The 144,179-nt window shown below is 39.5% G+C and overlaps 5 protein-coding genes across 8 annotated transcripts; 1 reads left to right on the top strand and 4 right to left on the bottom strand.

The window, feature by feature from the left end:
• Positions 1–3,637: 3,637 nt before the first annotated feature.
• On the bottom strand, positions 3,638–14,413 carry LOC139459737 (salivary glue protein Sgs-3-like). 2 transcript variants are annotated; one of them, XM_071241390.1, is made up of 5 exons: positions 14,327–14,344; positions 13,364–13,451; positions 10,875–10,969; positions 7,825–7,930; positions 3,638–4,583 (listed from the first exon to the last, which is right to left on the bottom strand). In XM_071241390.1, exons 3-5 carry the CDS (start codon positions 10,960–10,962, stop codon positions 3,656–3,658), a joined length of 1,122 nt encoding a protein of 373 aa, XP_071097491.1. In that variant the 5' UTR covers positions 10,963–10,969; positions 13,364–13,451; positions 14,327–14,344; the 3' UTR covers positions 3,638–3,655. The 2 variants fall into 2 exon arrangements, with proteins under 2 accessions (XP_071097491.1, XP_071097490.1); XM_071241389.1 differs by lacking the exon at positions 13,364–13,451 and having other exon boundaries at positions 14,327–14,413.
• A 43,688-nt stretch (positions 14,414–58,101) lies between these two features.
• LOC139459740 (galactoside 2-alpha-L-fucosyltransferase SEC1-like) lies at positions 58,102–100,732 on the top strand. 3 transcript variants are annotated; one of them, XM_071241393.1, is made up of 2 exons: positions 58,102–58,441; positions 96,137–100,732. In XM_071241393.1, exon 2 carries the CDS (start codon positions 96,356–96,358, stop codon positions 97,430–97,432), a length of 1,077 nt encoding a protein of 358 aa, XP_071097494.1. In that variant the 5' UTR covers positions 58,102–58,441; positions 96,137–96,355; the 3' UTR covers positions 97,433–100,732. The 3 variants fall into 3 exon arrangements, with proteins under 3 accessions (XP_071097494.1, XP_071097495.1, XP_071097496.1); XM_071241394.1 differs by lacking the exon at positions 58,102–58,441 and adding an exon at positions 66,927–67,065; XM_071241395.1 differs by lacking the exon at positions 58,102–58,441 and adding an exon at positions 90,569–90,580.
• A 10,388-nt stretch (positions 100,733–111,120) lies between these two features.
• On the bottom strand, positions 111,121–111,840 carry LOC139458514 (uncharacterized protein F54H12.2-like). The gene has a single exon (XM_071239950.1). It carries the CDS (start codon positions 111,838–111,840, stop codon positions 111,121–111,123), a length of 720 nt encoding a protein of 239 aa, XP_071096051.1.
• A 2,230-nt stretch (positions 111,841–114,070) lies between these two features.
• On the bottom strand, positions 114,071–115,976 carry LOC139458513 (uncharacterized). The gene is made up of 2 exons (XM_071239949.1): positions 115,954–115,976; positions 114,071–114,686 (listed from the first exon to the last, which is right to left on the bottom strand). The coding sequence occupies exons 1-2, from the start codon at positions 115,974–115,976 to the stop codon at positions 114,071–114,073; spliced, it is 639 nt and encodes a 212-aa protein (XP_071096050.1).
• A 6,701-nt stretch (positions 115,977–122,677) lies between these two features.
• Positions 122,678–136,588, bottom strand: LOC139459727 (mucin-22-like). Its single transcript, XM_071241370.1, has 4 exons — positions 136,498–136,588; positions 133,100–133,205; positions 123,903–124,244; positions 122,678–123,740 (listed from the first exon to the last, which is right to left on the bottom strand). The coding sequence occupies exons 1-4, from the start codon at positions 136,586–136,588 to the stop codon at positions 122,678–122,680; spliced, it is 1,602 nt and encodes a 533-aa protein (XP_071097471.1).
• Between the last annotated feature and the right edge of the window lie 7,591 nt (positions 136,589–144,179).

Raw genomic sequence — 144,179 nt, 5'->3', positions numbered from 1 at the left:
CGTCATATGTATGCAGGTTCTCCCGAGAATGAGGGCAACAAACTTTGACAGAGGGAATTGATGATTTAACATCGTGAGAATATTCAAAAATATAATCAAAAGCAATTTTAGGCACAAGTGATGTAAGGTGAGGTGAAATGGGGTTTAACGTCGTGTTCAATCAAGATAACTGCACTAATATAGCGACGTGTATGTATGTGTGTGTGTGCTTGCGTGCGTGTGTGCGTGCGTGCGTGCGTGCGTGCGTGCGTGCGTGCGTGCGTGCGTGCGTGCGTGCGTGCGTGCGCTTGTATTAGAGTCCGGACTGATGCCGAGTCATAGTGCTATGCCGCAGTTACCATGCCGCAGTTTAACATGAATACCCCACTCAGACACAGTTTACTGACTCCGAGCCGACCAGTCCTTGCTTTAGCCCTAAATGCTGAGCGCCAGACAGGGTAACAACAAGTACCATGTTTTCACCGTCTTTTGGCATGAATTACGGATCGGATGGTCAGGCTCGGTGCTCATGATGTCAGTCACTGGATTGTCTGGTCCTGACGTTACAGGTCGCCGTCATATAGCTGGAATATGGAGGCGTGCGGCGTTCAACAATAATCAATACTGACGACGCTGGACAAAGCATGCCTTCGTACAAGTCCGCGGTATTTGTCCTTAACGTACAGGCAGGCAATTTGGTAGTGATTCATAACACATGTTCATGATATAGTCGGAATCATACAATGGACAATGGTTCCAGTAGACATTTCTCAGGATTATGGAAAGGGTTTTGTTGGTTTCATAAGAGATGGATATCGAAATGACAAGCTCGGGGAAGTAAGAGATTTTACGTGCGCACTAAATATAGGATGGTGAAAGACATTCAATTCTCAATTGACTTCATGGAGCAACCATTTTATTTTCCATGGGTAGGGGTCTGTTATTTTCTGTTAAAAAAATAATCAATACCCTGTTTTCCTGGAGATAAAATAGAGATGCCTCGCATAGTAGAAAAAATATTTTGCCTTTTTCATGCAGATATTCTTAAAGTGTACAGTTTGTTATTTGAATTAATAATTTTGAAAATATTAAAAAAAAGTAAATTGAGTACCTGTTTATGTTAAAAAATGAATTAAGCTCTAAAACAACGCTGATCTCTCTCTCTCTCTCTCTGCCCCCCCCCCCCCCCCCCTCTCTCTCTCTCTCTCTCACACACACACACACAAACACACACACACACACACACACACAAACACACACCGTAAGTAAATAGTCGCTGCTTAAATATTAATCTGAAAAACGAGAAAAAGGTACCACGTACTTTAATTGACACTCTATTCACGTACACACATTGACAACACCGGGAGCTGTAATGCTCCACACCCTGCTCAATGGTTTGTTTCATTTTAAATGTGGTACAAATGTCATGGTCACAAATACAATATTGCTGGAAATACGACCTGAAATCTATGACATCGTCTGTTACAATACTGTGAATAGACACAATCGTCTCTGTGCTGTAAGCGCGTGGAATACCTTGTCTGTAAACATGTCGGCTCCCAGCCTATAAAACGCGAATTTGGTGCGTTATTTTGTTTTGTTTGTTGTTTAACGCCGCACTCAGCAATATTCCAGCTATATGACGGCGATCTGTACGTAATCGAGTCTGGACCAGACAATCCAATGATTAATATCATGAGCATCGATCCACGCAATTGGGATCGATGACATGCATCAACCAAGTCAGCGAGCCTGACCACCCGATCCCGTTAGTCACCTCTTACGACAAGCATAGTCGCCTTTTACGGCAAGCATGGGATGCTGAAGACTTATTCTACCCCGAATCTTCACGAGTCGAAGAGGACAAAGGATTGTTCCGAATACTCTTAGACCTACATCACTTCAGGCTTTCCTCCCACATTAGGCTGACGTCAGTTATTGAGGTGAGGTGAAACGGGTTTCGCGTCCAAGATTATCGCAATCATATAGCGACGTGCATGCATGTGTGTGTAGTAGTAGTAGTAGTAGTAGTAGTAGTAGTAGTAGTAGGCCGGACTGATGCCGATTTTGTGGTGCTAACTCACCGAGATATCATGCCGCATTTTAACATGACTACCCCACTCAGAGACACACTCAGAGACACACTGGTTAAAGCGTTCGCTCGTCACGCCGAAGACCCAGGTTCGAATCCCGACATGGGTACAATGTGTGAAGCCCATTTCTGGTGCCCCCCGCCGTGATATTGCTGGAATACTGCTAAAAGCGGCGTAAAACCAAACTCACACTCCGAGCAGTCCAGTCCCTGTTTAAGTCCCTCAATGCCGATCTACAGGCAGGGTAACAACAAGTACAATCTTTTCACGTCTGTTGGTGTGACGTGGACAGGGATCGAACCCAGGACCTTCCACTCTCCGGGCGGACACCTTACCACTGGACCATGGAGGCGGTATGCCAGTAGTGATGGAATACCGTTAAAAGCGTCACTATTTACCACCATGGAACAGACAAAGCAGTGACTGATGAATAACGTTCCAGATTTGCTCTCGTCGTTATGTCGCTGATATATTGGCAACGCATCGTTAAATATCGTTAACATAGCCCCCAGTAAACGATGTTTGTCATTAGAAGTGGGGCGGTCGGGTAGCCTAGTGGTTAAAGTGTTCGCTCGTCACGCCGAAGACTCGGGTTCGATTCCCGACATGGGTACAATGTGTGAAGCCCATTTCTGGTGTCCCCCGACGTGATATTGCTAAAAGCGGCGTAAAACCACACTCACTCACTCACTCACTCATTAGAGGTGATTATATGGTTGTGATCGGGGACTTGGTTAATTGCGTGACATCGTACCCCTTGACGTTGGGCGTTACTCATAGTACCATTTTGGGGTTTGTCTGGTCCAGACTCAATTATTTTTAGACCGCCGTGATATGTCTGTACTATTGGGTTAGGCAACACACGTTACTTGGATGTGAGTGCAGGGTGCCATTGTGACTTCAAGTAGCCACAAGGGGCACGGGGGGCCCAGTCGTCTAAGGCGCCGCGATTCGCTGTGCAGAGATGCGTCCCTTCGGACGCGCCAGAAACCTATGATTGTGGGTTCGAATCCCGATTCGCCTCGATTATGTTTCCAGGTTTGTTAGCACCATACCCGTGCTCGTGGGTTTCACCGATGTGGTAAATGTCTGAGACCTGCATCACTTCGGGCTTTCCTCACACATTAAGCTGACACGCCGCGATATGACTGTAATACTGTTAAAAGCGGCGTTAAACCAAACTCACTCACTCAAGTACCCACATAGTTCCCACTGCAACGTGTGTATTTTCCTGGAACGAATTCCTCAAACTAAACTCAGAGAAACACTCTTTTCGATGTTTTATTTGTCTTATGGTGAACATTATGTAATTATATAACCACATTTATTTCTTTAAAATCGTATGGAACTACCATTGTAATTTAAATAAATTTCAATATTGGCATCTTCGAAGAAACTTCAGAAACATGAACATTAAATTCTGACATAAGGATTGTAGTTATACTATTCAAAGGTAGTTAAAGAACACCCGATATATCCATTAATCTGCCATGCTATCGGGTGTAGTTTAACTTCTTTTGAGTAGAATATAAGGTATGTTTTACACGTGGTATGACCAGGCCATGTTCGTCATTCAGAAATCTTTATTTCAAAGCACTTTTTTTACCAAGTATTGCCAACAAAATGGATTTTGTTTGGGCGCGCTGCAATTTATAGCCCAAGTATTTCAATAGATGGTCCTTCGCCTTCTCCGTCTTCTTACTCTGTTCCCCTGGTGTATATCTTCTCTTCTTTAACGCTGCTGTGAACAATTTCCTGATCTCTACCATTTTCCTCTCGTCATTTGACTCTCGCTTCCTCCTAACTGACGCATGCGCTGTGGTTGTCGTGGTTGGTGGAACGGTTGTATAATCATAAATTATCACCTGCTCGGTTGTGGTCGTGTCTTCGTTTGCTGCTACGGTTGTAGTTGTAGTAGTTGTTGTCGTTGTTTGAGAAGTCGTCGAGGTAGTTGTCACTGGAGGCGTTGCCACTGTCGTCGTGGTAATTGGTTGTACTGTTGTAAAATCGATAACCCTTACGTCTTCTGTTGTTGTTGTGTCAGATACCGACGGCGCCGTAGTTGTAGTAGTTGTGGTCGTGTCCGTCTCTGCTGATGCAGGTGTTGTTGTTGTGGTCGTGTCTGTGTCTGCTGATACCGTTTTTATCGTAAATGAAGGCTTTGTAGTTATCGTTGTGGTGGTGGTGGTTGGAGGAATTGTCGGAAAGTCACATATCACAATATCTTCCGTTGTAGTCGTTTCTGTTGTTGTTGTTGTTGTTGTTGTGGTCGTGTCTATCTCTGCTGATACCGTTTTTGTAGGTACTGGCCGTGTGGTAGCTGTCGTCGTGGTGGTTGGAGGGACTGTTGTAAAATCGTGATGAATGTTCTCTTCCGTTGTCGTGGTTATGTCCACTGTCACGTCACGTCGCTTTCTGCTGGTCCTACAAGCTAAAGGAGACCCATTCCTGTCTTGCACAAGTGTGGAACATTCCTGGACGATTTCCACACAACTTTGGTCTGTCCTGCCTCTGGAAAATACAATCATAATGTTCATCAAGTATGTCGAACTTGAAATTGGGGTACGTAGCCTCTACTTCCTTGATAATAATAAGCATAAGCATTAGAATAAGAAGAATGGATTAAATGAGACTGTCCAACACATCGTCATGGATGCCCAGCTTTGGCACAAACACAGTATCTTTAGCGACATGATGGTGTGGCTCGATCATTATATTACCGTCTTCGCCATGCTTGTGATTTTGACACAGAGGTCCATCCATGGTACGACCCGGAATATGTAGATGGCGTCATGGAATACAAACTTCTGTGGAATAGTCCCGTATACAGCCTCAGATGTATCCAGGCCTACAAACCTGATCTTGGCCTTTTTGATAAATCCAATGCAATCACTTATATTATTGAATTTTCTGTCCCTTTTGACACTAATGTGATTGACAAGATCCAGGAAATACATGGCAATTATGCGGACCTCGCCAAGTTCCAGCCTGACTGTGCCAGGATCACCAAAACCCTCTTTGCTACATTTTTTTAAATTTTAATCTGTAAAGTAATATATTCACTGCAGGGAACATAACACTTGATATTTCACTGCAGTGAACATAAGGCTTGGGCGGAACTATTGTCATACAAAAGTTACTTCCCCATTAATTGTCTCCCTTTGTCGAAAGTGACTAGCCCGTACACAATTGTTGACGTTCTTCTAACGCTAGTTCCACACTGACAAGGCAAAATAATGACGGATGGTCATTCATGGAGTTAATATCACTTCTAGCCGTTTATTCTTCTCTCGAAAATGTTTCGTTTTAAACTGTAAATCTCTAATTTAAATCGTCAATCGAGATCCTTCGTTTCGCAGAACGCCATTTTTGTTACTTGACCAGCGTGTATTCTTTCGCTTCTCTCATCGGTCTTCTAGTATTCAAGAATATGTTTTGTTAAAGTTAATTTTGTATATAATCATATCGAAATGTATGATAAAGAATTTTCGTGAACCTAAATATTTTCTTTTTTACTTTTGTTTATATTTTTTAAGATTTTGCTAATACGAAACTACTTTTTAAGTCGCAAATACAAGGGGTGGTGAACCGTCCCTGTGTGTCAGGTAGGGAGAATTGCCGTTTCAAGGTTTTACATTTGTAATGAACTAGTTTAATTTTCCGGTAGACAACTTCACAAAAAGCATATAATAAATATGATTTTCCATGTGTCTTGTGAAATATCATGTTTCTCTCATCTCGTGAAAGGGGAAAAGGTGATATACTCTATTTATTTCACGATAAAACTTTGTTCCATCATGACGTCATTTATGGAGATTCGAACAAGCGCTCGCAACTTGATGACGTCGTATATATGATGACGTTATTGTTTAGAGGGGAGTGTCTAGTGTTTTGGTCCCCATAGATGTAGCTGGGCAACGAAGATGCATGGTCATGGCCGTAAGATCGAACCCCAAAGTGAGTGAGTGAGTATGGTTTTACGCCGCTTTTAGCAATATTCCAGCAATATCCCCGGACGCACCCCAAAGCGGGAGAGATGGTGATCGTGAAGAATATCCGGAAATTACCAACCTGTGCATAAAATGGACTTGTCCGACATTCCCAAGGTCGAATTCTATTGAGGGAGTCCACTATATAAATATGGGTAAATATTTACAAAAACATTTTATCATCCTCCTTAAAGAAGCAGTAACATAATGTTGCTATTTTATATAAGAAATAAACTACTCGTGGTCGTTGTTTATCGGACAATAAAACACTGCTGCGCCCCTCGTGATTTATCCTCCCTGCAGTTTTTATTGCATGATAAACAACTCCCACTCGTCATCTATTTCTTAAATATGTCGAGGAAGGTGTCCATATTTGTATTAAACCCTTAAATTGTTTCCAAACTCCCTTTCACTTAATTGATTGTTCGTTGTTTAAAACTGCACTCAGCAATAGTCGAGCTATATAAATCCGATCTGTAAATAATCGAGTCTGGACCAGAAAATCCAGTGATTGACATATCATGAGCATCGCAACTGGGATACACTGACATGCATCAAACAAAGCCTGGCTTGACCACCCGATCCCGTTTGTCGCCTCTTACGACAGGCACAGTCACCTCCAATGACAAGCATGACCCGGCCCAATTCAGACCCGGATCTTCTCGGTCTCCCTTCTCTGAAATGACGTGCAATTATACTTCAGGGCATACTGCATGTCCAGCGGACCCCTGACCACGCTACACAGCAAATGGTGGTGAGCATGGCTGTGCGCCGTATTTAGTAATACCATACATGGCAGGGGGTACCTCAATGGCATCACAAATTGAACCCATGTTGGGCTTTGAGGTCTACTGTGTAACGAGAGGGCGCTTTAACTCACAGACCCCCAGCAACATATGCTTGTCGTAGCAGACTTATTTAATCGTGTGGTCTTGGCTGATCGCTGCAATGGTACTCCGACAGTAGGGGTATTGCTAATAATGTCACTGGACTATCAGTCGATTATTAACAAGCCGGCGTCATATAGCTGGAATATTGCTGAGTGCGGCGTTAAACAACAAACAACAAACACGCATGCACACACAAACAGCACACAAACACCACACACACACACAAACACCACACACACACAAACACCACACACACAAACACCACACACACAAACCACACACACACACACAACACACACACACAAACACACCACGCACACACACACACACACACACACACACACACAAACCACACACACACACAAACACCACACACACACCAACAAACACCAAACACACACACACACACCATACACACACAAACACCACACACATACACACACACACACATAAACACCACACACACAAACACCATACACATACAAACACCACACATACACACACACCATACACATACACACACACCATACACACACAAACACCACACACACACACAAACACACACACACAAACACACACACACACAAACACACACACACTTCTCACGGTTTAGTAATGTATTGCAGATCATAAGCTAAGGTGAATAGATATACGCATTGTAGCTGCCTTCTCAGCCATAATTGAACTTTGATCGATAATCTGTAAGGGTAATAGAATGTCATAGTAAATGTCGAATATGTTATACTTCCGGAACGTCAATATAAACTAGTCTAGGAGCACGTGCACAAGTACCAATAATAATATTATTGATGATGATACATTACATTGTCAGTGCAACACATTTAAAACAAATAGAATTTATCTGCCACCTACCGGCATCCCCTCGCATTCCCTGAGGAACAGAAAAGCCAAATCCCACAATCAGTAACTGTATGCGTTCCGTCTGCCAGTTCAGTAGGCGCTGTTCTGCATCCTTCGCCTGTTGATGATTCATACGGGTATACAGTTTATACAGGTATACAGTTTATACAGGTATACAGTTTATACAGGAATACAGCTTATACAGGTATACAGTTTATACAGGTATACAGTTTATACGGGTATACAGTTAATACAGGAATACAGCTTATACAGGTATTCAGTTTATACAGGTAAAAAGTTTATACAGTTATACAGTTTATACAGGTATACAGTTTATACGGGCATTCAGTTTATACAGGAATACAGTTTATACGGGTATACAGTTTATTCAGGTTTACATATTATACAGGTATACATTTATACGGGTATAAAATTTATACGGGAATACAGTTTATACAAGTCTACAGTTTATACTGGTATTGGGTTGGGAATAGGATCAGACAGGAGATATCGCTTGGGTGAGATCAAGCGACATCTACATTGTAGATATGTAGATACAACATAGTTTGTCAGCTACATACCTGTGCTCGTGGGTTTCACCGAAGTGAAGCATCACTTTGGGCTTTCGTCCCACATTAAGCTGACACACTTTGATAGAACTTAAATACTGTTAAAAGCGGCGTTAAACCCAACTCACTCACTCACTCACTCACTCACTCACTCACTCACTCACTCACTCACTTATTCATAACACCATTGCCACACTAAGCCTAATATTTCGTATTGGAGGGTATGCATTGTTGTTCCTTGTGATAGTTTCAAGGAATGAAAATATGTTTTTTTTATTTTTCATAAACTTATGAACCGCATTATGAAATCGAGTCATTAAAGTTGGAACGTACAATTGAACGTACCTATTTTAGCCAAAGCCAAACAATGGGAAAACTGTTTCCAAAAGTCAGATAATAAACAACTGTAAACAACCTAATTATAAACAAGACTATTAACGTCCTCTGAATAATATTGCCATACATATGTATATCATGGGTACAATGTGTGAAGCGCTTTTCTGGTGTCCCCGCCGTGACATTGCTGGAATATTGCTAAAAGCGGCGTAAAACCATACTCATTCACTCACATATGTATGTTGCATTATGCGCCCATGCCCAAGTGACATCAGCATACGTGTTGACAGCTGGCGCATTGACCATAAAACCCTGATGGTTCTATTTGTGATATTGTTTAGTGGTTTTTTTTTTCTCTTCTATGTTTTATTGCTCAATGTGTGCATGTATTCATACGCATTTGGTTGTTTGTTTGTTGCTTAACGCCGCACTCAGAAATAGTCCAGCTATATGACGGCGGTCTGAAAATAATCGAGTCTGGACCAACACTCGTTGATAAAAGTGGAAAAAAATCCTCGACAAGTTTGTCCACTTGTATCAACTCGTGTTGATATATTTGATAGCAAAAGACACGAGGGTGAGATTCTCTCTATCTCAACAATTACTTTATCTTACTTCATGAATATGCCATTTGGTTACCGTCGTAACAATATTTATTACTTGCCCGTGAAGGGATCGCCGGTTTAATAAACATACAGCTGTATTGCACATTGTGTAATACCAAAGCGCGTGCTTATGTACTCTCGGAACACGTTTCACGAACAAATATCGAAAGCTCTCAACATCCCTTGGCTTATTCAACGACATTGCGTGTGGATATGATAGATCACTGAGAGGAGCTTATGCACACTCGATGATCCCAGCAACCTTGTTGCTTGGCTGACGTCAAATGGCATTGTTTCGCTGATGGATCGTACAACAAAATTCCACAAATTACGTCATCGGGTATTGTGACGTGATTGTAAACTTTGAGGTGCAAGGCCCCGTTCCACAAGGCGGTCGTATTGGAGCGCAACGTCAGTCGTTAGTCTAAGTTAAAGTATGTGAGTTGCGATAACCTTTGGGCTACGATAATTCTGTGTAACGGACGCCTGAATTCTAAAGGTGGACCATTGTATGGAATTAAATTCATACGTTTCAACTTTGGACGTGTTTGAATTATTATATTATGTTAAACTCAATTGGATTATGCCGTGGATCGGGTAGGTGTCACACTCAACAGTATAATTCTAAAAACGTTATAAATGGCAAGTAATAAATAAAATATTAAATTCGCTCCCGTGTAAAACCAATTTTATGAAACTCGCTTTCGCTCGTCAGATTCCAGAACTATTCACTCGTTTCATAAAATTGGTACTACACAGGAGCTCGTTTAGTATTCTATATATATTAATGCCTTGAATTGTACATGATCGAATGCCAGACTGGCCCATAGTTCTAGGTCTCAGCATCATACCCGTGTTCGTTGGTGCCAACATGTGGTAAACGGTTAATACATGCACCACGTCAAGCTGAGACGCCGTGATATAACGGGAATATATAACGTCATTAGCCAGTCGCGAATATCAATCGAAACCGTTGTCGTTGGGCGTAAAGGACAGCACAGTGGTGAAAAGTATATGAATGGATCACTGAAGGTTAGTGATGACACAAGGTGTTCGCAAAATAGAGAATCTCACCCGAGTGTCTTTTGATATCAAATATATCAACACGAGTTCATAAAAGTGGAAAAATTCCGAGGCTTGCCGAGGATTTTTGCCACTTTTATCAACGAGTTTTGATATATTTGATGTCAAAAGACACGAGGGTGAGATTTGATTTATCATCCAACATCATTCTTCCAACTTTTTCAATTTGTAGACAGTAATTAGCAGTGTCTTCGGTGTAAAAAGTACTGCTAACAGCTTCAGTAGCAGAGCCATTAGTGATGTCATTTGATTGTGACGTCATGGTAACCAGTGACGTCACAATGGTCTGCAAAGCATTGTGATGTAATTTCATTGCAGCGATATCTACAGTGTAGATATCGCTTGATCTCATCCAAGCGATATCTCCTGTGGGAGCCAGTTTTGGACGATAAAAGGGTCATCATGTCCGGCCGTTAATCCAGATTTCATTCAATCTGACATGAACTGAACACTGAACTTTCTCACTTACCAGGTGTCAATATGTCCAGCGTCGGAATGACACAATTCTCGCAATTCGCCAGAGTGAATAAACACAAGAGTAAAATTGTAACCATCATTGATAATCTGAAACAGAAGACACTCATTGTCAGATATAAATCTTCTTCCATAATTACACACGAAATACTGTCAGAGGGCATGGGATGAAGTAATGTGGCATTGACTTGCAATTCTGTTTGGTAGTTTCAGAGATTAGATTAAAATATCCATGCTAAACCGGATGTTGGTAGGTAGCAACTACCATTTTCTTGCTGGACAGTAAAAAATCACCCGAGCACATGGAGCATTTAAGCAAGTCTTCAGCCCTTTTACTCACAAATTTGAACTAAATCTCACTTGTATCATGCACTGGAGAGCTTCCAGACCACAATAGTTATGGTATTCACATACGACATTCAATAATGAGCTCAATATTTCTTACTGTACTTTTGGTGTCATCTGAAGCGAGAGCGACGAGCCGAAAACAAGGCGCTTTCAGCGTATAAAAAGGCTTTTATATTACATACAAGCGTAAAATTGTGTCAGTTTTAGCTTTATTGGGCTATTTTAGAATTTGTATCAATGTAATAAATTTGTGTGATGAATAAAACTTGCCTAAACAATGCCATGTGCTCAGGAGAAATCACAAATTTAGCTCCTCCCGAGAACATGGTTGGGGCCACCGACCAACATACGGATTGGCAAGGGCAGCGCTTTCCCCCTGTGAAGATTAGTTTGGCCATATGGATGAACGTGTACAGGGAACTGAGCGTAATAGTCCACGATATTATTTATCAGCTGGAATATATAGAGAGAGTCTCTCTCCGAGTGTCATTTTATGTGAAAATACATCTTTTTGCAGAAGATCGAGCATTTCAAGTGAACTATTTCATTTTGTAAAAGTGCTTTGGGGAACAGATTTGTTTTTGTCCACAAAATACCCCCCTCCCCTGCTCTTGGAATACCGAGGCATGTTTGATTATTGAGGAAGGAATCTGTTATAATCTTACACTTAAGGCGCAGTAATACATTATTTGTTTATGGAAGATTACGTTGGCATGAAGTTTGATACATAACTAAATTCTTTATGTTTCTACGACAATTATAGTCCACCTTCTGGATTATTCAAGAGCTAACCCGGTTTTAAAATAACAAACATCCACATGTTTTGTCAAATGTTCATTAATCTTCAACCTTAATGTTGTCAAAATACCCCTTAATTTGCAAATAATCAGGCACATAAGAACATCGAATCAAAAAACTTAATAAATATCTAGATGAACCAGAATCACGTGAAAAACTAAACTTAGTGTTAAAAACAATTGTTCTCAGATTTTTGTATGAGTACGAACCGTGAAGATCCGGGTTAGAATAGGTCTTCAGCAACCCATGTTTGTCATTCAAGGCCACTATGCTTGTCGTAAGAGGCGTCTTAGGATATCGGGTGATCAGACTCGCTTTGCTGACGCATGTAATTGTATCCCAATTGCGTAGTTCGATGCTCATGATAGCAATCACTGGATTGTCTGGTCCGGTTTCGATTATTTATAGACCGCCGCCGTATAGCTGGAATATTGCTGAGCGCGGCGTTAAGCAACAAATAAACACACAAATGCGTATGAGTACATGCTCAATTTATGTCCATTCTAATAATTTTATATCGGGTCTGCAGAGGGTGGATGTTGACAATGACTGGTTTGTGCACTGGCGCATTGTTCTGACTGAGAGCACATCCGTAATTTGCCCATCATGATGACACCTTTGACCTACTACAAGATTGCCATTACCTGTCCGGCTGATGGGATAGTCTTTGACCACTTGGACTCCATAGTCACAAATCGTTGCAAGAAACTTTCTGGATCAGCTTCAAACAAAGCTAGATGATCACGGGACGTTGTGCCTCGTGCGTCTTTGATCAGATATCCGTTATTGCACAGGGCACCGTCATGAATCTATCACTGTCATGTCATACACTAAAATATTGTGAGTTGGACTCCGTTACCTCTCTACCCCGGTTGTTATCTGTTGGGAACATCTACATATATACACCAGACATTACACTGTAACAACTACATATATGCGAGGGCTGGTGAAAAAGTTCTAAGTCTAAATGTACTACATTGTTTGAGTAGTTAACTGCAAGGGTATTTGGTCTGTTTGGAAATTCAAGTCTTCAAGATCAGTGAAGAAAGTTATTGGCACTGTATTCTGGCATTCAAAGGTGTGATCCTGACTTAGAAAGTCAAAAGACGATTACAGGTCCATATTATGTTGATTTGCTTCGTCGCCTGTGATATTCTATCAGAGAAAAGCGGCGAGGAATACTGACCGCTGGAGTTCTACTATTTCATGACAATGCCTCTTCTCTCACTTGCAAAGGCTGCTGTGCGACACAGTGGGTTCGAAAAGCTTCCTCACCCTCCATACGCGCCAGACCTGGCACCAAGTGATTTCCACCTGTTTCCTAAACTGAAAGAATACCTTCGTGGAAAGCGCTATGAAGACACCGATGACCTCAAAGCTGCCGTGAATGGGGTTTTCAGGTTGGCTTCAGAAAACTTCTTCCTGGCTGGAATTGACACGCTTCACTGTCGATATGGGAAGTGTGAAGAGCAGGCAGATTATGTTGAAAAATATTATTTAAAACACTTAGAACTTTTGGACCAGTCGTCGTACACTAGACATTACGCTGTAACATCTACATATATACACTAGACATTACAATGCATCACCGACTTGTGATAGAAACGTCAACGTCCGGACTCTGTCGCCAACGTCAATGAAGACCGTGTGGACTTTCTTGAAATGATTTGTGTTTTGACAAGTTATCGACCATTCAATATTTTGGGGGAGACCTCTCGTTGTTTGAGACGTCTGATGACAATCATGTTGTTTCTCTGAAAGGTGTAGCGTTTTAGGACCCACAATGCATTGGTTCTAAGAGCATCCAGTATGCCCACAGTACGATCAATACAATTTGTTAAAACCTAAGCGAGCGACCATTTGATATTCTGTGGGGGCTAAGATTTGTAACGACATATTTCTTCACCTACAGCTACAAACCACATATATTTTGTTTCATTTAAAACTATTGGCCGGAGTATTTACAACTTGCAACATTGTAATTTTTGTGGCAGGCAAATTTTAATTTTTTCAACAATCTGACGCATAATTATTGATTTCAAGAATGTTCGTGGACAATTAAAATTTAATGTTTTAATTTTTTCGATAAATTTGATAAATCAAATTATCCGTCCCAAGCGTGTTCGGTAACAGATTACTTTTTCAAAACACACCCAACCCAACCCAACCCAACCCCTCGTCTCAAATATCAAATTGTCCACCACAGTCATTCCAAGTTAACGTGAACTGCTCTTTCTCCATCTTACATCTAAATACACATGTAATGAAATTAAATCTGATACAGGGACAAAGTATACTTACTTAACTCCTGCTTCTAATAACGAGCTTGTGTGAAGTAAACGTATTCTTCTTCTAATGCTTTATATATAATTCGGCACTGGCACCATCTGGCATCTGTTGTATGGTAGCCAATCAGGTCGATAGAACGAAATGCAATAGCAAACGACACACCAAGTATATATCTGTAGATATATATTTGTAGCATTTGCACGAGACATGATTGATGTCAGATTTGTCAATAAATAAACCATACACATAAAAGGACAATACACTCCTGCGACACAAAACGCAGTTTATATGAAAGAGCGTGTAATTTCTTAATAAATGGGCTCGGGAATGTAACAATAGTTGTTAACTGACACAAGATCGATATACCTTTACATTGGCCGAGGTTTTGAGTTAAGGAATGCGAGACAGCAATACGCAGAAATACAGTAATGGCATGCGTAATGCGCAATACAACATTTCAATTGGGCGTAGAACTGTACCGGAAATGGTGAAGTCTGAATAGAGCTACATATTGGCCAATCCCCTGATGTTTCCGGGTCAGAATTGGTCCTCAGCTGCACGTGCTTGTTGTAAGAGGCAACTAACGGGATCGGGTGGCCAGGCTCCCTGACATGACTCGTGCATGTAATCGTATCCCAATTGCGTAGCTCGATGCTTTTGATGTCAATCAATGGATGATTCATAGATCGCCGGATATAGCTGGAATATTTGCGTTAAACTACAAACTAACAGACTGATCTATCTGGTAACTGTTAGCACAAGAATTTACGATGCCGTATAAATACGCACCTAATGGGTTCTTTCCCTAACCTATCAATGAATGGGGAAAAGTGTTACCAGATTTATCACCAATATTAAAAAAATAATATTGCTGGACAAAGTTTGTTTAAATCTTAATTAAAATAGGATAACAAATCTGTAGGGTCCATCTTGAACCCCCAAAACAACGGTAAACTTTAAATCAGACACCCGTTTGGAGTGCTTGATATACTACAAAATAGAACTGACAAAACATTTTCCCTCGCTTCAAGAAATCTCTACTAAAAAGTCCATTGTACGATTTCACATGAGTGTGTGTTTATGAATCACTATCAATACTGATGATACCAGGTGTTCCCGAAAAGGTGCCCCACCGGTGGCACCTGTCACAAACACATGCAACGGCAAGTAAAATGTTCACCTGATAAAACACGAGAACATATGGTGCTAGTCACAATAGGGAACGACATCTCAAGAGAAACAAATCTCAAAACATAACAATAATGTTACCTACTTGTTCGAAATACGTACATACGACACCACTACTAAATTCTGCATTAACGATACCGATTCGAATAGAACAATCTCAGTTATATGAGACAACAGACTCTGCAAGCCTATACCTGCGATAGAACTAATGGTCACGATCACCTGTGTTACAATAACTTCAAGTTCATGCATCGTGGTTATTGTTAACTGTCTAGACACAGGTGAAAATAATCTGACTGTTAAAACAATTTACTAATATATGTTATTGAATAAACAGTCAGATTATTTTCACCTATATACACTCTTCAAAAAAAAGAAACGCACAGGTAGATTTTTAGTTAATTTATTAAACCTAATAAAGTCGATATATTTAATTTAATATCATAGATACAAACATAAATTTTGGAGCTTTAATAGTTGTGACGCACCGAATATCAGACCACCAACATTTTCCAATAATATATATTCAATTTATATACCGGATTTTTTGTGTAGTTCAGGTTCAATGAACTACATACTACCTGTGCGTTTCTTTTTTTGAAGAGTGTAAGGTTTAAATGGAATTGGGTAAAGATCCAAGTGTGTGGGGTCCCAAAGTGATTGCTTAACGCCGCTTTCATCAGCTTGATGTGCATATGAATCAGGAAGTAGTGCAAATCTTAGACGTTTACCGCTTTTATGAAACCCACGAGCACTGGTGTGGCAAACCAAGAATCATAATCAGAGCGAATCTGGGATTCCATAAGCTCTGCAACTGTGCGCCAATAATTGCCGAGCCTTATTCCAAATATATGTGAAATTAAAACAAAGTTGCGTGAACTCCCATAGTATAGCATTGTATAGTGAACATCACTTGAACATTAGTTTGAGGCATTGAACATTAAGTTGATCGAACTTTGTTTTAAGTAGGAGAAAGTCCTCAATTTCGCGATTATTTTCGCAAGTGAAACTTGACGGCCTCGAACAAGCTTCACGTGCGAACATAATGGCGAGATTTCGAACATTCAGCATCAGCATCACCTACAAAGCCAACACAGCTCTATGTGTCAGCAGGTCTTGTCTCATCACTATCACCTACAAAGCCAACACAGCTCTATGTGTCAGTAGGTCTTGTCTCATCAGCATCACCTACAAAGCCAACACAGCTCTATGTGTCAGCAGGTCTTGTCTCATCAGCGTCACCTACAAAGCCAACACAGTTCTATGTGTCAACAGGTCTTGTCTCATCACCATCACCTACAAAGCCAACACAGCTCTATGTGTCAGCAGGTCTTGTCTCGTCAATATCACCTACAAAGCCAACACAGCTCTATGTGTCAGCAGGTCTTGTCTCGTCAATATCACCTACAAAGCCAACACAGCTCTATGTGTCAGCAGGTCTTGTCTCGTCAACATCACCTACAAAGCCAACACAGCTCTATGTGTCAGCAGGTCTTGTCTCATCACCATCACCTACAAAACCAACACAGCTCTATGTGTCAGCAGGTCTTGTCTCATCAACATCACCTACAAAGCCAACACAATGCACGACTGTTTAACTGTTGAGACCCAGACCTAACACGTATGTTCAGAGGTCCTAGCACTTACAGCTCGAGAAACGTATATAGTGAGTCAGTGAGTGAATTTTACCCATCAGTCCGCTTTAATATTGTAATATCATGATGGCCTGTAAGCAATCGAAGGCCGACCAGACAAATCAATGGTTGGTAGCGTAAAGTTTCACTCTATCTGGGTGAGATGTAACAGGCAGCCATGTGACCCAGATTGCACCAATACTACACTGTATCACAGTGAAACAAATGTCATGTGATGGTTCTGGTCAGATAAAATATTATGTTTGTTTAGGATTGTCATAGCCGCCTCCGTGGTCTAGTGGTAGAGCGTCCGCCCGGAGAGCGGAAGTTTTGGGGTTCGATCCCCGGCCGCGTCATACCAAAAGACGTTAAAAGATGGTACTTGTTGTTACCCTGTCTGGCGCTCGGCATTAAGGGGCTAAAACAAGGAATGGTCGGCTCGGAGTCAGTATACTGTGTCTGAGTGGGGTATTCATGTTAAACTGCGGCATGGTATATCAGTGCACCAATACTACACTGTATCCCTGAGTGAAACAAATGCCATGTGATGGTACTGGTACAAAATATTATGTTTGTTTAGGATTGTCATGACACTATTAAGTAAAGGCATTTGAGTGATAAAATACTTTGTTTGGGTTTTGTTGTGGCAAATACTATGTTTGGATTTGTTGTATTAAAATACTATGTTTTGGCACTTGTGTGATAAATACTATGATAAAATACTATGTTCGACTAATGTTGGGATAAAATAGTATGATTAGTTGTTTTATAAACATATCATAGTGGGGCATTGGAGCAGTAACATTTACTGTTTCAATACTTGGGTGTTTCAATGCCTTTAATAAACCACGAGGCTATTACTGTTAAGAATTGATCCTCAGCAATCTATACCCGTCGCAGGAGGTGAATTGGTTTATTGCGTGTCATCATACCCAGACGGTGTGGGATAAATTACAGATAACTTTTCTGATCCGATAATTAAAGTTAAGAAAGATCAGCAAGGTTATCCAGTATATTATGTGCTCACTGTCTGGAAACATTTCAAATAGTTCAACTTGTGTCTGTAAATTATCCAATGGTATTTATAGACTACAAACAAAACCTCTAAAGAATGGTGACAGCATTTGGTTATCTTACCTACGGGTTATTACAACCCGACGAGCTTCAATGTTTTACTGATGTGTTTCCCGATTACCTAGTGTTTGGCGACCACATAGCCCATAATCCTGCGCTGCGAGTAGGTTGAGTCGAATACCGGCTCGCCCCGATTATACTTCTAGGTTTGTCAGCACCATACCCGTGCTTGTGGGTTTCACCGAAGTGGTAAGCGTCTGGGACCTGCACCACGTTGGGCCTTCCTCCCACATTAAGCTGACACGCCGTGATATAACTGGAATACTGTTAAAAGCGGCGTTAAAACCAACTCAATCATAATAAATGACCGGCTTGTCAACATGGTGCGCTATGCTATCCCGTGATATGACGTTCACACAATTCACTGGCGTTGTCATAATGAAATAGAGTGAAGATCCGGGGTTAAATAGGTATTCAGCAACCCATTCTTGCCGTAAAAGACCGGGATTCAAACCGACAATTATAGGTTTCTGGCGTGCCCATGGGACGCAACTCTACACAGCGAATCGCGGCGCCTTGGACGACTAGGCCACCCGTGCCCCCTCATTTATTATTGGGTTGTGGGATGGGGATGGATCATAAAGAGTCAGGGTAACGTCACAAAAGCATCACAACAGCATCACAGTCTCGTGGGTCATAAAATGATGCACTTATTTGGGGAGGGTCATGATTATTACATGAACAGTGTAAGATTAAAGTGATTTTGCAATTTGCCTTTTCAGGGAGGGTCGTGAAACGTCTACAATGATATTGGTTGGTAATCCAAAAATTGAACAAGCGTTAGGAGAGGGAACTATTTTCAGTACTTTAGTGCGTCATAGAGGTGGAGAATGTCGATAAACAACAAACAAACAGAATCAGAATAAACATGAAGAAACATTTGCTAGCACCATCTGGGAAACACCACTGTCGACGTACTGAAGTAACAGCCCGTGATGGAGTTCACTGCTGTTATTGTTGCGGATATCTTTATTCTGCCACTTCGTTTATAATTTGATTTCTAAGATATTTATATTCATCAATTCATAACTGACAGTCACGTCAGAAGTCGACACTACTACATACTGACTGGCAGATATGACAGGTCATAAACAACTCATACCTTGACAAATAATGATTAGAAAGTATGAGCAGCTGTGCTTTGCTATTTTTACAATCAGCAGGGGCGCGGGTGGCCCATTCGTCTGAGGTGCCGCGATTCGTTGTGCAGAGTTGCGTCCCTTTGTCACACCAGAAACCTATGATTGCTGGTTTGAATCCCAGTCTGCACCGATTATGCTTCTAGGTTGGTCAGCAACATACCCGTGCTCATGGGTTTCGCCGAAGAGGTAAACGTCTGAGATCTGCATCACTTCGGGCTTTCCTCCCACATTAAACTGACACGCTGTGATATAACTGTAATACTGTTAAAAGCGGAGTTAAACACAACTCACTCACTCACTATACAATCAGCAATACAGTCAGCAATGATGTCAAAGATTATCGATCAGCGAGTATCTAAAAGACAGCTTGGCTGATCAGTAAGTTTATTTCAGGGCGAAAATAATATCCAGTTGGCCAGGAAAAAGATTACAATAAAATTTGAATATAAAATAAAAACGTCAGTTCTTGTAGCCATTAAATTAAAAACCAGTTATAAACATGTGAAAATTAGAAATTGAGATTTGCTTTCTCTCTGGTATCATTACTATTTGATAGTGACTCATAAACACATGCTCATGATCTAGTCGGAATAATACAATCGACTCTGCTTTATGCAAAGATTTCTATTGGATATGGAAAGGGTTTTGTCGCTTCCGCTTGTCACGCAAAAAAAGTCCTAATGTATATTTTAAGCACCGTTTATGATAACTATTTTCTGTGTGAAGCCAATTTCTGGTGTCCCCCGCCGTGATATTGCTGGAATATTGCTGAAGGCGGCGGAAAACTTCACTCACTCACTCACTCACTCACAATATTTGAGGGGGCACGGTTGGCCCGCGATTCGTTGTGCACAGTTGCCTCCCTTGGGCACGCCAGAAACCTATGACTGCGGGTTCGAATCCCGGTTCGTCCCGATTTTGTTTCTAGGTTTGTCAGCACCATACCCGTGCTCGTGGGTTTCACCGAAGTGGTAAACGTCTGAGACCTGCATCACTTCGGGCTTTCCTCCCACATTAAACTGACATGCCGTGATATAACTGGAATACTGTTAAACGCGGCGTTAAACCCAACTCACCCACACACACAATGTTTGACCAAGGTTTTGAACATTGAAGAGCATTGCGTTTGTAACCGCTTTATTGCATCACTAACACATACTGCACACAGCATGAATGCATTCTGAGTCATATGAGAATGAATTATTTTAATGTGTACAGTGAGAAATGCAGGCATTGACACAAATGTCGTTTCTTCGTCAAAGATCCGAAATTGTGTTCAGAATATATTCTCAGATTTAAAATCACATGTAAAAGGAAGTTGTGTATTATTTCAAACGCAAACAAAGTTATTATACATCTTTCTTTGCAATTGGAGAGGTCATTACAATACATTATGAAATAACACGATGTTGTTTCCAGAGAGGGGGAAATGTGCCACCAATGCATTGCATATCCATTGTAGCAGAATATTCTGTATTTGGGCACCATATTGGATAAAGCGGCATAAGATTATACTCAATCACTCACTCACTCTACTGAATGTCAACACGGGACACAGGTGGCACTGTCGTCTAAGGCCAGGTTCACACAGTGCCGATTATGGCTCCCGTTTGAGATCAGACAGCGCTACGACACAAAAAGTGAAAAAGTCGGATAACTATCCTCAATGATCTAGAATGTCCTATCATTGTCTGAACGGGGTCGTATACGTTCCTACAGATCGCGAAATGTCCAGAGAGGTCGGCCAAGCACTCCCTACAGTATAGTGCGCCCCGTTAACATTCGGGAACCTCAGCCGATTTTGTCTAGTCGGATTACAGTCGTGACTATGTCGTGACAGGTTCTGCTCTATCGGGTCAAATTGTAACAATGTCCTGTGTTGTCTGGGCGGTGACCTGTGGATCGGGACGCTGTCACAATGAACGGGCATGAATTTTTCATTGCCGTTTCATGTCGATTGAGTCCAGATTGCGTCCAGATCTTGCCGAATGCGAACCGTCGTTGTCGGTTCACTGTCCAGTCACTGTCTGATCTCTGTCGGATCGCATTCGGGAGAATCGGGACGCTGTCGGGATAGATTCGGTCGGTTTTACCATGCAGAAGATACAAATCAGATCAGATTCGGATTGAGAACGGGAGAATCGGGACGATATTCGACCGGAAACGGCTGAATCGGGACGCTTCCTGAACAATATCTGATTGTTTGTGAATTTCGCGCCACGAATCACAGGATCTTGATCAGACTTATGAAAAATTTTAATCAGGAATGGTCCTATCAAGGACGGCAGTAAAAATCCTGAATGTGTGACTGAGCCCTAAGACGTAAAGAGTTGCGTCCCTTAGGTGTGTCGGAAACCTATTGTTCATGGGTTCAAATCACAGATTTGCTCTGATAACGTTGTGTCAGCACAATACCCGAGCTCAAGAATTTCAAAAAACTTATCAACGTCTCAGACTGGCATCAATTTGGGCTTTCCCACCACATCGAACTTATACGCCGTGATAAAATTGAAATACTGTACTAAGCGGCGATCAATAATAGGAAAAAATGATGATCAACAAACAGATGGTACTCCTATTGATTGGCGGCAACGTATATCTTGACATGATCACAGCGGCTTATTTCAATCTTCCAGATATGAACTGACTGAAAGTACACGGGTACCTAAATAGAAGCATTAAGATAACACCAGGGAGTCTTAGCAAACAGGGTAATCAAACAGTCTGATCTGGTTATTGATGACAACTGTTACCATGTTTGACGCCCCAGTCTCACTGTCCATGTGTTATATGTGTATTTTATTGTTTAACGGTGATTGTAGCTGTATTGCATAGTTTCTGTTAGGATTCGGTAGACGCTCATTGCATCATGTTTGGACAGTGATCAGTCCTCAGGAAGTTACTATATTTAGATGCTAGTGTGGTCTGTAAACTTCCGGTCCGGTACACCGCGGACGGTGACAGTATGTTATGGAAACTTCTTTAATGTTCTAGTGCCGATGGACTGGTGAGGACACTGTGTGGAACATTCCAGTGGCTGGGTGGGATGTATATATGGGAACAATAGCGTGTTTATGTATCTCTCACGCATTTTCATCACATCGGAACCAGCTTTCGTTTGAGGATCTCCCATCCGTGATTCCCTGTCCAGCCCATCTCGGAACCTTGACCACTGTCGCCGCTTGGTGAATATATACAATTATCACAGACTTTTGCTGTCACCACTGCTTTTGTAATTGATACTGACCACTGCCGTCATCTTATTATACTGTATTTGAATATTGTACTACTACTCTATTGGGTACTGCCAATGTAATTGCTGAGAAGTAAACCGTGTTGATTTGTTATCCTAGTTAATGTTGTAATAAAGTTGTTAATTGTATCCCATTTGTTGGTTGTTATTTGGTTTCTTTTCCGTACAGATTTCTGGGTTAACATACTGTTTCAATTTTGGAATCGACACGTAACAGAAATTGGAAGCTCGTCCGGATCTAATTCTAATATATGAAAAAAAAATTGTCAAAATTATTGGATAAACATTTATTTGTTTAATATTCAGTGAAGCCAACAATCACTTTAGTGTAGATGAATTTGTCAGTCAAACTTCGGTGGAACAAGTGGAATTGGCCAACATCATTGTAATGGTCAAAATTAACCCATTTGTATCTTAGATTCTAAAACGTTAAATTCATTTTCGTTTCTTTTAAGTTCGCAATTGTTTAATATTACCATTTCGTTAAAAGTTCTAAAATATGTTATAACTGACCTTCTGTTACCCTTCCATATATTTACACAAAGGGAGGTAAATGCTCTTGGGTCAGGTATTTCAAGCCTTGTGGTCTGATAGGAGTAAAGATATTTATCTCCATGGTGTTCTTTTAGAATATGTCAATGAATACAAATATCTTGGTGTTATATTTGATATAAAGTGTTCTTTTAAAGCATCCATTGCTAATCTATGTCAACAGGCTACAAAATTCATGTATTTCGTTCTAAGTAAAAGCCGAAACCTTAATTTATCAATTCAATGCCAATTATATCTTTTTGACACAATGGTAAAACCAATCTTATTATAAGGTTGTGAATTTTGGGGTTTTGAAAAACAAACAAATTGAAAATGTACATATTTGTTTCATGAGAAAATTATTACCTGTTAAAAAGAGTACCCCTTTATGCATGCTTTACGGTGAACTAGGTAGAGTTCCGTTATCTGTTGATGTTAAAACCCGTATGTTAACCTTTTGGTCGAAATTACTTACAGATAAATCCAGCAAAATATCTTCAATCATTTACTCCATTGTATACAACATCCATAATACAGGTGTTTACAACCATGACTGGATTTCATGTATTCATGTATGTTCTAAACAATATTGGTTTAAGTTATGTATGGTTGTCACAGTCTCCTGTTTCATCTTCCTAGCTCAAAGCAACAGCTCACTCTATTTTAACTGATTATGCTAAACAAACCTGGAGATCTGAGATGGAAAATTAAAAAAAATGTAGTCTATTCTCTCTTGAAACCACAATTTGAATTCAAAAATTATCTGACGTCCCTACCCCTAAATAAAGCTATCCCTCTACTTTTATTTCGTACTTAATGCCACCACTTTCCAATTGAAAAAGAAAGATGGAATGGGATACCTATTTGTGAAAGAAAATGTAAACTGTGTTTCATTGATGATATTGGAGATGAATTTCACTATATTTTATAATGTCCATATTTTACTAAAGAAATAATTTTGTATATCCCACTTACATTTCTAAAAAAACCTTACATGATTAAATTTCAAAGACTTTTCACTTGTAAAGAGATATCTGTATTAAAAAACCTTAGTACATTCTGTAAATATGTAATGCAAATTGTAAAATCTTCCGGCTAACCACATAAACGCTATTATAATGTGCTTACTTACTTACTTACTTTGGAGATTTAACGTGCGCTTTCCGACTGATGCGTATTTCGCACACGGGCCCGGCCAGGCCATTTAATGTGTTTCCGAAAGGGGCGAAAGTGGTCTGTGCAGCCCAAGAGGGGGGTTTGGGGGTTGCTTATATAGAATTTGGGAAATTTGAGATTTGGAATAGATGCCGATGGGGTAGGCGAGGAGAACTAAGGGAGCTGGGTATGGTGGATGTTTGTGTGTTTATGTAATTTTGATTTGGTAGATTATAGTGTTTTTAGATGCGTTTTAATAGTTCCGTTTTGATTAAGAATATAATGTGTACTTTGCTGTCATTTTGTACCTCATATGCCGAGGATCTCGGCCTGAGCGTAATAAAGTTCTGTTCTGTCGCCTTTGAAGCTGGTGACCTCAGGTGACCAGCCGGGAACACCTGACTGTGCCCTCACCGATTGTTATAGGGTACAGGTGCAGTCAGCCGTGGATAAGTGGGTAACACTTTGCCACCAGGCCACCAGGGATTAACAGAAGCAATGTTTATACAAGCATGGGGGCCATATAGACCAAACACTATCGGACCAATGTCCCCTTTGAAAATGGCACTCCCCAGGGCAGTATCCTCAGCCCCACCCTCTTCAATATAATGATAAACGATCTATTCGAGGGCCTATCCCCTAAAGTAAACACATCGAAATTCGCGGATGATGAAGCCCTCTGGATCCGCACTAAAAGCATTAAAATGGCCCTTAACATCTCACCTGGGATGCTCACATCCAAAACCTAACAACTAAATGCAGTAAAGACCTAAACACCCTAAGATGCCTAACTGGCTCTAACTGGGGAGCCTCCAAAGATACCCTCCTCTCTCTCTACATATCACTAATTAGATCAAAACTAGACTACGGCTGCGCCATATACAACACCCTAAACAACTCTCTATCTAAAAAACTTGACTCAATACAATATCAGGCCCTCAACCTAATTACACGCACCCAACATGGCACCTCCTACACTTCACTTCAGGCCTTAACAGGAGAAATGCCACTAAGTCTACGCAGGGAACAGCTAAGCTTAAATTTCTGGGCCGCGTCCCAATCAAACCCTCTCATCCAAAACTTAATAAACCAAAACATCAGCCCCAAAAACCAAGCTCTAGCTCGTAAACACCCCTTACTTACCCCAATATCCCAAAGAATAACAAACTACCTAAATGAACACCAAATTAAAAATCTTAAACAAAACTGCAAACAATCAAATATCTTCACCCCTAAACTTAAAATACCCAAAATAGACACAACACTAGCTAGTCAAATAAATCAACAAACCGACCGAAACATAGCTAAAACCGACACACTTGCATACAGACACGAAAATTGGCCAAATTGGTGACACATTTACACGGACGGATCTTCAGATCCGACCTGCAAACACGCAGGTTTCGGAGTCCATACCACACAACCAACTAAAACCACACAATCCTTCCGACTCCCAAACAACCAATCAATATTCACGGCAGAACTAATGGGCATGGCCTCAGCCCTCCATAATCAAGAATCCAGAAACCGCCCAAAAAGAATCCTAATACTTACTGACTTCCTAAGTGGGCTGCAAGCCCTCCAAAACAAAAATACCAAAAACCGACCTGAATTAATAAATCAAATACTTCAAAGCTCCAACGACCTAACTAAAGCAGGCAAACAAATAACATTCTTATGGATCCCCGCCCACGCAGGAATATACGGTAATGAAAACGCCGATAAAGCAGCTAAACTATCCCTCAAAATCCCAGAAATCAGCTTAAACTTACCCATCTCAAAATCAGAAATTAAAAGTGTAAACAAGCAAAAAAGCACCAAGAAATGGCATAACCTATATCTAAACTCAAATAGCCAAATCCAAAAAGTACTCAGGAAACCCCTAACCAAACCAAAAATTCTCCATCCATCAAAAAAAATCGACAGAGTAATCACTAAACTCCAAACAGGACACACCAACCTAAATAACTACCTAAAAAAACAAAAAAACACACACTACAGGTAACTGCCCACACTGCAAACAACTAGAAACCCCAGAACACGCACTCATCCACTGCACACACTACCTAACACATCGAACCGCATTACAAACCACCCTGAATCTAAACAAGGCTCTCACTCTAGAAGCAATTCCTAAACCCACAAAATAAACTAGAAAACTTCAAGGCCTTAGGCGTATGCTTAATCAAAACGGAACTAATAAAACGCATCTAAAAACAAAATAATCTACCAAATCAAAATCACATAAACAATCAAACATCCACCATACCCAGCTCCCTTAGTTCTCCTCCCCAACCCCATCGGCATCTATTCCAAATCTCAAAATTCCCAAATTCTATATAAGCAACCCCTAAAGCCCCCTCTTGGGTTGCACACACCACTTTCGCCCCTTTCGGAAACACATTAAATGGCCTGACCGGGCCCGTGTGCGAAATACGCATCAGTCGGAACGCGCACAGTGAGTGAGTGAGTGAGTGAGTGAGTGAGTGAGTGAGTGAGTGAGTGAGTGAGTCCATCCAATACCGTATTACCCATTGATAAATATTAATGGTCATTGTGCTGGAGAAGTTGTCCACTAGTCATTTTATAATCGCGAACTTTACATTGAAGTTATGTACCATGTACATCGCCAATGTCTGGGAACGGGATGCTTGAAAATAGGTGATATGATATTCCCCCGACAGATAACAGTTTGGGTGAATATTGTGACACGAATGCAACTTTTAAATGCATTGCCACTTTTGGTTTGAAATCGGGAACAGTTCAGAAAAAACAACAACCTTCTCATGATAATTCCCATATTCTCACCAGTACGTTGTATAATGTCTTAATAGAACATACTGAAACATGCTCATTAACTGAAATTCTTAAGAGTCAATATTGTACATAGTTGGGGTTTTTTTTAATTTTGCTAACGAATTTTTCATTTGTTAACGAATACTCGTACATGATGTTAGTAATTGCAATTCATTGTAACTGTTTCCTCCTTGTATACGTGTTGACCAATAGCTTCATACTAACTTACTTAAATTAGGAATTTAACGTGCGCTTTTCGACATATGCGTATTTCGCGCAGTAAATAGCTTCAGTAACCCTAATCCTAACCCTTCCTCTTATACTTAGCTCAGTTTACTCTTGAATATTCAATGTCACTCGCCTAGGAGAAAGTTGCATCTGGTTACAGAGATGGCCTAATTTATTACAGGTGAGTCTGCGGTAACCTCCCAATTGCCAGACAGCTTATACCAGGAAACAAATCTGTGGCTAGATCTGAGCGAGTATTTGTATGCGGCAAATCTATTATTGATTATGAAAGCTCTTACAAATATCTTGGTTTAACTTTTAATGAGCATTTAGATTTAGACAGTCCAGGTGTTGTGTAAATCGGCTAGCAGATCTCTTTCTGCGTTGTATTCGAAGTTTTTAACACGCGGCTGGCATGTCCTACGAAGTATTTAACAAGCTTTATAAAGTTCTTGTAGAACCTGTTCTATTTTATGGTGCTGGCATTTGGGGTTTGAATAAGTATAAGGAAGTAGAAATAATTCAAAATAAGGCTTGTCGTTTGTTTCTAGGCGTAAGAAAAAATGCCCCAGTTACTGCTATTACAGGGAGGACATGGGCTGGTGTTCTGTTAAAGTGTCACAGCACGTTGAATGCTTTAGGTTATTTTTTAGAATTCAGAATATGCAGGCCCATCATCTTCCTCTTATCATTCATAATTGGTCCAAAATCCGATCACAATCCTGGGATAAAAAAAATCGTAAATATTTTAGCTCACTATAATTTGTCATATTTACCTTATTGTGGATACAGCATTAAACAGTGTGTTGACCGTGTAAAGTGTTTCTTAACTGCTGAAGATTGTGATATGTGGTATACTGCGCTTTGGAATGACAAGAATAATCCAAATGGCAATAAATTATGTACAAATCATTACCTACTGCTGAGCCTTATTTATGTCATGTACGCTTTAGAGATCATGGAAGACTTTTAGCTTCGTTTCGATGTGGTATTTTACCTTTACATGTTGAGACCGGCCGTTACGCCAAGCCACCTACCCCACTGTTGGATAGGACTTGTTAATATTGTCACGCCAATCCTATTAATGATCATGTAAATTATGTTGGATTCCTTATCAAGAGCAGCTTAACCAGTGTGTTCAAAATCTCAGTTTTAGATGATACAATTGAAGATATTTTATGGCTAAAATTAGAAGCCCGTGACATCACCCTCTGTGCATGTGCGTGCTATCTCCCACCTGCAGGATCATCTCGTGCAAGGGACCCAGATCTGTTCTTCAGTGACTTGCTACACCAGGTGTACACATATCAGAATGAAGGTATCTTGTGTGTGTGTGGTGATTTCAATGCTAGATGTGGAATTCAAATGGATTACATTGAGGGAGTGGACAAAATACATCCCAGGTCAGTCATTGATTGCAATGAAAATAGCTATGGAGCTATGTTTATCGACTTCCTTTGTGATGTCAACTTCTGTATGTTGAACGGGAGGGTTGGTGACAGTAACGACTTTACGTATGTGTGTACTACAGGGCGATCGGTCGTTGACTATGTTGTGGTACCGCACGAGCACATTTGTCACTTCACAGATTTTAAAGTTAAACCTATGTCAAGTATTATATCTATGCTTAATATTCCTGTGCCTGACAAAATCCCAGATCATTCTGTGCTCGAATTCAAAGTTGCTATCAATGTTTTTGATCGGTATATTGTTGGTATTGCCCCAGATCGTCCTGAGAGACCCGCTCATAGACCAGATATCCCTTACGATTTCTTGATATCTCAGGACGATGTGGTTCGTTTACAAGACTGTATCAAACGCATTGAATCCAGTTTGAATGCACACAATCGTCTTAATGAAGCTTACGACAGATTCACATCTCTTATTCAACACGAGCTTAATAAATGCGCAAAACCTAAACCGGTTAATAATCATAATGTTAAAAAACGTAAACCATATTGGAACGACGAGTTACAGCGTCAGTGGATACTAACATGCGCTCGAGAAAGGGAGTGGTTAGCGTGTAGATCACCAGGCGTGAAACGAGCCAGTCATCAGTTATATATCAGTCAGAGAAAATACTTTGATAAACTACATAGAAAATATAAACGTTCCTATCAGCTAGAAAAGCAGAAGAAACTGACAGACTCGTTTGATAATACTGACACAAGAGATTTCTGGAAAATGATTGGTAAATTAGGTGTAGGTAACGACCGTACAGGTAAGTTGCCCTTTGAGGTCAGAGACAACGAAGGAAATATTGTTTGTGATACTAGCTCTGTCCTTGAAAGATGGAAGGATGACTTTGAGAATTTATACGGTTACGACCCACACCCTGATAGAAATTTTGATAATGAACACCTGGATAATATAGTGCATGAATTATCCAATTTTGTTATAACAAAGGAAGATAAAACAAACTGTAATCCCTTGAACGTCCCTATTACATTGGGTGAAGTAGAGAAAGCAATAGAACGCGCTAAATCCAGAAAGGCGGCGGGTATTGACAATCTTCCTGCTGAGTGTCTGAAAAATCCTGTCTGCGTTGACATGTTGTTTAAAATAATGACTCATTGTTTTAATAATGGAGTAGTACCTGATGCATGGCAACAGAGTATCATTAATCCTATTGCTAAATCTGACACCGATGTTCACAATCCTCTGTCATACAGGGGTATCTCGCTTATTTCTGTACCCTGTAAAATTTATTGTGACATTTTAAATGCCAGATTGAGTGAGTGGTGCGAAAGAAATAATATTTTAGCTGAAGAGCAAAATGGCTTCAGAAAAAAAGGAGCTGTTTGGATCACCTCTACAACATTTGTACAATAATCAAAAATAGAAAACAATCAAAATTATCAACATTTTGCTGTTTTATTGACATGAAAAAGGCATTCGATAATGTAAACAGAGATTGTTTATGGTTTAAAATATTAAAAAATGGCATAAATGGAAAAATGTTTGAAGCTGTTAAAAGTTTATACAGCAATGTGAAGTGCGCTGTGAGAGTAAATGGTTTGTTTTCACCTTGGTTTAAGGCCCCACGGGGACTAAAGCAAGGATGCCTTGTCTCTCCATTATTGTTCTCTATTTACATTAACGATCTGGCGGCCAATATAAAAAGCATGAACTGTGGTGTTGACGTAAATGATTTAAATATTGGTATTATGTTATATGCTGATGATATTTTATTATTGGTGCCCACGGAGGACAAACTGCAAAATATGTTAAACGCGGTCAATGAATGGTGTCAAAAGTGGAGACTTACAGTTAATCCTACAAAAACTCAGATTGTTCATTTTAGGCCTACCAATACAATTTGCTCCACAACCAACTTTTCAATTGGAGAAACTCTTTTGAAGTATAGTAAGAATTATAAATATCTTGGTTTGTGGCTCAACGAACACATGGACTTTAAGTTCACAATTAATGAACTGGCTAAATCGGCAAGCCGAGCTTTTGGTGTTTTATGTACAAAATATTTTGATGCTGGTGGTTTTACTTATGCAATTTACACTAAATTGTATGAATCCTTGGTTCAGCCTATTATGCAACATGGTGCTTCCATCTGGGTGTTGTATGAACATAAAAAGTTAAACACTCTGCAAAACAAAGCATGTAAATTTTTCCTCGGCCTTAGACGTAATGCGTCAAATGTCGCCGCCAGGGGAGACATGGGTTGGAAATCATGTGTCACTAAGCAACGCATAGAAGTATTTCGTTTATTCTTCCGCCTTAACAGTATGGAAATTACAAGATTGCCCCGTGTCATTCATGCTTGGTCAAGTAAAAGAGGGCGCTCATGGGAAAAGGAGGTTTACAAGCTAGCTAGAAACCTAAACGTCGTCGACTTGATCGATGTCCATTCGATGACTCGTGGCCAGTTCACTCTCATTAAGCAAAATGTATTTCAATTGGATGAAACTGCTTGGTTTTCAGAGCTGTGGAATGATGCTAATAACCCTAATGGTAATAAGCTGAGGACCTATAGATTGCTTAAGAAGGATCTAGCGCCCGAGCCCTATGTCTTATCAAATTATATCCATAGAAACACCAGAAAATATTTGGCACTTTTACGCAGTGGCAGCCTCCCCATTAACATTGAAAAAATGAGGTACAGTCGTCCCCCTGTCCCCCTTCAGGATAGAACTTGCCCTTTTTGTTTTAACTCAGTAGAGACTGAGGTCCACTTCTTAATTGATTGTTACATGTATGATGATTTACGTTATGATGTAATGAACGCTATGTGTGAATGTATGCCAGATTTTAAAAACTTATCTTCAACCGAGAAATTTATAACATTACTCAGATGTGAACACGGGTGTTACACCCTTTGTAAGCTAATTGATCAAATGTTCCAAAGACGTTTGTCACTCATTTGATTCTGTGTGCGCTTTTCTGCACGTATGTCATTAGTCTTGCGAATTGTAGTATTTTTTTATTGTGATCAATGTTATACTTGTAATGCTTATGTTGAGTGTCGGTGAGGATAAGTGCACCCCTGTGTGTGTGTGTGTGTGTGTGTGTGTGTGTGTGTGTGTGTGTGTGTGTGTGTGTGTGTGTGTGTGTGTGTGTGTGTGTGTGTAATGTACGTATGGTGTGTGTATGTGTGTTTGTATGTGCGTGTACTTGTGCGTGTGTGCTTTGGGTGGGTGTGTGGGTACCTACGTGTTTGTGTATGATTGTGTGCGTGACTTTTTAAGTAATTTGGCGTGTGTGTGTGTGTGTGCGTGTGCGTGCGAGCGTGCGTGTTCATAACCTAATCTTAATTTTAAACATTGTGTTAGTATATATCTTATTTTACCTTACCCAGATCATGGAGTTATAATTTGCTTTTATGTCTAAGTGTCTCGTAGACCATACCTGGTCGGATGTTATATTTACTGTTCGTGCACGTGTTTTATTATGAAGTGTATATAACATGTGACACTATAATAAACATTATTCTCTCTCTCTCTCTCTCTCTCTCTCTCTCTCTCTCTCTCTCTCTCTCTCTCTCTCTCTCTCTCTCTCTCTCTCTCTCTCTCTCTGTATGCGGCAAATCTATTATTGATTATGAAAGCTCTTACAAATATCTTGGTTTAACTTTTAATGAGCATTTAGATTTAGACAGTCCAGGTGTTGTGTAAATCGGCTAGCAGAGCTCTTTCTGCGTTGTATTCGAAGTTTTTAACACGCGGCTGGCATGTCCTACGAAGTATTTAACAAGCTTTATAAAGTTCTTGTAGAACCTGTTCTATTTTATGGTGCTGGCTTTTGGGGTTTGAATAAGTATAAGGAAGTAGAAATAATTCAAAATAAGGCTTGTCGTTTGTTTCTAGGCGTAAGAAAAAATGCCCCAGTTACTGCTATTACAGGGAGGACATGGGCTGGTGTTCTGTTAAAGTGTCACAGCACGTTGAATGCTTTAGGTTATTTTTTAGAATTCAGAATATGCAGGCCCATCATCTTCCTCTTATCATTCATAATTGGTCCAAAATCCGATCACAATCCTGGGATAAAAAAAATCGTAAATATTTTAGCTCACTATAATTTGTCATATTTACCTTATTGTGGATACAGCATTAAACAGTGTGTTGACCGTGTAAAGTGTTTCTTAACTGCTGAAGATTGTGATATGTGGTATACTGCGCTTTGGAATGACAAGAATAATCCAAATGGCAATAAATTATGTACAAATCATTACCTACTGCTGAGCCTTATTTATGTCATGTACGCTTTAGAGATCATGGAAGACTTTTAGCTTCGTTTCGATGTGGTATTTTACCTTTACATGTTGAGACCGGCCGTTACGCCAAGCCACCTACCCCACTGTTGGATAGGACTTGTTAATATTGTCACGCCAATCCTATTAATGATCATGTAAATTATGTTGAAGATGAATGTCACTTTTTAATAGAATGTCCATTTTATGATGATTTAAGATACAACTTAGCTAACAAAGCAATTTCAGTAGATAATGCATTTAATTATATGAGTAGTTTAGAAAAGTTTATTTTTATCATGAACGAAGAATCGCTTCAATGTATTTTAGCCAAATCAATTTACAACATGGTTAAAAGAAGGCAATTTCATTTTTTAAGCCAAGTATGTACACTACTGCCTAGAAGTTCATTTCCCTTACACGCATGGGCAACGCGTTACGCAACCCGTGTGCACCGGGTTGGTCACTCGTGTGGAACCCGTCCGCCACGCGTTGCACACGGGTGTGCACCCCGTTCGTCACTCGTGTGCAACGCGTGTCACACTCATTAGAGGGGGAACAAACTTTTGACCAAAGAAGGACCCATGTTTAGCTGAACCTGGAGGTGGTAACAAGGAGACAACCTTTTGATTTCCTGACGAAAAATATTAACACACATTTTATTATATGTACTTGCTGATGTCTCATTTTTAGATGTGATTTTGTTGGAAAATATGAGTACTGTTGTGGCTTCTACATGATGTTTTGCGATGGTCTTAAGAGAATGTTATTGCTATTCAAATGCTTTTTTGTGATAAACGCCTGTAGTACGACTTTCAGTGATCATGTTTATGAGGTTTGGTGGAGCATTGTTTTTATTGGACCCTAATTACTTTATGATGGTTGGGTCTCTTTGTCTCAGCTCCATAGCCGTGACGCTGGAAAAGAGCAGCATTTAATTAATGAGAGTAGGTTAATATCATGGAGGATACACTTGACGGAGGGGGGTTCTACTAATTACCGTACCACATGAAGAGACCTGTAGACGTGAGCGCGGGGCTGTGTGTAAGATGGCCGTTGCATAATGGCCGCCAGGAGTGGTAAACATTGAGCTAAAGCAGTGTTGTTTTCACGGGCTTTTTGAATAAATTCCCATCGCTGCTGTCCATACATCTTCTACTTGGTCCTAGATAAATCATTCTGGCATTTACAATATATATTTTTCAACATACATTAATGATTTACTAGACATAAAGGGGCACCGATCTAAAGCAATTCCCCGGGACTGGTTGTTGCCTTTGTTATTGTTTTTTTCCCAGTGAGTACCCTGATGTATAGCAGAAATCTAGACTAGTTCGCGACCTCTGCTGCGCCATTCGTAAGCGCACTAGTCACTTTTATGGGTAGTAATAAGGGCGTATGGTCACATTGACATGGTAATTTTGCGATTTTCGTTTACACTATTTTTACTTGAAACACAAAGTAAATATTTCACCTGAGCATTGTTTTTTTTATAGTGTGTATATGTTTTACAGTCAAAATGTGTAACATTTTAAAATTTATTAAATATTCAGTTAATTTACAAAGTGACTGAAAAACATTTCCATCTCTATTATTATGATAACGAATTCCAAACATTTTGATGTTTAATGTCATCACCAAGAGACTGAAAATGTTACGTTGCAATGTACATTTCTATGTTGTTTGGCTTCTAATTCTACATAATAAGCTGTTGTGATGTTTTAGGCCCTTTTGATCGTCTTAATAAATTTTAGTCAATCTGGACACATTTTATAAATTGCCTGAGAGAATCACATTTTACAAATTGACGGTAATATATACACGCTTACAAAGGAAAAGACTTGTGAAAACAACGTCTATCGCGCATTGAAGAACTTCCCAACCAAGACGTAGAGGAAAAAGAACGAATCGGTTCAATGCAACAGCAAATGAAGGAAAACAAAATGCAAATACCATAATTACAACCTGCCAAATTTATGTGTATAAAGTTTAGCCAGCTTCCTTGTTCGAGGAAAGTATCCGTGACTATCCACACATAGGAACAATGTCCCACTTGTCTGCATCTGTACAAAGAAACTTATTCGATGTCACGTGTCTCTGTAACAATCAAATATTTTAAAAGATATATATCGTTTCGGAATATTATAACCCGTGTTCTTTTCTCAACTGATCACTTAGATTGTTTCAGGTGTTTTCACATAGGTGTCAAGTCTCAAGGGTCGGCTGAGAAAGCCCACGTGACAACTATTTTCATAACGTCCACGGTTCCTAAAAAATCCATTGAGTGATAGATAACAATGACCAATCAATCAACGTATTATCAGTTAACCCTTTGAAAAAAGTATGTTTGTTTTTACATCGGCACTTCACGCCATGATATGAGTGTATTCCTTTGTTTTAGTAAACCTTGACATGTAAACACTCACTTTTGACATATCCACTGTGCAAGATAACAGTGATTAATCAATCAGTGTATTTTCTGTTAATCCTTTGATGAGTAGGAACGATCCGTTGATTTACAAAAAAAAGCAAATCAACTGATCATTCACCTCTTGCTGGGCTGCCACGTGCATGTTACATAACAAACATTTCACCTCACTTCAAACCTTGATATAGATTGAACCTTTGTCAGGTAATCTAAGTGGTGCTACCACTAATTGTACCTGTAATAAATTCATTAACTGAGCATCAAGTGAATGACGACAAATACACAAGTGTAGGGTTATACCACAAAACGTGGATGACAACAAGGGAGTAGTAATCGTATTATCGACGCAATCCGAAATCCGAAAATGCTTTCACTGCATGGATGTTTTTTTTTTATTAAACTATAACCATCTGAGGTATTTCCAAATGACGACATCTGATGAGCTCCGTCGTTCTTTTTGTCTGTTTGTTTAGGCTGAAGAAATTAATTAACATGCGCCCTTTGTCGAAATCTTTATAGATCACAGTTAACCAATCAGTGTTCAAATATGCGTAAAACAAATATTGCCTCCAGCCTCCAAGTTTATTTAGCTGTCCTTGCAGACGGTAGCCAAGTCTCTGGTCACGGGGAAAAAACAATAACAAAGGCAACAACCAGTCCGGGGAATGGCGTTAGATCAGTGCCCCTTTAAGAGTATTTGTCAATTGTATTGAGCTTACAAGCAATAATTGTAATGTGTGGTGACATATAAATATAAAACGTCTCATTTAAGAAGTAAGTACGATAGTAAATAATAATATTCAAATCGCATTAAAATACAATGATAACAAGATTCATATGTAACCCTAAAGCCTGTGTTCCACATCCATAGCCAGGAGGAAAGCTGCTGACTAAACAAAAGGAAGAAGCTTGCCCTTACATATATGTAGAGACATCATCTGAATATGACTATATATGCAAATGTTACGATACTGTACCTATCTACACGAATTATTAAAAAATGGGCATAAAGTGATGATAAAGTACATCATTTGATAATAAATTCAGTTATTGATATCTAAAAACCGATTTGCCATATCAATAAACATTTCATGATAAAACAAAATCAAATGTGTGATATAAATTCATTCTTTAGTATCCATAAATGAATTATTGATATCATATAACGAATAAATAGTAAAAAAGCGCCCTATATTTTGTTCTTTGTGGATTGTATTAAGTAACGCGATTGCATCACGGTTATAGTGTTAATTGCTAGTCATTTTTCTGCACCATCATCTCTTTCATCTTATGAAAAACTGTTTACAAAATGGCAAACCAAAGTAATAATACTTACCCGATCTGCGTTTATTTATCTCTCTGTCATTATTATCGTTAACATGTGTCTACTTTTAAGTGTTTATACTTTTGCCATACATCGTACTGATTAAGGAATGACACATCATCATGAGATATATGTACTCCATACACATGAAGCACAACGGTACTTTGATTCTATAGCACAGAAAATCGTTACCCCGAGTTACTGTGTAACGGTTCACCCCTTGTTTTCAGACGTGTCATTCAGACAAATAAGTCAGGTGTGACAGTTATCACAATCTCACCAAACAATTGGGACGTCTAACTAATGGGAGGACACCCTCTTGATGGATCAGTGATTAAGACAACAGGTCAATACACACGCTTCATATTCAGTATGTACATATGATTACATGACTGTGTGTATGCATGGTATGTATGGCTGTATGTATGATTAAATGTATGTAAATTTATGTGTGTGCGTGCGTGAGTGTAAATGTATGTAAGCCTACATTACAAAATAAATGCTTCGAATTCGGTCGTTTGAAGCCAGAAGGCAGAGGTATTCCCGGGAAAGAAGCCAACTCTCGCAGTTAGTCACTAAAGCTGAAACTACTCGCGGATTTTTTTTTGAATAAGGCGAATGGAGCAGAGTAAGCTTAGGTTTTAGCGGCTGTTGTGTGAAAACAATGCTTCAGAAAGATCGACGTCCTGTCCCTATGAACAAACCTACAGATTACGGATTGAACGTCAAAAGTGTCTGTCAGGTTTCTTAATGCTTAATTGCTTTTGCTGGAGAATATGTTTCTTGTACAAGCGCTATAAAACATGTTAACATAAAAATATATGAATGTTGAAGCTGGGCTTCACTTCAGTTTTCCTTTACTTAGCAAGCCCCTCATACTGAAAAACAGCCTAACTGTTTATATTACTATATCCTGCTATGCTTTACATCTAACAAGCTATACATTACTAATATATTAGGGCTTAAGTTTATCTATATTTAAAACTTTCTCCTTCTGTAACAAAATCCATATGTTCTAGTATTATATTTGATATATCCGTATTTACATATATACATCATTTATTTTCATATATGCATCATTTATGATTTATAGTCAACATATATACCTATAAATATTTACTATACTCAATAATGTAATGTAATGTTTTAAGAGTGTGTTATTCTGGCATTACCGACTATTTACTGGAGGATATTGGAAATGAATATAGACTGTCTGACTACAGATAGGATTTGTTATCTTAACAATCACTGGGGGTTTCACAATAGAGGTGATTTTTACAATTGCCCAAATGATCCTGCTGAGTATTGGTGCTTAGTGATGTCAAATGGAACATTTTCTTATTAGAGGACATTGGTAGTGAATACTTAATACCATCTATATTTCAGGATTTTAGCCCTTTCTTTCTCTGTATTTAATTCTGATGGAAAGAAGTCACTCAACCAGTTCATGCATTCCATGGTAAACAAAGATCAGACTTGGTTAGAATCCGTGTTTATCCGCGACAACTTCCCACTGGTGACACTGTAGTGAACTTGGAAAGTGGTGATGCTTTTTTATATTCATATTATTATAATCTGTGAAACTGTTCATAAATGTGAGTGTGTTAAATCATAAAATTCAAAGGGACTACTGTTCCCTACACCCATCAATATCATAATGAATGAACATTACTTTATTGTATGGATTATATAAAGCTCTCACTTAGTATATGTTTTACATGCATGAAAGATGGGATTAAGGGAGAAAGGAAATATTTTCCTGAACGTTTCCAATAAATAGTGAAGGAAAATGTAAATGGCTGAACCTGTAGATAGCGTCAAACCCGTGATGGATTTGATAGATCTCACAGGGTAACATTCAACAGGCTCGTTACCTTGTGATCATGTTAACACTTTTTCTTAACAGTTTAGATAAAGAGAAGATATTTGATGTGAACGACATTGGAAAATGAGAGAAGAAATTAATAGTCAATGTTTTTATCATAAAAACTCTCTCTTCAGTAAACGACAGTTGTATTTTTAGTACTTTGAAGCGGAATCCCAAACCTTCTCTTACTCTGTTATGATATATAATGTCAAAGTGAAAGCAAAAAAACATTATCGTGCAACAAAGCATTTTCCATGGACTTCTTTATTTGCTATTTTGATATACATGTGTTCATATTGATTGAAAAATATACAATATCAACTATAAATTTCTTCCGTGTGTGAATGCGTGTAGTACTTGCATATTGGCTCCCCAGTTCTCATAATGCTTCATAAGCAAAATTGTGTGTTTAAGTACCATCATCTCTTATGTCAGTGACTGATTTCAAACCGCATGTCTTGGTGTTATACAGCCATTGTCCCAACTCTCGTGTATCTACATTAATGTTTCGCCCTTGCGATCTAACGTTATAACATTTCAGGTCATAGACATCCTCTTAGCCTATATAAGGAATGCAGCAGGCAATGGATATGCCAGTTGGCTAACTTACTGTTGGTAATATCCGTTTTCTTTTAGCAAATAAGAGGATAGATAGTAACAAAAATGTACGATATAAAATGCATATTTGCACAACTATCACAAAACCATTCGACAGTGACACCGCATCAAACCCCGCGGTAGACTGGACACACTTATGTGCTCACCGATTAGAGAAGAAGAAGAAGAAAAGAAGAAAATTATTTTATTAAAGTGTCACATGCTGCAGTACTAAATATATGGACATATAAACATTTCATTAGAAAAACAGCATCCGGCCAGTTGGCCTACGAGACACTATTTACATAATGGTACATTTAAAATATATAAAAAAAAAAGAAAGGAAAAATTAGTTGCAACTTTATAAATTACTACACCCACACCCACACCCACACCCACACCCACACCCACACCCACACCCACACCCACACCCACACCCACACCCACACCCATACCGATACACCTACACACACATCCGCATTAAAATCCCGCTCAAAGCATTCAAACAGGTAAGCATACAAACAGGTAAGCATACAGGACACTCACAGCAATCTCATACAGGACACTCACAGCATGTCTCATACATAACACTCACAGCAATCTCATTCAGAACACTCACAACAATTTCACACAGAACACTCACAACAATCTCATTCAGAACACTCGCAGCAATCTCATACAAAACACTCACGGCAATCTCATACATGTCATACATCTATACACATATGCGTCCATATACACACAACTTAATTCATCAATGGTGTATACTCACCTACATGTATAACCAGCATACATACTAACATACCAACCTACATACATACCTATATCCATCAAACATAAATCAATCCGTATTAAACATACACAGGTCCATCCATACCTAAGTCCGTTCAAACACATCTCAATCCAAATATACTAACACACATCCATACCTATATCCATTCAAACACACCTCAATCCAAATATACTAACACACATACAACCATACATCCATACCTTTATCCATCCATACACATATCGATCCATATATACATACACACATACAGCCATACAAGTGTCGTACTGAATACAGTATGAACATACATTAAATACAACAGATGATATAAATGCGAGGCACTGTGTACTAACGTACATAAACACACCCGCCTACACACCTACGTGCATATATAAGACAATGCATAACATTATGGATGGGATAAAAAGTAATTAAAATAAAAGCTAACAGTTTATATAAAGTTTACGACGCCTGTACATTCTGTAGACAAGGGAGGCTAGGGATTTACTTATACATGTAGTATTCATAAGATAACAGGTCTGTTGCAGTGGAGAAAAGGTTGGGAAGGAGGGCTCCAAGGAGGTAATATAATTCCATAAATCATATCTTAAATCAGAATAAAAGGTACATTCAGTTAGAAAGTGGATTTCATCTTCGATTGCTTTAGAGTCACACATTTTACATATCCTTTCTTCCAAGGGGACAATCGGTCGTGAAAATCTACCGGTCTCTATTTCAAGAGGTAAAGTTCCTGTACGTATTTTGGGGAGTGTACTTCGATAAGATCGGTCCATTATAAGTTGAACATATGGTTCAGTGTTAAGCGAGCCCTTAAAGAGTCTATATGTTCTAAGTTTGTTACCGTTCATAAGCCCTCGATCGTTCCACAGCTGACGTAGCCAGTCGTGGTAATCATTGGATATAAGCCAAGTCTTTATGTAGTCCATGTCAGGGGGTGTTAAATTAAATATATCTAAAATAGGTAGTTGCCACGACTTGATAAGTGTAAAAACCTTATTAGTCCATGATTTACGATAATTACGTGACCATAGATGGACTTTACTACTCACTCGAATGTTGTCACAGTTTTGTAGACGATACCATAGTTGTAAAATTTCTAACTTTTGCTTGGTATAAGGCGAAGTCCAACCCATATCCCCTCGAACTGACAAGTTTGGTGACTTACAGCCCACTCCGAGAAAGAATCTACATGCTCGATTTTGTACAGCATTGATACAACTGAACTGACGTGTGCCCCATACAGCAGCTCCGTATGAGAGAATCGGTTGCACAAGGTTTTCATATAGCTTATTAAATACATCGTAAGCCATTCCTCCACTAGCTTTGAATTTACACACAATCACACCCAAGGCACGATGAGCAGACTTGGCTATTTCCTTGGCTGTGAAATTAAGATCTAGGTGTTCATGGAACCAAACACCAAGATATTTATATGCATGAGTATAACACACTTCATTTTCACCGATAGTGAAAGTAACACCTGATATACTGGAACCTCTTGACCGGAAATGGACAACTTGTGTTTTCTTCAAATTAACAGACATACGCCATTTAGTACACCAGGTATTTACACAATTTAACATCTTCTGTAGACAACTTTCGTCGGGTGCAATTAAGGCAATGTCGTCTGCATACAACAGAACACTTAGTTGATAATTACTTATATTAATCCCACAATTCAGACAGTTGATTTCATCCACAAGATCGTTGATATACACAGAAAAGAGTATGTTTCTTGTACAAGCGCTATAAAACATGTTAACATAAAAATATATGAATGTTGAAGCTGGGCTTCACTTCAGTTTTCCTTTACTTAGCAAGCCCCTCATACTGAAAAACAGCCTAACTGTTTATATTACTATATCCTGCTATGCTTTACATCTAACAAGCTATACATTACTAATATATTAGGGCTTAAGTTTATCTATATTTAAAACTTTCTCCTTCTGTAACAAAATCCATATGTTCTAGTATTATATTTGATATATCCGTATTTACATATATACATCATTTATTTTCATATATGCATCATTTATGATTTATAGTCAACATATATACCTATAAATATTTACTATACTCAATAATGTAATGTAATGTTTTAAGAGTGTGTTATTCTGGCATTACCGACTATTTACTGGAGGATATTGGAAATGAATATAGACTGTCTGACTACAGATAGGATTTGTTATCTTAACAATCACTGGGGGTTTCACAATAGAGGTGATTTTTACAATTGCCCAAATGATCCTGCTGAGTATTGGTGCTTAGTGATGTCAAATGGAACATTTTCTTATTAGAGGACATTGGTAGTGAATACTTAATACCATCTATATTTCAGGATTTTAGCCCTTTCTTTCTCTGTATTTAATTCTGATGGAAAGAAGTCACTCAACCAGTTCATGCATTCCATGGTAAACAAAGATCAGACTTGGTTAGAATCCGTGTTTATCCGCGACAACTTCCCACTGGTGACACTGTAGTGAACTTGGAAAGTGGTGATGCTTTTTTATATTCATATTATTATAATCTGTGAAACTGTTCATAAATGTGAGTGTGTTAAATCATAAAATTCAAAGGGACTACTGTTCCCTACACCCATCAATATCATAATGAATGAACATTACTTTATTGTATGGATTATATAAAGCTCTCACTTAGTATATGTTTTACATGCATGAAAGATGGGATTAAGGGAGAAAGGAAATATTTTCCTGAACGTTTCCAATAAATAGTGAAGGAAAATGTAAATGGCTGAACCTGTAGATAGCGTCAAACCCGTGATGGATTTGATAGATCTCACAGGGTAACATTCAACAGGCTCGTTACCTTGTGATCATGTTAACACTTTTTCTTAACAGTTTAGATAAAGAGAAGATATTTGATGTGAACGACATTGGAAAATGAGAGAAGAAATTAATAGTCAATGTTTTTATCATAAAAACTCTCTCTTCAGTAAACGACAGTTGTATTTTTAGTACTTTGAAGCGGAATCCCAAACCTTCTCTTACTCTGTTATGATATATAATGTCAAAGTGAAAGCAAAAAAACATTATCGTGCAACAAAGCATTTTCCATGGACTTCTTTATTTGCTATTTTGATATACATGTGTTCATATTGATTGAAAAATATACAATATCAACTATAAATTTCTTCCGTGTGTGAATGCGTGTAGTACTTGCATATTGGCTCCCCAGTTCTCATAATGCTTCATAAGCAAAATTGTGTGTTTAAGTACCATCATCTCTTATGTCAGTGACTGATTTCAAACCGCATGTCTTGGTGTTATACAGCCATTGTCCCAACTCTCGTGTATCTACATTAATGTTTCGCCCTTGCGATCTAACGTTATAACATTTCAGGTCATAGACATCCTCTTAGCCTATATAAGGAATGCAGCAGGCAATGGATATGCCAGTTGGCTAACTTACTGTTGGTAATATCCGTTTTCTTTTAGCAAATAAGAGGATAGATAGTAACAAAAATGTACGATATAAAATGCATATTTGCACAACTATCACAAAACCATTCGACAGTGACACCGCATCAAACCCCGCGGTAGACTGGACACACTTATGTGCTCACCGATTAGAGAAGAAGAAGAAGAAAAGAAGAAAATTATTTTATTAAAGTGTCACATGCTGCAGTACTAAATATATGGACATATAAACATTTCATTAGAAAAACAGCACCCGGCCAGTTGGCCTACGAGACACTATTTACATAATGGTACATTTAAAATATATATAAAAAAAAGAAAGGAAAAATTAGTTGCAACTTTATAAATTACTACACCCACACCCACACCCACACCCACACCCACACCCATACCGATACACCTACACACACATCCGCATTAAAATCCCGCTCAAAGCATTCAAACAGGTAAGCATACAAACAGGTAAGCATACAGGACACTCACAGCAATCTCATACAGGACACTCACAGCATGTCTCATACATAACACTCACAGCAATCTCATTCAGAACACTCACAACAATTTCACACAGAACACTCACAACAATCTCATTCAGAACACTCGCAGCAATCTCATACAAAACACTCACGGCAATCTCATACATGTCATACATCTATACACATATGCGTCCATATACACACAACTTAATTCATCAATGGTGTATACTCACCTACATGTATAACCAGCATACATACTAACATACCAACCTACATACATACCTATATCCATCAAACATAAATCAATCCGTATTAAACATACACAGGTCCATCCATACCTAAGTCCGTTCAAACACATCTCAATCCAAATATACTAACACACATCCATACCTATATCCATTCAAACACACCTCAATCCAAATATACTAACACACATACAACCATACATCCATACCTTTATCCATCCATACACATATCGATCCATATATACATACACACATACAGCCATACAAGTGTCGTACTGAATACAGTATGAACATACATTAAATACAACAGATGATATAAATGAGAGGCACTGTGTACTAACGTACATAAACACACCCGCCTACACACCTACGTGCATATATAAGACAATGCATAACATTATGGATGGGATAAAAAGTAATTAAAATAAAAGCTAACAGTTTATATAAAGTTTACGACGCCTGTACATTCTGTAGACAAGGGAGGCTAGGGATTTACTTATACATGTAGTATTCATAAGATAACAGGTCTGTTGCAGTGGAGAAAAGGTTGGGAAGGAGGGCTCCAAGGAGGTAATATAATTCCATAAATCATATCTTAAATCAGAATAAAAGGTACATTCAGTTAGAAAGTGGATTTCATCTTCGATTGCTTTAGAGTCACACATTTTACATATCCTTTCTTCCAAGGGGACAATCGGTCGTGAAAATCTACCGGTCTCTATTTCAAGAGGTAAAGTTCCTGTACGTATTTTGGGGAGTGTACTTCGATAAGATCGGTCCATTATAAGTTGAACATATGGTTCAGTGTTAAGCGAGCCCTTAAAGAGTCTATATGTTCTAAGTTTGTTACCGTTCATAAGCCCTCGATCGTTCCACAGCTGACGTAGCCAGTCGTGGTAATCATTGGATATAAGCCAAGTCTTTATGTAGTCCATGTCAGGGGGTGTTAAATTAAATATATCTAAAATAGGTAGTTGCCACGACTTGATAAGTGTAAAAACCTTATTAGTCCATGATTTACGATAATTACGTGACCATAGATGGACTTTACTACTCACTCGAATGTTGTCACAGTTTTGTAGACGATACCATAGTTGTAAAATTTCTAACTTTTGCTTGGTATAAGGCGAAGTCCAACCCATATCCCCTCGAACTGACAAGTTTGGTGACTTACAGCCCACTCCGAGAAAGAATCTACATGCTCGATTTTGTACAGCATTGATACAACTGAACTGACGTGTGCCCCATACAGCAGCTCCGTATGAGAGAATCGGTTGCACAAGGTTTTCATATAGCTTATTAAATACATCGTAAGCCATTCCTCCACTAGCTTTGAATTTACACACAATCACACCCAAGGCACGATGAGCAGACTTGGCTATTTCCTTGGCTGTGAAATTAAGATCTAGGTGTTCATGGAACCAAACACCAAGATATTTATATGCATGAGTATAACACACTTCATTTTCACCGATAGTGAAAGTAACACCTGATATACTGGAACCTCTTGACCGGAAATGGACAACTTGTGTTTTCTTCAAATTAACAGACATACGCCATTTAGTACACCAGGTATTTACACAATTTAACATCTTCTGTAGACAACTTTCGTCGGGTGCAATTAAGGCAATGTCGTCTGCATACAACAGAACACTTAGTTGATAATTACTTATATTAATCCCACAATTCAGACAGTTGATTTCATCCACAAGATCGTTGATATACACAGAAAAGAGTGTAGGGGAAAGCACACACCCTTGGCGCACACCAGAGTAGACTGGAAATAGGTTTGTGTACCTATTATTGACACTGACTCTAGACCACGTTGAGGCGTACATTGAATATTGAAATTAGATAACCCCTACCGACAGGGTGGGGATGGTGGTTCAAAGCGAAACAGACAACCCTGTCTGTTGTCTAATAAATGCTGGGCGGCGCCTTTGATCTTGACGGTAACGGTATAACGAGACAGCGGTGGCGCTATAGCGCGGTAATTGAGCAGATGGTAGAGCTCGGGCTGCGCCCGGTAAACTGCATTGTTGCCCTACAAAAATGTATATGCGTCAGTGTGGTTTATCAACACATGTATAATGCTTATTCACGCTTGGAGTGTCAGACTGAAATTGAAAATTATGATAGCGTCAGCAGTGATAATAGAGGTCATAAGACGTGGCATATGAAGATCATACATAAATATGTTTAAGTTGCATAGGCAGCAGGCTAGATTATTTACAGCAATACAGTTCAAATATTGTGTCCAATAAAAGAAAACGTTGATTTTTAAGATACTTCTTTTTGTACTATTAAACAAACTGTGGACTTTGAAGACATTTTCGCTTATTGTAATAACATCAAGGTAAAAATCATATCTTTCTCTGAAATCCACGGGCATAGTTGCTGTCAACCATAAGAACGTAATCAGGGCGGCCATCTTTGACTTGTCATGTGCCTTAAAGGGGCACTGATCTAACGCAATTCCCCGGACTGGTTGTTGCCTTTGTTATTGTTTTTTTTCCCGTGAGTACCCGGATGATACGCAACGCAACTGAGCGTGACCAGAGACTGGGCTACCGTCTGCAAGGACAGCTAAATAAACATTGCTGGAGGCAATATTTGTTTTACTCATTTTTGAACACTGATTAGTTTAACCGTGATCTATAAAGATTTCGACAAAAGGCGCATGTTAATTAATTTCTTCAGCCTAAACAAACAGACAAAAAGAACGGCGGAGCTCATCAGATGTCGTCATTTGGAAATACCCCAGATGGTTTTAGTTTAATAATGAAAAAAGTATCCATGCAGTGAAAGCTTTTTCGGATTTCGGATTGCGTCGATGATACGATTACTACTCACTTGTTGTCATCCACGTTTTGTGGTATAACCCTACACTTGTGTATTTGTCGTCATTCACTTGATGCTCAGTTAATGAATTTATTACAGGTACAATTAGTGGTAGCACCACTTAGATTACCTGACAAAGGTTCCCATTTGGCATTTATTGTGTCTGGGGTAATTATTCAATCTAAATCCAGGTTTGAAGTGAGGTGAAATGTGTGTTATGTAATATGCACGTGGCAGCCCAGCAAGAGGTGAATGATCAGTTGATTTACTTCTTTTGTAAATCAACGGATCGTTCCTAGTCATCAAAGGATTAACAGAAAATACGTTGATTGATTAATCACTGTTATCTTGCACAATGGATATGTCAAAAGGGAGTGTTTACATGTCAAGGTTTACTAAAACAAAGGAATACACTCATATCATGGCGTGAAGTGCCGATGTAAAAACAACATACTTTGTTCAAAGGGTTAACTAATAATACGTTGATTGTTTGCTCATTGTTATCTATCACTCAATGGATTTTTTAGGAACCGTGGACGTTATGAAAATAGTTGTCATGTGGGCTTTCTCAGCCGACCCTTGAGACTTGACACCTATGTGAAACACCTGAAACAATCCAAGTGATCAGTTGAGAAAGGAACACGGGTTATAATATCCCGAAACGATATATATCTTTTAAAATATTTGATTGTTACAGAGACACGTGACATCGAATAAGTTTCTTTGTACAGATGCAGACAAGTGGGATATTGTTCCTTTGCGTGGATATTCACGGATACATTCCTCGAACAAGGAAGCTGCCTAAAATTTATACACATACATTCGGTAGGTTGTAATTATGGTATTTGCATTTTGTTTTCCTTCATTTGCTGTAGCATTGAACCGATTCGTCCTTGTTTCTCTACGTCTTGGTTGGGAAATTCTTCAATGCGCGATAGACGTTGTTTTCACAGGCCTTTTCCCTTGTAAGCGTGTATATATTACCGTCAATTTGTAAAATGTAATTCTTTCAGGCAATTTATAAAATGTGTAAATATTTCAGTCATTTTGACTAAACAATCTGTCCAGATCGATTGAGACGATCAAAAGGGCCTACAAACACCACTACAGATTATTATGTAGGATTAGAAGCCAAGCAACATAGAAATGTACTTTTCAACGTAACATTTTCAGTCTCTTGGTGATGACATTAAACATCAAAATGTTTGGAATTCTTATCATTATAATACAGATGGAAATGTTTTTCAGTCACATTGTTAAATAACTGAATATTTAGGCGTTTAATAAATTTGAAAATGTTACACATTTTGACAGTAAAAGTTAAACACACTTTCAAATAGCAATGCTCAGGTGAAATATTTACTTTGTGTTTCAAGTCAAAATAGTGTAAACGAAAATCGCAAAATTACCAGCAAGTGACTTATCAAAACTTCGGCACCATTACCGATGCTACCCATAAAGATACCTACATTTCCTTATTATCTTGAAAACTGTATTTCATTTTGTTGATCAATGTGACCATACGCCCTATTTACTACCCATACAAGTGACTAATGCGCTTACGAATGGCGCAGCAGAGGTCGGGAACTAGTCTAGATTTCTGCTATACATCCGGGTACTCACTGGGAAAAAAACAATAACAAAGACAACAACCAGTCCCGGGGAATTGCGTTAGATCAGTGCCCCTTTAAAGCGAACTTAAACATGTCAAAAGCGATTGATCCTACAAAATAGGGTCATTTACTCCAACGTTCTAGCTGTCAATCGTCTTAACAGGACCATAACGTTTGTTATATATAGACGACCTGTCTCTATGTCTTAAGTTGTTTATCGGTAACTGCGCTCCAAATTTATCAACTTATTCATCTATTGTTGCAAACTTGACTGATTTGTTTACACAATAAAAATTCTATTTGATCATGCACTACTGAGGCAGTCAAGCACCTGTATAAGAAATATAAAAGCAGCCATGTTACATGTAGTCCCAAAAGCTGGCAATTATTTCGCTGCAATATAACTGAAAAAATGCTGATGTGACGTGACATATAAACTTACCCACAGACAATTCATTTTTCCAGAGAGTGTAGCACAATTTTATCAAAGTTTTATTTACAATTTGAAAAACTATGATAATATGAATATTAAAATTCATCATCACTTTTCAAGTTTACTAAAATGTCACCAGTTGGAAGATGTCACAGATAAACAAGGATTCTAACTAAGTTTGATCGTCACAGGTTTATCCCCAATTTGCCAGCACAATGCAGAGGATTAACAGTTACTGTGAGTGAGCATGGTTTTACGCCTCTTTTAGCAGTTACTGTGTTTATACAAGCACATAAGTCATGCCAAAACGCTCACAGTAGTTAGTGAGTAAATTCAACTGAGGATTATACAAGTATCCATCACAACCTTTGAAAGCTAACATGTGAATAAATTCAGTTCACTGAAATTTAAATGATTAAGGCACTTGCAGTGACCAATTAACAAGTAATCAGTGAGATAGTATAGAAATACTGGGAAAGCTAAACAACTTCATTGTAAATAGACAAATGCACCTGTGAATGGTCAAGGTTTTAAATACCGAGTGAAACAAAGACGAGGTGCCAGCCTACACTGGAAATGTTGTATGCTGCACGTCCAGCCTCCATCAACACCTCCAGTGATCTTTTCGCGATTCCGAGCCTTGCGCATAACCATTGTCATGACCTGGTTGAGTGACTTCCTTCCATCAGCGTGAAAGGATTACCCACAGAGAAAGAAAGGATTAAAATCCTAAAGATATCCTATCCAAATTGTATAAGTACTCACAACCAATTTCCTCTAATAGTAAACTGTCACCTTTGGTATCCCCAACAATACTCACCATGGTCATTGGGCAAATGTAAAAATCACAAACCCTCGCGAGATTCTGTCTACATGGTCACACCCGGTGATTGTGAAGATCTAAAATTCTAGACAGACAGACAGACAGACAGACAGACAGACAGACAGACAGACAGATAATTTATTTAAGTCTCACCTCACAAGTACAGGGTAAAAATATGCTGTACAAAATACAATAAAAAGTGAGCCACCCTCTAAGGGTTACGAGAGACTATATATGAACTAAAACTGCACAAAACATAAAACTATATACACATGAAAGGTTATCACTACAGAACTAAGAACATGGAGAATATACCATTGAAATGTCATAAAATATACACAAAATAAAACCTTTCCCGATTACTGTATAAAACTTGTTTCCGCTTCTGTATTAAAAGTTTGCAGGTTTTGGCGGAATAAAAAACAACATCCGGGTGAGCTAAGATGAAACTAACTTTCTGTACATCTGTAAAATCATTAAAAGTACAACATTTATCCACACATATACTTAAGAGGGTAGAAGGTATATCATTATAAAGGGGACAGTGTAATAAAACATGGATTTCATCCTCAACTTCATCCTTACAGTAAAAACACGTTCTCTCCTCCACCGGTGTATTTGTGTATCGCCCAGTCTCTATGTTTATTGGGGCTACTCCACTTCTGAATTTGGCTAAGGCACTTCTATTTCTCCTGGGAATCGAGTTCAAAATATATGTTTCAACACAAATACCACTCTTAAAATGTCTGTACAGTCTCAACTTGTTTTCTCCCACACTTCTCCTGCTGTGAATTCTCTGTACATCAGTTTGCCAACTGGCTCTAAAACTCTCCTGGATTTTGGCACATATTTCAGATGTGATAAAACAGGTGTGGAAATTGTTGCTAAGAGAAATAAAATGTTCTAGGTTCATACTCCTCAACTTATCATGTACTCGTTTGTTCCAGTTTCGCTTGCGACGTTCTGCTTGGGTGTTGCTCCAGATAAAAACTTAAGATAAGGACCGTTCAGTGTGTATGGAACTTAGACGTTTATACAACTTCGAAACGCTTTTCCATTGTCTCACACATGGTGGAGTCCGTCCCATATCACAAACCAGAGCTGCATTTGGCGCGTATTTGTTGAGTCCCATATAGAACCGCATGGCTCGATTATGTAAGGCATTGACAGCTGGCACGTTGTACTGACCCCAGATTGCAGCTCCATACTCAACTATAGACCAGACCATAGAGTCGTAGAATTTAGTGTACGTCTGGTATCTCATTCCTCCCATCACTTTGTACTTAGATATGAGGAGTCCAAGTGCTCGGCTTGCTGAACTTGCTGCCACCTTGCCCATCCGTCTATAGTCTAAAAATTCAGTTAGAAAGAGTCCAAGATAGGTGTAACTGTCTGATACTTCCAGTTCAATATCCCCACATAGAAAAGTAGCTTCTGTCTTAGGAGTTGCAGGATTCCGGAAGTGGATAACCTTGGATTTGGCTTGATTCACTGTCATCTTGTTCTCTAAACACCACGAGTTTAAACAGTCCAACATCAAGTTCAGGTTGTTCTCATTCTCAAATAGAAGGACGACGTCATCTGCGTAGGCAAGAACATTTACATATTCTTCATTGATTTGGACACCAAGTGAAAGCTGATTGATACGGGTGATGAAGTCGTTGATGAAAATGTTAAAAAGGAGGGGTGATAGCAAACAACCTTGACGAAGCCCACATTTCACTTCAAACCACTCCGTACAAACTCCATTCAATCTAACACAGCTGCGTACAGAGTCATACAAAGATACAATAGCATGATACATATTGCCTTCAACTTCTGTATTAATTTTCCCCATAAAATAGCTCTATCGACACAGTCATTTGCTTTTCTAAAATCCACAAAAGCTACAAAAGTTTGTTTCTTCATACTCTTTCTGGATTCAATCAGTGAGGTTAAAGCGTATATGTGTTCCGTTGTGGACCTTTTCTTCCTGAAACCATTTTGTTGGTCTGCCAGCAAGTTACGCGTCTCCACGTGGTCAGTTAGTCTGGTGTTGAGGATGTTGCAGAACAGTTTATAGCAGGCACTTGTCAGAATTATACCTCGATTTGATAGCGGGTCTCTGGGATAAGCTGTCGATGTCTTAGGAATTGGATTGATAATGCCTTTCCCCCACTCTGTTGGATTCTATCAACAGTGAGACAAAATGGCTGTTCATATTCATTTCCAATATCCTCTTAGAATTAGTGATAAATGCTAAGTCCTACACAAAACTTTCTCTTAATAATTCTACAAAATACCAAACAGAAAGTGGGGTGTGGGAAAATGGGACATATTCCTACGTGAAATAATAAGACATCAGCAGTGATGACTATTCTATCATAATTGTACTATCTAAAGCATAAATTTGGCGAACGAAAAAAGTTATATTTGCAGTCACCCTCAATGACTCACGTGGGCAAAACTTAAAACGAATATGTTCGCAATCCACAAACAATCACTTCATTAATGGCGAGCATTTACCAACCCGCGACTATCGTGTCAACTCGGGGATTCCCCTAGCAATAAACTCGCTTCTAAACTCACTACTGTTCTACTGTCGGGTAGCCACAAAGGCTAGACTGGACCCTCGAGGAATGGTTCATGTCATAAAAGTCCAGCAACCGAACATTAATTAAGACGGGCCGACCTTGTGTTTATGGTCTGGTGAACACAGGTCAATGGCCGCTCATTAACTCAAGATTCACATCTCACTGTTCTGAGTTATCTCACAATCCATTTGATATATTTTCCAACTTCAACTGAAATCAGGTCCCGTGTTACACTGGTGGCACACGCGTGTGCAACGAGTGACCCACGCGTGCTCAACGCGTTGCACACGCGCTGCACACCCGTTGCACACCCGTGTCCAACGGGTGCTCAACCCGTGTGCAACCCGTTGAGCGCCCGTGTCACATGCGTGTTACACGCGTTCTCAACGCGTGTTAGGGGAATGAACTTCTAGGCAGTAGTGTATGTATGACTTGTATGACTGTTATGTATGACTGTTACGTACGTACGTTTGTGTATGTATGTATGTATGTATGTATGTATGTATGTATGTATGTATGTGTGTGTGTGTGTGTGTGTGTGTGTGTGTGTGTGTGTGTGTGTGTGCAGGGTGAGTAATTGTACACTCGGGGAGCGGGGGCGGTGCAACGCGGTGGGGGGAGTCAAGGGGGAGCGCACTTTTTAACTTAGGACTTTCGAAGTCAGTTGCCCGGTATTCTGGCATACTTGTGCGCTCCTCATTGAAGCCGCCCACGGCCGTGTTCCGCGCCTGCATCACGAGGTATGTATTTATGTATATGTGTATACGGGCCCGGTCAGGCCATTTAATGTGTTTCCAAAAAGGGGAAAAGTGAGTTTGTGCAACCCATGAGGTGGGCTTTAGGGGTTGCTTAATTATATAGTAATTTTGAGATTTGGAAAGAATGCCAAGAGTGGGTGGGGGACGAACTAAGGGAGCTGTGTGTGTTGGGTGGTTCTTAGATAAGGTAGTTTTGGATTTAATATTTTATTTGGGGTTTAAATGCGACTAATTAGTCCTGTTTTAATTAGGTATATGCCTAAGGCTTTGAATTTTTCTAATTTATTTTGTGGATTTATGATTGATTCTAGTGTAAGTCCGGTTTTAAGATTTAGGGTTGTCTGTAGTGTTGTTCGGTGTGTTTGGTAGTGTGTGCAGTGAATGAGTACGTGTTCTGGTGTTTCTTGTTGTTTGCAATGTGGGCAGTTTCCTGTTGTGTGTAGATTAGCTATTTTACGGTGATTATTTAGTTTGGTGTGGCCTGTTTGTAGTTTAGTAATTATTCTGTCGAATTTTTTTGGATGGGTGTAGTACTTTTGGTTTATTTAGGGTTTTTTTGAGTACTTTCCTGATTTGGCTATTTGAGTTTTGGGTATATATTTTGCCATTTTGTGTTGATTTTTTGTTTAGTGACACTTTAGATTTCTGATTTTGAGCTGGGTAAGTATAAGCTTACTTCTGGGAGTTTAAGGGATAATTTTGCTGCTTTACTGCCTTTTCATTAGTTTTCACTGAATAGTTTATGATTGATACGTTTTATAGTGTCTCGTAGGCCATATTTGGCCTGATGTTATACTTTACTGTTTTGTATATATCCTATCACGAAGTGTATATAACATGTGACACTTTAATAAACAATATTCTCTCTCTCTCTCTCTCTCTCTCCTAATTTATTACAGGAGAGTCTACGGTAACGGTAACAGCTTATACCAAGATTAGTCAAGCAGATCAAACGCAACTTATAAACACAATCATAGTCTGGTTAATCTGCATCACTTACACTGGTCACACTTGACTGGTCTGTCTGACGATTCTGTCGTCTGACAATTTGGAGTGAACCGAGTCTACAATACCTGCTCTCGTTCAATTACAATCTGCCAAACCACGCGTGAATAAACAGCTATACAGGTGTTGCTGTGGCCAAATACATCGCCTGTATACATGTTTTGCACATTTTCGTTATTTGGGGATATCTTAGGCACAAAGACACAAACGATTTATGAAATATGAACTGGTACCTTGACATACAAGAACGAAACTTGTTCTTTTTCTCCACGATCCTCATGTGTATCATCGTTTAATGATTCATTCTATTACTACATGTATGTTTGGAGGCGATATTTAAAGGCGGGGCTCAGCAGACACAGACAGTGTGGTCCGTTTCGCGTGAACTGCCACCCCACTTCCTCACAATCGGTTCACAAATAACTTTGAAGCAGTTTCAGTGTGTAAAGAGATTGAATTACGTCCGTCACTGGCTACAGAAATCCTCAATGTATAGTGACATTCTACAAGGCCACTGCCGTTCAAATAACCTTGTGATGCAGGTAACTCTCGTCGACAACGGCCGCCATCCTATCTGCTACAGCTACCATACAATCCTGCCAGTCACAACTGGCGTTTAACTGTCCTTTTCAAAATATCAATTTTAAAAACTTCGTTGCCAGACTGACGTTCGCGTATACAGTCCTCTTATTTGATAAAAAAACAGGAAGTAAGAGACCTGGGCCCACTTGCACAAAACGATCTTAGCGCTAAGACTATTGTAAGTCTATGTTAAAGTATGGTTGTTAAGATCATCTTAGCGCTAAGATCGCTTTGTGCAAGTGGGCCCTGGAAGTGCAACTGGATGTCACATTCTATATATCAGTTAACGGCCCTGTTTGTGAAAATATGCACTGGACATAACATTTAAAGACTAATGAAATCAACTTTAAGACCGTACTGACAATACAACCAAATAAAATATGCCTTGGCATCATCTGTTGTGTATAAGAAGATGGTTATAGTATAGTAATAAATAAGACTTGGTAACACAAAGTTACTTGGGTGTCTCCAATAGATAGAATTTTCAGTTTATTGACAGCTTTGATTAATAGGGATCACATACATGTAGTCACTTTCTCTTATTTTTCTGCTAATTATATTTTTCAATTGTCATGGAATAGCATTGTTAATAAAATCTGGCATTTTGTATTGGGTATAAATACATTTATTTGATTCGTCTTGGCATACATTTTACGATTTTACGATCGAATGATTGGCACCACACATTCCAGCAGAGAGATCTTTTTATTATTTTACTATATACATGTATTGTTAATTGTAGTGGACACTCACATCACTACGGTGCCCCATACACGCTACTGGTGAAATCACTTTTCACTGTATGCCTCCATATTTTATCTGGCTCAATCTTACGGATACATTCTCCAACCTGTCGATTGCCAGGGCACTGATCTGGAAGGACTACTGGTCACACGTGGTATGCCAGTTTGAAACGAAAAGTATCTGGCAAAATATAGAGGCACACAGTGAAAATGATCACGTTATTTTCTCTTTTCCGTCCTCACTGAAACCATACACATTAACACTCAAATTGTTTACTTTCTCAAATCTAGCTACATCTTTCAGTTTAAAGGGGAATTCAAAGTATAAATGAGACAAAACGGAATACAAAAAACAAAAGTCATCTTCTAACTTTCGAATATTCAACAAACTTCGTTTTTTTCAAAAGCAAGGGGTAAAGGCAAATAGTAAGAACCTCGGAAGGGTTGAAATTTGACAACTGGCAATTTAATACCAAGCACTTCTCTAAACTTTAAATTGGAACTACCTGAATCTCATTCATCCTTGTTGCAGAACGGCCGAGTGACGTTGTCCAAACTCGATTATTTACAGACCGCCGTCATATAGCTGGAATATTGCCGAGTGCGGCGTAAAACAACAAATCAACATCAACATCTGGGTGTTACACGTCGATTGACGAATTATTAACTGATCTGTGGTTATACCAAACTTTTTATGCATTGGGTGATTGTATGATTTGTACTCCTACCTGTCTTATGTTTGACTATTTTCTGTGAAGATTGTAAGAAATCCACTTCTCCATGATCAAGCTATGGAATCACCTCGGGACTCTCCCAATTTTAAGTCACATTTGGGAGAAGAAAACTTGTTTCCAATGATCTTAACTGTAATTGTGAGGAAAACGTGACAATCTCAGAAAGGTTTGTATGAGCACTTTCTGTTTCTTGTAACCATTAAGACGGAGTGAGTGTGAGTGAGTTGGATTTAACGCCGCCTTTAACAGTATTCCAGTTATATCACGGCGTGTCAGCCTAATATGGGAGGAAAGCCCGAAGTAATGCAGGTCTCAGACGTTTACCTCTTTGGTGAAACCCACGAGCACGGGTATGGTGCTGATAAACCTAGAAACATAATCGGGGCGAACCGGGATTCGAACCCACAGTCATAGGTTTCTGGCGTACCCAAGGGACGCAACTCTGCACAGCGAATTCCGGCGACTTGGACGACTGGGCCACGCGTGTCCCCTCCAAGGCCTTAACAGCCACATTTATATTGGGGTCTTTGCATGAAGGCGACTTTTTTAAGGCATTCGCATGAAGGCGAATCCCGGTGTAGTTAGAAGTTTCTTGAATAAGGAGCGGTGTGAAATGGGTTGAGAACAACAAAATTAAAGGACGCTGCAGCACACGACAATTTCGTAGCCGCGATGTCCCGCAAGCTGCATTTTAATTTAGATACATAATTTCTAAAATTTCTTCCCACGCCCCGAGATGTCTGTTATTTGTGTGATGGTTTTTCATGTATGCAATAGGCAAGGTAAAGGCAGATAAGTGTTATTCACCAATATTCTGGGCGTATATACACCTATTCAGCGGTATTATGTGTCAATACGTTAACGTGTCAGAATAACAAATAAAAAACATGCAAACACACTGCGTTAATCCGCTTAAAACACATAGGTGCACATCTGAATAATCCTATATATGTCGAAATAAATTTAGAACCCAATCACAGTCACTGTAAAATAAGAAAATATCGAGTGCCCTTTTCTAAACTAAGATTAAGTAACCATACATTAAATATTGAACTTGGAAGACATACAAAGCCACCAACCCCACTACATCAGAGGCTATGCTCTACATGTTCAACCATTGATGATGAAAAACACAACATACTTCACTGTACCAAACACACTCGAGAAAGAAATATACTCTTTGGAAAATTATCAACACAAAATGTAAATGTCCACGGTCATAAATACAACTTGTTTCACTACATATTCTCAAATAATGAAGCCATCGATATAAATTGCATTTGTTTCCCTGTCTATAATTTCAAACAATAAATACACCTTGATCTTAATCAACCGATGACATGTATGTCTGTATATATGTATATATAAATCATAATGTTTTTGTCATTTTAAAAAATGCATCTGTCTTGTAATGGAATGTCTCTGCAAGGATTATTATCTGATCTTATCTATTAGGGGCGGTCGGGTAGCCTAGTAGTTAAAGCGTTCGCTCGTCACGCCGAAGACCCGGGTTCGATTCCCGACATGGGTACAATGTGTGAAGCCCATTTCAGGTGTACCCCGCCGTGATATTGCTGGAATATTGCTAAAAGCGGCGTAAAACCACACTCACTCACTCACTCTTATCTATTATCTGATCAGTTCCGTGCTATGTGCAAATACTGTGCAGTCAGGTTACCACAGTACAGTAATCAAGCATGCACACTGTAGCTATCAGTTTCCTTCACCACACACATACACGTATGTTCCAGTCACCCGCAGAATTCTGTGGTATCTCACGGTTACCGTCTATCTAAACTGGTCTCTGTTCAGAGACCTCTACTTCAACGTGGACGAATATAACGTGGCCATATTGAAGATGGGGTCAGGTTTCACCTGCTGCAAGACTTCTGCATGTAATGTGGATGTTGTGGACGAAGCAGCTGAGAGATGAGCTGTTGGAGATATCTAACGTGTTTTGGGGCGGAACCGCAATTTAGGAGCTCGTTTCTCCCGATCTCTGCACACGGACACTATTCCTCTGCAAAACTCACAGCAGGCATTAGCTGCAGTGTTTGATGATGTCTTACAGCGCGTGAGTGAGCATACTGGTAAGTTAGACATTCAGAATTATCTTGGGGGCAGTTTAAAATTGTTTAAGGCAGTTTGAATCTTGAACAAGCATGTTCATGTATATGTGACTGTTTGGAATGCCAGCCTCCTCTACCCCTGTATTAAGTAAAGGTTACATATGTGGCCAATTAAAAATAAGCCAATTTAAAAAAACAAACATATATAGCAGAATAAAACATATAAATAATATGATTGTATTGTAAATAGACATTTTAAATTTTCATATGTGTCATTCACATTGTGAATGTATCCAAAACTACCATTCTATCTTCTCCTCACTTCGTTTAAAAAGAGAAAACCCAACTCACTGAGCCTATCAGTCTGTGCTGACCATCTGCATAAATTTAAACCACGTGGTCTGATGGGAGTCTGGTGCTCTGCATGGTCCAGCTATGCAATGTGGGTGATACAACAGGATATTACAGGTATAATATTACCTGATTTTGATTTTATCACTAAATAGTGCCTTGGAGTAAGTAGTAGTACTAGAAGACCCATTACGGATGATGATGGTGGTAGTAGTTTAATGGAGGTAATAACCTCCACATAAACATGCTCTTCTATCAGGGAGAAGGACGGCTGGGATGTGGAGGAAGAATCTGGATTAATCACCCGACTGGAGGATTCAGTAGGCTTTACATTATTTTTAAAACCTCTGGACGTTTGTTGGTAGTCGGGGAGGTTTATTGGGTGTGTGTGTGTGGGAGGGGGGGGAGGGGGGGGGGGGACTTTTAAATCATCTACAGGAGTAAGTTGGATATTATCCATATCAAATCTCTTCCTTCCTCTGAAAGACAGGGTGTAGATTCTCGCCGTTTCTTCGTAATGGCGATGTCTCACGTCGTTTTCGATCCAACTTCTTCCTCTGAACTGCAACGAGATATTTGTTGATTTGATTTAAACATATTTTATTGTGGAAAACCAAATGGATTAGCCACAAGTGACACACTTACGAGGCTTTCTCCTATATACATTTCATTACATTGTGGTATGTGAATTCTGTGGTGCAGAATAAATGTACAGTGCATAGTAATTTCAAGTAATCAGAAAATATAACACACACATATTCATGTATATACAGTATTACACACGAACACATATACCTACATACACTCACACATACATCTACATATATACATATGATGAATTTACATTTTTGGTATACAATGGTACATGATATATTTATAAAATAACATAGTAGTTAATAAACTACATGTAATAGACATTTTAAATTTATGTGAAGGGCGGGAATCTAGAATGTAACTAAGCTGTGATAGTTACAGGGAATGCTATTGTTTTACATCAAAATCAGAGTGTTGAAACAACCATGTATTATATGTGCCAGTCACTTGTAAAATCCAGATAATTTGAAAGTAGCTCGTGAAATATAAATCTTGTTGTATTAGGATACAATTTAAAATCTGTTTGTTTCTACAATAAATTTATGGGCATAATTAAAGATTCAGTTATTTTGTTCTTCAGATAGATTTTTGTTACCACAAAGAATTGTTTCTAAATTTGGCTGAGTCCCTATATTCCTAATGTTGATAAACAAAGATCGTCTTATTAAAGAATATTTTTTACATTCAAGAAAATATTGAAAAGCATCTTCGCATGGGGAACCGCAAAGGCAAGAAATAGTGTCTGACAAATTAACCCTAAATAAATCATCATTTAGATTGCTACATCTATGTCTAAGTCTTGTTTGGATAATATTAATTTGACGCTTACCATAAACATATTTTCTTTTTGTGAATTCCATTGTTTTAAAGAGTCTATTATAAATGATTTCAGAAACGTACTTGTTCTGGCAAAAGGTACAGTCATGTTCTGTTTGTTACGTAGGTTATAATTTGAAGCAGCTGATCTATTGTTGGGTAACAAATCATTTAGATATGAGGGACATTCATTTATTATTATTTTGTGCACTGTCGTAAGTTTTTTTAATTGTTCGTCTCTCTTTTAGTGGTAGCCAGCCGGTTTCGAAATATAAACTTTCTCTGGAGGCAAATTTGGTCAAGCCTGTCACAATTCTGGCAGCGTCAAGTTGTATTAATTCAAGTTTATTTTCGTTATAAGCAGAACAGTTGTTCCATACTTCCGATGAGTATTCCAGAATAGGTCTTATAAATGTCAGATAGATTTTTGCGGATTATATCTATATAATTTATATTTAAGTTTACGCATAGCTGAAACAATTTTCGCTGTTGACTTGGCAATAATTGAAACATGTGCAGTCCATTTCGTATCTTGAGATAACGTGACCCCCAGATGTTTGTGGGTTTCAACATGTTCAATGGCACTTTTACCATAGCAAATAGTTGGATAATCTTGTACCTGTTTGTGACTAAAAAGCAGCATGTATTTTGTCTTGGTTGGGTTAAAGTTTACAAGCAATGTGCTTGCCCACTGGTGGAGAGAGAGAAGGTCTTGATTTAGTCTGTCTTCAATTACGACCATATCAGTAGATGAAGTTCCTATACGTGTATCGTCGGCGAATAACCTTAGCTAGTAATATTTTGAAGCTGATCAGTAATATCATTTATGTAAACTAGAAATAGGAACGGCCCCAGTACATAATTTTTTACTTGATAAACTACCATTGATAAATACTCTTTGGCAACGGGCTGACAGATAACTACGACACCAAGCTAATAATTTAGCAGTTATACCATATTGTAGAAGTTTATGCAATATACCTTTGTGCCATACTCTGTCGAATGCCTTAGAAATATCACAGAATATCATACAAAAATATTTATGATCATCAAGTGAATTACAAATGTGATGGTAAATTTCAATTAATTGATGTGTAGTACAATTGTTTGGCATGAATCCCGATTGATATTTGGAAAGTGGTTTATTCTTATTTGTCATGTTGTAGCTGGCACAGATCGAGTGAGGGACCGATTCTGAAACACGTATTTTACAGATTTACATGTTTTCATCCCTTACAAAGTGGTATAATTAAAATCCAAATTATGACCAAATTTTAATCCAAAGTAAAATATAATTAATGAACTAATTCCTACTGGGTTACCTCCCTTTGACACATGTCAAGTTGGTGTATTTAAGTTACACCCTCTTACCACCCACAAGTGTTGTTTTTTTATTCTTACTTCCTCTTTAAAATGGTTCATAGACAAATACTTATTAACTTATTAAATTATGAACTCATTTCTACTTGGTTATCCCCCTTTGACACATGCCAAGTTGGTGTATTTAAGTTATACCCTCTTACCAACCACAAGTGTTTTTTTTATTCTTACTTCATCTTTAAAATGGTTCATAGACAAATATTTATTAACTTATTAATTATGAACTCATTCCTATTTGGCTATCCCCCTTTCATCTTCCCGAGGCAAGAGAGTTAACTGACCATAAAAGTCCAGTTTCCACCCTTGCCGAACTAGGCTGGTATTATGGAGTTACATTTTGGCTGGACTAACGAGTCTATGCATAGTCAAATCAAAATCGCGAACCGAAATCGAAATCCGGTTCGTAAACCGTCGTGCAGATTTCGGTCGATTGCAGGATTTGCAAAGCATGTGCACCACCAACTCGTTGTCAGCAGATATTTTCCAAATCTTTTCGTGTTTTTAATCAATGTGCTCGCGTGATTTGAGGCATTTCGCGATGTAAGACCCGTTTTATCACAATATAGATCTTGATTATCGATCAGATCGTCCTGACTGGGCGCCACCATTTTGTGTGAAGCAAACGCAAGTGATACGAGTGGTGCACGTCGAATCTGATTGGTCCATAGGAGAGGCTTAGAAGGGACATAGCTGGTAATAGCCACTGGTGGCGCTTCGATCGAGCCCAGCAATTCCAGCCTAGTTCAGCAAGGGTGGAAACTGGACTTTTAAAGTCAGTTAACTCTCTTGCCTCGGGGAGATGCCCCCCTTTTGACACATGTCAAGTTGGTGTATTTAAGTTATACCCTCTTACCCTTTATTCTCACTTCCTCTTTAAAATGGTTTGTAGACAAATATTTATTAACCTACGAACTCATTCCTATTTGGTTATCCCCCTTTGACACATGCCAAGTTTGTGTATTTAAGTTATACCCTCTTACCACCCATAAGTGTTTTTTTTATTCTTACTTCCTCTTTAAAATGGTTCATAGACAAATATTTATTAACATATTAAATTATGAACTCATTCCTACTTGGTTACCCCCCTTTGAAACATGGTGTATTTAAGTTCTAACCTCTTACCACCCACTAGTGTTCACGCGTTAATCAGATAATCCACTGTGAGTTAAGACTTGGATGCAGTGATCTGAACGGTCACAAATTTGAAAGATTTATTAGCGATAATGCTGAATGGTCATGTGGTTTTATCAGTGAAAGTGCTTTACACTACCTATTAACATGCCCAAATTATACTGAGATTAGATCTGAAAGCAATTATCATTTTAATGGATATGACCTTCGAACCGTCCTGTTTGGTAACGTCAGCCTAGACAAAGAAATACTGCTGAATATCGTTGACTCTGTACATCTTTTCTTCTCTGTTGATAAACGATTTGTCTAAACATGCACTCTTATATAAATCTCACCAACAACTGTGTACCTTTGATATACCACATGTGACTTAAAGTCTATACTACTGTATAACATACTAGTTTATACTGCTGCTGCATTTTCGAACTTTGTGGGGGGAGATATTCATATAGGCTCTGCCTGTTTATCAATCCTCTTTCACTGTACCAAGTGGAAATATATATTGTTTAAAAACATATATTTCCTCATTTCCATTTCCGTCCCTGTTTACATCATCAGACACTGTGTGATTATCATGCTGTATTTATGACATGGAACCATTGAACACAAACTAAAAGGAACTATATTAGCAAACACTTATTACAGTCAGTTGGATTTATATGTGATCTTTGTCATGAAATGTTCAAAGTATAATCGAAATTGAACTCTATAATCAATCTATCGGTCGGGAACATTTGATTTCCATGGCGATGAGGTAGCCTGTAATGTATACCATTATCCGAAGTAACAGATGTGCAAACAGTATGTATCTGCGTAAAACAGTTTGCACATCGGTTTTCCGATTCATACCTCAATGAACCGAAAAAAATACACAGTCAATGCTTATAATTAAATTTTATTTACAATAGTTTAACTAAAAACAGCTGTATATATCAAAACAGACAAAAAAGACGAGATTGATAAACATTCCGAGAGTAGGAATACATACTGTGGCGTGACATGAATCAGGTGATCGTTTAATTTATGCACATAACTTGACACGCCTACACAGTCAGTATCCAGTCAACGGAGAGCAAGATCAAGGTTCATGAACTGCAACAGTCAGACTGTAACGAACCGGAAGAAATATGCCCAGGAGAAGGCGGCTGTTTCAAATAGCATGGGCAGTTACCGCCAGCTTTAAACATTACTTCCCTGATTACAGTAAAACACAGTTGGAAAATGGTAGTTAGAAATGAAACCCGAAGACAAGTTGAACCGAGGCGAAAGTCGCTACATGTCGCTACATGTCCTGTGCATGACGATACACGTGAGCAGAAAGGGAATTCCCTCGACTGTAATATTGGGATTCCCCGACATTCCGAAGTAATAAAAGTAGTGCGCCTCGGTGGGAAATGAATGCAATAACACGTGGTCAATTCAGATAATCAGAATACAGGAATTTCAATGAACACAACGAAAATTTAATTATTAAATGTTAAATCTACATTCTTAGTTATATATCAATAATATATAACATTTAAAATGTATGAAACATGTTATTCATTTATTAATATTTCAAAATAAGTTACAACTTTTAGATTTTTAAGAACTGACACATGAAGCTCCTTTAAAAATATGTCTCTAAGTCCAAAAGTGTGAACTAGTGTGTCCTTCAAGATAATTTTCATTTTTAACAAAGACATTTTTGCATTAATTTTACTATACTTTAGTCAACGAACGTGTAGGCCACATGTAGAAATGTTAACATTTCCAACCATAAAAACCTTCCTTTCAAATAATATACACGGGCGTTTGCTGTTTCTACTATGAAGATAATGATATGGTAGTTTTGTTTTGTTTTATAAACGTTTTTATTGTTCCCAGAGTTGTAGATTAATACAGTATTACGTCAAAGACATATTTCGGATTGCATAGAATGGCACAATACACTCTTTAGAAAATTAAAGGGTTGGAAACAAACATTGTCCTATTTCAAACCAACACGGTTGCTACACACAGTCAGACTCAAACATATCATGTATCAACAGAGAGCTATGAATCAAATGCTGAGAATAAAGGTAACCATTTTTTTTAAAAGTTACTTTTGTCATCCTTTTTTATAGCAATAAATTTCTCGATTGAATATATGTTTTTAAACAATTTTAAAAGTATATCTAGTTTCGGTTTGGTTCCTTTAATTCCACTTACATGAATATGCCTTTTTCCCAATAAAACTATATGATTGATTTAAGTATTAGAGTAGTTAGAACCAAACCAAATAAGAAATTTTGTCAATTTCATTTTTAGTGGAAGGTAATTGTTAAGCCAAAGTTCGAGATCATTCCAAAATTGTTAAGTTTCATTACATTCCCAAAAGATATGGCTGACGTCCTCATTGACAGCATTACAAAAGCTACAAACACTGTTGTCTACAAGATTCATTGTTAATAGTTCCTTCTTTGTGTAGATAATTCCATGTAGAAATCTGTATTGAAAATCTAAAAGTTTTACATCCTTCAGTTTATATCTATAAACAGTAAATATCGTTTTCCAATTAAAATCACAGTGAAAAATTGATTGCCATTTATTACAAACTTTAAGATTATTTTCATTTGATATTAATTTATCATAAAAGATTCTAGCGCCTTTTACAGGCTTCGTCAGATCACTTAAGCAACTGTTTATTTACAAATTCTGTAAAATATTTTTTCTAGTTTTCTTGATTGTTGTTTTCCATGATTCTGGTATATTGAAGATTACATATCTATAGTCTAATATTGTACCTTTTATCGGATATTTAAGTTTCAGTTCTTCAAATGACATCAGTCCGTTTTCATTGCATATATCTTTAATTGAGTAAATTCCACTTTTAGCCCATTGCTTTATGTAGTATGTTGCTTGTTTGAAGTTGTGGTTAACCCATAATGGTTGGGACAAAATATCTTCTATATTATCAACGTTAATAATATTCTTTTTACAAAAGTTGTTCCAAGCTTTCAATACATCTTTCCAGTATGGGTTTTTAACAAAAGATTGCTTGTCAACATTAGCACCCAAAGAAAGTATATCTTTAATTGGGATATTACAAGGGTAACTATATGTTGTTATTTTACAATATAATCTGAGTGAAGAGAGTTTTAGTGCGTCAATAAAGGCTCTAATGTTAATCATGCGTAATCCACCTTCCTCATATTTTCTTGTCAAAGTGCTCCTTTTGATTTTGTCTTTTTTATTATTCCAGATAAAATTGTAAAATATTTTGTCAAGTGACAAGACAAAGTCCTCAGGAGGGTTAGGTAGTGTCGAAAACATATGAACTAATTTTGACAATGCTAAAGTTTTTATGACTGTAATTTTTCCTATTGTCGTCAGATTTCTTTTTCTCCAATTTGCAAGCAATCTATTTATTTCTTCTAGCTTTCTTTTTGTATTGATTACCCAGAGTTCACTTAAGTTTGGATTAAACGTAATTCCTAATACTTCAAATTCCTTATTGTGCCATTCTATTTGTAAGTCTTGACATAAACGATCATTGCGTATGGTAGATATTTATAACATTTGAAACATCACAACTGCCCACAATTACGAAAAATGCAAAAACATAAATTCATATTCCCGTCATTGCTTTGACACTGACAGTAGCGATACTCAATTTACTGAAAATGAATTTATGTTACTTATGTTACTTATTTCTTCATGGGAGTCGGAGAGAATGGACTGATATGTCCGACTCCCCCAAATCATCATCATCTCCTTGTCCAACTGCAGACATGCTTGTTGTCAGCTTCGATCGCAATGTTGTCGTCTGTCACATGGGACTATTTTTATACCTCTCGGCTCTCGGCGGGAGGCGAACGTTTTCTTCTACATCATGTGTTCATCGCGCTGACTCGATAATCCACACATTGAGTATAGATTAAAGCATATATTGTATAATTATTTACATTGGATGTTTTATTTAGCACTGTTGGTGATTACAACATCGAACAATAGGATGTGTCAAAGTTTATCATGTCCGATTTGGTTTCGGCAACAATGCAGTTTACCGGGCACGGCCCGAGCGCTACCATCCGCTCAATTCCGCAACAGCTGTCTCGCTATTCCTTTACTATGGTTCACGGTCCAGTTGCTCACTGTAGGTGGCTCACGGTCCAGTGGCTTTTTTCCTCTGAGAAGACTGCTTTTCACATTTTTTCTTTCATGAAAAGTACTACCAAGCGACCTTTAACAGCGGTCGCCATTTTGTGTAAAGTTTCGACGAAGGAGTTGCGGTACCTTTTCTGTGTGCAGAATTTGAGGTTTAGGAAGCATTGATGGAACTTCTAAGTATACGTATCAATATGAGAAGCGGCAATTTTCCACACAGACTGTTTTTTTACAGATGTCAGTAGGTAGGTATTACTTTATGAATGTTTTTAGATACGCTTTGGGACTCGATGTGAAAAACGATGCCTTGCACAAATACAGTGAAGAAAAAAATACACTCCATTCACCATCGATAAACTGGGCATTTAGTGGGTTTCATAAGCTTATTAATATTGCAACATTGTGTTCAAATTTGATGTGTTTCACTGTAATCAGTTAAAATAAATAGCTAACAACTTCAAATAAACATAATCTTTTATTTATCACGATTGTAATAGGTAAAGTTGCATGGCCATTTGCGTTTCATATTGGCAACTGATTAAAAATATTTACTTACCTATCAAGAAGTAAGTCAAAAAGTGAACTTTGAGCCCTGTCCCTTGATAGTCGACTTAGCCCTGTGATATGATGTATCAGGTGAACGGCCACACCCCACAGGCGATCGTGCACATCTCACAGCATAGATAGATTTCGATGGGAACAAGCACATTTGGGTGAGTTTGTGAACTTTATGAATAGTTGCATTGATGATAAATTAAACACAAATTTAGACTCTGCTGATGAGATGCTACAAGACCTTTTTAAGGTAGCTTTGTATCCATTATGGGACTTCATGAGTGAGTGAGAGAGTGAGTATGGTTTTACGCCGCCTTTAGCAATTTTCCAGCAATATCACGGTGCGGACACCGAAAATGGGCTCCACACATTGTACCCATGTTGGGAATCGAACCCGGTCTTCGGCGTGACGAGCGAACGCTTTAACCACTAGGCTACCCGACCGCCCCTCAGACTTCATGAAGAACGACGACCTAATGTAAACAAACTACACCAACACCAGCCATATTGGTTTGATAGGGTACGCGAGACACGGAAACGTTACAAAGTATGTCCTTCTAGACAGCTTTCGGATCACGAAGGATAGTGAACATTACAGTGAGATTGTTTATGAAATGTCTGTCTCGGGAGAAGTTGTAAACTCTGCAAAAAGTAAAGATTGTAAATTATTTTTGAAAACAATTGAGAAATATTGCTATCGACGTGAGTTAGGATCCTCATCCATCACTCCTGATGATAAGTATGCCTACATCAGAGAACTTTTAAATCTGCAAGCAAAACCAAATTACTCATTTGATAAAGATGTCGCAGATTTTCTAGAACACCATTCTACTATAGACTGTGTTGACTGTAGAAAATACAATGAACAGGTCAATGGGGAAATATCAGACCGTCAAATAATGAATGCTATACAGCATTTGAAAACTGGAAAATGACAGAGACATGACGGGATCCCAACAGAAGCTGTGAAGGAAACCTGTTCTCTGTCATGTAGGAGATAAACATACTGTGTTTTCAATGTAGAGCTAGGTTACCTGTAGATTTAACCCCGCTAAATTGAATTTGGAACCGAACGCGCAGCGTGAGGTTTCAAATGTTAAATTTAGCGCGGTTAAATCTACAGGTAACCTAGCTCTACATTGAAAACACAGTATGTTTATCTCCATTCTACCATGACTAAATAAAACGCGAACTCTTTGGTGTTAGCACATATACTGAGTGAAGCGGCATTGGTTGAGTTCAGTGTTTTGCGTGGGTTATCGATCTGAATTACGGAATCACCGAACAAAATATGGTGCTGTATATACTCAAGCAGTTTGTTTACACCGTTATACTTCACTCGAACATATGACAGGCATTGAAAGCATATAAGCACGGCAACTTGGTAAGCTATCATGAGGTGGGCATCCCTAAAGAAAACAAAGCAAGCTTTGCAAGGCTTTCGCTCTACATCGCGCATCACCATTATGACGTCATATCGCTCATTGTGACGCAAAATATGACGTCACAGTCGAACATAGAAAAGCGCCAAAATTCCAAGCTCTCTGTTGTCTCCAAAACGTAAATACATTCCCTTTGCTGATTTCTGTCGTGTTTTTCTGCACGTAATGTATTGCCACACATCCTTTTAATATTGTAGTAACCGCATCTATGCATTTTGTAACCTGTAATTGTAGATATAATTATTCAAATATGCCTACCGACAATTACTGAAAATAGTACTATTCTATGAATATTAGCTTCCGCGGTGATGCGGCCGTCAAACCAGCTGTTTCAATCAGAGGGGGTTTATTGTGATTTAATAGCCTCTGATTGACCAATCAGAATCGAGTAAATTCATGGTAGAATACCGTTTAGTGTTGTTTACGTCTTTTTAACCATATACTTGAGACAGGTCAGTTCCCGGAATCATGGAATCTTGGATTTATTGTCCCATTCCATAAATCCGGCTCGAAGGATGACGCAAATAACTACAGAGGCATTGACATGTGAAATATTATAAGTAAAATATTCATATCACACTGCAAACACGAAAACGTCGGTTTTTTTCGTATATGGTCATTGGACGGAAAAACGACTAAAAATTCATTAAAATTGATTAATTGGTGAGCGTCTAGAAACTGTGCAGAAAAGGGTCGAGTTTTTCAAGCGTAAAATCGACGGAAAAACGATGATTTTTGCTCCGCCTTGTACACCTGTTAATGGCCAATCAGATGGCGCTGGTCCCCCGACGCACGTGATTCCTAAGGCTTCCTTTCGAAAGCTTTAGGTTTCGTATTTCTGGCATGCCTTGCTCTAGTATCTGTTGCGCGCGAGATTTGCTGATAAGCCAGTTTTAGGATATGTAACATGTTAATCGAATTCAGGCACGCGCCAAGAAGTCAAACCAAACAATGTTACCAAGTTTATTGTGGTAACATATCCCTCGGCTATGAACAGTTACCCCTATCGAATAATGGGTTGTGTTCATTTGGTTATAATAAAAACTATTTTTTTAATGTGAAGTTTACAAGATATACGGCTAGGACGAGAGGTCGGTCACATGACTTTCTTCACGTGACTGTATTCTTGAAATGGCGTAAACACTGACTACTTCCACATTCCTGGGGAAAACCCTTGGAATTCCCTGGTACGAATTCATACAGAAGCGTGGTTGCATGCCCTCGCTACAACCCATCCCAGAGAAAAAACAAACGAAAAAAACATCCAAACTATCGTAGTGACAATCTACAGCAATCTATGAATTTACCTTAGTATCTATTTGACACATCTTTACAATCACCTTTCAACGATCGGCCAATTGATCAGTGATCACAAAGGCTTGAAATAGTCACAGGTTAATTAACAACTTCGGAAATATCTCCCGTCACGTTTATCGTGCCGGCCATTTTGACGTATTGTACTTGATGTAAATGTATTACGACGCTCTGTCATTGTAATTGACGTACTGAGGTAATTCTCATCTAATGAGGACATTGTTTGGAATATATTTCTCGTAAACATACTAAAACATGGGGATGGGGGGGGGGGGGGGGGGGGCTATTTTATTCCGGGATGGCCTATTAAAGTTAGCAGTAAGTCAAGGCACCATGCGTGTATATGATCTGTTATTATATGTGTTTAAATTACGGTTTGGGGCGTTAGTAAAAATACACTGACGCACTATTCAAATCAATTGGATAATTGAATATGCTTTATTTTACATATTACATAACAGCACTGCACAACATTTGAACAGTTGCAGTAACACACTACGGTAATCGCATTAAACACCATTTTCAACTCTACAGTATTTCAGTATATCAGTTATATCACGGTGTACAAACTGATGTGGGATTTAAATCCGAATTGGTTCAGGCCATCCAACGGGTGTTCGGGAAAAGGTGAGCGTATCCTGCCATACAAGTGGCACCCGTCACAAACACATGCAAGGACAAGTCAATTGTTCACCTGAACAAAGCACGGAAACACACAATGATGCCCGTCCTCACTTGTACCGAGCATGTAAATTATATTGTCCGTCAAAAACATGGACGAGTATAAACAATATGTTCATTCACGTAATACATGTCATACATTTTGACCAGACAATCCAGTTATCATCACCAAGAGCACCGATCTACGCAATTGGGATACGATGACATGCATCAACCAAGTCAGCGAGCCTAACCACCCGATCAGGTTAGTCGCCTTCGAACAAGCATGGGTTGTTGAAGGCCTATTCTAACCCGGATCTTCACGGGTAACGTTTTTGATAATAAGGTACAATGAAATTTTGTATATGTCCATAATAAGTGTGTAAATGGATAATATATCGATACACGTCAATTAAACGGCTGCATATGGTTATTCGATTAACTCTTTTACAAGTCTATATTTCAAGACATGTATTTGATATTCATAATAACTCCACAATAGCTACACAATGGCGACAAAACGGTACCAGCATCACATATCTATATAATTACTTTTAAGTTAAATCATGTATCTAAATAGTAAATTAGAACAATTAAAAATATACTCTTCCGAAATTTTTCGGGGTTTTTTTCGTTTGGAGAGAGGAGTAGTGACAGTAGTGACTGGTATGTGATGGGTGCAAACAGGTGTCGAGTGGCTGTCTCAGATGGCTCTAATTTCGTAGCTCTAAAGATCATGACGGCGATAAAGACCGTGATGCAGTTTGTCTCACAGTCCCTGAACCATATTATTTTCCCTTCCCCCCAGGCCTTACTGCAATGCTATAGCCCCAAATGAAACAAGCCTAGATGTTCAACGGGTTCAGGCTGAAATTTCCATCTCACTTGGGCTCCTTTTAAATTAAAATATAGTTTCTCGTTTTAACCAAAATAATGTATTTTCAGGGACTAAGCGTTTGTCTAGCCGTGAAGTACAACTATCCAAAAGATCCCATGCATGTCTATATTTCTTCAGACATTTCTTCTCTCCATGTTCCTATCTATATGTATCAAAAAAACAAATGAATTAAATATTACAGCACTGGTGAATAGGTTATATGCGCATGTAAGCGTCGATCTTCAATATCTTTTGCGCAAAATACATATATACTGATGAATTAACGTAGTAATACTACGCAAATATATGCCCAGATGTATACATAAGTTTCATCTCGTGATCTTTATTCGTGATTTAGCTCTTTTTCTACATTTGATTATGAGGTGTTACATCACACCAGAAAGCCAGGATCAAATTCAAGTCATAATTTCATGGTTCGTCTTGTATGTTGGAAACCAATATCGCAACATGGCTGAATATTGCTAAACGTGGTATTTACCCAATTACTCACATAATTATTGCATTTTCTTCGTGCACGTTCTACAATCATCTACGATCGCTATCTATAAGGAGGTATATCTATATTCATCCAAATGTACATACATATATGTCCACATACATATGTATTAAGCAAGTCCCACATTCTTCCTTAAAAGATAAATGCTAAGCATTTCCTCTGTATGTATTTATATATGTAAAAATCGTTTTTATGACTACAGTGATTTTTGCAAGGCTACTCTCATAAATGTCATGACGCATTTGAGGACAGGGTTCTTCTATACTCGCATTAATGTGCTGACTTATTATTGCGTTAATTTCATGATTTACAGTATTCATGAGGAACATTTCACGTGGGACCAACAGAGGGAAATATGACTATCGACTATTTTTTTATATTTAGCTAGCTCAAACGATCTATTGGTTTGATTTATTGTTATGGTATCCACAAAATAAGTAGGATCCGGTTTTTTTCCGTTTTTGTTGTTCTTTGTGTAACGCCGCACTAAGCAATATTCCAGTTATATGACGGTTGTCTGTAAATAATCGAATCTGGACCAGACAATCCAGTGATTGATATCACGACCACCGATCCACGCAATTGAGATACGATGACATGCATCAACCAAGTCAGCGAGCCTGACCACCCGATCCCTTTAGTCGCCTCTTACGACAAGCATAGTCGCCTATAACGGCAAGCATGGGTTGCTGTAAATCTATTCGGAACCGGATCTTCAAAGGTCAAGTGGGATTCAACTGATATGTTAAGATGAAATAAAACTGAATTATATGTGCTGTACATATCAAAGTTTGCCAAATTGTTACAAAATGTTTGGCCACAGCAAGGCTACGTGTTCACAACTTATTGTGGTAGGCACAGTATAACTCACGAGTCTGGACTGAGGGAGGGCGGTATTCCTCCTTGTGGGTCACCTGCTTGGCAATATGGGACGGGAAAACTGCAGGGGGTGAGGGCAGTTAAGTTGATGGTACAGACAGATAACAGAGATCATTTTACAAATGTGAAACCTCATTCCACAAAGGAAGAGGCGAAAGCTGAAACTTGGTGAGATTTACCGAACAAAGGCAGTTATTTCTAGTTTCTTACTGACTCTCGAGGATACATTTAATAAAAATTCGTGTGTGCGACACTAAATGTGGATCACAATCTTTCTGTCTTCTTTCATTTGTCATCTGAAATACCATCCCTTCGTGCACTTGTGCTTCCTGCTCAAGTTACCAAACACATCCTGTTTACGTACACCTGCAAGATATATATTACCCCGAGGAGAATTTACGATTCTACGTTGATACGTTTAACTGCTGGCCTGGTAAGCAATGTCATATTTCTTATCGCCAGGGATCACAGGTGTGATACCAGTCTCCCTCAAGGAGACGTCTGATTAAACTCTTTGCTTCGTCAATGCTTCGTCTAGCCCAAACCGGTAACTGGTACCACTAGCAACGATACAATGGCTACAAAGACTTACAATGAGTCAAGCATCCGTCACTCGATTTCCATTTTGATTGATTGTTTGATTGATAGATTGATAGATTGATACATTGTGAGTGAGTGAGTGAGTGAGTGAGTGAGTGAGTGAGTGAGTGAGTGAGTGCCTGTTTCACTGGTATGTCCGGATCTGGTTACGGGTCACCGGCTTAGCGTCACCGATCTAGATATATCTATGCAGGAATAGGTCATCCATGCGGATAGCGTAATCTCGAATAATGTATTCAGGAACCTTTCGTGAACAACATTTATTGAAAATGCTACCGAAGAATCAAACAACTTTAAGATTTGGCTTCTGTGGTGGAATCATTCTAATATTTCACATAACCGTTAACGTACTTCTTGAATGTTGTCACGCCATTCATTCAGACAGATCTCGAAGATATGTTAATATCTATGCGAGGACAGCGGATTAGATATCGCGAGGCCGGTTCACAATCCGTAAAAGCCTGTGATATGCCATGAATAGCCCATTGCATCTCCTGTACAAAGCCTTTCTTTTGTACGTGTTGTCACAGAGCCACAAACTTAGGTCAATTGATCAGATAAAAGCAGGACTACTGGAATCGGTTGAGGTGAACTTCCCGTGACATAAACTCCTACTTGACAACCGCTTTAAGAAAGTGCCGCCATTCATGTACACAGCCCTGTGGATGAATGAACGACCTAGCGAAGCCAGTAGCGCCACCTAGTGAGATATAATGGAAGAAGAACAACCGAGAGTTGAATCTTGACATACTCCGGTGCCATCTGCAGAACCTTGTTAGCAATGGCACAGTGATTTATGAGAGTTTAAGTGAGTCGGATTTTATGCCGCCTTAGCAATATTACAGCAATATCACGGCGGGGGATTCCCACATTGTGCCTATGATATGCAGAGAATCGAACCTGGACTTTCGGCACGAGGAGCGAACGCTTTTACCACTAGGCAACGCAAGCGGCCTTGATCATATGATCAACCTAATGTGTTTTCATATTTCAGATGTTAAACTTTGCAATCACAGATTATATTTATCACCACTGTAAAATGCAAGGATATCAGCATATCATCACCATCACCATCATCATCATCATCATCATCATCATCATCATCACCATCATCATCGCCGTCACCATCATTATCATCACCACCACCATCATCATCATCATCACCATCATCATCGCCGTCACCATCATTATCATCACCACCACCATGAGCATCAGCATCGCCACCGGTATCGTTATCACAGGTATATACGGTACTCCACACACAGATTAACGAAGGGCATATATTTGATCAGGGGTTAGTTAAATATCTATTACAGCTGTGTGTCAGTACATCCAGTTTCTGTAGGTGCAGAAAAATACCAAGTCGGTCAGCTGTGAACACGGTTCTTCAGCATCGGACATCAGCTGTCCTTGACACGAACATTTCAGCGCATTTGAATGGATTTAACAACAAGTAAGGTCATCTTGTGCGGGACGGTTTTCGTAGGCAACAGATGGATTAGCATATGAACTATGATTCTCCTTAGGTAGAAAAAGATCCACGATGTTCGACCTGGTAGAAGTGTGTAATCAAACCGCACAGCATTAGTCTTTGATTGACTGTGGCGTCAAAACAAACTCATTCATGTACTTGATCTGAATGTTCATCTTAATTGTTATGGATAGTCACGGAGCCGTGATCCAGAGAACAGGGTGTCATTAGATAAAAATGAAGTAATAATAGGATTACCAGAAAAAACGGGGTATAACACCCAAGCCAATAAGCTACGGTCGGGAACACCAGAGTAAGTCAGTACAAGATTGAAAACTGCCCCATAAGAATGTATGACAGGCTAGTCGGGTATTGCTTCTTGTATATGTGAAAACAAAGTTATTAAAATTAATAGCAAAACTGATGAAAGTCACCAATAAACGTGTATACGTGTTATATCGTCACTGCAAAAATAATGAGAGTTGTCTTTAGTATTAACATTCAAATACGTGATATCTGTATTAACGATATTGTCTACGTTCCACCGGTGAGTAAGCGTTAGCCTTACTATCTCGTAGTATAAATGTTGCAAGAAATTGTATTTCTGATGACATCACGATACGGTTTTTTACGATGCATCACGTCTGCACCAGCGCTTGATAACAGTCTTGTGTTAGGGTGTTTCAGTAGTTTAAATTGCTGTTCTTGATGTTGTTGAATAAACTTTGATACTATGAACAATATAAGGTTATATGAGAGTATGACTTTAGAATGGTAACTTTCGTTAATGTATATCTGATATAATAGGATGACATAAATAGAACAATGAGTAGTACGTCCAGATTAGTGTATAGGCAACATTTAAAAGTAGATAAAAGAACACAATCGCCCGGAATACAATGTATAATTCTGGTGCACTTCCATGTGACTATATAGCATACAATAAGCTTTCGGGTCCCGTTTGGGTCGGTTTGGGTGGCAGCTTAGATGTCCATAGAGTAGGTTCATCTCGGAAACTCCCATATAACTGGGGCTCCTCTTCAATTTAAATGGAGTTATTTGTTTCTTTCAAAACTATACAGTTTTAGAGACTAAGCATTAGTCTGAATAGATATCACCAGTTTGGAATTTGAAACGAATCCGTTTACAGTATCAGAACACTGTTTAAGTGTCATGTACAAATGAGAAAGTGGAATCCCGTCAATTAGGCGGACGAACCTTTAAACTATTAATAAACATTAAAATAAGCAATATCGGGAAAATGTATATGCATATACTATCTGGCAATAAACACCAAGATCACCTTCTAAAAAAATTAGTTTTTAAAGCTGCTTGATATTCTTTTGCGTATTTGACGAGTATATAACTTTCGAAAGTATAAATCCTTTTCCTATACTCAGATGTTCCTGAGCCTTGCGCTTTCCTAATTATTTTGACTAAAATTATTACCGTTATCATTGTATTTGTTAATGGGAAATACGCGCCGATCAAGTACGTGCCATAAAATAAAGCGACATTGTACGATTTCGAACTCATCACGAGACTGTGTTTATGAATCACTGTCAAATAGTGGTGACATATAGGAAATACGGAAAATTTGGACAAGGCATTTAGCAATCCGCATGCGCAGAACGATTGATTTCAGTACTTCCGCTAAGCGCTTCGAGTACAGCGTCAAACTCGGCCTGTAATCTGACACGCGAGAACTGACCAATGAAATCTGAGAAGTAGGAATACTGGTAGACGCTGTTGCTTGATTGACAATGCCAATCAAGAAAGGGAGGAGCTTGATGATATCGTTCTCTCCCAGTAAATTCCGATGTCAAATAACGACGTTATTTGGACGGAAAAACGATGGTTTGAAAGCGTCCAAATAACGTCGTTTTTCCGTCCAATGACCATATACGGAAAAAAACGACGTTTTCGTGTTTGCAGTGTCAGTTATTGAATGTCGAATAACTTTCGGGTTTCCACCCAACAGATACTGTCAGAATGCCAAGCAGGGTTTAGAGAAGATTACTCAAAGATTGATCACATATTTACTTTTTATTCACTGACACATAAATATGTTAGAATGAAGCGTGGAAAATTTTACTGTATTTTTATTGACTTTGTCAACGTGCATGTTGACGGGGAATTAGCTCTTGGGGGAATAAAGGACAAAATCGACATCACTGTCCCGGAACGCTTTATGCACAACATGTAAACAATAAACAACAATTGCACAATGATCGGAATACCTGCTCTGACAACACAAACACAGCAATGAGCAGACTTTCCAGCTCAGGCGTACAAGAGGTGAGCGGGAAGTGATATGGTAGTCCAGGCTGACTGACAGTCAAAATACAATGAAATGTTGGTGAGGATTAACAACGGGGATTGGCGCCTAAAACGTAATGACAATTAAGTTATGGAGACATGGCTACAGGGTAAATTGCCCTTGAAGTCAAATGTACTGCAGACAATGGTAGTCATAAATCAGTCGCTATGACAACTTCAAAAAAATATTTGATAATGTGGATCGAAATAAGGGCTTTACACGTTGCTCGGTAAAGGTATACACGGTAAGATAAGTACGCCACTAAGGAGTATATATGGAAAAGTAAAAGCAGTTGTAAGATGAAGTAAAAATACAATGACTGATGTGTTCAATACAAATGCAGGTATATGACAAGGATGTATAGTATCACCACTCCTCTTTATATTGTACGTTGATGAACTTGTGAATGATATCGTCAACTCTGATTGTAGTGGTATTTTTGTAGACGAAGTTGTACAGGCATTTATTTTACTTCTTGCGGACGATGTTGCAATATTTGCAGATATTGTTCTAAATGTACAGAAAATGATATATGTTCTATATGAATATTGCTATAAATGAGGAGTATCTGTAAATACTAACGAAACTAAAGTTGTTGTTTCCAAAAAAGGAGGAAAGATATCTAAACATGAGAAATGGTTCTTCGGTCAAGAAAGACTAGAAGTAGTATCATGCTACAAATATCTTGGTTTAACAATTTCATGTCAATTCTTTTACAAAAGCATGTGAAGTACTTTAAAGGCAAGCAGATAAGCAATGTTTTCAGCTGAGCAGTTTATTAGTAAATTTAGAAATATACCTGATGAATCGCTATTTGGGATATTTGATGCTAAAATACAGCCAATACTGATGTACGGCTCGGAACTTTGGGGAACCTTACATCGCCTCAGTATTGAAAAAAAAACAATTTAGATATTCTAGACGATGCTATTACATGCTTAAGCGCCTAGGTGTCTTTTGGGATATAAACTGGGCCTCGGTTGTTAGAGAGGGGAAAAACGTTCGCATAGATTTGGATATCCCAGTATTTGGGAAATAAAATTCTGAACAATATTTAAACAACGATATAAAGATATGTATTGTCAAGATGTTCAAAATCACTGGATGACTGGTTATGGGCCGGGAAGGCGAAAATCAATCCCTCAGAGTTAGAAATTACGTTCGCCTTCCCGGTCATCACAAAAATTCTTATTATGGCAGATGATCGCCTTCCCGGTACTTGTTAATTACAAAGAAAACACCAATGAAATGAGGACACTATTTAATCTGGGCAACAAAGTCAATATATAACAAGTATAGTATATTATATTATAGCATGTATTTGAAGATGTATATAGACATACATTTTATCATTTATGTAATAATTCAGTTCATTCCCATTTTTCCCTCTCACGAGATCAATGGAAGTTAGTGATCACATTCTCTGAGTTCAATTTTTTAAATCTCTTTCTTCACTTTTCCGTCTCACAACACCCCAGTGTCCCCAATGTATAAGTGTCCGTTGTATACATAACGAGGGTACACATCACTGATCTTTTCATTCGCCTTCCCGGTCCCCAGTCCCTTACTCCTCCATTCGCCTTTCCGGTACTACTGGTAAATAGATTTTCGACTATTCCACGTTTAAGATGGAAGTAATACCAGAAATGTATTTAACAACTATTCGATATATATGTTTACGCAGATGTTTAACGAAGTTCAGGTGTGGTATACATACCCTCAACATACAGTTATACAGACATTCCAAGGACAACGACGTTTTAACATCGATGTGTCCTTACTGCTGATATTACCAAGACGATCAATACCATGTTTTATTAATATATCCAGAATATATATAAATCAAATACCTGCTTAAGTAGTATTAAACGTATCCAACACAAAGAAAATATGAACAGCAAAAATAGCCACATTCTGCTCTTATTTATAAGATATTTGTAAAAAAGATGATACATTGAATATAAAAGAAAACTAAATTGTGTACATCTATTCAGCTACAATTGGACATTCCATGTGTGAAATATCATTTTTCTCTCATCTCGAGATATATCAGATTTGTCGTTTGATTTAAACTTATAGGGTGACATCAGCTTATGATTCACAGATCAGCTGACAGGATTTGAAAGATTGGAAAGCTTTTGTCAAATCTTTGTTTGTAGATCTATTGAGGATTGCAAACTAAGTGAGGGTATGTCTACACTTTTCTAGATGCAATTCTATAAAGTAAAGTAGGGCAGAGGTAGACATAACAAAGACTGGTATTGACATGAATGTTGTATTTCTGTTGAAGGGACATAGGCCCGAGGCCGAGTGCATCTCGGGTTGACATCGCATATGAATAGGTTTTATGCCGCTACACCAGATACCTTTTGTTGTTTTTCGAGTTAAAAATTTTAACGTTACCACGCATTGATGAATTTGTGTGGTTTTTATGACCAAGGCTCGAAATTGAATTGCTTTGAGTTGAGTTGTATCATGTGTTGATGCTTATCACTTTCCCAGCCATCGTCTAAGGCGCCGCGATTCGATGTGCAGTTTCGTCCAAGTGGTAAACGTTTGAGACCTGCATCACTCCAAGATTTCCTCCCTCTTTAAACTGAAGCGGCATTACGCCCAACCTACTCAAAAGAAATTTCCACTGCAAGATTTTAAAATACTTACTTTTCTTGTATTGTTTTCCACGGGCGAGATTAATGAGGTGCAAAGCCTGTCAGTTTTGCAGTTAGATGACAACACAGTTCACCATACTGACATTATATACAAACAGTCATTCGTCATCATTTCATAGTTTGGGGATTTGTGAACAAGGGTATTGGTTTGCCTTCTTATCTGAGCGTATCCGCGGTCTAGTGGTAAAGCGTCCGCTCGGAGATTGGAAGGTCGGGGGTGTTTAATCTCACGTCATACCAAAAGATGTTAAAAGATGGAACTTGTTATTACCCTGCCTTGCGCTCGGCATCACTGGCTAAAATAAAGACTGGTCGGCTCGGGGTCGGTATACTGTGTCTGAGTGGGGTATCCATGTCATGCAGCATGGTATAGTTTGGTAGCACTATTAAAAAGTCGGCATTAGTCCGGACTAGTACAACCTCACCTCACCTCACCTCACCTCACCTCACCTCACCTCATCTCACCTCACCTCACCTCACCTCATCTCATCTCATCTCATCTCATCTCATCTCATCTCACCTCATCTCATCTCACCTCATCTCACCTCATCTCACCTCGCCTCTGACAGGTTTTTATTAGGGGTGAAACGATACACTGGTGCAGTTGTGTCACAGGTCCCGTACTGTACACAACCCTCCGCGCCTACCAAGCTCGGTTCGCTCACCAGCTTAAACTGCACGGTTGTCAATCACCCAGGCCCCTGGGACTGACAAATATGAACTTGGAAATGGAGATGGCGGACTTATGTCCAGAAATTACAATTGTTGAGAGTTCGCCCAACTCTCAAGAGAACCAGTCCAGTTCTCGAAAGGGTCAGCCCAACCCAAATGAAGGGAATCCCTTCACTCTGGTCACCAGAAAAACTGCCAAAAAAACAGCCAACTTGACTTATAGTCAAGCCGCGCTAAATGTCCCTGACCGTTTTCAGGACAGATTCACGTTCTCAGGAACTAAAAACAAAGAAAATATTGATTATAGTGCCCTATGGGCTCAAGGCATGCTTAAACGCAAACAGCCACAATCTAGCCCACCTAAGGCTAAAATGGTACAGAAAAGACAAAAAATGGTCTCATCAGAATCAAAGACACAACAAAATAGAAGACCACAAACCAAATGGGAAAAAGTAGTCTTTAGCGCAGACTTCTCCCAAGATCTTAATAAGATCCTAACAGCTCAAGATATTGCCAAAGAGCTGAAGCACAAAAATATTATTCGAATAAATAAGTGTGGAAGAGGGTATGTTGTTGTCGGGGACAACCTCACAGAGTCAATTGATATGCCCAAAAGCATAAACGGGATCAAACTAAAATGGGATACCCCAAAGTGGCTTAGCAATGTCAGATGTGCGGTACATCTTGACAAAAAAATTAATGACGACGAGCTTTATCAAATTGTCTGTCAAGCTCAAAAGAAAGTCACCCAACCTACAATCCTGTCGGCATTCAGGATCAAATCAATGGGCACAAACAACACACGAGTAGTAATACTCACATTACTTGGACAGTCAGTCCCCAGCCACCTTAATCTAGGTGGTAAGGACATAGAAACAATGCCATACAGGAAAAGGCCAACCCAATGCACAAACTGTATGCTCTATGGACATACGAAAACATCATGTAACCAGCCACCCAAGTGCAAAAACTGTTCCCGAGTTTCTTGCAAAGAAAACTGCAACACATGGTGTACAAACTGCAGGAAAGAGGGTCATTCATCCTTGGCGCCGAAATGTCCTAAACGCTTGCTCATCAGCAAACGTATAAATAAAATATCTACTCAGCAATCTGAATCCAAATCTATTCAACCCATTGAGGTCGAAAAAACCCAAGCGACTACTGATCACTCTACTGAGCAAACAATCGAATCTGTGGGCACTGAGCAAGCAATCGAATCTGTGAGCACTGATCCGCCTGCTCACAGGCACAAAGCCACTGCCAAACGCAAGGGGAAAAAGACCCAAGCTCCCCAATCAAACCCCATGCCTTCTAATCCTCAAACTGAGGAACACAGCAATCGAATCAGTCAGGCAAAGAAAACACCAGCTCATGGTAAACAAAAGGCTCAGAACACAAACAAAGTTGTAGAGTTCATTGCAACGGCATTGATCCAAATTACAAGCAGAAAAATGAGTGTCAAAGCCAAAGCCACCTGCATCCTCAAACTGGCTTCCAAAATAATGAAATACAAAGGAACAAAGAAACAGTTCCTAAATAGGGTATGCCCTAAAACTCAATAAGCGCTCATCTATAAATTATCATGGACTTGCTTTTACTACAGTGGAACGCAAATGGCCTTAAGAGCCACGGCAATGAACTGACTGCACTCGTCAAAAAAAAGGTGATCAAGCCTCATGTCATTCTAATACAGGAGACTAAACTCAGTGAAAAAGCCAAATTCACACTACCTGGGTACACCCAATATAGAAAAGACAGAAAAAGACTTATGCCTGGCAACAAGGGAGGAGGACTAATCACCCTTGTCCACGACGGCTGTACCTCCAAGAATATTGAAGCAAACGTAGGAAACCTTGAAACCCAAGTAATCTCCCTAAAACTGGCAAATGGCAACGAATTACGCATAGCTAACATATATCACAGGGTTACCCATGAAACGAACATGGAAGAGTTAACAAGACTAGCTCAAATAGTAGGCAAAAATGGGATAATCCTTGGTGACTTTAATGCCCACAGCCCTCTTTGGGAAGACAGGAATGATTCATGCAAATACGGCAAAATGGTAGAGAAATGGGTTGAGGACGACAATCTCATAACTCTGAACAACGGCAGTCACACACGTTATGACCAAGTCCACAACACATGGAGTTCAATTGATCTTACAATTGCCACCAAACACCTCGCCTCACATTGCCAATGGCAAGTCCATGACGACACTTGGGGAAGCGATCACCTTCCTATACTCACCTACATAGGTAGCCCACCACAATTAGAGGAACAGCCCGATCCTCAGCCCACATGGGACTATGCAAAGGCTGACTGGCCTAAATTCAGGAAGGAATGTATATCATTCAAGTCCTCAGAAATTGCCTCGGATGATCCTGATCTTTTTTGCCAAAATCTCACCTCAGCAATTATTGCCGCAGCTGAAAAATCAATTCCAAAAAAAGACCACAAAACTGGCAAAACGCCGGTACCATGGTGGAACAGGGAAATAGCAAAAGCTAGGAGAGTGAGAAAGAAAGCCCTAAATAGGTCAAAAAGGGATAAATCAGCCTTTGCCCAAGTCCGAGCAGCCAGGACGAAAGTAAGACAACTCATAGACGATTCTAAGAAAGAGTCTTGGCAGACCTTCTGCAAATCCCTTAATGAGAAAACAAATGCTAAAACAGTCTGGAGCAAAATACACGCAATCAGGGGTAAGCGGAAACCCACAAAAATTCCCAAGTTAGCCAACGCCCATACAGTCAAAGAAAAGGCCAACATTCTAGCTGAGCACTTCTCATCTGTGAGCAGCAACACAAATTGCAGCGAAGAATTCAAACAGGAAAAAATGCTTATGCCTAAGATCTCAAAACGGCCGCAAAGCAAGCATCTGGTATACAATATACCATTTACGGTGACAGAGTTTGATGATGCGATACAACATAGAAAAGGCACAGCACCTGGTCTTGACACAACCAGCTACGAGATATTGAAAAACCTACCTGATCAAACCAAAGGCTTACTCACTGAGTTGTATAACACGATATGGTCTAAAGGAGAAGTCCCAAAAGCATGGAAACATGCTGCGGTTATCCCGCTGCTAAAGCAAGGGAAAGAAGAAGCCCTACCAAACTCCTATCGACCGATCTCACTCACCTCAAACATGTGCAAAGCCATGGAAGCCATGGTTACAAAAAGGCTCATGCATCATCTTGAAACTGGCAATCACATAAAACCTGACCAAAGTGGCTTCAGGAAGGGACACTCGTGTCTAGATCATATTCTAAGACTGGAAAATGAAATAAAAAAAGCCCAATTAAACAGACAATACCTAGCCGCAGTATTTCTGGACTTCAGCAAAGCCTTCGATATGGTATGGCATGACGGACTCCTCTCAAAACTATCACAAAATGGAGTTGAAGGGAACATGGCAAACTTCATAGACAGCTTCCTGCAAGACAGGTCGCTATCAGTTAAAATAGGGAACAATCGATCAGACCCTATGGCACTGGACAATGGCACGCCACAAGGCAGCATCATAAGCCCAATCCTGTTTAATATCATGATCAATGATCTTTTTGACCATGTCAACTCTCCTACCCAAACTTCTAAGTTCGCTGATGACGGAGCAATATGGGTAAAGCACAGAGATATCTCACAAATCAGAAAAAAACTCCAGTCAGCCCTGGACGGAGTAGATCAATGGTGCAATAAATGGGGATTCACCCTTTCAAGTGAAAAAACGGTTGGAGTTCTATTCAAACGCCGGGGGAAAGATGCTATGATACCCCGTGTCTCCATAAAAGGCAAACCCATCAAATTCGAAAAATCTGCAATATTTCTTGGAGTTATCCTTGATCAACACCTCACTTGGCGCAAGCATATAGAATATGTGGAAAACAGATGTCAAAAAGACCTGAACGTATTACGGGCAATTTCAGGCACATCTTGGGGCACATCGAGGGACACTCAGCTGGACCTCTACAAAGCTCTTATCAGATCAAAAATTGACTATGGTTGTGAGGCTTTTCACTCAGCATCAAATACTGTCTTGAGGCGCCTAGACAGAATACAATACAAAGCCCTAATGCTGGCCACAGGCGCAGCGACAGGCACCTCACTAGAAGCACTACAAGTAGAAACGGGAGAACTCCCATTGAAACTAAGAAGAGAGCAGGCAATATTATCGTTCTGGGGACGAACATCAAACCCTTTGGTTAAAAAGATATGGCAAGACAAAAACGCTCGAGATGAAGCCCTAGCTCGAAAAAATCCCTCACTAAAGCCATCTGGGATATTAGTGCGTGAACTGATTCGAAGTCACAATTGCGATGACATTCAGCCTCCAGAAAGTCATTACAAAGGGTTACACCCTCCCTGGACTTTACAAACTCCCAAAGTTGACACTGCTTTAACATCAGAAGTCACTAAAAGAGAAAACCCAACCCTACTACGATCAGTAGCTATCACTAAAATTCAAACTACCTGGGACAGCTGGGCCCATATATACACTGATGGATCCAAGAATCCTATCAACAACAGTGCTGGTTACGGGATCCATATCCACAGCTCCAAACCCCAAGCACATTCAGTTCGCTTGCCTGATGGTCAGTCAGTATTCACGGCTGAATTGGAGGCAATTCATCATGCACTCAAACTCATACCGGAACTCCCGGAAGCAAAGGCAGTCGTCCTATCAGACTCGCTAAGTGCACTTCAGGCCATCAGTGGGAGAAACTCAAACTCGAGGCCAAACACAGTCAACAATATTCTATACGAATATACAAAACTATCGGACCAAGGGCAACAGGTGGAGCTGTGTTGGATCCCCTCTCACATAGATATTCATGGAAATGAAAAAGCAGACTCACTGGCGAAGCTAGCTCTAGACAAAGCGGATATAGAGCCTATTCCCTTTAGTAAACTAGAGATAAAAAGCAAAATCAAAGCCTCCATAGCAAAAAGATGGCAAGCCCAATGGGACGCAAGTAAGATCGGCAGATGGCTATACAAAATTCAACCCAAGGTCCAACAAAAGCCAAACTCATACTCAAATGAAAGGAAAATTGAAACTGCTATCTCACGCCTCAGACTTGGTCACAAAAAGCACTATGACAAGGTTTGTTCATCTTGCAATCAGGCTGAAACCATTGACCACCTGTTACTAGAATGTCAAGACCATGCCCCAGCCCGGGCTAGGTTAAAACAAGAATTGCAGTTAGATCCGCTATCTGTCATAGATCTCCTAAAGCCAAGAGATGCAATAGCGAAGGCCAAACTAACTCTATTTCTGAGAGATGGACAGCTGCTCGAACGTATATAAACAGAGCAGCCACGGATAAAAATGAAATCATATCAATATAAGAAAAAAGAAATCATATCAATGCAAAAACAGAAATTATGTGAACACCGAACTCACAATATATATGTGAACCCTTCTCACACACAGGAGTCCCAAAGAGGGACAGGTCAGCCGAAATTGCCTAGGCAGAAGGCGACCTCTTAAACACCTAATGCAACAACAACAACACACTGGTGCATTGTGAGTTGTCATGCGACTATTCAATACACACTACGTATACATTGCATAATAAATTACTTACTACAAATGTGTCTACAGCTAGCTTTTCTTTGTGTATTGTGATCCTTGTGTATAGCTTTATGTAAGTGGTGTTGTGCCCTTAGGTTTTACCCAACACAAACTATTTCCCAACGCCAATGCGTGTAAAACTTGAGAATGCATGCAAATAATTTGCATGGTCAGTCCTTAGGATCACTTTCCGAAATTACCGCCTGCCCGCGGCTGGTAACGAAACTGAACTTTAAGTCGCAAATGCAAGGGGTACTGGACGGTCCCTGTGTGTTAGGTAGGGAGAATTTACGTTTCAAGGCTTTACATTTATTATGAAATACATTCAGTTACCGGTAGACAGCTACACAAAAAGTATATAATAAATAGGATACCCCATGTGTCTCGTGAAATATCATGTTTCTCTCATCTCGTGATCTATTCTTTTTCCCCGTCAATCGATGGGCGAAACATGATATTTCACACGAAACATGAAATATACTTTATTGGTTAATGTCAAGCAAGGAAATTTCCACCCATAATTATACTATAGTTAGGCTTAACAGATGCGTTGTTTTCTTTCTGAGACAGTGGTGACACTTTCATGGCTTTATTGTATATGCATTCTGTGTAAGGTTTAAACCAGGATCTAGTACATCAAGGGATTGTCCCAGCTTTAGCGATAGAAACTAGCAGTTTTAGTCCACCAGACCTTATACTGATAATATATAGCAAATTCCTTAAAAAGACAAATTTCTACTCCCCTCATGACACATGAACTATTGAGCAGTGTGGCAAGGACAATAGGACCCGTGCCAATTTCTTTCACGCCGCACTCAGCATTATTTCAGCTATATGACGGCGGCCTGTAAATAATCGAGTCTGGACCAGACAATCCATTGATTGATATCATGAGCATCGATCGATTTTTAGGGAAAGCAAATATACCGCTCATCCCAGGGTCTGCAACAGTTCGCTTGCGCACTCTTCCAAAATGGCGGAGCTACTACCGCTTGGTTGCCTTGCCTTATTGAAGAACGTAATAGAAGAGGTTCGATGACGAACTGATGAAATTGATGACTACTTTGAAGATGTGGAGACTGAGGATGATGGGGTGTTAGTTGCCTTTGCTCATTTCCCCGTTGATCAAGTCAAAAATGTTTTGTTCCGCTGTCAAGGTCAGCCGCCATTTTGGTGTGAGTACGAAGCGACCTCAGCCAGCGATTGTTTCGCTTGCGAGCGGCTGAAAGTTGGCGCACAGTTGAAAGGCGAATCGCTGTAATTGCTTGCAAGCGATTGGCGCTTTGAAACGCACCCCTGAGATGACTGGTTTGGTAGCTTTGAGAAAAACTGCACTCATGTATGATGAAGTGTATCTGGATCAATCCTTGTGTGCGTGCATCAAGATAAGATCGTCTTTAATAAACGGGGGTTCAGAGTGAATGATTATGATGGTTGGTTGGTTTGTTGTTTAACGGCGGTCTATAAATAATCGAGTCTGGACCAGACAATCCAGTGATTAATATCATGAGAATCGATCCACGCAATTGGGATCGATGACATGCATCAACCAAGTCAGCGAGCCTGGCCACCCGATCCCGTTAGTCGCCTCTTACGACAAGCATAGTCGCCTTTTTACGGCAAGCAAGGGTTGCTGAAGAACTATTCTACCCCCGATATCCACGGGTCTACAATGATTATGAAGGTTGTGCATGGTAAATCAAAGATAACAGCAGCAAGCACTGGTAGATGTGCATCAAACACGGTTCAATGGCCTTATACACATTTAGGAAATAAACGACTCGTGGTCATATATTCCTTATATGAGATGTCAACATAATGTACAGCGATGATGGGAAAATGTACAAACTTAACAACTATTTACCCGCATTTTAATAACGATTTTCCCTGAATAGAATCCGACCTCGGTAATGTCGGATTAGTCCATTTTATGAACAGGTGAGTTTGGTATTGGTACTTCCCGCACATTTTCACTATCCTCACGTCGATTATCCGTACCTTTTCTCCTAAAACCGATTGTCAGATCTCAACCACTTTCGAATGCAGTCGTTCGGCCACTGCGTTGATCTGCGTTGCTCAGCTACATCAATGGGGAACAACTCACTAGACACTTCTCTGTCTAAAATAACGTCATCCAATATATGACGTCATCAAGTTGCGAGCGCATATTCAAATCTCCAGAAATGACGTCATGATAGAACAATGTTTAATGTGTAATAAACCACGCTTCTTTCTTTATTGTTCTGTTCGATTTATCGCGTAGCTACATGTATCTTATATTGAATTAAATTAAACTTTTCTTTCACTCCGCATTTAATTAGTTTAATCCATAAGCCCGTTTCCATACTTTAGCAAAAGCCTTGGAAATGACCATAAAGTACAGAATAGTTTCCTTTTATGATGTTTAAATGAAATGAAAATAGTTTAAAGAATGAAAAAATGTTTATCCAGCGTCAGAGTAAAAGATATGAAAAACTTGTTGAAGCTGTTAAAAAACGTGTATGAGATTTTTGGCACTTTAATTTTGTCAAATTTCATCATAACTTTTAATCTCTATATTTATTTGCACAATACCCTGTCATCTTGATATTATTATTATCTATGAATTTATATTCTAATTTTTTTTCTCATGTACCACCGTTGATGGGTCTTTTTGAGAATAAACTTAACTGAACTACAGCGATGTGCATGTACTTGTGTGTGGCTGCTTGTACAGTCCGGGGCTTACGTCGGTTTTATGGTACTGGTCCATGCGGCAGTTTCACATGGATACCCCACTCAGTCATATCATACTGACTCCGAACCGACCCGTCCATGTTTTACAACAAGTACCATTTTTAACGTCGTTTGATATGACCACTGGGATCGAACCACTGATCTTTTGCCCTCATTCAAATGAGAATCTGTAAAACAGGAAATTAATGCGAGCAGAATATTAATGCGAAAAATGCGATTGACGGAAGGTCGCATTAATTTTTTATGCGCATTAATTTTTCATATAACAAAGTCACCTACACAAAGTGAAGTTGAGTAGTGGTCAGTTCACATCCTGTCAAGCAGCCCAGATTGGCGCCAGCCACGAATGATCCCACCAGTGTCCTTTACAAGCTTGTCAAGAGCAGACACGAGGCAACGCACATGAATGGGTTTCATGACACTAATCCGCAGGTCAACAGGTGTGTGAGGATTGTCACCTGATAGAAAATTTGATATACTGATCTGTTTTCTACTTCTTTTCATCAAAGGGCCGAACGTGTATACTAGTACCAACAGACTGTCAACTAAAACAACACTAACTCAATGATAGCTGCAAGGAAACCATTCTCACGCTTGGCCATCAAACATACGGGCAATTAGCTTAAATAATATTAAAATATGGAAGGAATCTCACACTGAAAAAACATGGACAGGGGATTTAATGTGCACAGTTATTTTATTTATCTCTGTCTACTCACAGTTCCTGCTCAAAACGTCATTTGAAACAAACGAAGCGTTTTCAGGTAAGGCTTTTATTTACATAGGTTACATTAATTAAAATAACACAGAACATAAATCCAGCACATATTTTTTTATGAAAGTGTGCATACGCATTTTTAAAATGCGCATTTATGTCTTAAATCAAGAGCTCGCATTATTTTCATATCGCATTAAATTCGTGTTTTACAGTATTTTAATCTAATGGATACACCTGTTGGTGCTGATCTGACAATCCAGTCACTGGTCGCGCATCTTCCCGGCCCAGTTTCCACCCTTGCCCAACTAGGCTGGTAGTATGGAGTTATATTTTGGCTGGACTAACGAGTCTATGCGTAGGTCAATCACAATCGCGTAATCGAAATCCGGTTTGTAAACTGTCATGCAGATTTCGGTGGATTGCAGGATTTGCAAAGGATGTGCACCGCGAACTCGGCGAAAGTAGATATTTTCCAAATCTTTTCATGTTTTTAATCAAGGTGCTCACGTGATTTGGTGCACTTTGCGTTGTAAGACCCGTTTTATCTCAAAATAGATCTTGAATATTGATCACGTCGTCTTGACTTGGCGCCGCCATTTTGTTTGAAGCAAATGCAAGTGATACAAGTCGTGGAATCTGATTGGCCAATAGGAGAGGCATAGAAGGGACACAACTCGTAATAACTACTGGTAGCGCTACGATCGAGCCCAGAAATTCCAGCCTAGTTCGGCAAGGGTCGAAACTGGACATTTATGGTCAGTTAACTCCCTTGCTTAGGGAAGATGCTGGTCGCGTAAGGTAAGGTTTCCAATCCGCAATACATGTATCAGCATCGGTGTACCTGAATTATAAATTATCGAGAGAGCGAAGCATTCAGGTAAGGACATCTATATAAAAAAAGCGATTTTTTTTCAGTTGTATAAGCATTAAAATATACAAATTTCAGAGTCCAGGTGTTTGTGCGGAAATTGAAAGACATAAAAATGGCCACTCCCGCATTCATCAGTGTGTTTGCTTACACTTATGCAACGTACATTTGGATCTCGAACTTGATGTCTGTGTATAGTCATGCGGTCTTTTGCAGTTTCCCAAATATAATGCTTACAACATCTTTACCGCGACAGTCCGTTGTTTTTTGTTGTTTTTTGTTGTAAATTGTTTATCCGCGCAAAATTTAAATTTGCAGTCTTCAATTATTATTGGGAAAGTTCACTATATGTATTTTGTGAGTATTTAGAAGGACAAAGGATTTGATTTTTAGGCTGTTAGGCTTAGAACATGATGTCAATCACTGAGCATTTTATGGTCTTAATTTATGACCCAACAAGTATCCGTTAGAGCAACTGATTTCATTCCTCCTACAATAGCTGCTTTGTACCAACATGCCAAAAGAGGTGCATTTCAAACCGGCCACTATTGGCGCTGAAATACAGAGAGGGGGATGGGCAGGGTCAGAAGCACATGGCTAGGGGCTAAAACAAGGACTGGTCAGCTTGGATCCGGAGTCAGTATACTGTGTGGTTTTCATGTTAAACTGCGGCATGGTATCTCCGTGGGCCAGCACTATATATAAAATCTGCATTAGTCTGGACTAGTACAAGCAGACACACACAAACACGCACGCGCGCACACAAGTGTGAATAGACGTCGCTATGTAAAAAGCAATAATCTTGAACGCGACGTTAAACCCCATGTAACCTCACATTTGCAAATTTGGTGGCGACTGTGATCGCTCTAGAATGTCACTAGCAAACCAAAACTTAGCCATGTGCAGCATATATACTTTCAATACATGCAAATTTTGTTCTGTATATATTCTTTATATATCAATATATATTATTAGTAGAGATAATTGGCTTTAAAGAAGAAATTAATAAGATATGCCAAAGAAGAAGGAAATGCACATCTTTTCACTTTTTTTCACACCTAGATTACGTTCATCAAGATATATAGTTTATTATATACTTAACAACAAAAGTTCCAGTGACACCAATATTTTAGTGTATTTTTCAAACAAGTAAAGTTTGGTTTTCAATATTGTAGTACATGTATGGAATCAAGTCACAAAAACGCAACTGCTACAGAAAAGTATGCATTCCATGCAAAAGTTGACTTTTATGCAAGCCCCATGCATTTCACTATCCAAGAATGGGTATAAAAACATGTGCGTTAACGTGATTCCATATGCATTGTTTAGCATCGTGCTGACAACAACCACTCAGAAAAACCAACAAAATTACGCAATTATTCAACATTACGAAATGCCACGCCTGTCCGAAAATGAGCGTCTGATGTTGCAAGGCAATTTAACGTCCACAGAAACACCATTTGGTGTTTATGGCAACGCTGGCAAGAGACGAATGCAGTCAGAGACCATCCTCGGAGTTGCAGGCCACGCGTAACCAATAATCAACAAGACAACTGGATTCGAACAACACAGCTACGAAATCGATTGCAGCGACAGTGACTGCAAGAAGTATCCCGGGCCTTCGACGAATATCTTCACAAACCGTACGTCGCCGCCTCAGATGTGCAGGGATTGTCGCCAAAAGACCCGCAAGACGTCCCATTTTGACAGGAAACCACCGTCAATCATGTCTGGACGGCCATGCAGTGGGGACAAGTTCTATTCACTGATGAGTCTCGTTTTCACCTCAGCCACAGTGATGGACGGATTCGAGAGTACCGACGTCGAGGTGAACGTTACGTCAATCATTGTGTCATGGAAGAAGATCGGTTCGGGGGCGGCAGCGTTATGGTATGGGATGGGATTACAGCAAGACAGAGGACCCGTTTGACAGTGGTAGAGGGAAATCTCAATGGACAGCGCTACCGCGACGAGATCATCAGCCCTGTTGTTCTACCGTTTTTGCGTCGTCATGGCCCAGGCATTACCTTTCAACATGACAACGCCCCGCCTCATATTGCTCGACTTGTTCAGGATTCTCTTCAACAAAACAATATGAATGTCATCCCCTGGCCGGCTCGCTCCCCTGATCTCTCACCAATCGAGCACATGTGGGATGAGATGGATCGGCGCCTTCGACGTCAACCACGTGTTCCACAGACACTCCAGGAACTTCGAAACATGCTCTAGCAGATATGGACAGATATCCCACAGGATATGTTGCTTGCATCGCAACCAGAGGTGGACACACACGCTATTGATCTATTATCTGTTGCAAACCGAAATTGTTTCGGATTTGGTAAAAAACTTAACTTTGCATTAAATCTTATTCAATGTCACAGGAACTTTTGTTGTTCACTATTATATCTATGTTCTTTACATGTGTAGTGTTGCGTAAGTACATTCAAAAATGGTCATTTTTCATAATACATTTAGGTTGTGGGTCATGTTCATACGAGATAAGCTTGGATTTCATTCTTCCATGGTGGTCATCTTGAATTTGGCAGCCATTTTTTTCAATGGCTTAAAACATTTCAAATGTCATAACTACAAATGTGCGAAGTTTCATGCTTTTATCACAAAATGCACAACTTGTCACGAAAAGGCTGGACTGTGTAGTGAACATGTGAGTGGGCGGAGGGGTAGGCATATGGGTGTCTGAGTTCCTAACTGAGTGCTTGGTTGTTAAAGAGATGGTGAGTGAGTGAGTGAGTTGGGTTTTACGCCGCTGTAATAACCAAGTCTCTTGTGTTCTTAATTCTTTATTTGGGTTTCTTTCATTCTTTCTTATCTATTTTCTTTTGCTCTTTTGCACATACAGTCCACATACAGATTGACTGAAACAGATGAGAAGCTGTCTCAGTGCTTAACAAAACAAACAATTAAATGTCTATACATATTATACAATAATTAACTTCAAGAGGACTAGGCTCTCATTTGAACTTTATGGGCAAGTAAGGCAAGGTGAGCTTCTACAGAAGAACTAACACACACAGATGAAACAATTATCAGTTCTAACACTAGCGAATTACTAAAAGTTTAGCATTATGTATGTAATGTTACATTGCATTTACATTAAGTGTTTGAGGCTTGGTGTGAAATTGTGAAACTGGCTTACCACTGTTTTAGACCAAAAATATGACTTGGTGACTTGGACATGTGCCTTCTGGCTACCACATGGCTTGAAAAACTCCAGACTCCAGAGCATTTACCTCCCCTTGTTATATATTTAGAAGGGTAGTGGCTTAAGACCAGTTAATACAAATTTTAGAACTTAAAACGGAATGGGAATATTACAAATTGCAAAGAAACGAAAAATGAATATACCCTTTTTAGAAGCTAAAAGAAAACGATGAAATTTTGACCACTACAGCCGCTTTTAACAGTATTCCAGTTATATCGCGGCGTGTCAGCTTAATGTGGGAGGAAAGCCCGAAGTGATGCAGGTCTCAGACGATTACCACTTCGGTGAAACCCACGAGCACGGGTATGGTGCTGACAAACCTAGAAACATAATCGAACCCACAATCATAGGTTTCTGGTGTGCCCAAGGGACGCAACTTTACACAGCCAACCGCGGCGTCTTAGACGACTGGGCCACCCGTGCCCCCTAAAAGGGATGGTGGATGGCTGAGATATGGTGGCAGGGGTGTGAGGTTTTGGAAGTATAACGATTTGGTGAACACCCTCCTGCTGAAAATGTATGGTGCTGATAAACCTACAAACATAACAGTGGGCACAACTCTCCACATAGAATTGCGGCCCCTTTGATTTGACGACTGTCAGGTCAGGGCCAGAGTTATCTGTTCATTGTTCGGTAAACTTCCAACAAACAGAATGTTAAGATAGACACAATTTATGGATAACAACTTCTTTAATACTGTGAAAAGCGACGTTTCGGTATAGATCCTTATACCGTCGTCAAGCAAGACTGAATGAGGGTTGTTGTTGATGTTGCATTAGGTGTTTAAGAGGTCGCCTTCTGCCTAGGCAATTTCGGCTGACCTGTCCCTCTTTGGGACTCCTGTGTGTGAGAAGGGTTCACATATCTATTGTGAGTTCGGTGTTCACATAATTTCTGTTTTTGCATTGATATAATTTCTATTTTCTTATATTGATATGATTTCATTTTTATCCTTGGCTGCTCTGTTTATATACGTTCGAGCAGCTGTCCATCTCTCAGAAATAGAGTTAGTTTGGCCTTCGCTATTGCATCTCTTGGCTTTAGGAGATCTATGACAGATAGCGGATCTAACTGCAATTCTTGTTTTAACCTAGCCCGGGCTGGGGCATGGTCTTGACATTCGAGTAACAGGTGGCCAATGGTTTCAGCCTGATTGCAAGATGAACAAACCTTGTCATAGTGCTTTTTGTGACCAAGTCTGAGGCGTGAGATAGCAGTTTAAATTTTCCTTTCATTTGAGTATGAGTTTGGCTTTTGTTGGACCTTGGGTTGAATTTTGTATAGCCATCTGCCGATCTTCCTTGCGTCCCATTGGGCTTGCCATCTTTTTGCTATGGAGGCCTTTGATTTTGCTTTTTATCTCTAGTTTACTAAAGGGAATAGGCTGTATATCCGCTTTGTCTAGAGCTAGCTTCGCCAGCGAGTCTGCTTTTTCATTTCCATGAATATCTATGTGAGAGGGGATCCAACACAGCTCCACCTGTTGCCCTTGGTCCGATAGTTTTGTATATTCGTATAGAATATTGTTGACTGTGTTTGGCCTGGAGTTTGAGTTTCTGCCACTGATGGCCTGAAGTGCACTTAGCGAGTCTGATAGGACGACTGCCTTTGCTTCCGGGAGTTCCGGTATGAGTTTGAGTGCATGATGAATTGCCTCCAATTCAGCCGTGAATACTGACTGACCATCAGGCAAGCGAACTGAATGTGCTTGGGGTTTGGAGCTGTGGATATGGATCCCGTAACCAGCACTGTTGTTGATAGGATTCTTGGATCCATCAGTGTATATATGGGCCCAGCTGTCCCAGGTAGTTTGAATTTTAGTGATAGCTACTGATCGTAGTAGGGTTGGGTTTTCTCTTTTAGTGACTTTTAGTGAGGATTAACAGTAACAACAATTGCATACAAGAGTGGGATAACATTGGTAGGTGTTGACAACAAAGGGATGATGCTGTCACAACACGATGGACAGAAAACACATAGGTGGAAGCCAATAGGGACATGAAGCCAATAAACAGGATAAGTGATAACGGTATGAGGATCTCTACCGAAACGTCGCTTTTCACAGTATTAAAGAAGTTGTTATCCATAAATTGTGTCTACCTTGCCATCCGTCAACTTCTAAGTAATGCCTATCAAACAATTTAAACAGAATGTTGTCAGAAAAATCGATGAACTGAAATCAGTCAAATATTTGTCTTTTACTTGTTTATTTACTTTCAGATAAAGAACATGGAACATGCATGTTGACCTAAAACATCAGGCACAGTTTCAAGTATCACTGTTGTAGCAGGGGACATATATACCTCATGTGTACCACAGCCAGTTAAAGCAGGAAACTAATGTTCAACCTGGTCCAGGTGGTATGGTCCAGTACCCTCATCGTCCATACTAATATATCAGGGCTACACCTCATCTAAAGTTTACAAAACATCCTCAATAATGTCAGCCGTACGACGAATGCAACATCTCTTCCTGACTTTCAGCCTGGTGGTATTGGCACTAGTTACAATATTCATTGTGCAGAGCACGTTACAAAACGTACAATTGACAAGAAGCGTTGACACTGATGATGCGACTGAAATAGACAATATAACCAGAAAAGTCCAGTTGAAACATCATCTTAACACAAGCCACTTCACCACCTGTTCTCATAACATCGTTATCTCTGATGAGGCTATCAAAGAAGTATTTTCAAGATGGCGGACGACCGAGCCCCGTGACAACATATTAAAAGTGGTGTCTGCAGGTCGTATGGGAAACGAAATGTTTGAGTACGCTTCGTTGTTGGGAATCGCATTCAGAACAGGAAAGCATCCTCTATTTACCATGTCCTCCAAGAGCCCTCTCACTAGACTTTTTAATATATCCTTCATTGGTAATGTCAAAAACACAACGTGGGCTTATAGACGTGAACACCTACTTTCAACGTATGACTGTAAGCTTAATCAACTACCGTATGGGAATGTAAAAATAGGTACGTTTCTGCAGTCCTGGAAGTATTTCTATTACATGAAGTCGCAAATTATAAAAACGTTTGCCTTCACTCAGAAATATTCCAATCTCAGTGCTCAGTGTTTTGCGAAATATACGGGTCAGCATAAAAACAGACCTGTGATAGGGTTACACGTGCGTCGGACGGACATGATTAAGTTCAAGTTTAAAGGTTTTGAAGTAGCACCGTTGTCGTACATACGAAAAGCCATCAACTATATGAAGGCGAAGTTTCCTAATCCTATTTTTCTTATTGCAACGGATGACAAAGAGTGGTGCAGAGCAAATCTGACTTCCTCTGATATTATCCTGATGGAAAACACCGATCCTTATTTGGACTTTGCAACGTTGACCTTGTGCGACCACACGATAATGACAGTAGGGACTTTCGGATGGTGGGCCGCCTTTTTAACGAATGGGCACACTGTGTATTTTAAAGACTATCCCAGAAAGGGCTCACGTTTGGCTGCTGCATTCACGAAGGAAGATTTTTTCATGCCAGACTGGGTTCCACTTGGGGCCTAAACTAATTGTCGTATTGCTGACACATGGTGTTCGACATTGTGAGGCCAATTCAACTCCTCGAGGTATTTCATGGAAAAAAGACCCCATTAGTCAACAATGCTAATCGTAAACTAACTCTAAATGGATCGGTTGGTCACTCGACGACATGGGACAATGATCATTTATTTATATCAATCACTAGTTTTCAATTATTCCCCTGGCATATAATGCTGGAAAGTCGACGCGGCGTCCATTTCGTTTCCGAAGCGTACATATATCCCAAAAACCGTTTAACATGTTTAAACAACTTGACAGATATATCAAACAGATCCTTTAGTGGTGCCTTTTGCTATTTACGAATTCGGGACATTTTTATTTTTAATGATTTCCATTGCAACACGTTTGACTTTGACGCTGTTCATAGTGGTGTGTACCTGCCATAGAAGTACAAAGTTCCGAATCCCAATTCCATGGTATTGTCTTGATGGATCATTAACTTATCTTGTTAACTGACAGACAGATTAGATAGAAATTATCTCATCATGTTGGACTGAGAGTAAGTCAGATGATTTGTTCTTTCGAATTTGTGGGGGCAGGGGATTGGTCATCTTTTTATTACTCGTGTTTACCATTATTAGCTGGGTATTATAAGCAGATATTGCTGGGTTATTGCGTAGTGCGACGTTAAACAAGGACAAACATCAAATTCATTTGAGTAGTGTGTGAAACATGTGGAACTCAGCAAAATAGTGAGTGAGTGAGTGAGTTAGGTTTTACGCCGCTTTTAGCAATATTCCAGCAATATCACGGCGGGGGACACCAGAAATGGGCTTCACACATTGTACCCATGTCGGGAATCGAACCCGGGTCTTCAGCGTGACGAGCCAACGCTTTAACCACTAGGCTACCCGACCGCCCCCTCAGCAAAATAGATTTCATTAAATTACGCACATACAGAATGTACAAATCATTACCTACTGCTGAGCCTTATTTATGTCCGTGTATGTACGTCACACACAAAAAACCAAGGGACACGGGGACCGGGAAACTCTTCTTTGAACACAGTTTAATATTATTTGGGCTTTATATAATCAATATTGATTTTAATAAAAACGACAAAATCCTTTCCCCATTCATAAAGAATACCTGCTAAAAGAAGAGTCTGACTATATCAAGAGCACGTGGCTATGAATCATTAAATAGTGTCTACAATAACACATTTTGAAGCTACACTGAGGCGTTGACAGATGTAACCTTGAACATACAACTGAGTCGAAAGGCGCTCTTTGAAGCCTTCGTATGACTGAACGCTTGCTCAGTTGAACTTCAAAACATGTTTAGAGTAAATAACAAAGGCTGGAGCTTCAGAAAAAAACAAGCTGAAAAATATTGCTCGACATAAAAGGAAAGTTGACTACTGGAAAGTTAACCTCATCCCTCTTGTCATAAAGTCTTTTGGAGAGTGTTTTGTCACTCTGATCCTTTATACATAGATCCAACTATGAATCACGTGACTGTCTCACTGGTTTCCTTTATTTCTAGTTCAGGTGGGTAAATCAGTGGAAGTGAATTGGCTATTTGATGGTTATTGAACGATATCAGTTGACCCCTCACGCCTTTCTTTCCATGGCCCTGCATGCCTGTACTGAAATGTACAATCGTGGGAAACTGTACTCATTATCGCAGAAGAAAGGTAAAGCTGGCCTGGTGTGTTATGAGTCTGCAATGCTCGATGTAATTGGTTATAAATTGCGATAGCGGCGGGGGGGAATCTGACAACCTTAACAAAGAAAATCCTTGTTCTCGTGCATGTCACTTGTGCACAGTGTATCTCGTTTGCATGTTCATTTCTGAAGACGTCCAATTAGACGTGATGCATACGTTTATGTATATATAAATAGATAAAGCACTGTGGATCACCGGTCTGCTAACAAGGAGAAAGGTACATAGTCAACAGAAACATCGCCTTCGTAATGCATTACCGTAGTCACCAAAATAATCACTAATGAAACTTACATTTCTCTAACTTAACACTGAGCTATATCTCTTACCGTGTACATTCGTATCTTTATTCGAATCAATCACCCTTCAATTTATTACCGTATTTGCCGAAATAATGTTGTGAAAATGAAGTTAATGTCATGTTCCAAATCTAATCACTCTGCGCAGTTTACCATACGTACTTTACTCACGTCATAAATCCTTACCGTATTTACTGAAAAAGGCACGGCATACCAGACATAGAATTATGACATACAATGTACCGTATTGTATTTACGTATGTACTTACATAACTCACGTCATAAATCCTTACCGTATTTACTCAAATTGGCATACCAGACATAGAATTATGATATACATTGTACCGTAATGGTCTCTGAGGAAATCATTATTACTTAATTTATAATTATAGAACGAATGTTATTTCTCATTACCATATTTACGCTAGTAAATTGTAATTACTCTGTATGATGATTCTGTGCGTATTTACCGAAAATACTCCAATATGATATACATTGCTTTTATTCCCAGAGTTAGATTGAAACTTTAATTTTAGGATATTATTATACATGAATATTAATCCATTTTTAACTCACCTCGTTCTCCTCTCTTGTTTCAATAATAATGCTAATTCCTCATACAGAGGTGTGACAGATTTTTTTAACAGGCAATCAAAGCTGTCTTTTAACAAATTCATCAAGAAAAAATATGTATTTATTTATTTTTTGTTCAACGCCGCACTCAGCATTATTCAAGCTACATGACGGTGGTATGTAAATAATCGAGTCTGGACCAGAGAATACCGTGATTGATATCATGAGCATCGATCCACGCAATTGGGATACGATGACTTGCATCATCAAAGTCAGCGAGCCTTAGCACCCAATCCCGTTTGTCACCTCCTACAACAAGCATGGGTTGCCGAAGACCTATTCTAACCCTGATCTTCTCCGGTTCAAGAGATATTTCTTAATTTGATGTGTGGTGTTGTTTTAGGAGGGGATTAACTCCTTGGTTAGTGTCAAAAACTGAAATTTGTACACGAAAACTGAAATTCCCATCCCAACATCTTTGAGCTGATAAGATTTCTAGGAGCTGAACAGCAGAAGACAGAGTGTAATCTGCTACAGTACCAGGCCGGGTATTCGCAGGACGACGACCCCTCGAATTTTTCCATTCGCAGGACGACGACCCGCCGTAAATAAATCAATATTCCACCCTTATTGTCTTTCTTTCGTTCGTTTCAAATCCAGTTCCAGATTTTACTCGCTCGAGTTGTTAAAATAACACTCGATACCCATTGTTTAACTAGATTGGCGGATTAAAATATTCGCAGGACGACGACCTCACTTATTGCTAGTTTGTTTTCATACGACATAGGGGGTCGTCGTCCTGCGAATGAACCCTCACTCTCACCCAATCTTTACAAGCAAGAGTGAATCTATTCGTGTGTGGGTTTTAGCCGCTGAACCTGTTAACCCTTTCACCGATGTCAATTCATGTATAAACATTTTTCTCCACTTCATTCACGTTTCACTAAGTGTTAAAATATTATGTTATTGTTCATAGCGGTATTCATTAACCTTTATCTATTAACATTTCTATCAGTCTTTAACTTTTTATCTGTTTCAGTGTGCTAACGTAACGTAACACTAAGGGTTAAATGTTGCTTTTAGACGATCACCAACTAGATAATATCGCTGTTACTTGTTTTCGCCATTATGTTAGAACTTGAGTAGAAAGTATACATTATACCCATCTGCAGATGTGTAATTCGTATGTTTCCTGCTTTATGACATATAACTAATTGATGTAATAGTAATAATGAAAATAAGTGAACTTACCTTATGACTGTACAACACTGTTTCATTAATCATTCCTCCATATATTCCGTTTGAATTAACCATTCGGTCAGTTCATATTTGGTTTAATCATATTTATTCCATAAATTGTACATCGCTGGATTTAATTTCTTCTTATATATCATCATGTAGTAAACTTAGCTGGAAAAACAACGGTTAAACCGTTCAGCTACACCAGGTACCTGTAGACGAACGGCTTACCGTGTAAGGGAGGTAATACACTATTGACAGTGAGGAAACAATGAACGCTGGCTGGCATGAATACATACACCGAAAGACGGGTGAAGCGAGCGGCCTGCCCTCATGATCCAAGGGAGGTAACTCGTATCACACTAGTGGCTCATATCACATTGATAGACCAAGAGAGCGAATGACTGCGAATTGAAACATAAAACATACACACATTCTGATTAAAAATATGCTTTTATTTTAGAAAACACAGTGAGATGCTCGCGTATGTGTCGATAATACCCGCGATGCAATCTACGTCGAAGCAGTCTTTTCCTTTCTCGTCTCACTGAGCATTGTACCCCACGATGGCTGAAAAGGAAGGGTAAATTAATAATCATAATAATAATAATAATAATAATAGTAATAATAGCCAAAGCACTTAAAATAGTCCCCCAAAGCAGATATAATTTGTTCGCGATCTTCAATCATTTTTCTAAATACATTGCTTTTCAAGGAAATGGTTTTCCTTTCCTTTTTGCTGTTGTAGTTTGAAAGATGCACCCAAGGATCATTTCGGAACAAGTTGATGGACAGCCAATGACCAGCAGCCCACTCAAACGTAGTGTGGATGTGATTGTCAGGCATTTTCGAGTAAAGTGTCTTCTCCCGAAATGAACCACTAACACGTTATATTTATACTCACTCTGCAAGTAAGGTGATTCAGCATGTTGTCACTTTCTCACCGGAAAAACTACTTCATTATGTTGCCTTGTTCTTTTCAAATGGTATCAACTGTTACACCTCGCATACAAATGGTGTATACATATACTTCTGACTCACTATACTTTGCTTGTGAGTGATGGTATACGATTTTTAATTAGTACGTTTTCTAGATACTCCCCTGTTTGACCAGACAGCAGCCCTATTGACTTAACAAGAACGAATCCACAAAGCCACCACTTGTTACTCTCTCATTTTTAATCAATATCGAGTTTTTAGTAACACACTCTCTACACGGCTCTTTCATTAAGTGTATCCCTTTTATGTAGTCTTTCATAATGGAACACCTGTGCTTTTAAAGTGTCACGTTTTCAGTACCATCCCATGGTAAACATTTTTTCAAAAATATTGTATAGCTTGTGTACTCGGTCAAGGTGATTCAGCAGTTCTTAGTACTACCCTATTATACACCCGCTTGATACATCTGTCTTGAAGCAATCTGAAACTGTTTTGAATAGCAGCCAAACCACTCACGTTCATTGTGTGCAGCTGTTTGCACTTAGTTTGAACTTATATTTCTATAGAGCTCCAAAATGTATAGTTTTGGAATAAGAAGTCCGTCCACTTTATATTTTTCACCATTTCCGACTGAGGAATTGCCAAGGCAACATCAACCAAAAGTGTACACGAACCGTTAACCATTAACGTGCATCCTTAGGATAGGAATCTTCAGCAAAAGAGCAAGTACTCCACTTTTACTGCATACTTACACTTATACATTTGTTAGATTATTTAAAACTTATACACTTGACGGATTATTTAAAACTTAATATCACGACATAATATCTAAAACTGTTAGTAACCATTTTAGTGTAATGCTTAGTTGATGTTCGTTAGTTTGTTTTCACGTAACTACCAACACATACACACTTAGTTGGTGAATACCTATTATGACTATGTACACCACGAGTAGAGACTCCTACTGTGAAAATTGTCACACTTGTTTTGGTTATAAAAGAAATTTAACAAGGCATCAGCAAATATGTGGGAAAGTTGGGGGGCAATTTTCATGTCAGTATTGTCGAAAATATTTTTCCAGAAAAGATAGTTTAAAACGTCATGTGAAAAGCTGTCAAAAAGTAGACAATCCTTTGGTTTGCCAATGTTCACTGTGCTTTCAACACTTTACCCATGAACTTGCTTTTCAATCACACTTACCACATTGCCTAAACATGACTTCACAATATGATTTTTCTTGTCAGATTTGTCATGGAGTTTTCCCAAATTCAAAAGCATTGCAGTTGCATGAGACTAGAACAGGACATGATATTGGGAGCTGCAGCAAAGGCAAGCTAAGTAGGAAAAACATGGCTGCAGTATCCATACCTCCTTCTACCCCCATCACCACCTCCCATTCCTTCCCCCTACCCCCCACCACCGCCCTTCCCCATCCCTGATGTTTCTCCTTCTTATCCTGAACCTTACTTCATAAACGTGATTTCACAAAATGATGTATCCTGTCAGACTTGTCAGACAATGTTTCCAACTTCAAAAGCATTTCGACTGCATAAGAATAGAACAGGACATGATATGTGGTGTGGTAGCAAAGGCAAGTTAAGTAGGAAAAAAACGGCTACAGTATCTGTACAACCATCCAACCCTTCATTGCCTCCCATTCCCTCCCCACCAGGTACTCCTTCCAATCCTGAACCTGTTGGTGACACTTCTGATCATGCTCGCCCATGTACCAGCGAATCTTTAGGAGGAGATGTGAGAGAGTATGAGTTTAAAGGGCAGGGTGCTACAGATGCTTTACATTTTATGGTGAATCAACAAGCTGTCATTATTGATGTGATCAAGACAGAACTCAGAGAGAAACAGTCAGTGAAATGGGGATTGTGCCTTCACATCAGAATGGTTAAACCTACTGAAGATGAAACAGCTAATATTCATGAGGCCTACTTTCGAAGCACAATGGTCATAGCTACACAAGGAACCAATTTGGCTGATCAATACCTTGAAGCCATGCACAAGATATTGCGTTCACTAGATCATTATCAGGGTGAACATTCTAATTTAAACGTGGTAGACATTGCAATGATGAAAGTGATCATCGTTAAAGGGCAAGTTCACACGGAAATGAACCTTTTTTTCTTGTACTTTTTCCACATTAAAAGTGTTAACATAGAAGTGTCATAGACAAAAATATAAAAACATCATATTTAATTAACATATTTTTTGCACTAAAACGATTTATATTTTTCACATTTACCAAGTGTTCTATTTCCATAACAAAAACAACATGGCTTATGTCCCTTGCAATATGACGTCATTGGTGCCAATTGATAAACATTATGACGTCATCATGCTTTGTTAGAGCCGCTTCACGTGGTGTAGGTACAGTTTTGTGATTCTAGCATCTCAGATGCCAGCCAGAATTGTGTTATGCTGAGTCACCACTGCGCCGGAGTGTGTCGTAGACCATGTTGTTTTACCGCAAACTGGTCCTTGATATCTTTTGCGTTGAGAATAGACAGGGACCCAGTTGAATTGGCACCAATTACGTCATAATCTAAGGGGGATAACTCAGGCCTCTTTCGCTCGTAAAACGAAGGCCTCATAACGGCATATCACTTTCACACTATTGTGAGCTTCCTACTTTCACTGAGAAAAAAAATGAGTGAATATTTTCAAACACAGATACTAACTAATTCTAAAATTGCGTTTTGTTTAGAAAAAGAAAGAAAGTGATTTTTGCGTGTACACTTCCCCTTTAAATTTAAGCCTTTTAAAGGTGGTACATACATCCCTCTTCCCAAAGAAATTGCATAAAAAACTAAAAGCGTTGTGAATGTAGAAAACAAAGATGAGAATTGTTTTGTCTATAGCATTTTAGCCAAACTGTTTCCCGCTCCGCATCATCCAACACAAGTGAAGCATTATCAACCTTTTGTGAACAGATTGAATTTGGATGGGTTTACTTTTCCGATGACACTCAAACAAATCCCACGGTGTGAACAAGTCAATCAGTTGAGTATCAGTGTGTATGGCTTCGAGGATAAAACTCTCTATCCACTTTACATAAGCAACGTATCCAACATAGAACCAGACAGACAAATTGATTTGTTGATGCTTTCACAAGAGAACGAGCCCGAAGATTTTGAAGGATTCTTAGGCTTAGAGGGTCATGAACTTATGGATGTAGAAACGAAAGCAGACACCCATTTTTGTTTGATCACTAAGTTGAATTTTTTTGTCAAAAACCCTGAGAAAAAACGTAGTAACCAGTATCATATTTGTAGAAAATCTTTGTGGACATACAGCTCACAAGAAAGGTTGAATAAGCACAAGGGGTATTGTTTTGTTAAGGCCCAACGTGTCAATATGCCTCAACCCGAGAAAGCAGTCTATCAGTTTGGTTTACGATCAGAAGCTAAAACAGAAAGGGCTAAATTTCTTATTGTGGCCGATTTTGAAAGTTTGCAGTTGCCAGTCGGAAATCATCCTTCACGTTTGAACAGACATGTTCCTTGTGCCTATGCTTACAAAGCTGTTTGTACGGAGGAGCGGTATTCGAAATCTGTTCAAACCTATGTAGGTTCAGATGCAGCAGAACACTTTATTCAAGACATTTTAAGAGAATATGATGAAATTAAGGAGATCTTTGCCATTGTTGTTCCCATGCATTTATCTCATCAGGATAGGGCAACCATAGCAAACACAACTCAGTGTGGATTATGTGGAAAAGAGTTAGGGAAAGACAGGGTGTTAGATCATGACCATCTCAGCAGTGCTTTTAGACAAGTATTACACAACAAGTGTAACCTAAATTTCCAGTTGCAAAAGAAAGTGTATCTGATGTTGCACAATTCAGAGCGTTACGATACGCATCTTATTCTTGAAGCAGCGCGGGAATTTGGAGAGAGAAGTATTCAGATCATACCCCAAAGCTCTTTAGATGCTCTGACTAAGAATCAGATGAATAAAGGATAAGACACATTTGTTTTCTTGAAAGAGCAGTTCCCAAAGCATGTTGGTATAATGACCTGACAGCTTCCTTTTCCTTATGAGTACATGGATTCATGGGAAAAATTAAATGACACACAGTTGCCTCCTAAAGAATCCTTCTACAGTTCCTTGAGTGATGAAGGCATTACTGATGAAGACTATGCCTTTGCCCATGAATTGTGGCATACATTCGCATGCAACACGATGTCTGACTTTACCCGGGTTGTATGTGGTTGTAGACACACTGTTGTTGGCTGATATTGTCGAAACATTCAGAACTGGATGTTTAGTAGATTATGGACTTGACATCTGTCACTACTATTCCATGCCTGGGTTTTGTATTGATGCAGCACTGAAAGTCACTGGGGTCAAGCTTGATCTCTTCACTGATGTAGATAGGTACAATTTTGTGGAAAATTCCATTCGGGGTGGCTTGTCCGTCATCTGTAAGAAATTTGCCGAAAGCAACAATGAATACATGCCTAATTATAACCCAGAAAAAGAAGCCTCAGTGCTTCTGTACATGGACTTTAACAGTCTTTATTCTGGGGTTGTGCTGGAACCCCTACCCATTGGCAACTATCAGTTCATGTCAGCACAAGATTATGAAACTATTGATTGGGTTACAATAGATACCCAAGGGAATACGGGTTACATTTTGGAAGTGGACTTGCACTATCCTAAACATTTACACAAACCTCATGCTGCTTTCCCCATGGCTCCTACCCATGACAACATTCCCTTGAGGACTTTTCACCTTATCACAAAGAGTTACTCAGCCAGTTCTATCCCCCCCCCCCCCCCCCCCCCCCCAGTGTCAAAAAACCTCAGGCAAGAAATTGTTTGCTACTTTAAAAAGATCGCTTGAGCTATGTGGTTCATTTCAAAACTTTGCAACTGTATTTGAGACATGGGCTAGTCCTCCAACACATTCATAGGGTGTTAAAGTTCAACCAAGGTCCCTGGTTGAAACCCTATTTCAGTTAAATTTGGAAAGACGCAAACACGCTACTGACGCCTGTGACAAGGACCGATATAAACTTATGAATAATTGTGTGTTTGGCAGGTTCTGTATGAATAAACACAAGCGGAAATCTGTGCACTTAGTGACCCAAAGGCAGCAATTACGCAGTTATGTAGCGAAAACCAATTTCAAGCAGGTGAAAGTGTTTTCAGAAGATGTTGTGTCCGTGGAAATGGAGCAAGTGTCTGTCCTTTTAGATCAACCTATCGCTGTTGGTTTCAGTATTTTGGATTTAGCCAAATTTCAAATCCTTTCTTTCTATTATGACGTCATGCAATGGCAATATGGACCAGAACGATTGGATTTGCTCATGACAGACACAGACAGTCTCTTTTTGCACATTCATGCCCCTCCATACAAGTCTTTGCTTGATCCCTACATATTTATGAAGCAAAATTTGCATTTGTTTGATACTTCCTCCTTTTTTTTTTTGCTGAATGTTATCCATTTTAATTTAACAATAATAATTCTAATAACAATAGTAATAATTGTTGTTATCATCACACTTAAAGTGTTTCACTCATTTAATTATCTTTATGATTACAGCAACATGAGTACCACCGGATTCACTTACCAGTTAAGACGAAATCGCAGCAATGACATAGTGTATTATGAAGGCAGAAGCTTCCGAAGAATCCATGAGGATGCCATGCAGGCAGGTTTACAGCATGCAAGAAGAATGTTCCAACAAGTCGACAATCGTCAAACATCCAACTATTCAGTAACTGTGCGTGAAATTCACATCAACAGGAGACAAATAACCAATCGCTTACAGCTGCGTCGAAACAGACGACTTTTCGTAGGCGTCTTGGAGTCTCACTATCTCAATGAACTCCAGAGACTTGTTCGGAAGTTATGTTGTGATAATTGTTATGGATGTGAAGTTAATCATCCATCGCATGTACACCACCAGTGTCTCATGATGAACAGTGACGAGTGTATTACTCAATACTTTGATCGTGCAGTGAATGAGCTGCCCCTTCATACCATCATGGTAAAAGCCAAGCAACAGAGGGTAAGTCTTGGGCTAGAGTTTAAGGACCAGCACACTGTGCATTACAATGACTCTGATTATATGCATAGGCATTTCTTCTGTGATGACAGAAAAGAAAGACTTGAGATGCAGCTCAGAGTCCTCATGAACATGGAAGATAATAATAATTAAAGTCGCATGTGTTAGCATTATTTTATTGCTTTACAATCAGAAAGTTACATAGAATACATGTCATGAATTCAATGTGCATGTACAGTTAGAAAGACTCTAGTTTTCTTAATTTTGCAGTAGTGTTAGCACCGGGCACACCATGTTGTGCTTGTCGTTTTAGATATAAAGATGATTTTGCCTTCTTTCTTTTGTCGTCCTTTTTCTTTGCATCTGGCTTATACAAAAGCCGCTTTGGTACATGGAGCATTTTTAAAAGTTTGAGAAAGTCACGGTAGCCTGTAGGATGCATCACAGTAAAACGAATGAGGTCAATAACGTTAGTTCCGATCCACACATTCTCATTATCTAACACAATTTCTAACTGATCATTCAGTCTGAAATGAGCCTTTCTGATCTGATCCCTGATAAAGTACCATAGTTTGGTGAGTTTGCCAATCGTTTTAGTTAATGACACATCCTTAAGAAGTAGATCCAGAATCAAGTTCGTATTCGCTTTAATCTGTGCTTCATCATGGGTGATTTCTTCAGGGGTCTCATTCAGTCTCAGAGGACTTATCTCCAGATCCGGAGTCACTGTCATTATCTGTTGTTGTTGTTCCTGAGTCGCTGTCTTCTCCTTTTCCTGGTTGTCTATCAGGCGTTGGTATGTGTTCCTGTTCAGGAGAACCATAGGTCTGCTCATGATGTAGGTAATCTAACAGTGCAGCAATGCAAATAGGCAAGATCGAATGATGTCTTATCAACACCTCCTTTTTAATCCGATTGGGAAAACCTTCTTTGGCAGCCAATGTTCTAATGTGAAACCTATGACGGTGCAAGCAAGTTTTATCCATCAGTGAGAGCGGAATATTCCCTTTCAAAATGTTTAACATCATGCTATTAATAGCATGCATTTGTTCACATGACACATATTGAAGTAAAGCTTTTCTATGCTTCACATTAGCCTGCAGTAGTGTTTGAAGAAAAGACATGTTTTTTCCAGTAAATCACCCATATTGATGTGAAGAGATCACGATGTGGAATGATCCAACTAGGTTATTGTGACTTTTAAATATGTATGCTTAGACCCTAATGTTCCTCATACACCATAGCCGATGTCTCTCATTCGGTATTAGAAGCTATCATGTTTATGTAACTACACTGAGGTGATAACCTGAAATGTTCAGTTAGTGGTTCATCTTCTGGCATCCATTTATGTACACGCAATCGACACATGAAACAGTAGACCTGATCTGATTGACCCGTGTAAATGTATCCTGCTTGTGCCATAGTCTTCAGAGACTGTTTCATTTGCACGGGCCAACTGGCGAAGGACTTTAATCTCTCACAAAAGCTATGCCCATACACTTCAGCATTGGTTGAAATCACTGAACAATCGTTAGCAATATCTTCAAATCGTCCATGATGACCTCAGTAAGCAACAGATCTGTTCATTGGTAAGACAGGCAACTGGTGGGTATAACTTTCAGCAGTAGCTTTTATTTGGGCTGGTACACAATACATACTTCATCTGGAAAGACACCACTGCGCAGACGCCCATACTGAGGATCGGAATAGGGTGATACGTCAATCATTAAACATTGAAATTTCTTTCCCTCCACTGCGTCACAAAATGATTCAGTAAAATATTTGGCTTGTCCTGGAAATATTTGAGATGCCAAGATTTTATATTCATGTGCAGAACGTGGGTCAGATAGCAAAATGAAGTAGTGTGTAATCAAGGAAATAGTTCGGTTACAATCCCCCTTAGGATAAGCAGACTGTTGAATATTTATAACACTGATTCCCCAATTATGAGACAATGTAGTGTAGAGATTTAACATCAGTGGACTTTTACATATATCCATCATCATGTCATCCATGACCAACACCATGTTCTTTTCAGATTGCTCAGACCACATTTTCAAATCATTCTCAGTTGGAAGGGAACCCATAAAAAGAATGTTGGAAATGTTTTGCCGCATGTCACTGTAGATGTCTTGCCATACGGCATAACAGTACACAATAAGGTTGGGAGGTTTGTCAAACATCAGATTAGCTTGCTCTAACAACCTTTTCACCCAAACTGTTTTCCCTGAGGAAGATCCACCAATCACAGATATGGTGGTAGGTGTTTGTATTGGTAAGAGACACTTACGTTCCATGATCTCACTCTGAGCACAATAATTCAACTGTGACAATACAGCTGAGTTACTTATATTTATAGAACAAACTCGAATGACTACACTAATTTTTTTATTTCATTTTTTTTAATGGGTTTCACAAGTACAGTAGTATGTTACATGACACAGGTATGACAAGATAACAAACAATATCTAAAATAATTACAGATAAACTTTGACACATGCTCATCATTGTTAAAACGGACTTGCACATCAAATATCAGCACAAGGGTTTGAAGGGTAAGTTTTTGCATTTATACAACAAATAATACAAAGGTTGGATGATGAGGACTGTAACTGTCTTCTGTTGTGCTGGTATTGATTGACATAGGTTTTTAAGTTCAAGTCAAAAACGGAATTCACTGGCTCACCCAGACTGTCAAACAGTTCCCCTGTATTTCCTTTGAAGTACATAGCCACCCAGTGACGACCCGGTCTTCCAGATGGTTCAGTATTGACAATGAGACCCACTCCACGTGCAAGCATGACTCTAGTTAGCACAGGTAAAGTATCTTTGGCAAACACACCTAAGACATGGTACTTTAAGATGGAGTCGCTTTGAATAGCACATGCAAGGTCAGAGACTTTCATGTTTTTTACTTCACAAACACGTTCCTGGTCTTGTCAATTTCGATGAGGGAATTTCTTTCACTCAGAACAACACAACTGAGTGTTTCGGTGAGGGCGGATTTGAACTCGATTTCTAGTCGGGTGCTCCCGGATTTCAACAGATTCAGATAGTCGGATTCACTGCATACTTTATCAATGTCGAAGACGAACAGGGCACTCCCGAGCAAAAATTCGCTCCAAGTGATTCCATTTCCTGTATTTTCTTTCCACAGACACATCCCATCGAACATCTGCACATAGGACTCAACATCATCTGCCTGCATGGGACGTCCAGGGACACTGGCACCATTGATGTACAGGCTGATGTTTTTCACCATACTAGATTGGAAGTTGTAGGGGTTACCAGTGTAAGATCCATTCAAGCTGTTGCTGACTACAAAGCCTACGATGTAACGATTAGCAATAGGATTCGACAGATTATCAATGGTATGTGTCAGTTGAGTGGTGGGGATGCTTGTCACCTTGACCTCACTTTTGGTGTAAGGATACAAAGCATTGCTGTCTTGAAACAAGGTGTTGTGTGCCAAAATAAGAGCTGGATTGACTTTCAGTTTACACACCTTCAGGTAGGTATCCAGAATTTCCACCTTGTAATCATGACCGGTTTTGCCATCTGCATGTTTCACCTTGAGCTTCACATGTAGGCGGGTACGGTTCAAGTCAATGTAATCACTTCCAGCATTCATTACTTGAAATTCCAACGGTGAAGAATCATTGATTTGGCTGAGTGGTCGCACTTCATCAAATAATGTTGACGGATGCTGGTCTGGTATGGTGTTAAAATAAACAGATTGAGAGAGGGCGGTATCAGTTCCTCAAAGTCTTTATCATTCAATAGTGACATGATTAACTGAAAACGTCGTTTTCTCGAACAGGGGTACACTGGAGAACCTTAGCGGTCTTGGATGGAATGTTATCTGTCTGACGGATCTTCTTTGAAGTGGTGATTCGATCACCTGCAGCTCGTTTTAAAGATTTCCGTCGCTTTTCTTTGGCACTGATGTCACTCCCAGTTTGATCTTGGGTTCTTTGGTCTTCACTTGAAGTCGTGTCTGGATCACTTTCACCTGTGGTTTACCATTCACTAAGGCAGATGTTCCTTTCATGTGTTTCTTGAAATAGTGGGTCCATTTGACATAATCGGGAACATACAAAGGTGTGGACTCCATGGTTAATCAACGAAGGGATACCGTCTCAAGTGCAGTGTCACATGTGTCACTTCTTTAGAAATGAGGGTGACATGCCGTTACTGGCCTTTATACGCACCTCTATGTGTGGAGATTCTTTGACTTTAATCGGAATATTGTATTCATGGGCAAAGCTATAGTAAGGACCTTGTCTGAGATCAAGCTGTCTCAATAAAGGCAACTGCTGTTCACCTGCCAAAGAACTATCACACAGATTGCATAACACGTCCACATATGGATCATTCATGTGGGTGATGTCAAGTTTACAAGAATTAATCTCCGTTAAAGACACAACCCAGAATCCATCAAAATTCAACCTTTGATTTAGTTTGACACGAAAATGATCAGACGTATTCTCGTTAAAATAAGATTGTTTGGAGTCTGAGCTTTTGAGAAATATGTACCTTTCCATCAGATATCTTTCAGTTCACTTTCCTCCACATAAGAATCGAAGGAACTCGGCCAGCCCAACCACCTCACTAACAGGTAGGTCTTCCCTTTCACACGTTTTCTCTTTAAAATCTTCTCTACCTGCCACAAGACATTTTCCTTTTTCTCCACCTTTTGTAGCTCTTTGGCATAAAACATACCTTCTATCAGTTTATCGTGAAAGTCTTTGATCTTATACTGTGCTATCTCTTGTCTCTTTTATCGCCTAGCCACCTTAAACAGCTCCCGAGTCCACTTCAGATCAAGTTCCTTACTGAAAGGTCTCCGGAGGTATGGAATGCGAACAAGATCCCCTACTTTAAATACAAATGACTTTGACCTGTTGTGTTTGGAGCTTTTTTTAAGTAACAACGGCTTCACATACAAATGTTTCCATACTTTCAGTTCATTCTTCTTCTTGACTTGAACTGGAGAAAGGTTGGGCAAAGAAGAATTTAAGATGTTGTTATAATTGTCCATCAACTTGGGCAGTGCATCTCAATAATGCTTGGTTTTATTATGGGTCAAGTAACGCGTAATAAGTGATTTCAGTGTTCTGTTGAATCGTTCCACATAATTACTTTTGATATTTTCGTTATGTGCAACAGTCAGAGTGATATTGTGGTTTTTTTTAAAAATCTTTAAATACTCCTTTAAACTCTGAACCACCATCCACACGCACTTTCATTGGATTCCGTTCCTGAATTATTTCTTTGAAAGCTTTCAGTACTGTCTCTGGTCTCTTATTTGTTAAAGGCAGGGTGAAAGCAAAAATTACTCAGTATGTCAATAGCCACCAGCATATAACGCACGCCATTATTCTCCTTGCTGTAACGAGTCATGTCGGTCAAATCTACATCAAACATTTCATTTATATAATTCACCCGAACTCTCAGCCTTTTGAATCTCTGTTTGGGTGGCTTGTGTAAACTGTAGGCGTCCTGTTTGTTCAGAAAACGTTTCACAGTGCTCAGTCTGAGATCTGGTTGACGACCTAATTTCAGAACCTATGAAGTTTCTCAGGACCATAAAAAGCCCCCGGTTCAAGCGGGTTAAAATGGTAACTTTCTAACATCTTCTCCTGTTTCTTTGTTACCACCTTTCTCTGTTGTGGCTTCATGTTGAAATGAGAGAAGCTCTGACAACAGACACCTATTAAAGAACAACCATTTGATAACTATCAAAAGAAGACAAACAAAGATGTAAGCATAATTTATGTTTAATTCATAGTATGGATATTGCTAAAGTACACACACACATTTCATTTGGTACTGATAGAATAATATGACATGGAAACAGTCTACAAGCGTATTTGCAACTTCAACATTTTTACAACGCATTGCTTCAAACCATTCACCCATTCGGGTGATTTGAATGTATTGTCACGATAGTCCTTACACTGGTAAGGTACTAAATGGAAAGCAGGCATTGTGCACAGATCTGGATCATCAGTCACAAGTTTCATCCATTTTCCTATTACCAGTTCATTGTCTGCATCCTCAAGTGCCGCGTTGAAGTATTTATCCACCTGCTCCTGCACCGTCATGCGACAAGAATGTTCTCCCAAAAAGATTGGATCACCTTCTTCATTAAACAGACAAGGAATACACATTTCACACATGAGCTGGCTGATCGTTTTACTCACTTCTAAAGAGTAACTCAACGTGAGAAGATCCTCTGCATGTTTCAGTTTTGTAGCCATATCCACTTCATCAGCGTTGAGTGGTGAGGTTTTCATCTTCTTGATAATGACTCTCTTTGTTGTCTTGCATTCGTCTTTAAATTTTCTCTTTGCATCTTTCGCGCATTCTTCCCTATCTTGAAACCACTCAGGCGATCTTGTTATGACTGGCTCATTTAGAGTGTGTGGCATCCGCATGACCTGCTTCCATGAGTAGAATATAGTTTTCTTGCCTCTGTTCAAAATAGCAAGTTACATCACTGTAACACATTTAAAGTCCTAAGTTTTCACTTGGCTCTGTGTTCATTATTTTATTTCTAACCATCATTAAGATCTGACCAAGTCTATTACTGCCTTTCCATTTAGATGGATTAAGAATATTAGGGTCATGCAGTGATAGACCCACACCCCACACACGATCATGCGGACTTGCTTCTACCAAGATCTTGGGAAAAGTGTCTAACAGTTGTTTCTTCAGAAAAACAGACTGTGTGAATTTAGCTGAAGATTCTGCATACACCACATCGGAACTCAAAGCATCCCATTGGCGTTGATTAAAACATCTCACACTTCTACCTAAACGTTTTTGTTCGGTGGCAGAAACACACTTTAAAATCTTATGCGCAGTTTCCCAATCTCTGAACTTACAAGCTTTTTTATACATGTAATACTGCTCGGCACAGTTAAATGTTATTCCTTCGATAACAATCTCAGTAGAAAAATGTTGACTAAACACTGAAGTTCTGGTGTAAAAAAAAACATATTTGTCAGTTGTTCAGGTTCCCATGATCAGATTCAAGATGTATACTGGCGTGAAGATTTCGTCTTGTTGACAAGATCGCTGTTTAAGCTCGAATGAAAGCTTCAACAGTTAAACACTGCTTAACTTCTATAAAGTTGAATTTCATTAGTGTACTTTGACTTCCTTTAGCGTTTCATTGGTTACTGAGTATTCATCGCACCATACATTCTATTAGTGGTTGAAACGTTGATCCTGGAATGTTATTTTTTACTTCTATTGTGTGAAAGGTATTGACTGGCCTCTGTGGTATGCTTGACAAGAATGCTTTTGTTTGTTTCTTTACTCTACGCTCCATAGGAATGCTGCTCCACAGGAATGCTTTTGTTGGAAATTCCACGCTCCACAGGAATGCTTTTGTTGGAAATTCCACGCTCCACAGGAATGCTTTTGTTGGAAATTCCACGCTCCACAGGAATGCTTTTGTTGGAAATTCCACGCTCCACAGGAATGATTTTGTCCGGAGGGTAACAGGAATGCTTTTGTTGGAAATTCTATGCTCACCAGGAATGCTTTTGTTGGAAATTCTATGCTCCACAGGAATTTGTTGGAAATTCTATGCTCCACAGGAATGCTTTTGTTGGTACTCCACACTCCACAGGAATGCTTTTGTCCGGAAGGTATTACTTTCTATCTACTTAAGATGATTAGGCCACCCGTGAAAAGCAACCAAGTCACTGAGCTTGACCACCTGATTAAATACAGTCGCTTCTCAACACAAGACATCGTTTGGATCCGGGTTAGTCACCAGTCACCACAAGTAGGCTTGTCGTATTAATACCCCCATCACACAAAACTAGTTCTCAATACGTTCGTGAAAATGTTGTCGAACGGGCTCCAACCGTGTATGAACGTAATGGACGTAGTAGCAACTATAGCTTCATGGGCGGGGAGGGTGCTCTAGAACTTTGAGTCTGCTTAAAATTTTATTCTGTCCATCCCGCTCTGCAATTAATCGGACTGACCTCGTACTTAAAACGAGAAAGACGTATTACGAACGGAATTGCCGTACTTCTAACGGAATTGCCGTTCTTCGAACCTACTAGGGACGTGTTACAACGCGTTGCAGTCGGACATAAATTACAGTACGTGTGCACACCGACCGGGTCGACTACACTTTGGAGGCATGATGTGTACAGCTTGGAGCCCTGAACTTGAATGAAGACTGACTACAACGCGCTCGGTATCCATAGGAGTCGGGCCAGGAAGCGAATACACACGCACTTGGGACGAGATGAGGACGTACTGCGAACGAGTTGGTCGGGTTTAGAACTGGCTTGGACGTATTGTGATCGAGGTAGAACGAGGTTGAGCTGGTTCAGAACGGGTTCAGAATGGCTATGGACGTGCTCGAACTGCTTCGAAACGTTCTCGGGATGAGGTGAACGGGCACTTTTACACGATCTGAACTGGATACAAACGGAGTGCAGACTGGCTAAGAACGAGATAAGAACGAGATAGACGTATTGAGGACTGCTTATGAACGAACTAGCATCGTATTTTACGCCAAACCGTGATCACAGCCGTTCTAGTATTTTGTTTAGAACGGGGTAGAACGGGATAGAACTACTTTGGTGTGATGGTAGCATAAGGAGGCGACAAAATGGGTCGGAGGTGCATGTTAGGCGACTAGGTTGAATCTACGATGGCGTGGGACGTTGATCATGCCGTCAACCACTGGCATCGTCAACAGTGATAGTGATGACTGCGGTGTAAAATAACCACGAAACAAAATCAGTAATAATCATAATTCTATAAGGGAAGGTGTAAATAATGATCGGTTATTTATGGTTGTTATAGCAACCGCACGAGCCGTTGCTCTGGCTGATGGCTGCGCTTTGAGTTATACATCATTTCGGGTTTCCTCCCACATTAAGCTGACACGCCGTGATATGTAAGGAATACTGTTCAAAGAGGGGTAAACCCAACTTACTGATTTTTAAGCATGAGCAAATTGATTGAGGCCCTCATAAAATGTAATGTCTCCCACAGCAGCCTTGATTGTTTATAGTCCAAACTCCGTACAGCCCTTGACGCCTACATTACCCCCGCGATATAGAGCTCAGCTGTAAGGAGCTTATTTACGGGCCTAAAGCTATCAATTTTCGGGACCAACTACATGATTCCAATCTCCTTGATGGCGAAGTTTCTCCAATGATGGCTGTACCCAAGAGCGAGACGAGAGCGATCGATTCGACGCCTCCTTCTACGACTTGAGTTGCGACTCATCTACTTAACCAAAACGGACGGGATACTTATCATCGTCTTCTCTACCTGTTTCCGTTATTACTCGACCCACGAAGATCCGGGGTAGAATAGGTCTTCAGCAACCCATGCTTGCCATAAAAGGCGACCATGCTTCTAAGAGGCGACTACCGGGATCGGGTGGTCAGGCTAGCTGACTTGGTTGATGCATGTCATCGTATCCCAGTTGCGTTTATCGATACTCATGATGTCAATCACAGGATGGTCTGGTCTAGACTCGATTATTTACAGACCGCTGTCATATAGCTGGAATACTGCTGAGTTCGCTGTAAAACAACAAACCAACCAACCGTTATTATTCCGTTATTTATTTCTGTCGCCACATATTTGATCCATTATATTGCCTTTTATGATTTTAATCATAATCTTGTGTATTTCAATATAATTTGTTGATTGTTCAAGAAATGTGGATATGGTTTTTAACTGATTTCACAATTTAGTTCCATACGTGCCGTTTTCAGGGTAAACCTACGCATTTGTTTGGGAATCAACACTTAACAATAATATCTCATGCGTGAGTGATTGTTAAACCTCAAACAGTCCATACCATTCGGTGAGTTTGGTTTGCTCGATGAGTGAGTTAGCTGGTTGAGTTTGGTGAGTTGGATGGGTGAGTGAACTCGGTGAGCTTTGGCGAGTGACTGGACTCGGTGAGTTGGGTGACTGAACTTGGCTTGTAGGATGGGTGAACTTTTTGTTCAATACAGGGATATGTTCAATACGCGAATCTATTCAATACACGGATATTTTCAGTACAGAGATGAGTTCCATACAGCGATCTGTTTATGACTGGGATCTGTTCAATACAGGGATCTGTTCAATACAGGGATCTGTTCGATACAGGGATCTGTTAAATACAGGGATCTGTTCAATACAGGGATTAGTTCAATACAGGGATCTGTTCAATACAAGGATTTGTTCAATACAGGGATTAGTTCGATACAGGGATCTGTTCAATACAAGGATCTGTTCAATACAGGGATTAGTTCGATACAGGGATCTGTTCAATACAAGGATCTGTTCAAGACAGGGATTAGTTCGATACAGCAAAGTGTTTATGAATGGGATCTGTTCGATACAGGGATCTGTTCAATACAAGGATCTGTTCAATACAGGGATAAGTTCGACACAGGGATCTGTTCAATACAAGGATTTGTTCAATACAGTGATTAGTTCAATACAGGGATCTGTTCAATACAAGGATCTGTTCAATACAAGGATCTGTTCAATACAGGGATTAGCTCAATACAGGGATCTGTTCAATACAAGGATTTGTTCAATATAGGGATATATTAAATACAGTGATGTGTTCGGTACAGAGGTGTGTTCAATACAGTGATGTGTTCAATACAGGGATTAGTTCAATACAGGGATCTGTTCAATACAAGGATCTGTTCAAAACAGGGATTAGTTCAGTACAGGGATCTGTTCAATACAGGGATCTGTTCAATACAGGGATCTGTTCAATACAAAGATCTGTTCAATACAAGGATCTGTTCAATACAGGGATCTGTTCAATACAGGGATGAGTTCAGTTCAGGGATCTGTTCAATACAAGGATCTGTTCAATACAGGGATTAGTTCAATACAAGGATCTGTTCAATACAGGGATTAGTTCAGTACAAGGGACTGTTCAATACAGGGATAAGTTCAATACAGGGATCTTTTCAATACAAGGATTTGTTCAATATAGGGATTAGTTCAATACAGGGATCTGTTCAATACAGAGATCTTTTCGGTACAGAGGTGTGTTCAATACAGTGATGTGTTCAACACAGGGATCTGTGCAATACAGGGATGTGTTCAATACAGGGATGTGTTCAATACAGGGATGTGTTCAACACAGGGATCTGTGCAATGCAGGGACCTGTTCAGTACAGGGATCTGTTCAATGCAAGAATTAGCTCAATACAAGGATCTGTTCAATACAGGGATGTGTTCAATACAGGGATGTATTCAATACAGTGATGTGTTCAATACGGGGATAAGTTCAATACAGGGACCTGTTCAATATAGGGATGTGTTCAATACAGGGATCTGTGCAATGCAGGGACCTGTTCAATACAAGGATCTGTTCAATGCAAGAATTAGCTCAATACAAGGATCTGTTCAATACAAGGATCTGTTCAATTCAGAGATTAGTTCAATACAGGGATCTGTTCAATTTACAGGGATGTGTTCAACACAGGGATCTGTGCAATGCAGGGACCTGTTCAATACAGGGATCTGTTCAATGCAAGAATTAGCTAAATACAAGGATCTGTTCAATACAGGGATCTGTTCAGTACAGGGATCTGTTCAATACAGTGATGTGTTCAATACAGGGATAAGTTCAATACAGAGATCTGTTCAATACATGGATCGATGTGTTCAACACAGGGATCTATGCAATGCAGGGACCTGTTCAGTACAGGCATCTGTTCAATGCAAGAATTAGCTTAATACAAGGATCTGTTCAGTACAGGGATCTGTTCAGTACAGGGATGTATTCAATACAGTGATGTGTTCAATACAGGGATTAGTTCAATACAGAGATCTGTTCAATACAGGGATGTGTGCAATACAGGGACCTCTTCAATTCAGGGATCTGTTCGGTACAGTGGTGTCTTCAATATAGTGATCTGTTCAATACATGGATAAGTTCAGTACAGGGATCTGTTCAATACAGGGATGTGTTCAATACAGGGATAAGTTCAATACAAGGATCTGCTCAATACAGGGATGTGTTAAATACAGGGATATGTTCAATACAGTGATGTGTTCAATACAGGGATTAGTTCAATACAGGGACTTGTGCAATACAGGGATGTGTTCAATACAGGGATATGTTCAATACAGGGACCTGTTCAGTCCAGGGATCTGTTCAATGCAAGAATTAGCTCAATACAAGGATCTGTTAAATACAGGGATCTGTTCAATACAGGGATGTGTTCAATACAGGGATATGTTCAATACAGGGACCTGTTCAATACAGGGACCTGTTCAGTCCAGGGATCTCTTTAATGCAAGAATTAGCTCAATACAAGGATCTGTTAAATACAAGGATCTGTTCAATACAGGGATGTGTTTAACCCTGTCTTCATTGAAAAAAATGATCTTCTTTATTTTTAAATTATATGCCACGCCACAGATTTCAATTACATAAAAAATACAAACACGGTATACTACTTTTTAGCCCCTCAGTTTATATTTATCGCTATCGTTTATGTATGTAATTTAGCATTTCAAGTTCACGATTCGACGTGAAACGAAGAAAGCCAGCCGTTGAGAGACATGAGTAAATATTTATCGCTATCGTTTATGTATGTAATTTAGCATTTCAAGTTCACGATTCGACGTGAAACGAAGAAAGCCAGCCGTTGAGAGACATGAGTAAATGCTGCGCCGATCTAATGACTTGATATGTACTCAATTAAAATTAAGTTTGTTATTAATTTGCATATAACCTGGTTGCCTTAATGCAGCACCGCACCCGACCCATTACCTGTTTGTTTTAGTGTAGTATCTAACCCGAGCGATAACCCGAATGTCTCAGTGGAGCACTGTACACGAACAATAATCTGACTGTTTTAGTGTAGCATCGAACCCGACCCAGTTCACGATACTGCGCCAAACATCAAAGTCAGGAAGCCGTTGATTACCATAAGTAAACCGATAAAGTGACTTGATATATATTCAATAAAATGGCGGTCGGGTAGCCTAGTGGTTAAAGCGTTCGCTTGTCGCGCCGAAGAACCGGGTTCGATTCCCGACATGGGTACAATGTGTGGAGCCCATTTCTGGTGTCCCCCGCCGTGCTGGAATAAAACTGCTAAAAGCGGCGTAAAACCATACTCACAGACTCTATCAATCAAAAGTAAGTATGTTACCTATTTACAGCAACACCTTCAAACAGGGAAACAGTGTCTTTGTAAACATTTGATACACTCAATAATAATAAGGTTGAGTCGGATGTGTCAAACCCGGAAACGTCGAATTTCCCTGGTTCTTCAGAGGTTCGAGAAAACAGCGTTATTTTAATAAATTTATGAAGTTGCTGTGAGTTGTGGCGTGAGTGATGTTCTGGTACGAACGTACTGTTCCTTTTCCTCATCCTGGTAACCAACTCGTGAAAATCCGGGTTGGAATAGGTCTTCAGCAACCCATGCTTGTCGTAAGAGGCGACTACCGGGATCGGATGATCAGGTTCGCTGACTTGGTTGATGCATGTCATCGTATCCCAATTGCGAAGATTGATGCTCATGATGTCAATCACTGGGTTGTCTGTCCAGATTTGATTAGCTGGAATACTGCGGCTTTTAACAACAAACAAAAAAATCACCCCTTGCATTCAGCTTCATTCCCATGATTCAGTCATCCTCTTACACGGTTTGTCAAGTATAAACAGACCCAAGCATTAACTGCATGCAGTTAATGACGCAGACAAAAGACCATATGGACCTGGTGTGACCTGGTTGACTGTGGGTCAAACCTGGTTTATCTGGTCCAGACATCATCATGTTAACACGCTGATAACGATAGGGTATCTCTGACTGCAGTATGAAACAACATTCACTCACTCCCGGGTCAGAGTTGTAGCCTTGTGGTTAAAGCGTTCGTTTGTCATGAGGAAGAACAGGGTTCGATTCCCCTCATGGTACATATTCACTGTTGATAAATGTTGTTTCAGATTTTTCTTTCGGTTAGTTAAACATCACCCCTTCGGACTTCGGTTTTTTTCCCCACCATCGTGTTGACATCCTCAGCCTAACCCTGGCAGTCGTCGTAACAACGTTGTCGTTGTAACGCATCACGACAGGACACCAGATTCAAACATTGAATCCATTTGGGAAATCGAAATCGTCATGAGAATACCAGACAACCATACCAGACAACCATACCAAACAAATAGAAGAATTCTTTAATTGGTATACAAAGAAGACATTGAGAAAAATACTATGTTGATGTATGTGAAGCCAATTAGGTCAGTGTTATGAAGAGCATAAAGGTGATATTTAAAAACAAGTCCAAATTACTCCCTCGTCATTCAACCAGAGGAGGATGACACTGGGTCTTGTGATTTCAGAGCAGATAAAAAAGCAACACAAAAAGACCTAACGAATGAATCAAACAAATGTGAACAAACTTATGTTATTGATAAATAGAAATGTCTCCGGGTTTCTTCATCTCAATAGATGCGCATTGGTTTTCCGATCTGACTTCTTCACTTCATCAACTTTCAAATGAGTTTTACTGTAATTTATCCCTCTCTTCTGTCGAACTCTCAAAGATCCATATCCCCTTCTTCCCCAACCCTTCCAGACCGGAGATCCAAAGGTTGATCCTGGCCTCCCTCTTCCCCTACCCTGCCCAGACCACCCTCGCCCTTTTCCCTTTCCTAACGGACGTGTTATAGCTGTTGTTGTCGTGACTGGAATAGATGTAATACCTTCACGTATCCTCCTCCACTCTTCTGTTGTCGTGGATTCATCATCAACATGCACTGCAACAGTTGTGATCTTTTCTTCAGTTGTTGTAGTTTCCTCTGCGACAGACGTTGTAAGCATAGCCGTTGACGTCATACTTTCTTCGGATGTTGTTGAAGCTTCCCATGAGTGTGCAGTAGGTATTGATTTTGATGTGGTTCTTTCTTCTGTAGCTAACTTTTCCGTTGCTTCCTCTTCTTCCCGACACCAGGAATCTGTAGCCATCGTATCGTAGGTTGTAGTTGGAATTGTAGACCATGCTACATGACCTTCAGTACCAGAAACACCTTCTGTAGTAGTAATAGTTGTCGAAGGTTCTCCTGTACTCATTTCTGGAGTTGTCGTTGTCGTGGTCGTTGATCTTTCTGTACTAGAAACCCCTTCTGTGGTAGTAGTCGACAATTCTTCTGGACTCATTTCTGGAGTTGTCGTTGTCGTGGTCGTTGATCTTTCTGTACTAGAAACCCCTTCAGTGGTAGTAGTCGACAATTCTTCTGGACTCATTTCTGGAGTTGTCGTTGTCGTGGTCGTTGATCTTTCTGTACTAGAAACCCCTTCTGTGGTAGTAGTCGACAATTCTTCTGGACTCATTTCTGGAGTTGTCGTTGTCGTGATCGTTGGTCTTTCTGTACTAGAAACCCTTTCTGTGGTAGTAGTCGACAATTCTTCTGGACTCATTTCTGGAGTTGTCGTTGTCGTGGCCGTTGATCTTTCTGTACTAGAAACCCTTTCTGTGGTTGTAGTCGACAATTCTTCTGGACTCATTTCTGGAGTTGTCGTTGTCGTGATCGTTGGTCTTTCTGTACTAGAAACCCTTTCTGTGGTTGTAGTCGACAATTCTTCTGGACTCATTTCTGGAGTTGTCGTTGTCGTGATCGTTGGTCTTTCTGTACTAGTAACCCCTTCTGTGGTAGTAGTCGACAATTCTTCTGGATGGGTGGTCCTTTCTGGTGTTGTTGTCGTAGTAGTTGTTGTAGATCTACGTGTAGTTGTTGTAGTTGTTCTTTTAGTAGTTGGCGGTGTTATTGCAGTTGTTGTGGTTGTTGGAGCTTGTGTGGTATGAAAGTCATTCCTTAAAGCTTCTGTAGAAGTAGTTGTCTCTGAAGACCGTTTGTGTCTGTGAAGCTGGTCAACAAACGAAGGGACTGTTGGTAATCTGGTTCCAGGATGGTCTGTGATACACCAGAAAGGTCCATCCTTGACTGCCTGGGTCAGCGTGGTGCAGTTCTGAACAACCTCGGCACAGTTCTTGCTATTCAGATGCCTGAAAACACAATCATAATTAGGAGATAAACATACTGTGTTTTCAATGTAGAGCTAGGTTACCTGTAGATGTAAAGAATTTTGTGCAGGATCTACCGGAATCATGGAATATCGGTATAGGATTACCTTTGTAGTTTCAGTTTACCTGGTTTGTATTAGTAGTAGAAATTAGTAATAGAATATACAAACTCATTGACACGGTTACAATATGCATATTATTATATAATAATAATAATAATAATAATAATAATAATAATAATAATAATAATATTTTAAAAAATTAATCGGTAAATAATAAAGTTGAGAGTGATTGATTTTGGTTTTACGCCGCTTTTAGCAATATACCACTAATATCACGGCGGGGGACACCAGAAATGGGCTTCACAAAAATTTAATCGTATGTGTCCGGAATTAATTTCATTAATAATTCAAGCAATCACAGTTACCCTTTGTGCTATATTCATAATCCTACTGTGTGCCGTGCAGTAAGCCGTTAGTCATACATATCATATGTGTGTTATTGCCGCCATGTGTTGCAGTATATGGATATCCATTCTGTTATAGATAGCTCGGGTGACCCAGTCGTCAAAGGCGCCGCAATTTGCTGTGCAGAGTTGCGTCCCTTTGGCATGCCAGAAACCTATGATTGTGGGTTCAAAAACCCCGGTTCGCCCTGATTATTTTTCTTCGTTTGTCAGCACCATATCGTGCCCGTGGGTTTCACCAAAGTGGTAAGCGTCTCTAGACCAACATCACTTCGGTCTTTCCTCCAACATTAACCTGACACGCTGTTATATACTCAACAACAAAAGTTCCTGTGATACCAATATTTTAGTGTATTTTTCAAACAAGTAAAGTTTGGTTTTCAATACTGTAGTACATGTATGGAAACAAGTCACAAAAACGCAACTGCTACAGAAAGGTATGCATTCCATGTAAAAGTTGACTTTTATGCAAGCCCCATGCATTTCACTACCCAAGAATGGGTAAAAAAACATGTGCGTTAACGGGATTCCATATGCATTGTTTAGCATCGTGCTGACAACAACCAATCAGAAAAACAACAAAATTACGCAATTATTCAACTTTACGAAATGCCACGCCTGTCCGAAAATGAGCGTCTGCGGGCCATCGGTATGCTTGAAGCAGGATCAAGTCAACGTGATGATGCAAGACAATTTAACGTCCACAACACCATTTGGTGTTTATTGCAACGTTGGCAACATCCTCGGAGTGGCAGGCAACGCGTAACCAATAATCGACAAGACAACTGGATTCGAACAACACACCTTCGAAATCGATTCCAGCCAGCAACAGTGACTGCAAGAAGCATCCCTGGCCTTCGACGAATATCTTCATAAACCGTACGTCGCCGACTCAGATGTGCAGGGATTGTCACCAGAAGACCCGCCAGATGTCCCATTTTGACATGAAACCACCGCCAAGCACGTCTACAGTGGTGCAGACAGCGTCTACACTGAACGGCCATGCAGTGGGGACAAGTTCAATTCACTGACGAGTCTCGTTTTCACCTCAGCCACAGTGATAGACGGATTCGAGTGTACCGACGTCGAGGTGAACGTTACGTTAATCATTGTGCCATTGAAGAAGATAGGTTCGGGGGCGGCAGCATTATGGTATGGGGTGAGATTACAGCAAGACACAGGAACCGTCTGATAGTCATAGAGGGAAATCTCAATGGATAGCGCTACCGCGACGAGATCATCGGCCCTGTTGTTCTACCGTTTTTGCGTCGTCATGGCCCAGGCATTACCTTTCAACATGACAACGCCCGGCCTCATATTGCTAGACTTGTTCAGGATTCTCTTAAAAAAAACAACGTGAATGTCATCCCCTGGCCGGCTCCCTCCCCTGATCTCTCACCAATCGAGCACATGTGGGATGAGACGTGTTCCAAAGACACTCCAGGAACTTCGAAACATGCTCAAGTAGATATGGACAGATATCCCACAGGACTTTGTGCGACGCCTGGTCCATTCCATGAGACGAAGATGTGTTGCTTGCATCGCAACCAGAGGTGGACACACACGCTATTGATTTGTAATTGACATTTTGATTTGTAAATTGTTCATGTTTTTTTTATGAAATCACGCATTTTCTGAAGTCAGTATGGCAAATTAGACCATTTGCACACTTACAGGAGTATTTTATCTGTTGCAAGCCGAAATTGTTTCAGATTTGCATTTGCAACTTTGCATTAAATCTTATTCAATGTGACAGGAACTTTTTTTTTGGAATACGGTTAAAAGCAGGGTTAAACCAAACTCACTCACTCACACATTCTGTTTTACCTTCTATGGAACTACATGGATGATACCTTTAACATTCGCGCTTTGGTTTGTGCCATTCTTCTTGTTTGTTTCTATAACAATGACAGAACCCTTCTATATTCATAAGAAATCTCCACAGAAAGCAGCCCGACTTTATCACAAACGTGTTTATGAATCACCATCAAATAGTGATGATATCATGTGTTCGTTAAAAGGCGAGCGTATCCTACACCGCCGGTGGCACCCGTCACAAACACATACAAAGTCAAGTCAAGTGTTCACTTGAACAAACATAGAGGCATATGCTTTGAGTCAAAGTGGGGTATTGCATCAGACATTATTTTGGTCACTTTTGCGTCAGATTTGGAAAAGTCCTCCACGTGTATTTCATAAAACGTTTTGGAAGATTTACTGAGGCCTTGAATGTTTTACACTGATCAAGAACATTTGAGACGCTTTCGTAGAAAGAGTCTGCTTTATTGTTCCTGAAAAGTTGTGAGGTGAGGGTTTAACGTCGCGTCCAAGATTATTGCACTTATATAGCAACGTGCAGGAAGGTGTTTTCGTGTGTGTCTGCTTGCACTAGTCCGGACTGATGCCCGTTAATAGTACTAGCTCACTGAGACACCATGCCGCAGTTTAACATGAATACCCCACTCAGATACAGTATACTGACTCCGAGCCGACCAGTGTTTGTTTCAGACCCTTAATGCCGAGCGTCAGGCAGGGTAACAACAAGTACCATCTTTTAACGTCTTTTCGTATGACGCGGCCGGGAATCGAACCCCGGACCTTCCGCACTCCTGGCGGACGCACTACCACTAAACCTACAACTAAAACTATATGTTAATTTTGAATTAATCTGTTGGGTACAAGTGCAGAAATTCTGCTGCTTACATGATATAGAGAAACATTAAAGAAATGCGTTAACAACACGGGAGAGGGCGGGGTCGAATGGTACAAAACAGAAACAAAAAGAGATACGCCTACGGCCATCGTCGGTGACGTCAGTTTACGTCCTCTATGTAACGTCAACGCTGTTTAGTGACCCATACAGGATGGCCCAGAGCAGACGACCGGAAGATGCCAGACTGAGACTCTCGTAGGAACACGCGGGTCGTCGGAGTAGCGAAGTCTGCCACACACTACCCCAGGACTGGAACGTTGGAGAGATTTTCCCTATGTTATAGGACCAAACTTAACACAACAACGACTGACAGACAGTCACAACCTTCAAGTACTGTGAGTACATGCCCATTCAAAGTTGACTCCGAGATAACCATAGAAACCAAGAACGTGATCAGTATTGTGTGTCATCGGCATGTAGCAGGAAGTAGAGTTGATATCAATTCTACTCTTCCACAAACCAAAGAAAACTCTGTTACAACGTAGTGTACCGCGTGGATCACGTTTAACTGACAATCTTAAGTCTGTGGTTAGAGTGAGGTGAGGTGAAATTGGGTTTAACGTCGCGTCCAAGATTATTGCACTTATATAGCGACGTACATGCACGTTGATGTGTGTGTGTGGCTGCTTGTACTAGTCCGGACTGATGCCGATTTATAGTGCTAGCCCACTGAGATACCATGCCGCAGTTTAACATGAATACCCCACTCAGACACAGTATACTGACTCCGAGCCGACCAGTCCTTGTTTTAGCCCCTTAATGCCGAGCGCCAGACAGGTTAACAACAAGTACAATCTTTTAACGTATTTTTGTATGACGCGGCCGGGATCGAACCCTGGACCTTCCGCTCTCCGGGCGGACGCTCTACCACTAGACCACGGAGGCGGTCCTGTGGTTAGAACATATGGCTACAATGAGATTAACACACCCACACAAAGCAAAGTAGCTCGCAGCATCACATTTGTTGGTGAGAATCACATCTCGACATTAGTGTCACTGAATGATTGACTGACCACTTGTTACTCTAGTCAGGTTCATGTAAATCCCTCAAACTGTGTCGACGTCAGTCATGAGGATTGTATTACCAATACCCAGAATATTGTAAACAATACTGATAATGTGAACTATGTAAATGTCAATAGTGACCAAAATTTGGACTAAAATGTCAACGTCGTTACAGAATCTGTTGATGACAAGCCAAACTACGATGGTGCAAATCCTGGTCAATGCAATACCTTCCGACATGCTAACGCCCCCAATTCAGAAAAAAACTTTCGGTACACATGTTTATTTTCAAAATGTCACCGTAGTATCAGTGATGATAGTACCAACTTAGTCACTGAAAGTATAACTGATAGTGATAATGGACTGAATATTGTTCGTCTCGCAAGTCTTAATGTATGTGGACTCAGAAGACGACTTGAATTCCCCGAATTTGGAAATGTTATTCACGCTAATGATATAATAGCCCTTCAAGAAACGAAAACGGATGTATTACATGATCTGCAAATTGAAGGCTATAAGCTGTATTTGCAACATAGAACAGGTGCAGGGAGAAGATCAGGAGGTACTGGCCTTGCCATAAAGGATCATTATTGTAAATACATCACTAAAGTTGAAGAGGTAAATTATTTCTGTATATTTGGAACCGTAAGGAATGGATTACATTATCGTCAAGTCGCAAAGAATTATAAAAAGTGTGCTACAAGAAACATTAATAAACACAAACAAGAAATTAGCACCCAACTAAGGAGAAAAGCTAAAGCTTCCCCAAAAGAGTTCTGGAAAATATTAAACGGGACAGACAACACAAATGATGGACCTAGCCCGGCTGTAGGCAGATTTTACGATTTTTTTAAGGACATCAATTCTACAAGATATGATGATGATGAGTTACATGACATTACTGTATTGAATAAAGTTATATCATCAGAAGAAATAAAAGAGGGAATTAGAAACGAAATAAAGCCTGTGGGTTAGATTTTATGATTAATAGTTATTTGATTGACGCATTTGAGTTGTTACTCACATCACTATTCAATCTTGTATTCACCACGGGTATACTTCCTAATGCATGGTCAACTGGTATTATTAAGCCAATATACAAGAGAAAGGGTGACCCGTTAGACCCTGCTTCTTATCGACCTATCACAATACTGAGTTGTCTTGGTAAGCTATTTACCGGTATTTTAAACAATAGATTTACTAACTATTTAAATGTGAATAGCATATTTTCGCCAGCCCAAGCTGGATTTCGTAAGGGCTTTTCTACAATTGACAATACTTTTGTTTTGAATATGCTCATAAATATACTAAAAAATAATAAAGAAAAATTGTATTGTGGATTCAATGACTTTTCAAAAGCTTTTGATAATGTCTGGAGGGTGGGTCTCCGGTCAAAATTGTTAAATTCTGGAATTACGGGTACATTTTCAACATTAGTTAAAAACATGTATAGTGACATTAAGTCATGTGTTCAAATAGGCAAACACACTTCTAACTTCTTCCCAAGTTACACTGGGGTTCGCCAGGGAGAAAATTTATCTCCCCTACTATTTTCAATTTTCCTTAACGACCTCGAACCGTGGTTGATAGAAAACTGTTGTCAAGGTGTCAAGTTAACACTGTCAGAGGAAACATTTACTCTCTGTGTACAGCTCCTGTCACTGCTGTACGCTGATGACATAGTTCTATTTGGTACCGATCCTGGATCTCTGCAAAGTTCTTTAAACTCACTCTTGTTATATTCTCGAAAATGGAAACTAACGGTTAACATATCTAAAACTAAAGTTGTTGTTTTTAGCAGTGGTACTACAAAGAGAAAACTCGCCCCCTTCATTTTCGCTGTCTCCTGAAGAAGGCCGGAATATCAATCTCCCACTCGATTGTATTATAAAATCATTTGATGTTATTATGTTACCAATCTTACTGTACGGCACCGAAGTGTGGAGATTTAAATGTTTGAATATGGTTGAAAAAGTTCATTTAAAATTCCTTAAATTAGCGGCTGGTTTGAAATTATCAACTCCTTCTTTTATGGTCTATGGCGAATTAGGCAGGACCCCCTTTAATATTAGAGTTGCTAAGAGAATTATAGGTTTTTGGCATAGACATATTATACGATCTCTATAAAAACAGTTTTTGACTCTAATATATCAATTCATAAGGATGGAGGCTAACGTAAACTCCAATATTCACCCTTGGTTATGTAATTCGGAATGACTATTAAGCTCCTGTGGCCTGACCCAAGTATATGATATGCCATGTAATTTCAACACCAAGTGGCTAGTCTCGTCTGTGGAAAGAATATTGACCGATCATTTTCTACAATCCTGGAGAAGTTCAATATTGTCGAGTTCAAAAGATTTCTATTATGAATATCTTAAAGAAATGCCATTATTTGAAAACTATCTCTATGTACCTAAATCTATTTATTACCCGCTCTTAAAATTTAGCACTAATAACCAAAATTTACCAGTCGAGATTCGCCGCTGGAATAATGTACCCAGAGAACAACGTCTATGTTCACTCTGTAACTCCCCAGCAATAGCAGATGAATATATATATTTCGACATCAAGTTTATGATAACAAAAGACTTGCACTTATTCTTAAAAGATATTTAACTCGGTCAAATGTGTTTTCATTTATAAGCCTATTTTCAACGACCAAACTAAAGGAGCTAAAACGTCTATCAAAATACGTATTATTTGTATTTAACACTTTGAATGCTAAATCTAAATGCACACAGGCTTCTTGATGTAAATATTATATTTATCTCTGTACTTTATGTATGCTCTTGTACCACCGTCGGTGGTCTATGGAGAATAAAGAATCTGAATCTGACAACGAACACCGGACGCGGGGCATATTCCGTCCTCAACTTAGCATATGACCTTCGTCAACCAGAGGATTTACAATTACTTGTTTACTTAACAAATAATAATTCCTTCATCAGTATATCAAACACGGCCAATGGCTATATTTTTAGAAAACCGATCAATTACTACGCTAGAGTACTAAGGTTAGACAGCTACAACAATTTAAGTGATGTATTATAAAACAGACACAAGACTGTCAAGTTAACCTGACACATTATTTAACGACAAGCTGTTTCCTCTTTGAGTCATAATGTTTTAACGACCATGCAATGTATGGTGCTATTGAATTAGTGCTCTCATTGCAGCCAAACTGTGAGAAATATAGAATGTATTAGATGAGCGTTTAATCCTACTTTTTTGGGTTTTGTTTTTTTTGTTTTTTTTACGCCGAACTCAGCAATATTCCAGCTATATGACCGCGGTCTGTAAAAAATCGAGTCTGGACCAGACAATCCAGTGATTGACATCATGAACATCGATCCACGCCATTGGGATTGATGACGTGCATCAACCAAGTCAGCGAGCCTGACCACCCGATCCCGTTAGTCGCCTTTCAGCATCGGTTGCTGAAGACCTATTCTAGACCGGTTCTAAGGACTACGATACATTCATACTTTTATAAATCTATTTAATATTCATAATTGATAAATGATTTTAGAGACGAATCAGTGTTCTCTAGCAAGAGAAACTATCAAAAACAATGATAGTGTGACGTCACTATCTACTATTATGACAATACATCTCACGTCAACAGTAATGACTTTATTACGTCAACAGACGTATCTGCATTACGTCAGAAATGCCAGAGCGTGTGAAATATATCATTACTCACGCCCTCCGTGTGCATTGTTATGAACTTGTTCATCTTCATCTAAATGGTTAATACAAATTGATAATTTCTTTATTAGGTGTGTCTTAATAAATACATGCCAGGCTGTTTATACCATACCATACCATACCATACCATACCTTACCATACTCTATTATTACTTTAGACATACGTTTCAATAGCATATACATGCTAATGTATACATGCAAACAATGTCTTTGTTAACTGAACTTTATGTATAGACATAGTAGAGAAGTCGATCCATCAGTTTTGAAAACCTTGCCAAGAAGCTAACGGGATCGTATTATGACGTCACTTCCCGTACGTGAACAATGATGTTAGTATTACGTCAACGGTGGTCTTTGCGTTATCTTAAAAATGCCGTGGAAAAATTGAAATCATTCCTACACTATTCTTACGACATTCAACATTACCATACGTTTCATAGTTTCAACATGTTGTAGTCAATGCGCATCTATTCACTGAATTTTCTGATTCACCACTGGATTGTCTGTTAACGTCACAGGCCGCCATCACATAGCAGGGTTGCACTTGTGCGGTTTCAGGCCACAAAAATCACAGTGAGTGAGTGAGTATGGTTTTACGCCGCTTTTAGCAATATTCCAGCAATATCACGGCGGGGGACACCAGAAATGGACTTCACACATTGTACCCATGTCGGGAATCGAACACGGGTCTTCGGCGTGACGAGCGAACGCTTTAACCACTAGGCTACCCGACCGCCCCTAAAAAGCACAGTAAATTGTGTGAGTGGTAGATGGCACCGGTAGTGCAGGACATGCCATTCATATACTTTTCGCCGCTTTTTTGCCTCTTACACTCAGTGGAATATGTTGCGGCGCATAATCGAGACTGGCTGTATCTGACGTTTAATAATTAGGTGAACGCGTGCATCTTGAACTCTATTGATACCTGATACCATCACGCACCTACAGACAAATACTCTGTTTGACGAACACACAACTACAAATCCACATTTGCTGACATGATGGGCGCCCTCCGTCAGCTCAGTGATTGGTGTCCTGTATGTCCGACCTGAGGATTAAACAAACATTATCATTCAAGTCTTTGAATGGGTCAGTGTGGTTTTACGCCGCTTTTAGCAATATTCCATCAATACCTCGGCGGGGGATACCAGAAATGGGCTTCACACATTATACCCATGTCGGGAATCGAACCCGGATCTTCTGCGTGACGAGCGAACGCCTTAACCACTAGGCTACCCGACTGCCCTCAAGTCTTTGAATGGCATTTAGAAGTGATACACGTAAGGAAGAGAATTTATGGATGTCAACTTGGTGATGAGGGAGTAAGTATACTAGCCACATTAAGAAACTGTGCACGGAGAAAATATAGATATAAGGGCACAACGTCCATATATGAAATATAGGTTTGAACACAGCAATTATTGGAGACATTCAAACGCTCATGCACGTGCCATGCGATATGACGTCATTGATGGGGGCCTATGGACGTGCAATGTGTTACTGCACGTGCATCCTGTGCAGCTGTACACAGCATGTGCAACTCAAAATTCGCTGTCAGTTTGGAAAGCATGATCTGTGGTCATTCAAAAATTCAAAACTTCTCAGGCGCAGACACAAGCATATCACAAGCAAATCATGCCAAGATTGACAGCTGCACAGCGTCATGAAGCCATTGGAATGATCCGAGCGGGAATGAGGCAACAACAGGTGGCAACACATTTCCAATGCCATCGTAACACGATATCGGCATTGGTGAGGCGTTATCAGAATACAAATGACGTTGCCGACCACCCACGTTCAGGACGTCCCCGAGTAACGACGCCAAGACAGGACAGATGGATTCGAGTTACACATCTCCGACACAGGTTCCAAACGGCAGTAACGACGTCCCAGACAATTCCTGGACTGCGCCGTATCCATCCCAACACTGTCAGGAATCGTTTACGTCAGTACGGGATTCGACCACGACGCCCTGCCATACGTCCCATCCTGACACACCGTCATCGAGTCAACCGTCTAAGATGGTGTCGAAATCATGTTCGCCAACCTCGAATATGGTGGAGAAATGTTGTCTTTACAGATGAATCGAGGTTCAACATTTCACACAGTGACCGGCGCCAACGTGTCTACCGGCGTTTGGGAGAACGTTATGAACGCAACTGTATTGTGGAGAGGAATCGTTTTGGAGGTGGCTCTGTGATGATTTGGGGTGGGATAACAGCACGGCACCGAACCCCTTTGGTGGTTGTTCAGGGCAATCTCACCGGTGTTGGCTACAGAGATCAGATTCTGAGGCCTGTGGTCATTCCTTTCCTGCAACGTCATGGCCCGGGATTGACATTTCAACAGGACATCGCTCGTCCTCACACGGCTAGGGTCGCAATGGATTTCGTTCACCATAACAATGTCATGTTACTGCCATGGCCTGCAGTTTCTCCAGATCTCTCCCCAATAGAGCATGTGTGGGATGAAATGGAGCGCCGTCTGCGTCGTCTTCCACATCCTCCAGATAACGTCCGTGACTTGACACAGGATTTGAGGAGGATACGGCAGCCTATTCCCCAGGCCTTCCATGCCCATTTGGTGGACTCCATGCGTCGCCGATGCACTGCTGTGATTCACGCACAGGGTGGTCATACCCGTTATTGACTTTGTGACTTTGTCGTATGACCCCCTACTCCATTTTGATCTTCTGACGTCATCGTAACAGATGTTGTTCAGGTCCCGTTGACATTTTCTTATGGTCCGATCATTCAGCTGCTACAGCGTCTGCATCATTTTGTTCTTGCTGTGTTGTATTTCAATCCAGAATATATTTTCTCCGTGCACAGTTTCTTTATGTGGCTAGTATATATACACCGAAACGTTGTTTTCCATATAATAAAGAAGTTGATATCCATAAATTATCTTCCTCACATCATCATTGACACAGACATAATCAGAAGCAGAGAAAAGGAAACATTTTAGACCTAGATATACATATAGACCTGACAATACATATAGATCTAGACGTAGACATAGGCGTACGCGTAGATAAAACTATATTCAGGTTTAGACAGAGGTGTATGCTAAACATCCCTATAGACCTAAACATTGGGCTAGACATAGACATAGACATAGACCGGGACATAATTATAATTCACACATTTTGTTATTCATAGTTATTTCAGGTGGGTGAGTATAGTTTTACGCCGCTTTTAGCAATAGTCCAGCAATATCAAAACGGGAGACACCAGAAATGGGCTTCACAAAGTGTACCCATATCGGGAATCGAACCCGGGTCTTCGGCGTGACGAGCGAACGCTTTAACCACTAGGCTACCCGACCGCCCCCAGTTATTTCAAGAACATAGGTCCCAACAACTATGCTTGTCGTAAGAGGTGACTAAAAGGATTGTGTGATCTGGTGACTTGGTTCATGCATGTCATCGCGTCCCAAATGTTTGGATCAATGCTTGTGATGTCTATGACTGGATTGTCTGGTCCAGACTCGATTATGTACAGACCGTCGTCTTACAGCTGGGATGTTGCTGACAGCGGCGTTAAACAACAAACAAAAAAACTGTACACGCACATTGTCCTCGACAACTAGAAGGCGTGAATGAGAGAAGTTCAAGTTACGTGATGCAGGTACTTCACGTCGTTCTACAGACGTGTTCAAGTTATACTGTCATGGTACAAATTATAAACTGCGTGTTATTTTTTCATTTATCTACATCAAAGTGGATTTGCTCTATGAGGTGGGGTGAAATTGGGTTTAACGTCGCCTCCAAGATTATTGCACTTATATAGCGACGTACATGTACGCGCGTGTGTGTGGCTGCTTGTACTAGTCCGGACTGGTGCCGATTTATAGTGCTAGCACACTGAGATACCATGCCGCAGTTTAACATGAATACCCCACTCAGACACAGTATACTGACTCCGAGCCGACCAGTGATTGTTTCATCCCCTTAATGCCGAGCGTGAGGCAGGGTAACAACAAGTACCATCTTTTAACGTCTTTTAGTATGGGGATCAACCCCGGACCTTCCGCTCTCCGGGCGGACGCTCTACCTCTAGACTACGGAGGCGGTCCTTCCTCTATGAAAACTATAATATACTAATCAAAAGAAGTAAAACAACATCCGATTTTTTCAGATAACTGATTAATCTGTTATAGCTGGTGGTTTTTGCAACACGCTGCCTTCCAATTGTGGGTGTTCTTTAACTTGTTTTGAATAGTATATTTTAGTTTTCATAGGGGAAATCCACTTTGATTCAAATAATCCTACTGGTTACATTCATAACACGTTTACACAATATGTACATTTGGCCATTTGGAAACTCATTCTTACTTACCATGAGAATGAATCTTCAGTGGTTGCAGTACACAGTTCTGACATCTCGCGAGAGTAACGACGAGACACAGAAGATGGAGGAGTCGCTGCATTATGGAGAAATTTCTGAAAAGAATGACACTAACGCATATGAAGTGATGTACTGTTGACCATTGATCGTCAACAGGTTCGCGCTTCTGCCTACACATGTGCTAGCAGGTTAATTGATCAACTTTGAGCCTTGCATCATCAGCTACGTGTAAATGTGTATTGATGCGTTACGTTAGCGTTACGCATTACCGGGTAATTGAGCCAGAGCATTTGACTACCATTTAGTGCCGGATATAAAAGTATCTTTTTTTAAACACATACGTCATACAAACTAAAACGTATAATAGAAAGGGGAACCTGGAACAATGCTTTATTTCAGGACTGAGGCAATCTAGACTTGTCAAATCCACATACGTCTACAAACTAAAACGTATAATAGAAAGGGGAACCTGGAACAGTGCTTTATTTCAGTCCTGAAATAAAGCATTGTTCCAGGTTCCCCTTTCTATTATACTTGTCAAATCCACATACGTCTACAAACTAAAATGTATGATAGAAAGGGGAACCTGGAACAATGCTTTATTTCAGGACTGAGGCAATCTAGACTTGTCAAATCCAACTAGACTTGAGTTGGATTCATTATTGAATTTATTCTCTGGGATGTGGGAGACAGACCACCATTTCAACATCTTTTCATTCTGAGTAATCGTTGCTGAAGAAACAGATACTGAATCTTTTTTTGCAAGCATCAAAATTGGTTCTAGTATCTTATTTTGCCTGTAAAAAGTCATCTGGTACTCGACCAAGTAATACAGAGATTATACTAGCTTCGCAACAACTTAACCGTAACTTTATATGCAACAGATACGCTAAATTAAGAGAGACTTTTCCCCCTTGGTTATCCAATGTGTATTGCAACATGTATACTGCATGTAAGCCTGTTAAATTATATTACAGAGAGTAGCAATATACTTGAAACATATTTTCTCTCGACGACAAAATTTAAAACTACGTGACATTTGTATTCATGAAATGAAATTGGATTATGGACCACGTGGTCAGAAATACTGTAAACACGTAGAATCAGTTGAACACAATTTATAAAAAAAAGGTGTAATGTATTATGAGACATACAGTATATACATACGGTGTATATGAGAGCTTGTAAGTGACGGGTAGGAAACAATGATGCCTGCTTCAAGTCTGATGATCCTGTGAAAAAGAATCACTATTTTCACTTATGTATCTCTTTTTTATTTTCAATTAGGGAGTTTGTAAATAACTGATCATATACACTGGTAGGAAACAATGATGCCCGCTTCAAGTCTGATGATCCTGTGAAAAAGAATCACACTATTCACTTATGTATCTCTTTTTTATTTTCAATTAGGGAGCTTGTAAATAACTGATCATTTATACTGGTAGGAAACAATGATGCCCGCTTCAAGTCTTATTATCCTGAGAAAAAGAATCACAATATCCCCTTTCACATATCCGTGGTTATCAGGTGGACATTACGTTGGCCTGAAATGCGTACCTCTGTGTGTCCGGGAACATTTTTAATATAAAGCACCTAACAAACATATCCAATGGATGCTGTTTATTGTCTCATAAAAGAATGAATTATGTTAATATACACAGGCACTTGTAGGCTTTTGTAGTGATGTGAAACGTAAGCATTGATGCAAATGTCGTTTTTGTCAAAGATTCGAAATCATGTTAAGATTATATTCTCAGATTTAGCACAAGTAGAATTACCCGAATTGGCCAAATGGAAATAAAGGATGAATAATATGAATCGCTAGAACCATCGGAATGGATCCGTGGGTTGGCTTAGGTTTACTGAAATGCGAGCCCTGGAGATACAGTGAGTGAGTGTTGTTTTACGCCAATTTAAGCAATATTCCAGCAATATCACGGCGGGGGACACCAGAAACGGGCTTTACACATTGTACCAATATCGGGAATCGAACCCGGGTCTAGCGTGACGAACGAACACTTTAATCACTAGGCTACCCAGCCTACCCTGGAGATTACTGGGGGATGATGACTACTGTTTGCACGGGGCTGGAAAACGGTCTTACAGAAAACCATCGTTCGTTCTTTGAATATTACTTTATTCAAGGTGTTTTTCTTTCCATGATATTTGAGTGAGTTGGGCTTTACACGGCCTTTTGTAACATTCCAATAATATCACGGCGGAGGACACCAGAAATGGAATTTAACAACTGGACCACCGCCCCTTTCTATGATGAATATTGTGAACGAATACAAGGAACGTTTTTTGGTTTGTTTGTGTGTTTAACGCCGAACTCAGCAATATTCCAGCTATATGACGGCGGTCTGTAAATAACCGAGTCTGGACAGGACTATCAAGTTGTCGATACCATGAGCATCGATCCACGCAATTGGGATCGATGACATGCATCAACCAAGTCAGCAATCCTGACCATCCGATCCCGTTAGTCGCCTCTTACGACAAGCATAGTCGCCTTTTACGGCAAGCATAGGACAACGTCTTCAATGTTTACTCACTTTCTGTTCTTCAGTTCCGTCTCTCACATTGTCAAGAGGCGGTCGGGTAGCCTTGTGGTTAAGGCGTTCGCTCGTCACGCCTAAGACCCGGTTTAGATTTCCGACATGGGTACAATGTGTGAAGCCTATTTCTGGTGTCCCCTACCATGATATTGCTAGAATATTGCTAAAAGCGGCGTAAAATCATACCCACTCACACCCATTCATCTTATCACGTTATTATAACGTTTTATTGTCATGTTTAGCTGCTCTTGGAACAAAAGAAAGTATACATCCATGTTTTATGGTGGCTAAAACGATGATGGTGATGTATTTAATACAGGTGTCATAGTTGGGTTTTGGATCTTAAGTTTGCAGTGTTTCGGCGACTGTTTTCAGATATAAGATAGAGACTACAATATAGTGATTATATCAGTTGTTCGCGAAAAGGCAAGTGAAATGTTCTCCTGGGGAAACACGGGAGCAAAATGGTACATCTTTTTGTAATCTTCAAAAACAAATATATTCCCAAGACGTTTACCTATGATTGTGGGTTCGAATCCCGGTTCGCCCCGATTATGTTTCTAGGTTTGTCAGCACCATACCCGTGCTCGTGGGTTTCACCGAAGTGGTAAACGTTTGAGACTTGCATCACTTCGGGCTTTCCTCTCACATTAAGCTGACACGCCGCGATATAACTGGAATACTGTTAAAAGCGGCGTTACATCCAACTCACTCACTCACTCACTACCCACATAGGATCCAGAAATCACACTGGGGGCTTCTACACTGACAGATGAAAGGTATCACCCGTCCAGACAAACACACTTACATAGTTGTTGTATCGATTATGAATCAGCCGAAGTCTCGGGAGACAATTTAAAGACGAAGTTGGAGACCCTAAATGAATAGCTACAAAAGTATATTCCACGAGAATTACGCCCGTGGAAAAAGCAAATTTAGCACAGTACAGTTATCAGATGATCAAACATACAGAGAAGATAGCTTTTTTGTTTAACGCCGCTTTGAACAGTATTCCAGTAATATCACGGCAACACAGCTTGGTGTCGGAGTAACGCCCGGAGTGAGGCTAATGATGATGCTGATAAGACGTTTACAACACGAACACCGTTATGGTGATGATAAACCAAACGTCAATGAAGCCTGGAGTAAGAAATGTATTTGCAACCACATGACCCCTACCATGTTTGAAAGGTTGTAAATTTGTGCCGAAAAAAAGGAAATTTATTGATTTTCAAAGACAAGATATCAAAGATAATTACCCATCAACAGTTGTGAATTATACGATTGTAATTTAATTTAGTATTGGTATTCCAGTACTACCACGACATCACAGCCTGGTGTCGGAGGATTGGAGACGTTAACAACACGAACACCGTCATGGTGATGATAAACCAAACGTCGCGTTCAAGAATATTGCACTTACGAGAGTAAATAACTCACGCCAAATGGAATCTGTTTCCGCGGTCGATCGAGACTGGGTGTTCTCTGGCGTTGATGTTTTACGTTTTATAACGGCGTGCATGTAGGACATAGTCCACTATCAGAACGTCAATACCAAGTTACATCGTTTAACGTCTTTTGGTATGACACTGCCAGGGGATCGAACCACCGACTTTCCGCTCTCTAGACAAGTACTCTATCCACATGACTACAGAGCGCCAGTTGAAATGAAGAATGAAACAGGTAGATAGGACGTCTGGAAGAAGCTTGCTTTTTTAAGAAAATACATTCCGAAATGAAACCACCTACTGGATTGCCAAACAAATCTTCATGACACTGCGATGCCTGAACTTCATGTATTGAAACACATAATGACTCAACTTGTCCACGGGAGCCATTAAATCTAGTGTTCATTGAAATCCATTGTATAACAAACTAATGAAGTATTACTAGTAGTTCTAGACTGTGACTATAGGCTATTATATACTCACAGAGTGCTGTTCAGGCGCTCTTCATAATACAAGGTGAAGTTTGCATATGATACACATTTCGTGTCATTTGGATACTCGAAAGACATAAAGTTGCATCGTTAACACCAGCTGGAGGAAATTAACATATCATATTACATCATGGCTTAAATGTTGATACAATAAACGCACAACCAAGTGGCGTGCACATTTTGTAACCAATCAGGCTTCCCAGGATGTGTCTGCTTATCCGCCATTGGTTGATTGACCAAACATCTGTAGAGGTTTGAGATGATAGCTGCACTATCTCTGGCGAGTCTCTGTTTGACTAACCATATAGTCCACGAACATCGTTCTTAAATTTCACCCAATAAAGTCAATGCCTATTTGGCAAAGGATAATTGCAATTTTAAAACGTACAATTTATGTGAAGGCATGTGGAGCATTTTGACGTCATCAAATATCATTAACACTACCAGGGGATTTATGTTTGGGCATTTTAACGTCATCAAGAAATGGCATGGTCTGTTAACATAAGCGGGGATTTAAGTTCAAGCATTTTAACGTCATCAAGAAATGTCCTTGCTCATAAATATTAGCGGGATTTATGTTCAAGCATTTTAATGTCATCAATAAATGACATGGCTCCTTAACACTAGCAGGGATTTTTATCTTCAAACATTCTAACGTGATCAAGAAAGTCCTTGCAAATTCCTTGCACATTAACATTAGTGCCATGTTGGCGTCATCAAATGGCAGTAAAACTAGTAGAGCTTATTTTCAAAGATTTTAACGTCATCAAGAAATGGCATGGTGCTAACATTAGCTGAGATTTATGTTCAAACATATTTGCGTCATCAAATGTCATTAACACTAGCAGGAGTTTATGTTCAAACATTTTAATGTCATCAAGTAATTGCATGTCCCCTTGACATTATCGGCATTAATGTTAAAGCATTTTAACGTCGTCACATGTCATTACCACAAGCTGGGAGTTAATGGTCAAGCATATTAAAGTCGTCACATGTCATTACCACAAGAAGGGAGTTAATGGTCAAGCATATTAAAGTCGTCACATGTCATTACCACAAGCAGGGAGTTAATGGTCAAGCATATTAAAGTCGTCGCATGTCATTACCGCAAGCAGGGAGTTAATCGTCAAGCATATTAAAGTCGTCACATGTCATTACCACAAGCTAGGAGTTAATGGTCAAGCATATCAATGTCGTCACATGTCATTACCACAAGCAGGGAGTTAATGGTCAAGCATATTAAAGTCGTCAAATGTCATTACCACAAGCAGGGAGTTAATCGTCAAGCATATTAAAGTCGTCACATGCCATTACCACAAGCAGGGAGTTAATGGTCAAGCATATTAAAGTCGTCACAAGTCATTACCACAAGCAGGGAGTTAATGGTCAAGCATATTAAAGTCGTCACATGTCATTACCACAAGCAGGGAGTTAATGGTCAAGCATATTAAAGTCGTCACATGTCATTACCACAAGCAGGGAGTTAATGGTCAAAAATATTAAAGTCGTCACATGTCATTACCATAAGCTGGGAGTTAATGGTCAAGCATTTTAAAGTTGTCAAATGTCATTGACAAAAATTCAATACAAATCCTTCAAATGTGTTCAACTATGCTAACGTCATCAAATGTCATTAACACTAGTAGGGTTTTTGTTCAAGCAATTTAACGTCATTAAGAAATGACATGGCTCAACTTTAGCGGGTATATTTTCAAGCATTTTAGCGTCTTCAAATGTCATAAACACAATCAGGAGTTTATGTTCAAGCACTTAAAAGTCATTTTATAAATGCATGGCTCCTTAGGGAACGACCGTTTGATAATCGGGTGTGGGATTTTGTATCGAGATGAGATATTTTTACAGCGACAGCTACAAATACAGATAAAAAAATATATTTCAAATGTCATTAAAACTAGCTTAGGTTTATGTTGAAGAATGTTTTTAAGAATTTTAATGTAATCAAGAAATGTCCCTGCTCTTTACCATTAACGGGGATTTACGTTCAAAATAAACAGTGTATTCGTTGAACGTTTAGCGTAGACTATTTCCAATGGGAATGCTATATTCTTTTTCGCTGCAAAGATGCTCTCAAATATTAAGAGTATTATTAAATGAAATGGTTTTATTATTTACCATTAAGAAGGCTATTACATCAAAAATAAACTAATTTGACCTTCGTGGGTTATTTTTTAAATCAACTTTGGCAACACGCCTCGATGGACGTATTGTCTATATTGTGATGATATAGTACATGGCAACCTATCGGTGGTCACTGTTTATATCAAAAGGCTCATATGTTTTATATCAAAAGACATTTTGGCAATATTCTCCATTTATATGAAAGCTGTCTCTACAACATGACATTAAAGCGTTTCCAGTGTCGACAAAACAACCCGTTTACATCACCTTCTGTTTGACAGTTTCTTTGTTCGCCACCCAGATGGCGCCAGTCACTCGGGAAAGTCAATAGAACAGCTTATAAATCTAACCTGGCCTTTCATGATTATATTAATTTTTCATATACAAAGAGATTAGTTCAGTGAAGCCTGGAGTAAGAAATTTGCAACCACATGACCCCTACCATGTTTGAAATGTTGTAAATTTGTGCCGAAAAAATTAAATTAATTGATTTTCAAAGACAAGTTATCAAAGATAATTACCCATCAACAGTTGTGAATTATGCGATTGTAATATGATTTTCAAAAGTTTCAATAAAAATTATACAGTATCTAAAACATAAAAACATGTAGAAGTATTCTTTGAGTGCTGACTCAGCGTCAGTACCGTTCGTGTTTTATATAATATCGTTACCTTAAGAGGTTTTCAATTGAAAATTAAACATGCATAAAATCAACTTATGAGAAAATTTTGTCATAGCCCCTCAGTTGATATATAACCAACAGCAATATTTTAGACCACGTCATCACTTTCATATTTGTTTTTAAGCCACATAATGATATTGACGACCCTTCCGGCTGTCGATAGTTGCAATGATTTATGTTGACTATGCACTGTATAAAATATTAACAACATAAAATCTTCAAAAAAAAAGAAACGCACAGGTAGTATGTAGTTCATTGAACCTGACTACACACAAAATCCGGTATATATATTGGATATATGTTATTGAAAAATGTTGGTGGCCTGATATTCGACAAACGGTTACCACCCCTGCA

Source organism: Haliotis cracherodii, unplaced genomic scaffold (assembly GCF_022045235.1).
Source record: "Haliotis cracherodii isolate W230 unplaced genomic scaffold, xgHalCrac1.p SCAF_13, whole genome shotgun sequence".
Taxonomy (NCBI): Eukaryota; Metazoa; Mollusca; class Gastropoda; order Lepetellida; family Haliotidae; genus Haliotis; species Haliotis cracherodii.
The sequence above is the reverse complement of the archived record's forward strand: the minus strand, read 5'-3'. Positions and strand labels throughout refer to the sequence as shown.

Excerpts from the sequence above, each read along its gene's own strand:
- LOC139458514 (XM_071239950.1), bottom strand. The coding sequence starts at position 111,840 with ATGAATGCTGGAAGTGATTACATTGACTTGAACCGTACCCGCCTACAT.
- LOC139459727 (XM_071241370.1), bottom strand. The coding sequence starts at position 136,588 with ATGCAGCGACTCCTCCATCTTCTGTGTCTCGTCGTTACTCTCGCGAGA. Across the intron at positions 133,206-136,497 it reads ACTGAAGATTCATTCTCATG|GTCGGACATACAGGACACCA; the intron begins GTAAGTAAGAAT and ends TTTAATCCTCAG. Across the intron at positions 123,741-123,902 it reads ACCACCCATCCAGAAGAATT|TCCAGAAGAATTGTCGACTA; the intron begins GTCGACTACTAC and ends TCCAGAAATGAG.
- LOC139458513 (XM_071239949.1), bottom strand. The coding sequence starts at position 115,976 with ATGTCTTGTGTTGAGAAGCGACT. Across the intron at positions 114,687-115,953 it reads TCTTGTGTTGAGAAGCGACT|AGGCAAGAAAACTATATTCT; the intron begins GTATTTAATCAG and ends TATTTTGAACAG.
- LOC139459737 (XM_071241389.1), bottom strand. The coding sequence starts at position 10,962 with ATGATGGTTACAATTTTACTCTTGTGTTTATTCACTCTGGCGAATTGC. Across the intron at positions 7,931-10,874 it reads GCTGGACATATTGACACCTG|GCGAAGGATGCAGAACAGCG; the intron begins GTAAGTGAGAAA and ends AATCATCAACAG. Across the intron at positions 4,584-7,824 it reads GGGAATGCGAGGGGATGCCG|AGGCAGGACAGACCAAAGTT; the intron begins GTAGGTGGCAGA and ends TGTATTTTCCAG.
- LOC139459740 (XM_071241393.1), top strand. The coding sequence starts at position 96,356 with ATGTCAGCCGTACGACGAATGCAACATCTCTTCCTGACTTTCAGCCTG.